The sequence below is a fragment of the Nelumbo lutea genome, chromosome 1 (genome assembly GCF_056320005.1).
Source record: "Nelumbo lutea isolate HS-2025 chromosome 1, American lotus-T2T, whole genome shotgun sequence".
NCBI classification, from domain to species: Eukaryota; Viridiplantae; Streptophyta; class Magnoliopsida; order Proteales; family Nelumbonaceae; genus Nelumbo; species Nelumbo lutea.
The window spans coordinates 196,776,979-196,885,336 of NC_142684.1; the positions used below are offsets into that span (position 1 = coordinate 196,776,979).

General features: G+C 38.2%; 2 protein-coding genes across 2 annotated transcripts; one reads left to right on the forward strand and one right to left on the reverse strand.

The window, feature by feature from the left end:
* The first annotated feature begins 25,913 nt into the window (after positions 1 to 25,913).
* Positions 25,914 to 28,413, forward strand: LOC148880206 (MATE efflux family protein). Its single transcript, XM_088962055.1, has one exon. The coding sequence runs from the start codon at positions 26,492 to 26,494 to the stop codon at positions 28,019 to 28,021; it is 1,530 nt and encodes a 509-aa protein (XP_088818181.1). The 5' UTR covers positions 25,914 to 26,491; the 3' UTR covers positions 28,022 to 28,413.
* Positions 28,414 to 28,793: 380 nt separating this feature from the next.
* LOC148880207 (brefeldin A-inhibited guanine nucleotide-exchange protein 2-like) lies at positions 28,794 to 90,327 on the reverse strand. The gene is made up of 11 exons (XM_088962054.1): positions 88,769 to 90,327; positions 62,575 to 62,892; positions 62,065 to 62,407; positions 61,541 to 61,963; positions 61,168 to 61,457; positions 60,619 to 60,892; positions 43,603 to 44,099; positions 41,183 to 41,504; positions 40,674 to 41,055; positions 39,837 to 40,522; positions 28,794 to 29,687 (listed from the first exon to the last, which is right to left on the reverse strand). Exons 1-11 carry the CDS (start codon positions 89,947 to 89,949, stop codon positions 29,070 to 29,072), a joined length of 5,334 nt encoding a protein of 1,777 aa, XP_088818180.1. The 5' UTR covers positions 89,950 to 90,327; the 3' UTR covers positions 28,794 to 29,069.
* Positions 90,328 to 108,358: the final 18,031 nt, after the last annotated feature.

Consider the following 108,358-nt stretch of genomic DNA (forward strand, 5'->3'; position numbering starts at 1 on the left):
TGGGCCATGGACAAGAGCAGCAGTAGTCAACCATCTATTTGCTTTTTTTTATATACCCCCTATCTCACATACTATCCAGTTGAATGAGGGTTCTTATAGTGTCTACCCATGTGTCTGCAATTTCCCCACCCCTTTTTTTTTCCTTTCTTCATTTTCTACACACTGCAAAAATGCCTTCTTTGTTGGAATTTAGGGTTATCTAATGTGGCTTTGTATGATATGTCACCTAATAAGAAATCCATGTGGTCTCTATTCCTGATAAAAGGAACCATACCCATGTGTTTAATCAACATTAGTTCTTTTGTATAAAACATATGTTGACCATGGAATCATGGATATAGTTTATCAGGGTGCATCCCCCAAAGTATAGTTCAATAGGTTGTCCATATAAAATGTTTCCTACTTGAAATTGGAAGGAATAATAAGAAAAGAATTGGTTATAAGACTTGCATTTGCATTACATAGGATCCGTTTGGTTTATAGTTGAAATTGAAATTGGAATGGTGCATTCCTGATTCAGACAGAAATAGGAATAGGAATTAAAATCAACAAGAATGAGATTTTATTTTCAAGGGAGGGACAGAAAATGGCCATTCTCTCAAATGGTAGAATGCCATTCCAGCAGGAATGGGAATTGGGAATGGGATTTTGATTTCGCCGAACCAAACAGTTAGAATCAGAACAGCCTATTTAAATCCGATTCTGGGCCCCTATGGCCCTGTGAACCCGACGGGCCCATAGTTTCTAATCATGTGATCCAACTTGTTTCTAATTATCTAAAGGGCTAAATGATCAGCTTCACGATTGGTTTCTTCTCTGTTTGAGTCTTGAGGATCTCTTCAGTTTTATATGGTAGAATATGCCAAGCCTCGGGTTAGGGATAATCATGGACCAGGCTGGGCGGGCCTGATTGGTACTATTTCAGTTCAGAACTGCCTTTTAGTCAAAAACTGTTGATTTGATCAGTGAACTACTAACCCAGGTGGCTGTTTATTTATTTTTTGTCAAAACAGACCATCCATTTGATTCAAACAATTAGACCGTTTAACCCAAAAGCCAAACCCCAAAACAGTTCCTTATCCAATTCGATTTAAAAATGGCCCCACCCAGCCCGTATAATTGGTCGAATCAGGCAGGGTCATAAATATCATCCTCAGTCTCTATCAAACAACTAGAAATATGCTTGGGGTGAATATATATACTCTATTGTTGTACAAAAAGGTGACGGCAAAAATACATATGAGGACATTTATATGGCAGTTAATTTTATTTGATTAGTTAAGCTTGAATCGACAATTTGATATAGAAGAGCTCTTCAATTCGATGGACCCATTCAATTGTTGGCCCCAGCAATTCCATATCTGCATGTGCATCACCTGTCTCAACGACTCAACGACTCAACGACTCAAACTGTAGGGGTGCTCACGTTTTGGTGGGTCTATTTTCTAAACTGAATTGATACTATTGGTTTTTTAAATTGGTAATTGAAATTAAATCGAAGCCAATTGGTTAATTAATTGGTCAGTTTAGTTAATCATCATTTCAGTTTGTTGGTTTTTTTGGGTTTTTTTGATATTTATAATATATTGTAAATAAATACATAAATATATAATGAAAATACTAGAAATACATATAAAATATTATATTATAAATAATAAATAATATATTATTTATATATATCAATTGATTTGATTAATGAAATTTTTGGTTCAGTCTTATCAGCTCAGTTTGGTTTTTTGGTTCTTGATGTTTTGATGATTACCCTTACTCAACTGTAGTTCTAAACCAGGTTAGTGGACTCACCAAGCCAAGTCAACCTAATTAACCGGATTGCTTATCATCGGGTATTTAGTACTATCAACTTCTTTGACCTACAACTCTTAGGGTTTGTTTGGTTTACAGTCAGAATCGGAATCTCTTGGAATTAGATTGAAATGGTCTATTTCCTTCACCTATTTGGTCCAGACGGGAAGAATCTCAATTTCACTTAACTAAATAGATGGACCATTCCAATTCCATTTCCAATTCCAGACCCCTATTCCCATAAATCAAACGAATCCTTAGATATTTTGGTAATATAAGAAAAAGGTTAAGTAATACAAAACTGGATTTCCTGCCTACTACTCTCCCATCTTGAATTGCAGTCACACACATCTCCATATTATATTGTGAGATGTGCAGTTACAATATAATGTGGGTAGGGCTCAGCTAGAGAAAGTGAGTAGGAAATCTGGGTTCACACAATACAGGGCGTTTTCCAGCGAATTCTTGAAAATTTTGGACCAAACTTTTGTATCATGTATAATAACTTTATAAAATAGCAAGTTAAGAATTGATTCGTGTATGGCTTTATTTCTCAAAACAAAAGCAAATGCCACATCAGCTAAAGCAATATGGTCTTATCCATTTTCTGCTTCTTCGTAGTAGGATTTTTTTCTCTTTAACCCTAAATTTTGCAACAAGTGGAGGAATGGCTACCTTAAAATTCAATTAATCAACTATAATATGAAGGAAGGAAAAACAGAAGAAAAAAAGCCTGCTTTGCCTCAAGAAGCCTGACAAAGAGCAGATTCCTTTTACCGAAGTTTTTAAAATTGAATCAGACAAGGAACTGTTCTGGGTCTGATTCTTGGGTCAAACAACCTGATTGTCCAATCTGAACAGATGGTCCACTTTGACAAAAATAAATAAAAAAAAAAAGTTAAAAACTGTTGTTCAGGTTGATAATTCGACCGCCCGGATCAATAGTTCATTGACTAAATCAACGGTTTTTGATATAAAAAAAATGGTTTTAGGGTAAAATGAAACTGGTCAGGTGACTGATTCCTGATTTTTTCGATCCAACTGTCTCAGTCCGACCTAGTTTTGAAAACACTGCCTTTTACTCTCAACAGAGGTTAGGGATTGTTGATCAAGAAATGGTGAAGAATTACCAAAAGTCTTAGGCAATACCAATAAAATAAATAAATAAATAAATAAAAAGAAGGTTATCGGTTTATTGTTTAGGGTGGGTATTAATTAACTAAGCACGCAAACCTTTATGGGTTGATTGTTTAGGAGGGTATAGACATAGTGGGGGTAGATATTTTGGATATGGTGAACTCAAGACCACAACTGTCTCGATCACGACTACTGGGATAAAGATGAAAGTAATTATTTAGTGGGAGAATGCTATATATACATAACCTAACCATGAACACAGTTTTATTAGCTAGCAAACGTATTTACGTATGTGCCAGATCTCAAAGTCTCAATCAGTCCATCTCAACCCCTTCTTTTACTTACCAATCACATTTTTTCTAATCCAAAATGAAGTTTAATAAATAGGTTAAGGCTGCATTTGACATTTGAAGGCATTTTAACAGTAAAAAGGAGATAAATGGTTAAAATAAGAAATGCCAAATGCAGCCTAATTGCATGACATAACATCAAAGAATCTGATGAGACCCCATCATTCTCTCAACTTCCCAATCCAATGAGCCTTTACTTTGTGCATTAATTGGTTATATTACAGGAGAGAGAGAGAGAGAGGGGGGGGGGGGGGGGATGGCTCAACTCAAGCAGATAATGGACTTTCTGTCCCAATTGATGGATTGGAACTTTATAAAAATGCATGCATCTCTATAATCTATTGTCTTGTGATGTGATTGTGGATTGAGAAGGAAACCTTTTTCTTTTTCCCTATGTATAATTTCTTTGATAGAATATTGGACCTGGGGTCTTCTTTACAAAACCATTGAATTGAATAATGGGTGTCCTGGTTTTGATAAACTGGGTACACAACCACAATCCAATCTTCAGCTAGCTACAAATAATTTAATAAGGTCTTTTTACTGTGTTTTTTCATGTGGTTTTTCAGTTGTTTACAAATCGGGTAGATTGATTTTTGGTCTATTTCCATTTAGTTTATAGAAAATTTAGTCATCAAAAGGTAGAGCATAAAAACGATACAAAAAACTTATTTTGGGCTGATTTCAAACAGCTCTAAATGAAATTTTTTGCATCTTGCTATTTTATTCTCGCATGGAAAAATGCACGAAAAGATATACATCTACCAAAATAGCTTCTAACTATTCAGATTTTCATACAAAAGCTAGTTCAATGCATCTTTTAACTGTCAGAACTATCAAAAAATCTTCTCAAGAAGACAACAAATTATTTCTTGAACTGCAGACTCACTTGAAGGGACTCATAACTTTGGATGCATCGATCCAAGATATATTGGACCAAGCTGCTGCAGATTGACTGTGTACCTAGTCCGAGCATCCAACTAAATTCTAGCCCTAGCCCTGGTTCACATGCTTTTGAATCTTCTACACTGCTAAAGCTTGATAACTACTAACACCATAGGGTCTCAATTGGGAGGAAGAAAAAAAGAAAGACCAAGAAAAGGTAATAAACAAAATATATTGAGGGTCCAGAAGGATAAAATCTAAATAAATAAATAAATAATGCAAAGGACAAAGCTGGTCAAGCGGCTTGGCTGCAGGTGAGCTTACGTTAAACACATATTTTATAATACGCCTACCTCCCAAAATCAATCTAGAAACCAATGCGTTGAGTATTTCTTTTGACCAAAGTGAGAAAAATCCGTCTGTCTCTTGACCTTAACAAAAGATTAAAAGAAAAAAAACAAAAACAAAAACTAAAAGAAAACTTGTTTAAAACTGTTTTTCATTCACAAATGAAACTTCTGACTTTTTAGACACCCGAATGATGGTTTTTTGCAAAAGATCAAAACGCCACCAATTTATAGAAAAAAAGGATCTAACTTGGCTAAAACAAAGTATATGGAAATGAGTGCATATTAATGTTATTAATTTGACCTTGGCGATGCATTAAATGTATGGTTTTGCTCAACGTTTAGATTCTTTTTTTTTTTTTTACCTACATTGAAAAGTTCAATGACCCTATACATAGAGGGTCTGAAATCCTAAGTGTAGAGCCATTTTTTGGGGAATTTGGATATGTTCCTCGCAAAGCACGCCTCACAATGAATTCGCAGTATGTTTCGGCTGTGCAGGCACGCTCTGTGAAGAGCAAATCAAAACTTTTTTTGGGTGGGGGTTAGGGCCTTAGGTGTGTGGGGAAAGATGTGATTATTAATTTAGGGGCCGTTTGATAACAGCTGAAAAGCCATTATTAAACTGTCCCTTAGCATGTATTACGGGTATCAAATTTAAACCATTACCAATATTGGTCCCAACTAGCTGGATCTTGGGAGGGGTAGTCCTAAAAGGCGAAGTGGGCGATGATTTTACCAAGTTGGCCTCTTTGGACCAGATTTAAAGTTTTAAACTACTTTTCATAAAAGCTGAAGTGGGTGATGAATTGAAACTTCATAATTACTCTGGCTGCAGTGACCTATTCTATTGGACAGTGTTGGGAGCACTTGTTGGTAGCAGATCCCTCCCAGTGGATTGATTGGAATTTTTAACTGTTTTTATGAAAGCAAGATCTGCGTCTCACAGATACATCCACTATTGCATTGAGAACATTTCCTGTGAATAATAACTAATAAATACGGGAGATGTACGTGTGAGGCACCTAGTGTGAAAAGCAGATCCGATCTCATTTTCATGGGGCCACCAACAAAAGAAAGGTCTATGATGATTGATTCATAAATCACCCTGAATCCTCACACGTGGTGGAAGTATCTAAAATAAAGAAAGGTTTTAGATGATATCTCAAGGTCATTAAGCTAAAATAAAGAGAGAAAAAAAAGAAAAACCAAATAATGAGGGAAAGCAAAACACTTTGTTATACATTGAGAAAGACCAAAAGAACTTTCAAATCCATAAAATGAAATAAAAAGAAAGCAATTATCTAGAATTCCCTTTACTTTTCCCCATTTCTCTTTAGCTTATCTCAACTTATCAAATCCTCTAGAGACCTCAAGTTAGACAATTTTTGTACTATGACAATACAAAAAGAGTTAAAAGTTTTTTATATATTATGAGAGAATAGTTGGAAGTAAGGTTCAGAGGGGTCGGTTTAAGGCCCGGCTACCTTTTAAACTATAGTCTGACCTGATACAATCTCTGGAGGGGTGTATCGGGAAGCTATCAGCACAATACTGGCCGATACATATCAATACTTTGAACCTTGATTTGAAGTAGGACTCAAAAGGAGTTAGAGGAGATTTTTGCAAGTGGGGTTAAAGAAGGTTTTTTCTTCAAAATCAAGTAGATTCAGGGTTTTGTCCCGAAATAGGATCCAAGGACAAAATGAAGATTCTAGGCAGGAATTGTGAAGGGTTAGGGTCACCCTTGACAATTCGTACCCTAAAAAGAGACCAAAATGATAGAAAAAGTTCAAATATTTTTTTTATGAAAACAAAAACCTTCTTAATTGCAAAAAAAAATTAAGTATTTTTAAGAGACGGCATTGTTAGGGGTGGACTCTATAAGACTTAGTGGCAGGATAGCTTTGTTCTGGAACCCTGATCTTGAACTGAAAGTTCAAATTTCATTCATGTGCTAATTAGTGGTGAATTGTCTGAAGGGAATTGTATTGCTCCATATATGGTGAAACCTAAAAAAGCTGCTGGACAATGTTTTTTGAAAGATGGAGAAAACTTGGGTAAGTTTATTAAGGTTATGCTTGGTTTGGAGGAAAGGCAGGGAAAGGTAGGGAAATTTGTATAGGTTTCCCTACCTTTCCCTGCTTTTTCCTTCAAACCAAACATAGCCTAAGGAACCATGGCTATGTATTGGATATTTGAACTTATTTTTATTTGTCAAAATCTAAGAACCATGGCTATGTATTGGATATCTGAACTTATTTTTTTTGTCAAAATGAAATGGAGGGTGGTAATAGCCTAACCTATTTGTAGAAGAATAGAAATCTATTAAGCTATACTCATGGGCGTTGGTTCACTTGGTCAAATAAAAGAGCGGGTCATACAATAATAAGATGAAAATTGGATAAAGCCTTGTGTAACAAAGAATGGGCTAATAAGCATGCTCCTATTTTTCCTAATACTATTAGGGAATAAAGATGGAGAAAGAGATCATTTTCTTAATATTATTACTAGTAGGGACTTGTGCGATGCATGAAATTTATTAAATAAAAAAAAACAATAGAAACATGTAAGAGTATACGGTTTTTTTATATAATAATTAATAATAATTAATATTTTATATGTTATATTTAATAATTTTATAATACAAAAATAACAATAATTAATTTTAGACTTGGGTTGTTTAACAAATTTAGGGATGACAATTTTCCCTATTTTCCTAATCCCTCTATGGGGATGGAGGTGGGGAAATTTTCATCCCTGTTGGTGGGGACGGGGAGAGCACTCTCTGCCTTGCGTGGACCTCGATCCATGCCCCATGGGATCCTCGCTAATATATATACGCATACATTTATATTTGTATATATGTACACGTACATTTATATGTTAATATTTTTAAAAATATGGTTGAATATGTTTGAATATTTTCTAATAGGATTGTAAATTTTAATTATTTTATTTTTATTTTTAAATAAAATAAAAAATAAAAACATAATTGTTGACATTATAAAGAATCACGGGGAGTGGGGATCCTCGCGAGGATAGGGATGACTTTGTCCCCGTTAGTGGGGATGAGGATAGGGACGTGGATGGGGATTTTCGTGAGACAGGGATGGAGAGAGACTCCTTGTTCCTGCCCCACCCCGTTGTCATTCCAACCTGATCAAGTCGATTTGGTTAGCCAAACATCCTACAACTAAACTAAACTAACCCATGAACAATAATTTAATTGCCAATAATTATTAAAAATTTATCACAAAAATAAACAATGAATTATATTTAAAAAGCTAAATAACAATAGTTTAAACTACAATAATTATTGAAAAATTTCTATTAAATAACAAAAAAATAGATTTATGCATAATTATTGAAATATATTTATCACAAAAAACAACAAATAATTATTGAAATACAATAAATATTGATTTTAGTATAGATAAATATATAATAAATAAATATTAAGTTTTTAAAATTATTATTAATAAAAAATAATTTTTTTGAAAGTGATTTTCTATAATTATTAATTGGTATAGATGAAATTAGTTATTTACAATATTATTTATTTATTGAAATAATATTATTATTTAAATTTGAAAATATTATTTACTTGTTGAATTTAATAATGCATAAAATTATAGTACTATTAATACATAATTTTGTTATTTTAACTATTTAAAATCTAGTTATGTTAAATATTTCATTATTTAAAATATTTAGTTATTTAAATAAATATTTTAAATCTTAATCTATTTATTATAATTGAAAGTTATTTAGTAACTATTTAAAATACTAGCAAGGACCCATCAATGCATGGGATTTGTTAAACGAAAGCAAAAAAATAATTGAAACACATAAGAGTATACGATTGTCTTATATTTTTAATTTTTTAAATAATTAATAATTATTTATAATTTATATACTACTTTTAATATTTTTTTAAATACAAAAATAATAATTAATTTCAGCTAGGGTGTTCATCAAACTAATGAACTCAATGAGTTTGACCCAAGTTGGTCGGTTTTCCAGTATTTTCGATCGGCTTTGGTTCAACAATTTCCCAACCCGACCAAGTTGGATTATATTCGCTTTAGCCATTTGTAAATTGACCAAAATGGAATGACTCAACCATAGATATATATTAATATTTTATGTTTTTAATACATGAAAGTGGAAAAATTACCAAATTTCTTAGTATAAAATATTTTATATCATATATTTAATTTTTAAACTTATTTTTAATAATGTCACTATTTTTTTAATTTAAATTTAATTTTTTAAGTTTAAATCTTTTGAATCGACTAACCAAACCGAAAATCGACCAAAACCAATACAACCCGAGTTGGCCAGTTTTCACAAATGGTTAGTCGGTTTTGGGTGACCAACTCCCCAACCTAACCGGGTTGATTTGTTTGGACAAAATGCCTACAACCGAACCGAACCAACTTGTGAACATTCATAATTTTAGCTAAATTAATAGTCTAATCTGTAATAAATAACAATAGTTTAATCTGCAATAATTATTAAAAACCTATAGCGGAAAACTCAATTATTGAAGATGTATTGATAATGAAAATACAATAACTACAAAAATACAATAAATACAAAAAAATATATTAAATTAGCCAATAAATAGTGTAGTTTCAAATAATAGTTAATCTCTAATAAACATTAACCAATAAATTATAAAAAATACATAATTACTAAAAATAAATTATAACAAAAATACAATAAATTAAACTCCAAAACTTAAATAATACTTATTTAATCTCCAATAATTATTGACAATTTACTGTTAAATAACAAAACAAAAATAGATATATAAATACTTATTGGAAACATATTTATAAAGAATACAATAAATAATTACTGAAAATACAATGACTATTAATTTTAGTATATATGTCTATATATAATGAATGTAAACTATTGTTGTAAAATTATTACTAATAAATATTATTAATTTGAAAGTTATTTTCTGTAATTATTAATTGATATATGTGAAATTAGTTATTTATAATTTTATTTAGTTATTTAAATAATACTGTTATTTAAAATTTTCAAATATTAATTAGCTATTGAATTTAATAATCCGTAAAATTATAATTAGTACTATTATTACATAATTCATCATTAATTTTGTAAAATAATAAATTATTATTAATATGAATATTATGAAATCTATCATAATTATTTTTCCACTTTTAAGATTTTTTTAAATTTATTACATAATTTTGTTATTTTAACTATTTAAAATTTAGTCATGTTATATTTCGTTATTTAAATATTTAAATAATTCGTAAAATATTTAAAAATTTTCATTATTTGAATTTTATTTATTTTAATGTTATTACATAATATTAAATATTTTTTATATAATTATCTATCTATTTTTAATATTTTGTTATTTAAAATATTTAGTTATTGAAATATTTAAATAATGTTATTTTTTAATGTTAAATTTTTTTTATTTGAATAACATTTAATAGAAATGATCATTTACTAAAATGGTTAGTCTCTCTTTCTTTACGGTTGTTAGAAATGGTTAAGCCTATATTGTTTTTTTCATTGTTTTAATGGGTAACAAGCGGGGACCTATGAGATGCACATAATTTATTAAGCGAAAACTAAATAATAGAAAGAATCATTTACTAAAATACCCCTTATAGTTTCATGGATTAATAAAATCTACCCTATAGTTAAAATTTTACTAAAACACCACTTATAATTTGCAATGGATTTGATCAATCTTCCACTAGATGACAGTGAAAAATTACAATGTTGACCCTAATGTTCATTTAAATAAATTTAATCAAAATAAAATAAAAATAAAAATACCATTTTTACCCTTTTATAAGACACCGATAACCACTCTATTGGCTATATTTGATTAATTTTGCTTTTTGTACAAAAAAAAAGTGTTAAGGGTATTTTTGGAATAAAAATCATGGGCCTAATGACAAAACAAACACTCCTTAATGAAAGGTTGATTAAGTAAATAAATTGTAAAATATATGGGATGTTTTAATAAAATGAAAACTATAAGATGTGTTCTAGTAAATGACCCTAATAGAATCACATAAGAGTATACAATTGTTTTATATTTTCAACTTTTTAAATAATAAATAATTATTCATATTTTATATACTACTTTTAATAATTTTTTTATAATACAAAAATAACAATAATTAATTTCAGTTAGGTTTATTCATCAAATTGATGAAACCGACCAACTTGATCAACTCGACCTTAGTTGGTCGGTTTTCTGGTATTTTAGGTTGGCTTTGGTTAAAAAATTTCCCAATTCAACCAAGTTGGATCAATTTCACTTTGGCCATTTGTAAACCAACCAAATTCGAATGACCTAACCATGGATATTTATTAATATTTTATATTTTAAATTTAGTTTTTAATATGGAAAAGTAAGAAATTCCCATATTTTTTAGTCTAAAATGTTTTATATCATAAATCTAAGTTTTAATAATTGCACTACAATTTTTTAAATTAAATTAAATTTTTAATTTTAAATCTTTTGAACCGATTGACCAAACAAAAAAATGACCAAAACCGATGCAACTTGAGTGGGTCGGTTTTCACAAAAGGTCAATCGGTTTCAACTAATCAATTCCCCAATCTGATCGAGTCAATTTGGTTGGCCAAATAGCCTATGACCGAACCGAACCAACTCATGAACACTCATAATTTCAGCTAAATTAAAAGTATCATCTATGATAAATAACAATATTTTAATGTCCAATAATAATTGAAAATTTATAGCAAAAATACACAATTATTGAAAATATATTGATAATGAAAAAAATACAATAATTACAAAAAATACAATAAGTACAAAAAATATATTAACTTAGTCAATAAATAGTATAATCTCAAATAATAGTTTAGTCTCTAATAAATATTAATCAATAAGGTATAACAAAAATATAATAATACAATAAGTACAATAAATTAAATTTAAAAATTTCACTAATAGTAGTTTAATCTCCAATAATTATTGAAAGTTTTCTATTAAATAACAATACAAAATAAATTTATACATAATCATTAGAAATACATTTATCACAAAAACAATAAATAATTACTGAAATAAAATAAATATTAATTTTAGTATATATAATTATATAATAAATATAGATTAAGAGTTTAAAATTATTTTTAATAAATATTAATTTTTTGAAAGTTATTTTCTTGAATTATTACTTGATATAAGTGAAATTAGTTATTTACAATATTATTTAAAATATTAAATTATTATTAATTTCAATATGTTGTTATAATTATTTTTCTACTTTTCAGAAAATTTTTAAATTTATTACATAATTTATTTATTTTAACTATTTTTAAATCTAGTTATGTTAAATATTTTTTATTTCAAATACCCAGCTTTTTAAATACTTAAATAATATGAAAAATATTTAAATTTAAAATATTAGTTATTTATGGAATTTAATTATCCATAAAATCATAATTTATACTATTATTACATAATTTCATTATTAATTTTGTAATATATTAAATTATTATTAATTTCAATATGATGTTAAAATTATTTTTCTGCTTTAAAGATTTTTTTTTTAATTTATTACATAATTTCGTAATTTTAACTATTTAAAATATAGTTATGATAAATATCTAGTTATTTAAATATTTAAATTATCTATAAAATATTTAAAATTTGATTATTTGAATTTTATTTATTTAAAGCTATTACATATTATTAAATTTTTGATAAATATTTAAATTGATGATCCAGAAAAAGATAATTTAAATTGTTAGTACATAATTTTGTGATATGTTTGGTAAAAATATAAAATTATTTATCATATAATTTCGTTATTTTAACCATTTAAAATATAGTTATGACAAATATTTAGTTATTTAAACATTTAAATAATCTATAAAATATTTAATTGTTATTTTAATTTTATTTATTTAAAGCTATTAAATATTTGAAAAGCATTTAAATTGATAATTCGAAAAAACATAATTTAAATTCTTAGTACATAATTTTGTGATATATTTTATAAAAATATAAATAGGAATTATAGATAATTTAGGAGAGAAACTCTCTACTAAATTAAACATAATTTAGAAGATAAATAGGAATTATAAATAATTCAGGAGAAAGTGGGGAAGGTAGTTTAGGATAAATTTTAGGAGAAGAGATTATTTATTTAGGTTATTTGGAACATGCATCTCATTGTTTGTTTCGAAAATGACATGAAATAAAAAAAAACAAAAAAAATCAGAAAAAGGAGAAATTTTTTTGACCATTTTGTTTTAATATATATATATATATATATATTATGTGGAATTAAAAATAAAAAATAAAAAAAGCAAGAAATTAGGAATGAGGGTTTGGAGCAAGGAGAGGCATGGTGATGTGGACTATTTTGCTAAATATATTATTAATTTATTTAAAATATTAATTTTAATATTTTGTTATTTAAGATATTTAGTTTTTGAAAATTTGAAATATTTAAATAATATTTAATTTTCAATGCTAGATTCTTATTATTTGAATAACATTTAGATTGAATAATCGAGAAAATCATAATTTATATTTTTTGTACATAATTTCATGATGAATTTTGTAAAAATATATAATTATTAATGATATGAATATTATTAAGTCAATTATAATTATTTTTTGTCTTTTAATAAATATTTAAATAATTCTTAAATTTTTTAATTCAAACTTTCTTTAGATAGATGTAGATAAAAAGTTGGGGAGAAGATATATAAGAATTAGAGATAATTTAGGAGAGAAAATCTATACTAAATTAGAGATAACTTAAGAGAAAGTTGAGGATAGTGAGGGAGGTTGTTTATGATAAATTTTCGGATATTAGATTATTTAAGTTATTGGAACGTGAGAGAGAGAGAGGAGAGAGAGAGAGAGAGAGAGAGAGAGAGAGAGAGAGAGAGAGAGAGAGAGAGATTTTAGGAATATTTTTTTGGGGAAAGTAGAGTTTTTATTTGGTAGTTTCAAAAATGACATGGATTAAAAAATTAAAAAAAAATCAAAAAAGGAGAAAATTTATAGACTTCTTTGTTTTAATACTAGAGAATGACCCCTGTGCTAAATACGGGGTAGCTAAATGTGTGTGTGTAATTTAGTTTGAAATTTACTATTTAGTTATCAAAAATTAAATTAAAAAAAAAACTAATATGAGTCTTGCATCTTTGTAGTTGACAATCCATAGTCTATTAATTTATGTTTTTTAATTTGATTTAAGATATTAAAAGAGATCTTATTTGTAAACAATAACACACTTTATTTGATCTTTACTATTTATCTAATAAATCTATTTTGAGTTATTTATTTTTAAAAGTTAAATTAGGTTGCTTCTTAAAAGTTAAATCAAGTTTGTAATTAATAAAGTAATTTCTTTTTGAAAAAAAAAATCATTTAAAAACAAACGTGGGTTTATGGTAATCTTTTAATGGGTCCCATCATTTGTATTTAATAGACTATGGATAAACATGTGTTAAGCTAATAAATAATTGTTTATTGAGAATGTTTAGGAGTGAAACTACCCACTTTGTGAATCCTATTTCTTGAATTAATAGGATGCCATGTGTTCGAATGGTGGTAGTGGGTTGTGGGATTTAGCAACAACTTCTCAAAAAATGCCATGTGTTTAGCTTTTCAGAAAAATAAGGCCACGTGTCTAAATGGTGGGGGGCTGTAGCCTAGTAGTGGGCTGTGGGCTTTAGCAAGAATTTCTTAGAAATTGCCACGTGTCTAGCTTTCCAGAAAATGAGAATGCCACTTGTCTGAATGATGGTAGTGGGTTGTGGGCTTTAACAACAATTTCTCAAAAAATGTCATGTGTCTAGATTTCCAGAAAAATGAGAATGCCACGTCTATGAATGGTGGGGGTTGTAGCCTCAAGACCTTCATATATATATATATATATACTAGCGGGGCCCGTGCGATGCATGGGATGGGGCACTCCTCCCTGTCCCTCGCCCCCATAGTCAAGACACTCTACCCCATCCTTGGTGGTGGGGCGAGTTCGAGACGAGACACCCATTCCCTATCGGGGATGGGGAATCCCTAAATTTTCCCCACCCCGAGGCAATCGCCTAAAGATAATCTAATTTGTGGATTTTTATGAATATGTTTATGGGAATTTGGGTGTATTTAGAAGTAGAATTGTGGGATGTTAGGATTAAAAATCAATATTAAATCTACTAATATTTTACTAATTTACCATTGAGTTTGGGGAATTATCTACCCCGTCCCTGATTTGGAGCAAAACTATTTTCCTCATCCCCACCCTATATCTTCACCATCCCTATTTAAAATTCAAGAAAACTTGCCTCATTCAGTGTGGGGCATGGTGGGGTAGGGTAGGGCCCTAGTTTTATAGGAAAATTGTCATCCCTACAATTAATAATTTTCTATAACTAATTACTAACAGTAAATTAAATAACAATAAATTTCAATATTTTATGATAATTTTCAAAAATTATTGAAATTATTGTTGATTAGCAAAAATGTATAGTAAATTAGTTATTTACAATAACAATAAATTAATTTCAACTAATGTAAATTATTTACCTTTTAGCCTAAATTATTTACTATTAATCAATGTGATGTAATTATAGTAAATTAGTGTAATTATGGTAAATCATTAATTTTAATTAAAAGTAAATCATTTGTTGTTAATTAATGTAAAGCCAAGAGTGGTTGAAGTCAACCAAGTGGTCTAGACCAATATGGATAGATTAAATAGTTTTCCTAAATTATTTCATAATTATTTTTAAAAATAATAATAACAAATTGTTATTTAAATAAATATGAAACAATTTTGAATAGATTAATTTCCTAATTTAATTTTCATAAATTTTTTAATAATTACTTAGTTGAATAATAATATTGGACTATTATTTAAATAGTTTTGGAGAATATTTTTTTCATAAATTAAAATTTTAATTATTATTTTTTAAAAAGTGGATTATTACTTAAAGAGCTTCCCTGAATTATTTGATAATTCTTAACTATAATTATTGATTTTATAGAAATTAGTAATGTACTCCAATTAGTAATATCTTTTATGAATAGATAATTGTTGTAAAAATTTAATAAAAAATTATTAAATTACAATGATTAATGTAAATTACACTAAACATTAAAAGTTCAAATATTTATTAATTAACCAATGGTTAGTTTTCACTAAAGGTTGGTTGGTTTTGAGTGACTGACTCCCTAAACTAACTAGATCAGTTTGGCTAGCCAAACAATCTCCAACCAAATTGAATTGCCTAATGAACACTCATAATTTCAGCTAAATTAATAGTCTAATCTCTAACAAATAACAATAGTTAAATCTCCAATAATTACTGGAAATTTATAGCAAAAGTATACAATTGCTAAAAATATATATTTATAATGAAAATACAATAAATAACTAATAAAAAGCTTAAATACCTCTAAGTTATTTAATCTACTTCCACTAATATTTATTTTTTCATTTATTTATATTTTATATTCTAATTAAAGCTACTACAAAATTTTGTTATTTAATCTTTTTTTTTGTTTTTTAAATAATGTTTAAAATATGATTTAGAATTCATTTTTTATATTAAAAACATTTATAATTTATTTAAAATAGTGTAAAAAACATAAATAATTATTAAAAAATAGTATATGAAACATAAATAATACCCAATTCCACTCCAAATAGGGCAAGTTTTCTCAAATCTTAAATAGGGATGGGGAAAAAACAAGGTTGGGATGGGGATAATATTTTTACTCCAAATCAGGGACAGGGAAGGGATGAGGTTTGCATATAATTCCCCAAACCAAATGGTAAATTAGTAAAATATTAGTCGATTTAATATTAAGTTTTAAAATATCTCTAAGTTTTTCCTCATATTTTTATAATCCTAGGATCTTACAATTCCATTTATAAAATACCCCCAAATTGTCATAATCCAATTAATAAAATACCTCAAATTCCCATAATCGATCCTATTTGTAAAATATACACAAATTAGATTATTTTTAGGTGGGTGCCTCGGGTAGGGAAATTTTGGGGATTCCCCATCCTCGATGGGGAATGGGTGCCTTGCCTCTACCTCGCCCTGCCACCAGGGACAAGGCGGGGATGGGGTAAAGTGTGCTGACTACAGGCCATTTTTTGTTTTTATTGTTATTTTTTTTGCAACTGGTTTAGGAGGGCCGGTTTAGGTCTCCTCTACCCCCTGAACCAGTCAGACCTTCGATACACCCACTGTAGGGGCGTATCGAAGGGGTCCCGGAACGATACATATCGACCGATATGAGCCGATATGTGTCAATACTTTGAACCTTGCTTAGTATTCCTTTAGTCTCTGGTGATTGGCAAGATAAACTAATTTGGACCCTAACTTAGATCCTAGTGCGCCTACCTTCTATGTGTTGGTAAGACCTTTTTCAAGCCTCTAGGCCTGGTGTGTTAAAGATCAATACAATGATAGTTTTTTTATTTTTGGAAGAAGGTAAAATTGGTTTTGAGTCATTGTGAGGGATCACCAAGGATTAGCCGTTGTGACACTTAAACTATTTACCAAAAGAAAGTTAGACCATAACTATCTTTAATGACCAAACTAACCCTGATCCTCTATTAAATAAATAAATAACTTTTTATCCTCCTCAAACACAGAGGTCCAAGCCCATTTGGATGAAGAGATGAGCCCTTGACTTTTAGGTAAAGGGGTAGTATAATAGATTTCATCATCACAAATTATTCATTCATAACAAACTTAAAAGGAGGGTTAGTATAGAAAAGTTACAAAAAACATTTATTTTCAACTGTAAATATGTGACAAAGGGATGGTTTCTATATACACACACATACATACATACATACATACATACATACATACATACATACATACAATATATATATATATATATATATATATATATATATATATATATATATATATGTATATGCATATATTTGCATACATAAACACATTTATATAATACTTTTACATACAAATATAAATTAAGTCAAGTTTGGGTTGGTCAAGTTCTTAACCCTAACAACCTAACCCAATCTAAAGTTAAGTCAGATTCATACTTTTCAATCCAAACTTCTCTATCCAACCCTTCCTTTTTGGGCTGGGCTTGGGCTAACCTAGCCCAAGTTGCATCCCTAATTGTGGTTGTTGATTGATCGCTCAAAATGAGACAAGTGGTAGACCAATCCCAAGTTACCTGTTTAACAGGTTTGACTTTGAAACTCAAACACTCAGTTAAACCTGCCTAACAGGTAACCAAAGAATTTACTACAAAAAATCAGGCTTTTCCTAGTGGACATAGATTACTGGTTGTGAGGTTTTTACCCGATAAGCTTTAGAATTTCTCAGCTCCTTTTAAGTATCTATGGGTTGTGACTGGGCTTTGCACTTATAAAATATTGGGCAGGTCACGAGTCAGACAGGGGTTTGATTGGGCATAGATTGGCCTTCTTCCCTCATTCACAGTCCTACAATTGTGATGGTAATGGTTGTTATCTTCCAGATTACATCTATATCTCTGTCTACTTGAATAGTGTTTTTTTACAGGTTTGCACTAGGATTAGCTGAAAGCTTTAGCTGTTCAGTAGGCTGTAGAATGAATGGTAAGACTCCACATCAGCCTTAAAATATATGAGACCCACAATCATTCAACTTCTTAGTGTGGGTTAGGGGTGTAAATGGATCAAATTCGATTTGGATCAAGCAATATTCGAATTCGAATTTGATTAGAAAATCTGACATCTGAATTTGATTCGATATCCGACTGATATTGAAAATTAATATTCGAATTTGAATCCGATTAAATATTCGAATATTCGATTCGATCCGAATTTGATTAATTAATTATTTTAGATAATTAATAAATATTTTATTGATATAAAGTATATAAATATATAAATTATTTATATAACTCAATTATTATATATAAATTATATAAATTATTTTATATATTATATATAAGAATTAAATAATCGGTCAAATTCAGATATTTATCAAATTGAATCAGGTCATATCCGAATTCGAATCCGATTAACTATTCGATAAGAATAGGATATCCAAATTCGGCCGATTAGATATTTGAATTATCCAAATTTGATTTGATTATGTCAAATATCGAATTCGAGATCGGATTTTTGAATACCATTGATACCCCTAGTGTGGGTCTCATGTATTATATCACTAGTGTGGAGTCTTATCGTTGGTTCTATAGCCAGTTGAACAACCAGAGCATTTTGCTAGTTGTTCAGCAAATCCAAAGTCGGGCTCAATTAATGTCTCATCCTTTTGCTTAAAGTCTTATTGTATAATCTTTAAATTTATTTAACTACAACTCATCTTTCAATCGTTATTTACCCTAACCCCATGTGAGATGGTTAGTTGGAATCCCTCCAAAACACAAGAGATGTGGGATCAAACCGGTGGAACTACGTTAATGCTTTTTGATTTCCGATATGGGTAATCAACCTCATATGCAACCTTTTTTGTTTCCATCCAAGGATTAAAGTATTGGCATCAGGTATCGTATGCGTATACGGATAGCCTTGAAAATGCATACAAATTCCACAAATACATTAATAAAACTAAATGTAAGACCAAAATAGTCAAAAATAGTATATAAATACATATAAAATGTATATTTTAATAGTGTATATAAAAAATATATTACAATTAATATACCATGATTCCTATATATCATATAATTTAATTTATAATGCATCAATCAAGAGTCCAAGACACTAAACACATGTGCATATTATATTTTAATTATTATATCAACTATTTTTTATTTCATTATTTTAATTTTTAAACATTAATAAAAAAATCAACTAAATATTAAATTCTCGAATGCAAATTAAAATGCCAATTAATAATTCACAAAAATATAATATTTAACTTAAAGTATATCAAATTTGCTAAAATTTCTAAGATACATATCGTATACAAATTTATAAATTTTAATTACTAAAATAATTATTTCATTGTTAATATTTTTATTTTATAAATAATTTGAAATAGAAAATAATTTTTTGAAATAAATGTAGATTAGTGGATTTGATAGATTCAGTTTAATATTATATTCTTCAATATTTTGTAAATAATAGTGTTATTTTTTATAAATAATAAATATGTTGTTATTACTTATTAATGTAAATTAAAATATTAATTAATAATTTATAAAAATACATAAAAAATGAAGATGCATATCATGTGCAATTTAAATATTAAAATAATTATTTTATTATTAGTATTTTATTTGTATAATTCTATTGATGTTAAAAATCATCTTTTTATATAAATATGGACTTAATAGATTATTTGTTCTATTAATTTATAAAATACTATTTTTGAATATTATTGTTTGTAATAGTTACAATTGTTAAATATAAGCATGTGTTTTTTGTTAAAATTGTATATCGACACAAAAAAGTAATAAAATTTAATTAATTCTATTTAATATTGCAAGATGAAGCCTGGTTTGGTGGTTTAGAGTGTGGTGAAAGATATTTGCGTTCGAATGGCCTGGGTTTGGCTCATGTTTTTTGATGAAGAATAGGGAGACGTGGCATTTCGTGTGTATTGCCCCATATCGGTGCATATCAATTGATATAATACAATACAGGCCGATACACATTCATACCGGTATAATATGGATGACTTACGAAATGCGTTTCTATTTGTAACATATCCTATACCACTATCAATCGATACTGATACGATACACACCATATCGGGCATATCGTGTCAATATTTAAATCCTTCCTTCCATCCTTTCCCTGTATAATACTAAAAGAAAGAAAATTTCTTTATTTTCCTTCTCATTGTAATCTGAACTTATCCAATACAGGAGAAATAATATTATTCTTTCTTATGATTTGGTGGTTTTATTGCTTTTGTTTTCAAAGAATCTTGTAACCGAAACTGATTATTGAGCAGGGACCCCTGGCTTAGCCACATGTTCAATTACTCTCTCAATCCAACTCAGCTCCATACTCTACCTTGTTGTCTAGTAGTTTTTTTTGGTAGAAGTAGTTGTATTTTAAGCAGAAGCCAATGAATAAGGTCGTATTTAGAATTTTTGGTTTGAAATTTATTCTGCAGAGAGAGAGAGAGAGAGGAGAATACGGTGACGGTTGTGGAATTCCTATAAGAGTTGCCTTGTGGATTCTTCAATCATTCAGACTCCACCAAACTAATCATTCCTCCTCAGCCCCCACCACCCCAACGCCCAACCACACCCACACTAAAATTGTATCCCTTTACATTGCTGCTTTTGGCTTTTGGCTTTTGGCTTTGTAAGGTGGACCCCACCCCACCCCAAATGGACCATTATTCAGCTACTTATATGGATCTCCCTTGAAGCTTCTTTTAGTGGTTTCTTGAAAGCAGCTAAAGCTAAAGCGACTAATCGAAGCTTAATTAAGCCCTGTTAACCAAACTCAACTGAACAAAGCTTTCATGCCATTTTGCTCTATTCAGTGTCCGCGTCTTACTGGGTTGATTCTTACAAATAAAACGTAAAACGCTCTTCTATAGATAGCTTCATCCATAATTTGGGAATACAAATAACCAAATAAATAACCTGTTTGGTTTGTGTGAATAAGGGCTGGAATTTGAATTGCCCATTCGAATTTCAACTATTTGATTGGACTGAATAGGAATTCCATTCTCATTTTTGTTGGAATGGAATTCTCTCATTTGAGGAAATGACCATTTCGGCTTCCCCCATTCCAGCTGATTTCGATAGACTATTCCTATTCCGATTCCAAAGTCTTGCGATTCCGTCATTCGGATTCTGACTATGATCCAAACGTACCTTAAATATTCCATTGCTTTGGGTTGACTCCGTACTAGAGTTTTTTTCCTTGGGTTGGGGGCCCAACTCCTTGGGTTAGGCCTGAGTTGGCCCTACTCAAGACCCAATCCACCGATGTTGCATCTTCAAGACTTCAAGCTACCAATAGGACAAATTATTAAACACTACGCAAAGTTAGATTCTTCCGCTTCTTACCTGCGGCTTTCAAGTAAGAAAAAAAAAAAAAAAAATCTTCAGTGGCCACCTCTCAGCAGTTATGCGTTGTTCTTAGTGCAAATCAGTTCTCTTCTATTGTTGAATTTAATTACATCCTTTTTCTGGATAATTTAAATGATAAAATGGGTAGGAAATTTTTTTCTTTGTTGGATTGTTATTGCTTTTTACTATATTTTGCAATCTGCAATGTGAGGAATGATTTATTAGTAAATAATAGGCAAAAATCTGTTAGTGGATTCTCTCTCATATTTCAGATATTCTTTATTCGTCTGATGCTGAGGTGAGGAATGGTGGGAATCTGATCTCTCTCGGAAGTTTTCCCAGGTAATGATCCTAAAAAAGAATTCGAATAAGATGTTAACAGAAATCTATTTGTTATGGCTACAGGTAGTCCTTTGGGTGCTGTAAATGATTCTTCTGAAGCTGAACTTGGAGTATAATTCTATAGTCTCTATTATATTCTTAAACCAAGAATTAAAGTATTACTATCGAGTATTATATGGACAATTTGGATATGAATATATTTTGAAAACACATAAATATAAATGAAAAATATGAAAACATTTGGATAAGGGAAATACATACAAATTTCATAAATACATTAATAACACTAAATTTAAAGTCAAATTAACCACATATAATGTATAAATATATAGACAATGTATATTTAAATATTATATATGAAGAAATATATTACAATTAATATAGTTGAATGCATATAAATCATACAATTTTATTGATAATGCATCAATTACAGGATCACAGCACATTATATAGATTTTTACAAATTAATACATATACAAAGTCATTATTTTAATATGCTTACCTTTTAAAGTTAACAAAAAAAAAACTCAACTAAATATTAAATTCCTAAATATTTGGTAAATAATACTTATTTTTGTAAAAAAATAAATGTGCTATCAAATACATTAAAATTTCTAAGATACATATCATATGCAAATTCATAATTTTTAATTATTAAAATAATTATTCCATTATTATTATTTTTACTTCTAAAATGTAAAATAGTGGATTTGATATATTTGATTTAATATTGTATTCTCAAATATTTTATAAAAAATATTTTTCTTTTTGTAAATAATACATATGTTTTTAATTAATGTGAGTTAAAATAACAATTAATAATTTATAAAATTTTTAAGATACTTATCATGTATAAATTTATAAATTTTACGTACTGAAATAATTATTCTGTTATTAATATCTTTTGTATAAATTTCTTAAGATTAAATATCATTTTTTATATAAACATGGATTTAATAAATATTTGTTTTATCAATTTTAAAGTACCAATTATGAATATTATTCTTTTTACTTTTTAAATTTTAATAATTTGTGCATTGACATTTAAAGAATGAATGAATGAATGGGTAAGCTTAACATGGAATATACTTAAAAGTTTGGGGCAGAACAGATGTGGCTTATCATCATGGAAATAACCACCAAAGATGCTAACAAGTAAGAAAAAAAAATCTTCAGTATCTAATCGTGATACATGTTCACATTAGTTCCTTTTAACAACCCAAATAAACAATTTAATTAATTTTTAGGTAAAATTTTTCAATTAGTACCTTGTACTTTGGGCCCAATGTCATTTTGGTTTCTGGACTTTAAAATGCGACAATTCTATACCCGAACTTCCAAAATGTGACAATCCAATACTTACTGTTAACTTGTTGTTAACCAGTCATTCAGGAGCATTTGAAAAAGACACAAATGCCCTTTGAGTTTCATCTAAGTTTTTTTATAAATCATCCAAACGTTGACAAAAAATTAACAGTCCCAAATCCTTATTGTCTCTTCTATTCAAGAAAATTAAGGTCATGTCTCAGTGGGCATTTTGATGACCCCAGCTTTCTTGAATAGAAGAGGCAATAAGGATTTGGAACTGTTAATTTTTTTTGTCAATGTTTGGATGGTTTATAAAGAAAATTAGATGAAACTCGAAAAGCGTTTATCTTTTTCAAATGCTACTAAATGGCTGGTTAACAACTAATTAACGGTAGGTACTGGATTGACATGTTTTAAAAGTTTGGATACTAAATTATCGCATTTTAAAATTCAGGAACTAAAATGATACTAGACCCAAAATTCGGGAACTAAGAATTAATATACAATTGCCCATGTTGATTTTCTTTTTTTTTTTTCATTTTTAATGTCGATACTCTTTAGTGGCAGTCCCAATACTTTATATTTGAGACAAGTTGGCGAGTTCCCACTATATAATAAAAGTATTAAATAAGCCCACCATGATAAGTAAGTACTACGGTTCCTGCAGATTCTTGGTTTACCTCTCTCTCTCTCTCTATACAAATTACTAATTAGAGATAGGCAGGGCCACATCACTTATGTTGCATTAAAAAGATGAAAAGAAAGTGGGTATCAAAGTTGCTTCAATATACAAATCATCAGTGATGGTGGAACCAATAAATGTCTTCTTTATAAACATGTATATATCTTCATTTAATTTTTGGTAGGAATCCAATTAGGATATAGTTGGGTCCAGCACATGCATTGTATTAACTACTAAATTACCAAATTGAAAGAAAGTATCTTAATTAGGGGATTTCAATCAAGATAATGTATGCAGATGTAGTAAATAATTGAATATTTTTTCTTTATTATTTCATTATTGTTATCACCCATCAAAACTAAACAATCCTTAATTAGATGTAATGTTTTCAAAATTAGATCGGACCGGATGGTCGGATCGGAAAAACTGGGAATTGGTCATCTAATCGGTTCTGTTTTATCCAAAAGCATTATTTGGCCAAAAACTATTGATTTAGTCAGAAAATCACTGACCCAAAGATGGTTTCATTTTAATTTTTTGTCAGAACAGACCGTCCATTCAAACTATTCGACCCAGGAACCAGACCCAAAACGATTTCCTAACTAGTCCGGTTTTAAAAACCATAATTAGAAGTATCTTCTTGTATATCAGACTTTATAATTAATTGAAGCAAAATTAAGGACATTAATTTACAAAATGCAACATCTTCATCTTATATATAGCCGTTTAAAATCATGAGGATGTTGTGTAATTTCCAGTGTTTCCAACGAGAAATGAATGATTAAAGGCATCTAAATTAAACAAAATGTCTAATTTCTTTAGAGACGTGGTTGATCATGATTCCAAGAAATGGAATTTACATGAGCGGCATTCACACGTGTAGCTCATTGTTCTCCTACTATCCAACGTTTAATAATCATTGATGTGTTATGTGTAGAGCCTTGATCCTAGATATTACTTATTTTATTATACGTTTTATGTTTAAGAAAACACATCCCGCCAAAAACAATCCATATTCTTTTTTTATTTTTAATCTTTTATATATTTTTATTAATAATAATAATGCTTCTAAAAATTTGATGATTTTACTATAATAATAATAATAATAATAATAATAATAATAATAATAATAATAATAATAATAATAATAATAATAATAATAATAATAATAATAATAACAATATTGAGATGTAATAATTCCAAACCTGAAACATTCATTCAAGGATCCAGTTATGATGGTTCCGAGAAATTTTGATGATTTTACTATTAAATAATAGTTTTTAATAAAGTAATAATATTGAAATCTAATGATTTCAAACCTGAAACATTCATTTAATGATTGAATGATGATTCTGAAACATTTTGATGATTTTACTATGTAGAACAATAATTATTTATTACTAAAATAATAATATTAAAATGTATTGATTTCTAACCTGATACATTCATTTAATGATGTTTTTCAAAGAGACAAGAAGGTGTCTTTTGGCAAACTATCTTGGGAGTGAGTAATGACTACTGAGGTTTTGGGGTGTTGTTTTTAAAGAATTAAATTCATTTAATAAGTGACTAGGTCTATTAGGGTTTACAAATACATTTAAAGGATATACACAGCACAGAAAGACCCATAAGCTTTATTAATTTGAAGTGAAAACTTCTTTTAAAATTTATCCATATTTCAAACTGTGTTGTGACTTGTGACCCCAGAGAAGTATAAACGGGTCAACCCAGGATGTTGGCTTATGGGTTAGTGGTTCAATCATCTAAATGGGTTAATTAAGCCAATATATTGTAAATAAAATGAAAATTATATAAGAAGAGGAAAATATACAAAATGCATAAAATATATAAAAAACCGGACATGCTATTAAGACTCCGTTTGGGAAGAATGTAAATATAAATATATTCAGTTCAAATATAAATGCTGTCATTTTCATGAATTGTGTTTACACCGAACGTGCATCTATAATCAATTTGCACTCTTCCAAATGGAGCCTAAAAATAAGTAAACAATTTTGTGGGTCAGCAGTTACACCACTTAATTGAAAAGGAGCCAAGCATTTGACATCATAAATAAAAAAATACAAATTATATATAAAAATAGAAGAAATAAGTGGTTGAAGTTTTTTATCAGGGTATCCATACAGTGGCCTCTAGGAAGTTGGAATATTCCTTGAGCATAGATGTTTGGAGATTGATGAACTGAGATCATATATATCAGAAGATACAGCAGCTACTATATTAAGCCTAATAGCGGTTTAAGTAACTTCGATTGATGAGTGAGTGCGTGTGCGGCCATCCACGATAAGACCATTATTTGTCCACACCCTTTAAAGGGTTAAAGCTCAAGATCCCCCTCGCCTTTGAAAACCATTCTCATCGCGCACTACAACGCCCACCAACTTTTCTCACCTTTATCGAGCTTTACTAAAGTTGTGTCGAGAGCCAAAGGCCCAAAGCCTTCACGAAATCAGTGAACTCCATCATCCATCTTTTGTTTTTTTCTTCAATTTTAAGAAACGTAACCAGCAGATATACTGTGTGTGAAGAACAAAGGTACCACACCAATTGATCATTTTACTCAGTAAACATGTCCACGACTACATCAGCATTGGAAGAGGACCCAAGAGAGAAAATCCCCAGCCAGCTATCTTCAACTCTCACTCAGGATCAGGAATGGCCGACGACGGGCCTCAAACAAGTGGTGCTCTCGGAGCTAAAGATGCAACGGGGAATTGCCATTCCGTTGATGGCCATGAATTTGACGTGGTTTGCGAAGCTCGCCATCACAACTGCATTTCTTGGTCGGCTGGGGCAGCTGCAACTAGCGGGAGGGGTGCTTGGTTTCACCTTCGCCAACGTCACCGGATTTTCGGTCTTAAACGGGCTCTGTGGTGCCATGGAGCCCATCTGTGGACAGGCTTACGGAGCAAAAAACTACAAGCTCCTTCATAAGACGCTCGTCATGGCCACCTTTCTCCTACTACTGACAACTATTCCGGTGGCTCTCTTATGGATCAACGTCGACAAGATTCTCATACGCTTTGGCCAACAGCCGGACATCTCAGTCGTTGCAAAGAATTATCTTATGTATCTTCTCCCCGACTTGGTAGTCAAATCGTTTCTTTGTCCTCTCAAGGCCTATTTGAGCTCTCAAAGCATAACCATTCCAATTATGTTAAGTTCAGCTGTGGCGCTAGCCCTTCACCTGCCCACCAACATATTGCTCTCGAAGGCGAAAGGTCTGGAGGGAGTTTCCATGTCGGTCTGGGTGACCGATCTCATCGTTGTTCTTCTGCTTGCTTTATATGTCCTGGCGATGGAGAGGAGACAAAGTGAAAGGTGGAAAGGAGGGTGGTGGGATCAAGGATATAGTGAGTGGGTGCAGTTATTGAAGCTCTCGGGAACGTGCTGCCTCACGACCTGCCTTGAATGGTGGTGTTACGAGATATTGGTCCTACTGACAGGACGTCTGGCGAATGCCAAAGAGGCAGTAGTGGTGTTAGCGGTGGTGCTGAACTTCGATTATTTGCTCTACTCAGTCATGCTTTCATTAGCTACCAGTGCATCCACACGCGTATCAAATGAGCTTGGTGCAAACCGGTCCAGGCCTGCTTGCCAATCTGCTTATGTATCGTTGGCGGTGAGCGTTATTTGTGGATGCATCGGTGGTTCAGTAATGGTAGCGGCCAGAGGTGGGTGGGGATCACTGTATAGCCATGATGAGGGGGTTGTGCGGGGCGTAAAGAAAATGATGTTGCTGATGGCACTGGTGGAGGTGGTAAATTTCCCGTTGGCTGTGTGTGGAGGAATAGTTCGTGGAACAGCTAGGCCATGGTTGGGGATGTATGCCAACCTCGGTGGCTTCTACTTGCTCACTTTGCCACTGGGTATCGTATTGGCTTTCAAGGTTAGGCTTGCGCTCGGTGGATTGTTGCTGGCCTTCCTGGTAGGGATGGTCTCGTGTTTGATTTTGTTGCTACTGTTTGTTGGGCGGATTGATTGGGTTGAAGAAGCCCAAAAGGCACAACATCTTGCTTGCGGCGCAGATGAGCATGAGCTAGGCGGAGGACACCAAGAACACACCAATTTGGAGACTGTCGATAATATCATGGTGTAAATTTAATAATATATGGCCATTCTCCTGTTCCAACTTCCTACTAGCTTTAGTTTATATCTCGTCCATTGCTCGCGTGTTGAAGGTCACGTCACGAACGTCAACCTGGGTCGGGTCTCGCATTTTCAGTTACTTCTCACTAAGGAATTCATCAACAGGCAGACCGACTGAAACCACGGGCATGTACAAGTGCAAACCATCTCCTACGATTAAGAATGGCCGTAACGTAAGCATAAGCATAAAGGAGGAGGCAAATCCATTGTATTAAATTTTAACAAGAGATTTGTATTTTTTGTTTGGCCATCCAACATTATACACTTTTAAAATTAATACATATGTGTTTGATGTCGTTTATGTTTATTGAATAAACGTTTGTAGTTTATTTTCTGATAAAACCGAGAAATGCAATAATTGCAACTGTTTATGACAACTGGGTGCCACTAGGCACCACTTCAGAGTAACAATGAATAAATGCGTGACCGTTTGTGGAAGCTTCAAAAAATGATTTCTACAAACGGCTGGCATGCATATAAACCAAAGTTCACTTTTTACATTTTCGATATATGTAGAAGAGCAAGAGAGAAAATGCTGAGATGATGCCTATGTGGCACCATCAATAAACGTTTGCCGAAAAAACTAAACGTAAACAATACCAAACATCGCCTAAATTTGTATATTTTGACATGGTGCAATGCAAGTCATAGGTCATAGCTTCCATACTAATCATGGAATTTTATTTATTTTTTGGCTATTTATACGGCCTGATCAACTGCCCTTTAAATGCCGACCTTCTACGTGTAATTTTATTGGCTCGAAAAAAGACTTACAGCATACAACATCATAACACCCTTCTACATCTGTGAATGCCGGATGACTTTGTGCTCTACGCTAGAAGCACTCAGCAACCCAATAACCATGGCTTTACTTGGTCACACACTAACAACCTACACTTGGTCAATAATAAAATGAACAAATAAGATAACGAGAACTACAAAGGATTTGAAATATATATATATATATATCTAAAAGTTTAAAATCGGATATGCCCTACTCAACAAGACCGAAGCAAAATTGGGCCAACTGATGTCCTGAGCATATCACTCAACGCCACTTGAACTTCACTTGATCCATGTTCACAACTTATCAAGCCTGACAGTAAGGGGAAGAAGCAGGCCAAGTTCCTCGTAAATGAAGCATCTCCCAACGCACATATGGCCTGGAGGGCTGCCACAATGAGAGGTGCACGTGCTGCCAACTCTCTCCTTCTTGCAGAACCAAGAGGAATCAACCAGCTGGGCCTTGGCTGGCCATTAATAGATGACTCACACAACTGTCCAGAGCGTGCTGTATTAAGGTAAAACTGCAAGATCTCCTTGCATAGGTTAATAAGATGATTTTCAACTTCAACTTCGTCATAACTGAAGGTTTTGTCAACAATGAGATTTTGTAACAATGTAAGGCAAATCTGGTAGGACTCATTCTCAAGGCGCAATAATGGAGGGTCCTGCATCTGGGTCATGGAACCAAGCTCCTGTAGCTTTGATCTAAGGTCACTGTCACTGTTTATGTTGTGAGCATGGGAGGCTACAATGTGCAATGCTTCAAAAAGCACTAAAATGTTCTTTTCTGAAAGTTGAGCCCTATAGATGCCATAGATCTCCATCACAGCCTACACAAATTTGAGGGAGAGAGCTCAGGTTTACGACAGACTGTTAATCTAACAAATGAAAGCACAAGAAATTGGGAAGCCAATTTGTAGAGAGTAGAGACACTGTTAATCTAACAAAGCTCTTCACAAATTCAATGGTATCTAATATGTACAAACAAAATATTTATTTAACTCCATAAACTCCCCAGTCCCCACCCCGATATAGGTTGCATGACTTCAGTATAACAAACCCAACTAGATACTTATCTTTATAAAGAAAATGTTAATGTAGCAAAAGAGCTTAAAATATTAGATATATGAAAAGATAACTCTAGTGTTTTTCCCTCTCTTTTTGAGCAACGATAACAAAACATAAAGATGCATCATGCATAACACCTCTCTCTCTCATACACATACAGACATAGTCAGATATAAAGTTATTTTAAAACTTAATTTGTTTGTGCTTATCTGTAATTATTTAAATAATATCATATATGCTTTTATTAGGTATATTCATGCTAGTTGCTTTATGCATTTGTGATTTTACATGAGTGGTTAATAATATATAAATAGAAAGAAGACAGAGAATAAAAGAAGACTGGTGATCTTTAAGTTTTTCTCCCGTTCAGTGTTATGCTGGTAAAAGGTTGGCATAGACGAAGGGGTAACAAGATAATCAAGGTTGTACTCTTCCTTTTAAAGACAAAGGCAACAACAAAGGGTGATCACTTCTGCTTTCAGATATCGAAAAAAAAAAAAGTTTTGCGGGGATTGTTTCTAACCCAGCCTGGTCGGCTGGTCCACAATTTAATCAACACATGAATCCCCCATAGGGGTGGTTACTTTTTTGAATAGCACAGCATCACACCAATTGGTATTTACTTGTAACTTTTTTCTTTCAAAGTCGATGGTAGCAGGACTCGAATCCACATTTCACTTGGACAAATCAGCCAGTATACCAACTGAGCTACCCTCGGTTACCGTGTCATTCTTTTAGTGCATATTTGTTGTCTATATTAAGTTATTAACTTGCATGAAATCAAATCAGTATCTTATATTTAGGGTATAGATTTTTTGTGATTGACTAGTCAATTCCTGGGCACCGACCAGAAATACAAACGTTGAGATAGATGAGTGGAAAAACTGGAAAGGACAGGGTCAGAAATGAAGTCCTTGGAAGAAACTTAAAAGTAGCTCCAATAGGCAACTAAATGAGAGAAGGTATACTAAGATATTTGGCCAGTTAGGTCACAACTAACATGCATAGAAGACCATCTACAGCACCTGTAAGAAAGGTCATCTGTTACAAGTTGAAGAGGGTAGAAGAGCTAGGGCAGACTGAAAAGGGCATGGGTTCAAGTAGTAAGAAATGATTTAAGCACTCATAATGTTTTTTTTTTATGAATAAGCACTCATAATGTTATCAATAGATATGGCACTTAACAGAAAGGAACTTGAATGCAAAACAGGAAAAAGGATAAAAGAAGTTCACACTCTGTATCTCCCTTTTCCTCATCCTCTATCTCCATTTTCTTGTTCACCAAAAACTGTACTGTCTTTTCCCAAGAAAGCATAATATCTTGGGATGCAAAGCGGAAAACCTCTCCTTCTCCTATCTGGGGATGCCGCTTGGAGGGAATCTGAGAAATCAAAGTTTTTGGGAACTAATACAGAAAAATGTGAGAAGAAGCTGGCCTCATGGAAAAGGAATTACCTGCCCAAAGGGGGGAGACTCACTCTCATTAGAGCCTCTCTGGCAAACCTACCCACCTACTACCTTTCTATTTTCCGCTTTCCAAACAAAATAGCTATTCAGTTAGAAGAGCTTCAGAGAAATTTTATTTGGGAAGGTGGGGAAAGGGGCTCACACCCTGTGAGGTGGTCTCAGGTCTGCAAACCAAAGGAGGGTGGTAGGTTGGGAGGGCTACTTGAAAGAAAGAAACACAGCTCTTCTCAGTAAATGGTTGTGGTGATTCCCCCTAGAACCAAGTGTGCTATGGACTGCTGTAAAATCACTAGCAAATATGGGAAGCACACCAACGGTTGGGATAGCAAGCTTCACTTGAATCGGGTCAAAGACACCCCACCCTTGGACAGGTATAACCTTGACTTACACTTTTTTAATCTCTTTTGTCAGATAGAAGGTGGGCAAGAGTGACAGAATTAAGTTCTGGACTGATCTATGGTGGGGTAACTCAACCTTGGCCAACTCCTTCCCTCGTCTTTTCAGCCTTACCTCAAACCAAGAAGCTTCCATATCCCAGTTTTGCCCCCTCCCCCCCCTATTTCAATTGGAACCTAACTCTTAGGAGACCACTAAGAGACCTGGAACTTGGTGAAACCACTAACTTCTTGCACACCCTGAGAGAGGTATACCCTGCCCAAAATTCCCCTGACCTTCGTGTGTGGACCCTTCACCCATCTGGTAAGTTTTCAACCAAATCTTACTTCAAAGGCTTTAGTTAGGGAAGAACAACCACTGATCAGTACCCCTACAAGAGAATTTGGTGTGCCCATATCCCTTCCAGGGTCTGGTTTTTTGTGTGGGAGGCCAGCCTAAAGAAAATCAACACTTATGATCTTCAGAAAAAGAACCATGGAAGGTCTTATCTATCCCCTCATGTCTGTTGTTTCTGCCTTAAAGCCGGGGAATCTGCCAACAACATCCTACTTCACTGTGAGGAAACTAGAAAAACTTGGAACTTTTTCCTAACATTGAACACAGTTGGCTTTTCCCAGAACATGTGGTTGAATGCTTAGGACAATGGTCAGGAAGAGGTTTAAGCAAAAGAGGGAAAACTTTATGGCAACTGCACAAAATTCCCCTGACCTTCGTGTGTGGACCCTTCACCCATCTGGTAAGTTTTCAACCAAATCTTACTTCAAAGGCTTTAGTTAGGGAAGAACAACCACTGATCAGTACCCCTACAAGAGAACTTGGTGTGCCCATATCCCTTCCAGGGTCTGGTTTTTTGTGTGGGAGGCCAGCCTAAAGAAAATCAACACTTATGATCTCCTTCAGAAAAAGAACCATGGAAGGTCTTATCTATCCCCTCATGTCTGTTGTTTCTGCCTTAAAGCCGGGGAATCTGCCAACAACATCCTACTTCACTGTGAGGAAACTAGAAAAACTTGGAACTTTTTCCTAACATTGAACACAGTTGGCTTTTCCCAGAACATGTGGTTGAATGCTTAGGACAATGGTCAGGAAGAGGTTTAAGCAAAAGAGGGAAAACTTTATGGCAACTGCACAAAATTCCCCTGACCTTCGTGTGTGGACCCTTCACCCATCTGGTAAGTTTTCAACCAAATCTTACTTCAAAGGCTTTAGTTAGGGAAGAACAACCACTGATCAGTACCCCTACAAGAGAACTTGGTGTGCCCATATCCCTTCCAGGGTCTGGTTTTTTGTGTGGGAGGCCAGCCTAAAGAAAATCAACACTTATGATCTCCTTCAGAAAAAGAACCATGGAAGGTCTTATCTATCCCCTCATGTCTGTTGTTTCTGCCTTAAAGCCGGGGAATCTGCCAACAACATCCTACTTCACTGTGAGGAAACTAGAAAAACTTGGAACTTTTTCCTAACATTGAACACAGTTGGCTTTTCCCAGAACATGTGGTTGAATGCTTAGGACAATGGTCAGGAAGAGGTTTAAGCAAAAGAGGGAAAACTTTATGGCAACTGCACAAAATTCCCCTGACCTTCGTGTGTGGACCCTTCACCCATCTGGTAAGTTTTCAACCAAATCTTACTTCAAAGGCTTTAGTTAGGGAAGAACAACCACTGATCAGTACCCCTACAAGAGAACTTGGTGTGCCCATATCCCTTCCAGGGTCTGGTTTTTTGTGTGGGAGGCCAGCCTAAAGAAAATCAACACTTATGATCTCCTTCAGAAAAAGAACCATGGAAGGTCTTATCTATCCCCTCATGTCTGTTGTTTCTGCCTTAAAGCCGGGGAATCTGCCAACAACATCCTACTTCACTGTGAGGAAACTAGAAAAACTTGGAACTTTTTCCTAACATTGAACACAGTTGGCTTTTCCCAGAACATGTGGTTGAATGCTTAGGACAATGGTCAGGAAGAGGTTTAAGCAAAAGAGGGAAAACTTTATGGCAACTGCACAAAATTCCCCTGACCTTCGTGTGTGGACCCTTCACCCATCTGGTAAGTTTTCAACCAAATCTTACTTCAAAGGCTTTAGTTAGGGAAGAACAACCACTGATCAGTACCCCTACAAGAGAACTTGGTGTGCCCATATCCCTTCCAGGGTCTGGTTTTTTGTGTGGGAGGCCAGCCTAAAGAAAATCAACACTTATGATCTCCTTCAGAAAAAGAACCATGGAAGGTCTTATCTATCCCCTCATGTCTGTTGTTTCTGCCTTAAAGCCGGGGAATCTGCCAACAACATCCTACTTCACTGTGAGGAAACTAGAAAAACTTGGAACTTTTTCCTAACATTGAACACAGTTGGCTTTTCCCAGAACATGTGGTTGAATGCTTAGGACAATGGTCAGGAAGAGGTTTAAGCAAAAGAGGGAAAACTTTATGGCAACTGCACATGCTATATTTTGGAGCATTTGGGAAGAGAGAAATAATCAGGTGTTTACCAACAGAAAAAAAAAACTGTTAAGGAACTTATTTCTCTAATCTGTTACAGATGCTTCCTGTGGACTTCCAGCTCAAATTATTTCAGAGGTCACATTTGTTGACCTCCAAAGAAATGCCGTAATTTTCTTCACTCTAATCACATACACCTAAATACTTCCCACAGTTTCAGATTTGCCGAGGAAGGGGAGACAACTTTGTACTTTGATGGGAGTGCCTTCGGAAACCCAGGTGCAGCGGGTATTGGAGGTGTAATTCGTAGAAGAGATGGTACTACCAGTTGGGTTTTTAGTGGGCCGATTGGGATAGCTTCCTCAACAAAGGCTGAAGTCATGGCAGCACTAACTGGCATCAGGATTGCAAGAGACCTGGGTTTATTAAATCTTACCATTAAAGGAGGTTCAGCCAACACCATTAATTGGCTCACTAATCTTGACAGTGGGCCAATTAATGGTGAGAATTTGTGAGGAAATGAATATATATCATCCTATTACCAGTGACGTAACTGTTATGGAAAAGCAGAGGAATCGAACCTGAATACAAATACAAAACAGTGAGAGCTCAGGTTTTGGGCAGTCCAGAGCTACCTAACATGAAGGATGTATTTTCCTGACTGTAGAGGGCCAAATTATCAGAGTCCACCCAAACATCCGATCAAGCAGCACTGGTTATGTATGGAAATAGTGGACGAGGTCGGAGTACTTATGGAGGAAGACGTGGCAGTGGTGGTTGTGGTCCTTTAGATTTCTCAGGTGGTAGAGGTGATAATGGTATTCAGGGTGGTCGTAGACGAAGCAGAAATGGTAATACTAAGTTTTGTACTCATTGTGGGTTTGGAGGACATACAATTGGTTATTATAGATATCTGTATAGAGTTTAGTTCTACTCATATTGTCATCATAAGGGACATACTGTGGAGTATTGTCGTCTGTTAAAGAAACTGGGAAGTTATGCTAACCAAGTCACCTATCCAGATGATGTATCACAGTGCTACAAACAATCAGCCAAAAGGGAAGACGATGACTATTTCTAAGGTAGAGCATAATCAATTGGTTGCAGCTAGACCTGTTTATGGGCCGAGCTTGGGCTTGGATTTTGCCAAAATTTCAATGGGCCTGGCCCCAAGCCCGAGTCCAACACAGTGTAAAGTTAGGCCCGAAGCCTGGCCCGTGAACATGTCTAGTTGTAGCCTCGTCTTCCTCCACTGCTACTCTTGCTCAGTCGTCAGGTACTGGCTCCACTTTGTCTTCTCTCTACCTCATCATCTCCATGGGTCACTGACTCAAGAGCTACCGATCACATGTCAGGTACTTCATCTATTTTTTCTCAATTAACTCATTTGTCTTTTTCTGTCCAACATATTACTCTTGCTAATGGATATAAATCTCCAATATCTGGCATAGGACATGTGGACCCAACACCCCAACTGTCTTTATCATTTGTTCTTCATGTTCCTCACTTTCCCTTCAACCTTATGTCTGTTAGTAAGCTTACAAAATCACCATATTGTTTTGTTACCTTTTCTCTTTCTTATTGTGTGTTTCAGGACTTCAAGATGAAGAAGCGGATTGGTGGAGTTGAATCTAGTGGTTTAAACTACTTGCAAGGTGACTTAGGATCTACTACCTTACAGTCTTCTTCTGGTGTCTCCTTTTCAATTTCATTGCCAGTTGGGTCATCCTTCATTGCAGACTTTACGTGTATGGTTCCTTCTCTTTGGTCCGACACTAGTTTTGAGTGTGATGCGTAGCTTAGCAAGGGTCATTGGGTTTTTTTCTCCTCAAGCTATGAATCATGTGTTTAAACCTTTTCAATTAATTCATTTAGATGTTTGGGGTCCATGTCCTGTAGTGTCTTATTTGGGGTTCAAGTATTTTGTTAATGACTTTTGTTTCCTTGCCGTGTTATTTTGTTAATGATTTTTCAAGAGTTGCCTGGTTATATTTGTTAAAGGAGAAGTCTGAATTATTTTTTGTATTCAAGTCATAGTTGTCAAGGCGACACCTAGGTGACAAGGCGCCCTTTGAGGCTCGCCTCGCCTAATCGCCAAGCAGTTTTGTACTATGTATTATAAAATACTTTTTTATTCTTTATTTTTTAACATTATAATTATAAAATAGGCACTATTAAACTAAAATATTCATTTTGTGTGTTTATATACTAATTTCTTTTTATTATTTTCTTATTTGTTAGGGTTTAATCAATACAAACATTGCTAAATGCTGTATTGAACCCTCAAAGACTTTAAAACCTGAACCAACAAGTAAGGAAGAACTTAAAATTTTGTCTAATCAACACATTTTCTACTACTACTTTTTCTCTTCTTTTCCTATAACAAAAATAAGGGTTCAACCCTTATATTTTTTTAATGTTTTTTTCCTTCTTTTTCTTCTTCTCATTAATATGTTGATTTTCTATACTTCAACATTAACTCTATACTTTTCTTATGAAAATTATGAATAATATTAAGGAAATACGGTTATGGTACCTAGGGAACTACCCAAGGATCTTCTACATAAAAAAATCCATCGCCTAGGCAACTAGATGACTGGGTGCCCCCCTGTCGCCTAGCCTCACTTGGCACCTTGAAAACTATGATTCAAGACTTTCTTTATGGAAACAAAAAACTAGTTTGGCTCCACTATGTGTTATCCAATCTGGTAATGCTAAAGAATACATGTCTTCACCATTTACTAAATTTTATAATGAGCATGGAATCATACATCAGACATCTTGTATCGATACACCACAGCAAAATGGTGTGGCTGAATGCAAAAACCGCCATCTGCTAGAAGTTACAGGGCCCTCCTTATTCAGATGCATGTGCTAAAAATTTATTGGAGTGGTGTTGTTCTTACTGCCTGCTATCTCATTAAAAGAATGCCTTCACCAATTCTTCAAAATAAGATGCCTCATTCTGTTTTATTTCCTGATGCTCACATGTTTGCTTACCACCTTGTATTTTTGGATGTTTTGGGCAGAAGGGTAGTTTAGCAATTCCATCTTGAATTAAGGACACTCCAATCCACTATTTTTCATAAACAAGGGTATATCTGTAATTCTGTATTTTATTTAAAGATAATATAAAGCTGGGCCGACTACTTAGAGAGGATTAAGACATTCATATCTCTCTCTCTCTCTAATCAGATCGGCAGTTTCTCTCCACTATTTTCCTCTCTTTTCTTTCTCTCCTTTCGATTTCAATCTAGACTGTTCTACGCATCTGTAATATAATATTTTCACACCCTGGATTACTGAAGCTTCGACCATCAAAATTAGCTTAACGATACCTTATGAAGGCAGATTCCAAATCTAAATTCTTTTAGCTATAGTAGAGGAAGAGGAAAATTTTCTTTGTTATTTGTTTATTGGTAACTAGGATTTTATTGGTTAAGAGAAAGAAGGAAGAATGAGGTACATACAAATATGTCAAGCATCCCTCAGCTCAGGTTAGCAACTGTCACCTAATCCCCTTGTTTACATTTTATAGCTCACTCCTAAATAGATCTTTTCTATTTGCCCTTTGTTCAGAGATGGCATCATCCAAACCATTAGCTGATCCATGTACCCAATTGAAATTAATAACCGATTCCCTTTCTTGTCCCCCTCATGACAAAAGGCCAAAATTTTCCAACCTCCCCATGTCAAACATGGTGGTGACATCTCTGAAGATGATATGGATAATGAATATGTAGAAGAATCAGGGGCAGATTCCAAAGAAGAATTAGAGTAGCATAAGGAAGATGATGAGATTTAATTTGATCAAGTTAAGCAGGTAGAGACAGATTTGGTGAAGGTGGTTGATAGAGAAATTCAAATTGGTAAGAAATTGGGTCTGTTCTTCTTGGGTGGTTAAGAGGTCTGCCAAAAAAAAAGTTTTTATGGAGCCAGAAAAGGGGTGGATTTGTTGCAGATGAAACTTTCTAAGATTTTTTCTCTTAAGATCATGGTGTAGTAGGCAATGGGCTGGTTTGGTTTTGAGGTATTAGGCATCTGTGATACAGTTGTATGCATGTTAGGAGAGTGGTTAGTTGTTCGTTGTATGAGTGAAGGGGGGGGGGGGGGGGGATTTGGTTCACTTAAGGTAAGGTAAGACTTATATTAAGATTACAAAACATGTATAACAAGATGATGTACACAGGGACTGATAAAAAAACTGCCCTGGCAGCACTATATCCCCTACCCTGCTTTACAAAAAAATTTTCATATACAATTAGGGAACTAAAACTTGTATTCTTAAAGTGCGAATGGCCCATAATCCGGAAATGCATTTTTCCCAAAGTTTTCTGAAAAAACAGAACTGGAAGAGTTGCTCTTATTTTTGAAGATTCTTGTCTTTCTCTCCTGCCATAAGCACCAAAACACCACTGTTTGGACTAAGTTTCAGATCAGTTTCCTCTTTAAATCAGACCTTTAACCCTCCAACCTTTAATAAACTCCACTACTGATCCTGGACAACAGCTTTGTACCTCAAAAAGTTGGGCTACTCTGGACCATATCTCATAAGAAAAATGAGTGTAAGAACAGGTGGTCCACAGATTCTGAGTAACTTTTGCAGAGAACACAATCTATGAGAGTCCAAAAGAATGCCCTTTCACAAGAGATTATCCCTGGTTAGGATTTTGTTTAAATAAGCAGTCCAGACAAAAAAAAAAAAAAAAAAAAAAGCAATTTTTGAGAGAACATTCTTGCACGGTTGCACCAACTGATGTTGGCAGGAATTAACTGCTCCTCTACTGGTTAAAACATTGTGAAAAGATTTGACTGTGAACTTTCCTGCCTTGTCCCATTGCCAAAATCTATAGTCGGCCCTCCCAATTTCTACTTCTGTGTAATATAGCAAATGCACCATTTCCATCAATGTATCCACCTCCCAATCATTTAAGCTTCTTTTAAAATGAGGAAGCCATACCACATTTCCATCTTGCAGCTGCATACAGTCAGCTACTTTGGATTCCTTGTCCACTGCCAGAGGCCTTTCTCCACACCATACATTCTTCCAAAGCTTCAGTCTCGACCCATCCCCAGTCCTAAACTTCACCCCCTTGCAAAAACACCAACAAGCCTTTTCAATTCCATTCCAGACTGTGCAACCATAGGACTGGCTAGCAGTTCCTCAATCCCATCCAAGATTTCTGTCACCATACTTGGCAAGGATCACTCTCCTCCACAAGCCCCTTTGATTTTCTCCAGAACACCAAAACCATTTTCCTAGAAGGGCAATATTAAAATTCTTTACTCTTCTCACACCTAAACCACCCTGGGTTTTTGGTTTGCAGACTTTGTTCCAGTTAATTAAATGAAACTTCTTCTCTTCTTTCCAACCTCTCCAAAGGAAGCCCCTCACTTTCTATTCTAAGATATTGACCATTCCTATTGATATTGGATGCATTGAGATTTGAGAGCAAGTGCAAAGGAAGGGAGGACAGCATACTTTTCCCCAAAGTAATTTTGCATCCATAGTCCTTCTCACTTGCATACATCTTGTATAATTTAATTGTTAGTATTAGTGTTAGTGATAAAAGGAGGTGAAAAGTAGTGAAAGCAGAAGAAAATGACATACCTGAAGTAACAGAAGTTGAACAGCAGTACGACACTTGGCATCAGAAATTGCAAAATAAATATTACGTGCTCTGAGGTTCCCCAGATCATCATCAAGCTGAACAGACCCAGCAGATTCTCCATTACTTTCTTTAGTTGGAGAATCTTCATGGTTTCTTACCACATCATTTCCATCATTAATATGAGAAAAATCAGGAAGTGTAGCAGTAGCTGCTTCCTTCAATGACAAAACCACTTCAAGCCATTTGTCCTCAGAAAATAGAGAACCGGCACTGCTCATTAACCGAACAAAAGCAGCAACGCCAATTCCAGCCAGGCTTTGGTGGGGGCGCTTGATAAAATTCACCAGCAACATCAGCACTTTTCTTAATAGCGGATTGACGGTATTATAAAATTTTACAAAAAGATCTACAACCAATTCAAGGGCCAGAGTACATGTTTCATAAAGCCATGCATCTTGATCTAGCTCATTTAGATCACTTTCAGGTCCCTGGCCTTGTAAGCTTCCCTCAGATGGATCAATAGCATGACGAACATAATCAAATATAGGGAAAAGGACGGAATCGAAGACGCGTTCCCACAAAGGCAATGAGAAAAGATGGCCATGGTGGCGTAAAGTCTCAAACAAGACTTGCAGGGAAATTTTTCTGATATCAGACCTTGGGTCAAAGCTAAGTTCTGATAACCCTGCACAAAGAGACAAAAAATGTCATACCATTTCTGTGCATTGATTGTTTATATTTCAAAAGAATAGTTCTATAAAATGTGTTTAGCACTGAAGGCTAAAACAAATAGAATATCAATAGTGCGATCTACCAATGTAAAACAATAACTATACCAGCCAACAATGGGAACCAGAAATAGAGATGGTCATCCTTATCGGCAAACTCTGCACTGTCCTGTTTTCCATCTTTGCCCGTTTGAGGTAATGACAGAGTACTCTTTCCAAATGCATCCTTGTCCTTATTCCTTGATGAAAAACCAAGATCACCTTCAGCAAGTTTTGCAGCACAGAACCGAAGGAAACCAATAGCATTGAGACTGATATCTTTGTCGAACTTGCTATTGGTAAATGCAATCAGACAGTTCACACAGTCTGTAAAGGTGGTAGTTTCAGTTTCAGTTATGTAAGGGAAGTAGTCCCGCACAATCTTCTCAATTAACTCAAAGGCCAAAAGTACAATATTCTTGTGGTCATCATAAGCTGCAGTTGTGAAAACCTGAAAATGTGAAATACACACACACACACACACAACAATTAATCCTCGAGTAACATTACTAACAAAATTGACCATACATTTGAATGTACATAAGATCCACATAGGAATATCAAGTAGGAAAGAATACCATGAACATGCATTTCCATCCTGACTTGACATTATTGACACGGGACAAAACCATTTGTGAGACACATCTGATAATCAATTCTCTGATTTCTACAGCACTGCTTTTACGCATGACAACGACAAAAGGCTTCATAAACTCATTCTGGAAATTATAATTAGCCAACTCTTCTCGATCTAAGAATTTCATTGCCAACTGGCGTAAGGAATCCATTGCAAAAATTGCAATAGAGAGATTTTCAGAACAGCCAATGGTCACAAAGAATTCAGAGAGAACATTCCAGATTCTTGACCACACAAGCCTGATACGGTTCATATTGTAGTGCCTGTATGAAAAGATTCGCAAGAAATATTTAATATTCCACAATCATTTGATAGCAGCAACAGAGAAAAAAGTATTAAAAACTGAACTGAAGATGTTTATAAGGAATTATTAAGAATATTTACAGGGGAAAGGCTTTTAGGAATATGGAAGAGAAGGTACTTTTGACCTACTCAATCCTATAGGATCAGGTTACTCAAGTTTGTGCTGAGATAAAGGCTCCACTCCAAGTTCATAGAGTGATGGATTTGTTGGACGAGCACATCAGCAGGTTAAGGATGACTGACAGGCTGCCATTAGTTGATTCATAGATGGTAGTTGGGAGCATGGTCTGCAATTTCACCAAACACATTGAAATTTTCCAATATTTCCCCATTTACTAATGGATGGAATAAAAACATATTTTGAAATTAAAAAAATCCAAATATCACTTTTTTATAATTAAATATCACCTGATATTTCCCCTATAATTAAAAAAAAAATTGATATATTAGAAAACTTTCAATTTGTATGTGCAAATATTCAAAGTTTCAATGGTAGTTTTGCCAAAACCAATTGCAAAAAGACAGTAAAATAGAAAACACCTTAATAGATTAGTAGAGTTTCATTTTTTTTTTGATAGTAGAGTTTCAAATTTTCCTGGCTATTTTCATCTGAGTTGGGTGTTCCTCCTCTCTACTATGGAGTTCTTACAACGTTGGCACATCAAGGACATGCCCCACCCCAGGAAGACCATCTGGTAAATGACCTTGCTGCTGTTTTCTGGTCCTTATGGTCGGAGGGAAACAATAGAATTTCTGAAAACAAAACACTCCCAGATAGATAACGTCACCCACAATGCACATGCAAAAATCATTTCCTGGGCCATTGCTTACAATTTAACAGCTGATTCTGTGAAAAACATCCATAACATATTTCCACATAAAATAAGTTACTTGGATTTATTGATTCCAAACCCTTCAATTAACAATTCTAACTTGTCTTTTCAGAACATAAAGCTCTTAAAAAATTTAGTTACGTAATTTTTGATAAGCATATTTTAGTTATATAATTCATTTAAGAACAACTCTTTGTAATAACCATATAATAATCATAATATTAATTCATAAATTTAGGTAATATTATAGCTGCATAATTCAAGATATGAATGATTTTAAAGAACCTCAATGGAAAGGAATCAAGATATAAGAATTATATTTGGTTTTTAGGAATACTCCCCTTTCATGATATTAAGTCGGATGCACCCTTAGATACAATATAAGATCTTTAATCTTTTATAGTTTCTTGTATGTAGTTGGGTTGTAACTATACATCTTTCAATATTTCTTGAAATTTCATAAATAAATTCCATGTTTTCTCTATTTTTTAATATTTTCGAATTCCCTTAGATTTTCCAGATTACTGAGAAAATTTTGTAAAATTTCCCCATTTGCACCTGAGAAAAATGCCTAACAAAACCAAAATTTTGAACCATGGTGGGGATCCATCCTTTTTCTTTTCCTTTATATTATCTAAGAGATGTAAAAGCTCTAGCTTTGAAGATAAACATCTCATTTAAATTGCTCTCTCCTTGGTGGATAATTTGGCTAGAGATGGGTATACAGGTTCTATTTGGTCTTTTATTTTTCTGAAATTGATTTTTTTTTCTATTGCTAGAAAACAGAGGTAGCCCTCCTCAAAACCCTCCAACCTTGGTTAAGGCAGGATTTGATCCCATGTCTACACTAAAACCAGTGAGAGACTTCACTGACAAGCCAACCGGAACCTCTGTTGGCTCTTGTCCCCATGTATTGAGTAGACTTGATTTACGTACCGCCTATTTTTCTTGGATAAATTAAGTTTTGTTTTTAGGGACCATTGCTTTGTACACCAGTAAAATATTCAGATGACAAGTGTGAGAATCAAGGTTTGAGACTTGGAACAGCTACTTGGTGCCAAAAAATGCCAAAAGTTAGGTCCATATCTAGTCCACCCCTCCCAAGACCCCAGATAGTTGGAACCAACATTGGGTAATGGCCTTTAAATAAGTTTTGTTTTCTTTCCAAAATAGAGACAAGGTATTTCCAAGACAGGTAACAAGATGATATGTAAGTAATTCTTACGCAATCTCAACAATCTTTGTAAGACTGAAAACCCGTGGATCAGATGTAGATCGTAACTCTTCTATAGAAACCTTGCATAGGGCCTTAACGAAATCAACTATTGCTTCACTGTTCAATCTTTGACTTCTTGTGAATATGCGATTCATATCAGAGCTTCCAACTTGTTCCAACATGTTCAAGTTGGACACTAAATTATTCATCTGTTGAGGTGTAACCACCCCAGAAGCATGGCCACCAACACCAGCACTATCATAAGAACCCCTTCGTGCAGCTGCTTGAATACGGCCAAGTCCCTTCTTTTTTAGTACAGGAAGGATGGTTGACTTGGATTGCTTTGATTTTTCTAAATCATTCTGAGATATTGCAAAGAAGGTTGCATCAGGAGGAGCTCCCTCTCCTAAGAGATGCAAATGTTCAAACCGTGAAACGCATGTTAAAATATGCTCCCAAGCTTCTTGTAAATAATTGCCATCTTCATCCGCTATGGTAACTATTGCCTGTGAAAAAAAAATGAATTGCAGCATTGCAAAATGATAAGATGGATATAGGTATATATGAGCAAATGACCATTTGTAAAACAGTCAAGGCATCTTAATACTGTCACTGCATCATATATTCATATTTGGGAAACAGATGAGATTGCCATAAAAAAGTTCCTCATATTCTGGATCATCTGGATTAAGTGTTTTAGTCTTACCATATAGCTAACAATATGTTGCATTAACAGATGAGTATAGTTTTTGTCATTTTATGATTTTATCCATGTTTCCCTTCCATAAGAACAAATCTTTTTTCCTGTTGATCGATAATGAATAGTTGTATTAATTCAGAAAATCAATGCACCCAGAAAGATACAAAGAAACTCTACAAACAGCATGAAGCTGATAAACCAAAAAATTTATGCACTAAAGTCAGATATGCATCAGTACCAGACCCCGGTATTACCCATAAAAAACTGTTTTCCATTCACTCCAGATTTAGCCAAAATATCAGCTATTGAGTTAGCTGATCAAGGAATCTATCTTAATGAGCAGTTCAGATTCGATGCCAAAGGAATGGCTTCTTTGATCATCTGTCAAAACCTCCAAGGACCCTCGTCTTTGATTTTTCATTTATGATTAACCACTTCTCTTTATAATAATATAGGAAGAACAAAACTCTGCCCAACTAGTGTTTTGGTCTTTTGGATTGGCTGTCTTTCTTTGTTTTTCTCCCGCTTGTATGTCCTCTCATGTACACTTTTGGCTCTTCACCATTTTCAAAAATAATATAGGAAGTACATGTATGTCATTTAATCACCTATTACAGTATTTGATGGTGAAGAACCAACCTCTGAACTCCGAAAATTTTGTTTTTCAGATGTTAGTGATCATTTAGTATAAAGTAAAGGAAACTGATCACATCCACTTGAAGGATTTAAGGCAACACCTAAAGAACAAAATTATTCACAAATACAAACATGACCACAATTTTGCAACTAGCACCCAAAATCTCTCTCCAAACCCTAATCTAGCAATTTGTGTGAAATCTGGAAGCACTCAGTCAATAATCAACTTGCCAATATCCACCACTACTCTCTCCATCTTCCAAACCTTGCAACCTATTGTTCCTCTCCTTCCAAATACCCCAACATTACCACAAAAGGGATGCAGCTCCAAACAACTCTGGCTTTCTTACTACCACTAATCTTCAGCCAACAGAAGATTTCTGCTGGACAACTTGGCTGAAAGCACCTTACTTCAAAAAGAGAAAAAAAAAATGTCAAATAAAATCACAAGTTTTGCAAGAGATAAACAGGTAGCAAACTGATCCCTCTTGCTCGAGACACATGTAGCACACACTTGCCAAATTGCAACCAGCCATGCAGAGGCCTCCACCACCCTTGGGGGAACAGAGTTACCCTAAACACCTTTGATAGGAGATGACTCCATCTGATCTCTAATCAAGGCTGCATAAAAAGATTTACCATAAACCTTTGATTCTTGCATTGCTTCCACCACAACTCATCCCTTGAGAAGCTTGAAATCTTCATTTTCTCTTATCTAGTCAGCAACATAATACACTCTTGACTCTTCTACTTCCCAATCCAAAAAAGGCCTCCCAAACTTAGGACACTGAATCAACTGATCCCCCTCATCTCATAGCATTGGTTTATCTGTATATCATGTTCAGTAAGCCCATATAACCTCAGGCAGAGATCAGAAAGCCTCCCAACTTCACACCACTCACCTCCCAAAACCTTATTCTAGCTCCATCCCCTACTACAAAACTTGTTAGGTTTTTGATTCTTGATTAAAAGTCATTATACCTTTCCAGTTTCCAAATACTCACCCCATAAGAAGAAACCTCCTTTGATTCCCATCAAACCTATCAATCCCACATTTACCCACTTTCACTATTCTCTCCACAATGACTCCTCCCTCTAAACTAAACCTCCAAAACCATGTACCTGATAACACTGTTAAAAGTTCTTACCCTCCTAATCCCCAACCTTCCACTGCTCTTCAGTCCACAAACCTTGTCCCATCTAACAAGATGAAATTTTTCATCTTTACTCAAACCTTCCCGTTAAAAGTCTCTTTGAATCTTCTCCACACACACACACACACATATGCATTACATAATATAATTTTTAATTCTACAATATTTTATATATGCAAAAAGATAACATAACATAAAACATGCTTATAATTGTATAAAAAATAATTATAATATAATTTATGTTATAAATTGAAGGGACAAAACTGTAAAATAGACATTTTTCAGAGATTCCAGCATTTAGAATATTAAACAACTTCACATTCAGAACTCAAAGAAAGCAGAGTTGTTTTTGACAGTTGAAGCCTTTAGAGTTGTTTTCAGAACTTTTTTTCCTTTAGATATCAGAATTACAAATTTACCAAACAGCACCTCAAGTCATATTGATGTTACCCATTGAGTACTAGGTTTTTTCCTCTTGATTGATAATGGAAAATTTATTACTAAGGAGAAAAATATAAAGAACTGAAGTTTAAAAAGCAAACCAAAGGCCAAAAAGGACACTAAAGAAGCACCAGTGCAACTATACATGACAAACAAAACAAAACAAAACATTACAAGAGAAAGCCATTATTCCAGTAAAGAGAAACTGAAAGGCAGAATACATCATTTAACACCACTTGCAAGGCTGTTAGCATTTAAATTGGCAAATCTCAGAACCCAATGAAGCAAAGGGTCATACTTGAAAAATCATTGAATACTGTCTCAAGTCTTCATGTCTCCATAGAAAAAACTCCATTCAGTTAAGGATGACCTCAGGATCTCTTGAGTAGTAAGACTCGAATAAAAACAAACAAACAAACAAACTCCAACCAGACAACTTAAGGAAAAGAAAAAGCAACCAAGCAAACAAAGCGACAAACCCTTCTTTTGAACACCTAAGACCAACCCCCAGAAACTTCTCCTAGGAACCAAACACAGTCCTCCCTATCAAAGAATTCTTTCTACCCCCCTTCATCATTCCAAATTTCTCCCTATTCCCCTATTATGGATTTCTTACAAATCTCTCCCTTCTCTTCTCGTACTCCTCAAAAGCTCTTCTAGTGAAAGCCTCTCCTCAGAATAATAGACCCAAAGACTTGCCAAACTCTACCTCCCTATCAGCAATCTTTGTTAAATCCACACTTCCTTGCTTCACCTCCTCCCCTTCTGGCACCAACTCAACATCAACCACCTAGGCTTTCCTCTCCTTTTCCTCTAAACCTCCAGTTTTTTCCGACTCTCCCTGAGAAGAGACACCAAAAGGCTCTTAGTTGAAAATTACACCTACAGTAATTCAGATAATGCAAGAAAAGAAGAAAAGAGAGAAAGAGAAAGAAGAAGAAAGAAGTTTCAGCAATAGGTTGTGGAAGAAGAAAAGAAGGGAAGAGAGAAAAGAAGAATTAGAACCTCTCTCTCTAGCCCCCTTTCATCACTTTTATTAATAATTCTAAGTTTGAGTACAATTACTTGGATGCCCTTAATGGGGCAGCCAGCACTAAAGAAAATAAAAGAAGGCTTATAAGGTCGATAACTAAGAAACACAACTTTTAAATAAATAAAGAACACTAAGGCCTATTCGGCCCATTTTCACTACACTCCCCCTTAAGCTGAGCATGGATATCAATCATGCCCAGCTTGCTTACATAATGTTGAAGCTTTGCCTTTGGAACTCCCTTAGTTAGAAAATCTGCTAGTTGCTCTTCTAATGCAATGAAAGGTAGGCACACCTCTCCTGAAGCCACTCTCTCCCATATAAAGTGTTTGTCTACCTCAATGTGCTTAGTTCTATCATGTTGAACTATGTTGTGAGCAATGTTAATAGCAACTTGGTTATCACAACACAATATCAATGGCTCGTCACATGAAACACCCATCTCATTAAAGTAACCAATGATTATTTTTTGCTTCTCCAAGAAACAATATTTCCAACTACCATAGCACAATATCTTTGTTTTTGTTTTTTTTTTTTTTTTGATAGATAGCTACCATAGCACAATATCCTGATGTGGATCTTCTGTCATCCACATTTCCTGCCCAATCAACATCTATATATACTTCTACCTTCATGTGTCCATGTTTAGCAAATAATATACCCTTATTGAGGGTTCCCTTAAGGTAGAATAATACCCTTTCTGCAGCAGCTATATGTGTGTCTCTGGGAGCATGCATGAACTAGCTGATGTCACTCACAGCATATGAAATGTCTAGACGAGTCATACATAGATAAAGAAGTTTCCCCAATAATCTCCGAAACACTCCCCTACTAGCTAAAAGTTCTCTATCATTAGTTGAGAGTTTATGATTCACATCAATAGGGGTAGAGGCAGGTTTAGCACCAAGTTTTCCAATCTCAGTTAGAAGGTCTAGCACATACTTCCATTGAGAAATAAAGATACCTTCCTTGGAACTAGCAACCTCAATGCCCAAAAAATACCGCAATTCCCCTAAATCTTTAATTTCAAATTCAGAATTGATAAACTTCTTAAGAGTACTAACTTCTTCTGTACCACTACTAGTAACCACAATATCATCTACATAAACTATAAGAAATGTCACCAGAGTGCCTTTTCTCTTTGTTGTCAGAAACCAAGAAGGTTCAGACCTATCTAGTAAGGAGAAATAAACAAAAAACGAAGAAAAAAAAGGAGAGAAGAAAAAAGAGAGAAGAGAAGAGGAAGAGAGAAAAAAAGAGAATGTAAAGGTTCGACACTCTTGGTCTGCCGCCCCAAATGTCATTTAAATTAAGTCTTCAACGTTAAGTGGTACAATGATAGGAACGTCCTTGTCACTAGAAACAACAGAAAAAAACCTAATAGTACTGTAGACAAGAAAGAACATATGAGCAGGTGGTGGGACCACAAGCTGGTCAACCATTTTCTCTACACTCCCCCTCAAATTGGAAAAATATATTGATCATTCCCAGCTTGCTTAAATCTGCCTCAAGTTTGATTTTGTTGACTGCCTTGGTGAAGACATCGGCAAGCTACATATTAGTGGCAACATACGGAAGGCACACTTCTTGAGAGGCAACTTTCTCGGACGAAATGCCTGTCAACTTCAATGTGTTTGGTTCTATCATGCTGTATTGGGTTGTGAGCAATGTTGATGGCCACTTGATTATCACAATACAGCACCAAGGGTCTTTCAAACTCAATTCCCAATTCTGTAAGGAGAGACTTCAGCCATAATATTTCAGCAACACCATTAGTCATAGACCTGTATTCAGCTTCAACACTGGACCGAGCAACAACAATTTGCTTTTTTCTCCTCCATGAAACTAAATTTCCTCCAACAAAGGCACAATACCTAGAAGTAGATCTCCTATCATCAATACAGCCTGCCCAATCTGCATCAATGTGTACTTCAATCTTCATATGGCCACTATTTTTAAAAAGTATACCTCGGCCTGGACACCTCTTCAAGTAGGCTAAAATTCTCTCAACAGCAAGGAGGTGTGAGGTCCTGGAAGAGTGCATGTATTGACTAACAACACTTGCAACATACAAAATGTCGGGGCGAGTTAGACATAGGTAGAGAAGTCTTCCTACAAGCCGTTGATACATACCTTTATCTTCTAGAGGCTCACCATCCTCTACATTAATCTTATGATTTTGCTCAATGGGAGTATCAGCAGGCTTAGCTCCTAATTTTCCTGTTTCTTCCAAGAGATCAAGAACACACTTCCTCTGGGAAACAAAAATGCCATGCTTGGACCTCGCCACTTCTATCCCAAGGAAATACCTCAACTCACCCAGGTCCTTTACTTCAAATTCTTGATTCAACAGCTACTTAAGAGAGTTATCTCATCATTATCACTTTCTATCACCACAATGCCATCCACATACACAGCTAGGAAAGTTAAAGTAGATTCTTTCTTCTTAAAGAATAAAGTGTGGTCAAATTTGGATTGAACATAGCCAAATCTTTCCAAAGCAAGCCTGAATCTATCAAACCATACCCTTGGAGATTGTTTTAGACCATACAAAGCTTTCTTCAACTTGCAAACTTTCTTACCAGTGTCTGCACCATATAAACCAGGAGGTAACTTCATATACACCTCCTCCTGCAAGTCACCATCCATCTAAAACAAAGGCCAAGAGAAGTTAACACCAAGAGACAATAAAACCCTGATGGTATTCATTTTTGCAACTGGTGCGAAGGTCTCCAAGTAATCAATACCATAAGTTTGAGTGTATCCCTTAGCCACCAGTCTAGCTTTATACCTTTCAACTATACCATCAGCATTATACTTCACTGTGAATATCCACCTACACCCAATAGGCTTCTTCTCTCTTGGTTGATCAACCAGTTCCCAAGTATCATTCTTTACAAGGGCATCCATCTCAGCCTTCATTGCTTCCTTCCACTCAGGGACAACAAGGGCTTCTTGAACTGTTCTAGGAATGGGAATGGCAGCAATGGAGACTAAAAATGACTTAAATGATGGTGAAATGTGATCATAAGAAAAGAAATGAGAGATACAATGGGTAGAGGATGAGGTACACTGACGTTTCCCCTTACGTACTGCAATTGAAAGGTCAAGATCATCCAAGCATGGCAAGAAGTGCAGTAGTGGAAGAGGGTATGTCATCAGTAGTAGGGGTGGGTATGCTATCAGTAGTAGGAGGAGGTAAGGAGGAAGCAATACCTGAATCTGGTGCTGCAGAAGAAATAGGAATTGACATGGACTGATCATTACTAGAACCAACTTGTCGCCACCATCTTCTGTGAAACACCCTCAATTCTTTATACTTTTGACAACTCCCTTCAATACACTCCCCTCCGTTTGCAAGAATGGGCAAAGGAACATCTCGAGCAAACACGCCCTGCTCACCACTCTCCCCCTAAGGTGAAACCCTAGGGTAATAAGGGACATCTTCAAAGGTGACATCCATGGATACAAATCTAGTTCTCTAGACAGTATCATAGCAACAAGACCCTTTTAATTTTGTGTGTACCCTAGGAAAATACATTTGGCAGCCTTGGGATCAAATTTTGAACAGGTAGGCCCAAGGATTTGGACAAAACAAGTGCAACCAAAGGTTTTTGGAAGAACAGAAAACTACTCCTTTTCAGGATATAACAAGTTAAAAGGAGCTTTCATGTCCAAGACCCATGAAGGAATCATGTTAATGAGATAAACAACAGTAATAAGAATGGTGTCCCCCTAGAAACGAATAGGAACATTAGTATTCAGCATGATGCTTCTTGCAACTTCAAGGATGTGTCTGTTTTTCCTCTCAGCTACACCATTCTGCTGAGGTGTATGAGGACAAGTTCTCTGATGAATCACTCCATGTTCAAGGAGATAAGAGGATAGGGGTTTTGCAAAATATTCTTTGGCGTTATCAAATCTGAGATCTTTATTTTAACCCCAAAATGAGTCAGGATCATTTGATAAAAAATGCGGGTCAAAGTGGGAACCTCATCTCAAGAGCACATGAGGTAAACCCATGAAAAACGAGAGTGGTCATCAACAAACAATAGAAAGTTTTGTACCCAACCATAGCAGGAATATGAGTTGATCTACAATGCTTTGCCAATTCACAACACTCACACTTCAGACTGGACACTTGGATCGACTCAAACAAATTAGGAAAAGGACTCCTTAAAGACCCAAAAGAGAGATGACCCAATCAATTATGCCAAAGCATAATCTTACTCACAAACTGTGATACAAAAGACTTCCCATCTTCTTTCCTCTTCCCAGGTGGATGTTCAAGCAAGTAGATCCCATTCGTCTCGCAGCCAGTCCCAATCACCTTCTTGGTAGCCAGATCTTGGAAAACACAATAATCGGGGAAAAAGGTTACTAAACATTTCTGGTGTTTGGTGATACTACTGACAAAAAACATATTAGTTCTTAGTTTAGGAACATGCAGAACTGAGGATAAGGAAATAGCATCAAAGACATTGATGTCTCCCTTGCCTGAAATAGGGACAAGAGAGCCATCAGCAATAGACACTTTGTCTCTTCCAAAAGACAAGGAATATGTGTGAAATAATGAAGATAAACTGGTCATATGATCAGATGCACCTGAATCAATAATCCAAAAATTGCTAGTGTTACCTGGGGTAGAGGCATGATAGGCAGAGGCCCTTGTACCTGATTGAGCAAAAGCAGAGGTGGAAGTAAAATGAGACTGTCTAGAGCCACCAACTTCACTCTCTAGCTGAAATAAAGCAGCCTTAACAGCAGCCAATGCATCAAGACAACTAGATCTAGTGTAGGGAGTGGAAGGAGCTCCTGTGGTCACAACTGTAGATGAAGCTCCTGTGGTTATAGCTGCATTAGCATTTCCCTTCTTATTCCTAAGTCTTTTTGGAATTAGCCAAGGATGAAGCTTCCAACAAGTGTCCTTAGTATGTTTTGGCTTCTTACAGTAGTCACAAAACACATCCCCCTTTCCATCCTTCTTTATCTCCCTCTCCTTATCACCTCCAGTCTTTGGTTTTATAGCTGCTAAAGCTGATTCCACAGATGGGATCTGCAACATAACTTTACTTCTACTCTCCTCACTATGTACCAAAGAGTAGGCTTGAGATAAAGAGTCACTCTCTAGTGAGAAGATGGTGTCTTACAATGTCATAGTCAAAGTTCAGCCCAGCCAGGAATTCACACTCTATTTTTCCCAGCCAATTTCCTATATGTAGCAGCATCCTTTTGGCTCTCCCACTCAATAGTCTCGAGGTGATCAATTTCATACCACAATGATTTCAAGGTGGAGAAATATATTGTCGCAGGTTTCTCCCCCTATTTAAGATTATTCACCTTCATTTTCAGTTCATAGGCACTAGCACCATTAAGGGGCTGAGAATAGGTTTCCTTCATATTGTCCCAAATCTCCTTAGCTGTCTTTGCCCAAAGATAGTTTCTACTGATATGGGGCTGCATGGAGTTGCATAACCAAGTCATAATCAAATAGTTTTCTTGAACCCATTTGGCAAGGGAAGAGTCCTCCTGTGCTGGTTTCTTTGTGTCTCCCATCACATACCCCAGTTTTCCCCTCCCTCCAATGGCCATCACAGCTGATTGGGCCCATTCCAAATAGTTTGTTCCATCAAATTTGACTGTAGTAATCTAAAATGAACTGTTATCAGTAGAGTTTACAGCTCCAACAAGTCCATCTCCATTTGTTTTGTTCTCATTTCCAACCATTTCCATGCTGAAGCGGACCAAAAATAATCACTGAAACAGTACAGCACTGTCCAAAACCCTTTTCTAAGCAGAAGTTCCAGGTACTGACCAAACAGTACTCAAAGCAGAGAACAGTACGTACAGGTGCAGAGGCCTTTTTACAAACACAAGGTGGGCAGTAAATGAGACCACACTGTCAAAAAGTAATACAACCCAGAGAACAGTCCATTCAGGTACCCAAGAACAGTCCAGGAGGAACAACAACCAGCAGTACTGATTCCAGAGATATTTCAGCCACTTGACAGTCCAAAAAGTATGAAAACAACCCAGAAATTTCTGGGCTGCAGCAGTCTAAAAGAACAGCCGAATAGCTGTACTATTTTCAAAGAATTTTTGGACAGTTTAACAGTCCAGAAAAATAAAAACAACCCAGAAATTACTGGGCACCACTCTCAATCTCTGATTTAAGCTCTAAATCAGAAACCAACCTGTTTTCTCCAATTCCTCCTGGTCACCGGACAGCTCTCCAAGAGATTTGAATCTTGGGCACCTTCTTCGATCTCCAATGACCTCCAAGAACCAAGCGACGCAAGCTGAAGCTTCCAGCCCTTGAACACTCATGCAGTCGGCTAGTCAACACCTACATAAAAGCCTAAGCCAGGTTTAGGCCTGCTCTGATACCAAGTTGTCTGAAACCAGGAAGGTTCAGACCTGTCTAGTAAGGAGAAATAAGCCAGAAATGAAGAAAAAAAAAGGAGAGAAGAAAAGAGAAGAGGAAGAGAGAAAAGAAGAGAACATGAGGGTTTGGCACTCTTGGTCTGCCGCCCCAAATGTCATTTAAATTAAGTCTTCAACATTAAGTGGTACAATGACAGGAATGCCCCTGTCACTAGAAACAACAGAAAAAATCTAACAGTACTGTAGACAAGAAAGAACATATAAGCAGGTGGTGGGATCACAAGCTGGTCAACCATTTTCTCTATACTACAAAGAGGGTATGATCTGATTGAGTCAGAGTGTAGTCAAACAGAACAAGAGCAGCCCTAAGCCTATCAAACCAAGCACGTGGAGATTGTTTCAGAACATAAACTGATTTTTTCAATCTACACACCCTACCCTGCATTTCCTTGCCATATATACCAAGAGGAAGGGACATATATACCTCTTCAATGAGATCACCATAAGGATAAAAGAACTCTCACCAAAGCCATCTTAGCAATTGGAGAAAAGGTCTTAGTGTAATCTATCCCATATACCTGGGTATATCCCTTAGCAACAAGTCGAGCCTTATACCACTCAATTGACCCATCTGCACGATACTTGATAGTGAAAACCCACTTGCACCCAACAGGTTCCTTCCCAGTTGGCAAGTCAACAATATCACAAGTATTGTTTTTATAAAGGGCTTGTATTTCAGTACTCATAGCATCCCTCCAATCTAGTGTGGCCAAGGCTTCTGAAACAAACTTTGGGATGGATTGAAAGAAAATAGAGGCTAGAAAGGAATAGTAGGATGGGGAAAACAAGTTGTAGGAAAGGTGTAATGAGCTATACATTTCCTCTTACCTTTCCTCAACTTGAGGTGTGGGATCAACCTGTGTTTGCCTTAGCCTTTGTCGCTAGTACCACCTCTAGAGAATAGGATGAATAGAAACAATTGAAGGACTAGCAGGAGGAGGGGGAGGTCAGAAGGAGCAAGAGTCGAAGACCTCAAAGGAGAGGATTCCTCCACATGAATGGGGGTAACTATGGAAGGCTCAACACAAGACTCAACTAGAGTTGACAAAGGAAGGGATGAAGAAAACAACTCGAGAGGTCTCTCCCCCTCAGAAGGATGGCTATAAAAAGGAACTGACTCTACAAAGGTGACATCCATGGTAACAAATCGGGTGCCATTAATGGGATCAAAACAACAATACCCTTTCTGTGTAGAAGCATAACCAAGGAAGATACACTTCTAAGCCTTGGGGTCAAACTTGTGTGTTTTGGAACTGGGAATGTGGACATAACAAGTGCAACCAAAGACCCTCAAAGGAATAGAGAAAATATCAACATCAAGAAAGAGGACTCCAAAAGGAGATTTTAACCCCAAGACTTGAGAAGGCATGTGGTTAATAAGGTAGGTAGTTGTTAAAATTGCATCACCCCAAAACTTCACAGGAACATGGGTAGCAAAAGAAAATGTTCCTTGCAACTTCCACAATGTGTCTCTTTTTCCTCTCCGCTACTCCATTTTGTTGTGGAGTGCGAGCACAAGAACTCTGATGAATAACCCCAAACTTCTCAAGATAGGATGTAAGGTCCTCAAAATATTCTTTAGCATTGTCTGACCAAAATCTTTTGACGCAGGTATTAAACTGAGCGAGTATGTGTTCATGGAACTATTGCACAAGTTTAGGCATTTCAGCCCGAGAATGCATAAGGTAAATTCAAGTATATTGTGAAAAATCATCAATAAACAAGATGAAATATTTATACCCACCCATACATGGTAAATGGTAAGACCACCACACATCAGAGTGAACAATGTTAAACGGAATAGTTGATCTTTTATTACTTGAAGGATAAGTGCTCCTACGATGCTTTGAGAACTCACAAGACTCACAATGAAGACTCGATAGACTAATTCCTTTAAATAAATCTAGAAACAACCGGCTAAATGAAGAGAATGACAAATGAACCAAACGACTATTACATAACATAATACAACTAGTGGACTCTAAAACAAATGTAGTTCTCTTAGGTTATACTTGGCTCTGCTCAGGCATGTCTAACAGATAGATCCCATTCACCTCATGGCCACTCCCAATCACCTTCTAAGATCCCATGTCCTGAAAAACACAATATGAAGGAAAAAAAGTCACATTGCAATTTAGGGATTTAGTCAAATTATTAACTGAAAGAAAATTGGTATTAAGTTTAGGTGCATGAAGAACAGATGATAAGGTCAGGGCATTAGAGGTCTTAATGTCTCCCTTTCCCGTTATAGGGGCTAGAGAGCCATTAGCAAGGGAGATCTTGTCCCGGCCAGAAAGAAGTCGGTAAGAGGTGAATAACTGTGAAACATTGGTCATATGGTCAGAAACACCAGAATCAATTATCCAAGGGGTTTTATGAGTACTTGAGACAGAAGCATGATGTGTAGTGGCACAACTACCTGACTGAGAATATGTAGAGGAAGGAACAATTTCTAAAGGAGTTGTAGCAGTGGACTCCAAGTGACTGGTGATTCGGCCATACTTCTCATATTCAGCCCTGGTGGCTGCAAGTTGTTCTCCTACTGACTTCTCTCCACCCTATCCTTGTTCACCTTGCAAAGAGGTGGTTACATTTGCATTTCCACCTTTTCCAATTTCAACCCTTTTCCACCATTTTCTTTCTTGAATCTGGCAGGAACGAGCTTTAGATGTAGCTTCCAACATGTGTACTTAGTGTGTTAGTATTAACAAATAGCATCTTTCTTCCTAGTGTTAACCTTCAGCTTCATCCCAGCATTAGCATAGTGATAAACCTGCGGCTGAACAGACTAAAATTGTCTTCTACTCTCCTCACTGCTCACCAAAGCATATGCCTAAGACAAAGTCACCTCATCCTTCGCTAAAACATTCTACCTCACAATATCATACTCTGAGTTAAGTCCGATGAGGAACTCAAAGACCTGATTTCTCTCCATCAACCTCCTATATATTTCTTCATCCTTTGTGCAACCCCAAACAACAGTCCCCATCAGATCAATCTCTTGCCAAAGAGATTTCAGCACAGAGAAGTAGATTGCTAAGGGCTTCTCCCCCTATCTAAGATTATTCACATCATGGGAATAGGTCTCTGTGATACTATCTAGCACTTCTTTTGCAGTCTCCATCCATGGGTAATGCTGACTAATGTGTGGTTGCATAGAATTCACTAACCAATCCACTACTGCGTAGTTTTCATCCTCCAATTTCTTCTTGCTCCCGGTAATATAACCCCATTTTCCTCTACTGCAAAAATGTATCTTAATAGATTGAGGCCAAGCTAAATAATTGGTCCCATCTAGCTTCACAGTAGTCACAGCCCCAAAAAGATTCTCTACTGACCCCCCATAAATTTATGGAATATTTGGTCTCTCCTCCAGTTTGCTTCATTGAGTAAACGGATGTAAACGAAAATCAAATTAGGACTTTACTAGGCTAGATTTACTATTCTAAGCAAAGAACCTTTCAACCCCCTAAAATTAGGGTTTCACAAGGTTCTGCAGGATGGGGAAAAAGAGAAAAACTTCAGCTGCCCCTTCCAGAGGTTACAGAATTCAATCCAACCAAAACCACCCCTAACAGAAATCAAAAGGCTTACCTCTGATCCACAAGTGCCTGGTTCAAACTGTCTCTACGACCTATAACAAGGTTTCTCTGATTACCTAGGGTTTTTGGGAAAAATCTCCAAGAACTTGCCCAGGGCTTCAATCAAGGATGAAAAACCTCCACGAAACTATCCAAAAGCCTTTCTAACTGGGCTGCATAAGTAGCTGATTAATCAACCGATTAATTCTCCATACACACTATCTATGGGCAAAGGAAGGAGAAAAAAAGTCAAAAGTGAGAACCCACTCTAATACCAAGTTGAAAATTACACCTACAGTGATTCAGATAATGCAAGAAAAGAAGAAAAGAGATAAAGAGAAAGAAGAAAAAAGAAGTTTCAACAGTAGGTTGTGGAAGAAGAAAAGAAGGGAAGAGAGAAAAGAAGAATTTGAACCTCTCTCTAGCCCCCTTTCATCACTTTTATTAATAATTCTAAGTCTGAGTACAATTACTTGAATGAGGGGCAGCCAGCACTAAAGAAATAATTAAAGAAAATAAAAGAAGGCCCATAAAGCCCATAACTAAGGTCCATAACTAAGAAACATAACTTTTAAATACTACTTAAAAGAAAGGAAGAACACTAAGGCCCATTCGGCCCATTCTCACTACATTCTTCCTCCTGTCAAATCCTGAAATCCATGACAACCCCTGGCAAGATCATGTCTTGGACCTCTGAATTCAACCCCCTTTCTTTTGTACAACATTTTTAATTTATTGGTTGGACCTGCCCCAACAAGATCATCATGGGCTGGCTCTTGGCCATTCTCTTTCCTTCCTCGTACTCGATTTCTTTGTACAAAAATGAGTATGTTTCAAAATTCATCGTTCTTCACTTAGTCCCTATGGGTCATAATTGGGACTTTGGTTTCCGTAGAGGTTTAAGGGGCGATGAACTAATGGCTTGTCTATATCTCCTACAAATTCTTCAAAATGTGTCTAGACCCCGGTAAGCCAATTAAGCATATTTGCCCCCCCCCCCGCCCCACACACACACCCTAAGGGTTTGTTTTCCAGTGCTTCTTTGTTCAAGTCTCTTTGTAACTCTTCAGCTTCTCCTTCATTCACCTTTAAAGAGTTTTGGTGTAGACTCATCCTACCCAAAATAAGAGTTTTCAGTTGGGTAGTAGTTCACAAGAAGATCAATACTTTGGATTTGCTACAGAAGAAAAGACCCAATTCATGGCTCTCTCCTAACTAGTGTGTTTTGTGTAAATCCAATAATGAGAGTTGCTATCACTTATTGATCTCTTGTCCCTTTGTTGCAGCTATTTGAAATTTGTTTTTAACTCTGTTTGGGTGCAGGTGGACTATACCAATAGAGATTAATATGCTATTTGATCCTTCTATGTTTACTTAGCCCAAAAGAGGGGCAGAATAATGTGGAGATGTGTGAGAGCAGCCTTGGTTTGGACTATTTAGGAAGAGAGGAATGCAAGAATTTTCTAAGAGAAGGAAAGAAGCAAGGAAGAGGTCAAAGATTGTGTGATGGTCAGGGTGCTCCATTGGATCAAGACTATGGAGTTGTTTTCTCAGTTCTCCTTTGATGATGTCTAAAGAAATTGAGAATTAGTTGCCAAAAGCTCTTCTAGAAAGGAAAGAGTAGGGGTCAGCATTTAGTTTATTCAGCTAAAAACTGAACCAAAGAGACCAAATATCTAAAAACTGAAATAAAAAAATAAAAACTGAAACCAAAACCAAAATTTTCGGTTCAGTTCAGTTATTTTGGTTAAAACCAAATTTCATTAACATACAAAAAATATTATCATTATAATGTATAATATATATTATAATATATATTACGAAACTGAATTTCATTATAATGTTATATATATTATATTAATATATAAATATATAGTATATATTCGGTAAATTCAGTTTTTTTAGTTAATCAAATTTCTAATTCTGAAAACCGAAACCAAAATTTTCTAATTCACCCCTAGGAAAGAGTAGATGCTCTGTGGCTACCTCCACTTGAAGGATTTGTAAAGTTGAATTTTGATGGGAGCAGTCAAGGTAATTCAAGCCCTACTGGAATAGGAGGGGTCTTGAGAGATAGAAGTAATAGAACCATTTTCTGAACCTATAGGTATGGGCAATCCTCTCAAAGTAGAATTGCTTGCTGTGGTACAAAGTACAAATCTCTAATGAACTGAGTATAGCAAATGTGGTGATTGAAGGGGATTCAAAATTGGTGGTGGGAAGGGTAAAGAAACCAAAATCCATAATATGGTGCTACAGGGGTGAAATGAAAAACGTTAAAATATCTTACCAGGAAATATGAACTTGAGGATACAATGGATGAGGAGATCAGAAAATGTGATGGCCAGTGTATTAGCCAAGCAAGGGGTTAATAGGACTCATTACCTTACGTTTTAATAAATTTTAAGTTTTTTGTCAAAAAAATATGGGTTTTTCTTGAAACCCTCGATTTATGTAACATATCTTCATTCTAGTTCCTCTCCTACAGCCCAAGTCAAGCAAACATAAGTCTATTTATGTAGTATATCTTCATTCTAGTTCCTCTCTATGAAATATCTCTATCAATGTTCTTATTCTTACTCTTTGTATTCTTCAATATTCAGAATCGTTATTTATCGAAAAAAAAATCCTATTCTTAAGTCAATAATTGCTTTAAAGATTTTCTGCCATTTGAATAGTTTGAGGAAACCCTTCCTGATTATCCTCTACCATTATTTCTCAGATTTAAACCCCATTTTTTCACAAATCAAGTCCATTAGGCTCTGCTTGTTATCCAGCCACAGGTCTTAATTCTACAGGAACGCAATCTGATTCCCCATTACACTTGTTTCTATTTCTTCTATCCTTTCAAGGCTTGCCAGTCATCTACCACAAGCTGATGAAACAGTGCAGTGAAAATGCAAACAGAGTCCCTAAGATAGGGAAATCAACAATCCATACACTGGAAACATACCATGTTTGGTTGGTCCCTTTTTTTTATAAGAGGCTTAGTTAGTCCATGTGCTGTCTGACAAATGAATATAAAAACTACAAACTAACCTTGATGGCATCAATGTTTTTCTGCTTGATATCTGCAGCTGAGTGGAGGGAGGTGAACTTTGCTAGTGAAGTAACAAAAGCATCTCTATGAGTCTTCATGGACATTACTGCAGTAACATGGACTGCATGACGCAAACCTTCAAGACATTGTGCTATTACTACTTCATCATCGCTTTGATCAAGAGGAACACTAAAGGCAGCCAACATAGGAGCCCAGCAGACCTCAATCATGAATCTCAGGATTACTACATCTGTTGCCGCATAATAAACTGACCTGTAGATCACAAATGCATATCCGGATAAAGTATACAGTCAAAGAAGTACCATATTTACTTCATAAAATAACTACTAAAATTTGGTGTTACAATAGGCAGAATCAATACTGAGGTCTCTCAAATAATGGATAAAGTTCTCAGAAATGTAGCAAGGTACAGATGAAAATATAGTATCTATGGGTACACCAATACACCATACACATAGAGTGTATGCTGTCAACACCTAATAAAGCAGTGCAAAATATTAGTACTAGAGAAGTCTGGTTAAACTTACTCAGATTTGCGAGCTTTTTCCTTGAATTGCTCTTGCATGTGCCTGATAAGACCATCACTGGTCTCCATTTTTTCTTCTCCTCGCTTACGGATCACAATATCCAAAATACTATCCAGGCCTAAAAGTCTGTTTGGGTTCATAGATCGCTTTTGTTTGGGAGCCAAGTCATCCTCTTTCATTTTAATTTCATTCTTCGAAATCCGTTCAAACAAGGATCTTAAGTACTCTTCAGGTAAATCTTTTCCATCATCTATGCCACGGTTGTTCCTTATAAAATCATCTGCCAACATCTGTATAACCAAACAAAACAACATAATCAAACTTGTGTTAAAAACATAAAATTGCTTCACCTGAAATTTCAAGGACCATTTACCTTGTTTTTAACCATGGGATTATGAGCATCAGTGTTGAGCAATATAACAGAGTAGGCAAGGACATATGCAGTGTCTGCACTCATGAAAGCTTTTGGATTACACTTGCAATAACGCTCAGCAAATTTTTCCATGATACGGTCAATCTTCTGTGCTTCACCTGGCAACCTAAATCCTTGTAGTAAAGCCCTGATTGCCTCATCAAACTCAATCCCTTGAAAGTCAAAGGAATCCACGTATGCATGCATAACTTTTAATGGTAACTCTTCCCTCTCTCCTAGATAATCACCAATCAAGGTCTTATTCAAACCAGATGTGCTTCTAAGAAAAGCTGCAATCTCCTCTGGCGAGTCGCCTACCTTCTTTGCATTTATAAGGAAATCAATGCCTTTCTTGGGCTTCCTATTAAAAAGAGATATACCTTCCTGCCACAAGTTTCATATTAGATTAGATGTGGAATGGGGAAAAGAGAGGAAGAAGTAAAGAAGAAGCAGAAGTGCATGTAAACATAGTAAAAATTATTTACTTGAAGCTCAAGCTTGTATGCCCGGCGCTGCTCTATTGTCAATACATCAGAAACTTCACTGGATGTTTCAGAAGGAGAATCTGATCCTTCAGCAGGATCATCCCCATTCCCATTTGCCACAGGACTTCCTGATTCACTATTGTTCTCAGCTGCATCTAGTTTCTTAGGAGAATGAGGATCTGGAATTTGTAACTGTTTGTTCATCCAATCTCCCATTGACCTCAAAATTGCCACTAGGCACCTCATTGCTTCAAGTTTCATGGTGACATCCTGAGGTGGCTGTAGGGTAGCAACAGCACCAGGTGGAGCACCTTGAGCAGTTTTGAGAAGTCCATTTACCATCCTGTGTGAAACAAACCAAGGGATAAAAAGAGAACAAAAGCAAGCTCAGATCTAAAGTCTTACATGCTCAAAATCTTAAAGAATGAAAGAAAAAAGCTGTCACTGTAAGACCCATGAACAAAACAGAAATACTTAAAGCTGTCAATGCTTGAGTTGAAAAACACATACCTCTCAAATATATTTGATGAATTGACATCACAATCATAATTCATAAAAATATCTACCAAGATCTGGGAATCAACACATAGCTTGTCTAGAAACCGAAGCACTATCATCTTTTGCTGAAAATTAGGCTGAGCAACGTTTTCCAAAACTCTGAGAACAATCATAGGAAAGAATACTCCAATCTCTGCCTTCAATCCAGCTCTAAATCTTGATACCAAACTAATAAAAATGGAGCAAGAAAGCTGAAAAACAATCATAAGGGTTGATGCACTGTTCTTTAACAATGATAGGCATAAGTACTGCTTAATAGCACCTAAAAACCTGTTCCATATCAAGAAACAAATTAGATTGTAGTGAGATCCAATTAACTCATCTAATAAAGATATTAAAACAAATTCTTGAAGTTGATCCCACGTTATGCAAGACAGAAACAGTAAATTAACCATATCAAAGGGTATATTTCCGTGCAGTAAAGGTTATGAAAATAATGACTAATGAAAGGAAAACATGAACTTCATCTAGATAAGCCAATCCCTAGAAAAGCAATCAATTAGCAAATATCAAGCAGAGGTGATGATAAATGGGCAGACCAAATGCTAAAAAAGATTACATGGATTTATAAAAGGGTATTTAAAAGGCAATTCATACTTAGACTAATGCCTGAAAATATAATATTTCACACCTTGAGATGCCTTATGCTCAGAATATGCCTTTAATAAATAAACAGAATTGTCCATTAACTTAGCATTATTAGGCAGTTCACACTGGAGGTTTAATGCAGAACCAAATAACCTTTGGAGGAAGGTAATAGCTGAGAAATTTGAGCTGGACGGTAATGTTTGGGATTGCAGCCCCCTCCTTCAACTTATGGCTGCAGCCTTTGGAAAGGAATTTGTAGAGCTAACACCCAAGTCAGGCATAGTATCAGGTTCAAAATACAAGATGCCAAAAGGATCAGATTTTGGCTGGACCCTTGGACTGGGGAGAGATCCCTTAAATAGTTATTCCCTACCTTGTTCAACCTGGGAGTTGACAAAGAGGTACTGGTATCCGATTCTTATGTTCAGAGGGGAGAAAACATTTGTTGGAACCCATCCTTCAAAAGGGATTGGAACGTTAATGATTGGGAGATTCAACAGATAGGGAATCTCCTAACTATGCTTCAAGATCAGACTCTGAACTTGCAAAGTCAGGATTCAAGTGAAGGGATGAAAGATCCATCATATGGATAGCCGAACCCTGCAAGTAGGTAAGGCGAAATTTCAAAAATTTCTCTCTCTCCCATGTGGGAATCACATTCCCTGTTTTAGAAAATCTGCATTTTCAATGATCAATCTTGAACCTAAACCGAACCAGATCTGAAACCAAAAGGTAGGAGAGGGATATACCTGATACGGAGTAGCAGTAACTCCCAACGAAGGTGTTCACACCCAAGGAAAGCTCCAAAGACTGCTCCCACTGAAGATGACATAGCGTAGGGTGGAGCAGAATCAGCAGGTGGTTCTTCACAAGAACCAAATCCTTCAGCAAGAATTCGATGGAGGGTATGTGAGCACGACTTCAGATCAGTTTTTCCCCAAAAACTGATATCAAGAACCCTTCTTGATCGCTCCTACAGTGGAGAACAAACTAGCAATGGCGGGAGCAGGAGGAGGGCGCAAGAGCAGAAGATGGCGCAGTCTTTTATAGCCTTAAAGAGATCAATTCCTAATCCCATTAAGAGTTTCCTAATTCAAATCCTCATTTAAATCTGGACTCTCTTTAAGAGATAAGGATAAGCCCTTATCTTATCTACAGATTAGATCAGCCCTCCTAATCTTATTAGAAGTTTCCAAATCCAAATCTGTATTTGGATCTGGACTCTCTGAGTGGATAAGGATAATCCCTTATCCTATCTGCTGATCCAAATCCCAGATCCGCCCCTGTTTAATTAATTTAATTAAACCAATTCAAATTGGGCTTTAGGCCCATTAAGTCCATGTGCTCACTGAAGAAAACAGACCTTGAGAGTTCGGCAATGAGGGTGTAGAGAATGAGAGTTTCGAACATTACTCTCTCTAACACCCTAACAGCATTTTATTAAGATAAACTTTGAATAATTACAAGGAGGCCCTTAGTTGGGCAAGAATTTACACAGAACATAACATAGAAAGGATGGGCCCAGAGTAAGGCCCATTACAGACAAGAACATAAACAGTAAGAAACAATAAAAAGAATAAACAGCCTATGGGCCATTCGGCCCATCTTCTCTACACTCCCCCTCAAGCAGAGCATAGATGTCAATCATGCCAAGCTTGCCAGTATCATGCTGAAGTTTTGCCTTGGGAATGCCTTTGGTGATGAAAGGAAAACATACTTCACCCGAAGAAACCCTTTCTCTAATGAAGTGTCGATCAACTTCAATATGCTTAGTTCTATCATGTTGCACTGGGTTGTGAGCAATGTTGATGGCAGCCTGATTATCATAGTACAACATCATTGGCTTGTCATGTTCAACCCCAAGTTCCTCCATCAATGATTTTAGCAATAAAAGTTCAGAGACTCCATGTGCCATGGCCCTGTATTCTGCTTCAGCTGAGGACCGAGCAACAACCAATTGTTTCTTGCTTCTCCAAGAAACAACATTACCAGCCACCAAGCTGCAATACCCAGAAATAGATCTTCCGTCATCAATGTTTCCGGCCCAGTCAGCATCGGTGTATGTGACCATGCTTGGCAAACAGAATTCCCTTTCTTGGGGAGCCCTTCAAATAACACAGGATTCGCTCTGCTGCTGCCATGTGAGTGTCTCGAGGAGTATGCATGAATTGGCTAAGGAAGTATCTCAGTTCAGAGGCAGAGAGTTTATGACTCAGGAAGCCTCTGGAAGATTCCTTTGTCTTCTAACAATGTCCCATCTGAGGCAGAGAGTTTATGACTCATATCAATAGGAGTAGGAACTGGTCTAGCACCCATCTTCCCAGTTTCAGAGAGCAAGTCAAGAATATACTTCCTTTGGGAGATAAGAATCCCATCCTTGGATCGAGCAACTTCTATGCCAAGGAAGTATCTCAGTTCCCCCAAATCTTTAATCTCAAACTTTGTATGGAGGAAAGATTTGAGATCATGAATTCCTGAAACATCATTTCCAGTCACTACAATGTCATCTACATACACAATGAGGTATACTGCCAGAGGTCCACTCCTCTTCACAAAAAGAGTATGATCAGACTGTATCTGCACATAACCAAAGTTAACAAATGTTGTTCTAAATCTCTCAAACCATGCTCTAGGAGATTGTTTTAGTCCATAAAGTGATTTTTCAGTCTGCATACCTTTCCTTGCATATCAGTTCCATACATCCCTGGAGGAAGAGACATATAAACCTCCTCAAGTAATTCACCATTCAGAAATGCATTCTTCACATCCAACTGATAAAGGGGCTAGTCAAAGTGAGCAACTAAAGATAGAAGAACCCTCAGAGATGTCATATTGGCAACAAGTGCAAAGGTCTCCAAATAATCAATCCCATATGTTTGTGTATAGCCTTTTGCAACCAGCCTGGCCTTGTACCTTTCAATGGTGCCATCAGCTTGATATTTGATAGTAAAGACCCACTTGCAACCAACCGGATCCTTCCCTTCAGGCAAATCAACCAATTTCCACGTGTCATTCTTGTGTAGGGCATCAATTTCAGACCTCATAGCATCCCTCCATTCTGGAATATTAAGAGCTTCTGACACAGACTTGTGAATAGGGTTAGAAGCAACAGAAGATAGATAGGCAAAGTATGAAGGATAAAGCAACCTGTAAGAAAGGTGCTTGGAAATGTAGTGAGCAGTGCACTTCCGTTTTCCTTCACTAACAATAATGGGAATATCAAGGTCAGGGAAGGATGACTCCAAGGGTGTTGAAACAGTACCTATTGTCTCATCTGTGACTGGAAGTGTATGAGGCTCGTGTTGTGGGAGAAACAACCTACTCATTTCTAGATCTTTGCCTTTGATACACCTTGGGATTGAGGATAGGACGAGGAGGTAAAGGAGGAAGAACACTAGGATAGGGAGAATGGAACGACTTATCCGCCCTTGATTCATTTGAAGGAGAAGCAGACTTGTCAAAAGATTCAACTGGAGCAGGAAGAGGAAGGGCAAACACTTGTGACAAATCCTCCCCCTGTGGACAATGTCCTTTCCGAGAGGAACCATAAAAGGGAGGAAACTCATTAAAGGTGGCGTCCATTGAGACATACCGAGTGTCAGTCTTTGGATCAAAACAACAGTAACCCTTCTGTGTAGGGGAATAACCAAGGAAGATACACTTGTAGGCTTTTGGTTCAAATTTATACCTTTGGACACTTGGAACATGTACATAACAGGTGCAGCCAAAGACACGAAGAGGAATAGGAAAAAGGTCATTATCTGGATGAAGGAGATGGAAGGGAGACTTAAACCCTAAAACCCTGGATGGCATACGGTTTATAGTGTAGGTAATAGTGAGGACGACATCACCCCAAAACCTTGTAGGAACATGTGAGGCAAATAAGATACTTCTTGCAACTTCAACAATATGCCTATTTTTCCTCAGCAACTCCATTCTATTCTGGGGTCCTAGCACAGAAACTTTGATGAATAACCCCCATGTCAAAGAAATAGCAGGATAGGTTCTTCTCAAAGTATTTTTTTGCATTGTCAGATCTGAAGATTTTAATCCTGGTATCAAATTGGGTCAAAACAAATTCAAGGAATTGTCTTACAAGTCTTGGAACTTCATCACGGGATTTCATCAGGAATATCCAAGTGAACCGAGAAAAGTCATCAATAAACAAGATAAAATATTTGTAGCCACCCATGGAGGGTAAGTGATAAGGCCCCCACACATCAGAATGCACAATATTAAAAGGAAAAGAAGATCTTTTATTACTCAAAGGATAATTGTTTCTACAATGTTTTGATAACTCACAAGACTCACAATGAAGACTGGACAAACTAATTCCCTTAAACAGTTCAGGGAATAGATGACTCAAGGCAAAAAAAGACAAATGACCCAAACGACGATGACACAACATAATCCGACTAATAGACTCTGAAGAAACAGACCCAAGAGCAACATTCCCAGGATGATCAGTGCATTGTCCTGGAGTATCAAGCAGGTATATTCCGTTCAACTCATGGCCACTCCCAATCACCTTCCGAGACTCCAAATCCTGAAAAACACAATAGGAAGGAAAGAAGGTTACACAAAAGTTGAGTGACTTGGTTAGACTACTTACAGACAACAAATTTGTATTTAGTCTAGGTACATGAAGTGCAGAAGGTAAGAACAAGGAATCTGTAGCCTTGATGGTTTCCTTGCCAGAAATAGGGGCAAGTGAACCATCGGCTAAAGTGATTTTATCACGTCCAAAAAGCAAGTCATATGAAACAAACAGGGTAGAGAGGTTAGTCATATGATCAGAAGCACCTGAGTCAATAATCCAAGGGATCTTAAGATTACCTGAAGTGGTTACATGATTGGCAAAGGCCCTTGTACCTGAATGAGCAAACGCAGAAGGAGTTGAATTTCCTGAAGGGTTGGAAGAAGTCACATCCTCTAGATGACTGATCATCTTTCCAAACTTTTCATATTCTGCTTTCATGGCTGCCAACTGTGCACACGCAGACATTTCTTCAGTATAGTACTTATCACTATCTGGCCCAACAGCCACATTTGCACTCCCTGTCCCTTTACTATCATGTTTTTCTGAAACCGAATTGGAACAAGATCAAGATGTAACTTCCAGCACTTATCTTCGGTGTGCTTCGGCTTCTTGCAATACTTACATACCACTTTTTTCTTTCCAGAGCCACTAGAAGTCCCAGTAATCCTTTTGGATTTAATCCCCATATTTGCAAAGTGATCACTAAAACCAACCCCTTGAACCTGGACAGCCCTCCTGCTCTCTTCACTGCTCACCAATGCATAAGCTTGTGACAATGCGACACTCTCCTTGGATAGAATATTTTGCTTTGTGATATCATATTCTGGGTTTAGTCCGGTTAAGAACTCAAACACCCTGTTTCTTTCAACCAGTTTCTTGTAGGTCTCTGCATCATTAATGGTGTCCCAGGTTACAGCTTCTATCAAGTCTATTTCTTGCCACAAAGACTTCAAAGTTGAGAAGTATACAGATAATGGTTTCTCCCCCTGTCTCAGATTCTTCACATCACTTCTCAACTTGTAGGCTCTAGCCACATTTAGTTTTTGGGAATAGGTTTCAGCAACACTATCCCAGATTTCCTTTGCTGAATTCATCCATAGATAGTGTTGGCTGATCTGTGGCTGCATTGAGTTCACAAGCCACCCAATAACAGTGTAGTTCTCTTGAATCCACCTCTCATGAGATGGATCATCTTCTAGAGGAGCCTTCTTGCTCCCGGAGATAAACCCCCACTTTCCTCTACTACATATATAAATCTTTACTAATTGTGACCATGCTAGATAATTAGTTCCATCTAGCTTGACTGTAGTCACAATCAATAAAGAGTTAACAAGAGCTCCCGGAACTTGTCCAAATTCAGCCACATTCTTGTTTTCAATTTCTAATGAGTCCATCCTTTTAACCACTTCAAATAAGATTTCAGCAAACTTCAACCAAAACAACACCGGATGAGGATGAACAAGGGTCGTATTAAACCAGCCTCAAGCAGCAATACACAAAGCGGAGTCACACCTAAGTTGTGAGAGCCCCAAGAACAAAGGCAGCACCTTGTTGCAGCACGAGACACCAACAAACTTGGTTCGACCTTCAAGAATAAATCAGAAAACTACCAAACACTGTGCACCCAGTCCAAGCTCCCTTTCTTAAACAAAAAAAAAAAATTAGTTACTTTCCAAACAGTACCCCACAAGGGAAGAGAACAGTCCCTATTGTCGAAGAGACCATTTTACAAACAAAGAGTGGGCAGTATAGAAGACCACACTGCCAAAGATGAAAACAGCCCCAAAGAACAGTCCGTACAAGGGCCCAAAAACAATCTAAAAAGGGCAATAAACAGCAATACTGATTTCAGAGGTATTTCGACTACTTGACAATCTAGAAAAGAAATGAAAACAACCCAGAAATCTCTGGATTTAACCTGATCAAAGGATAGCTGAATATCTGTACTGTTTCCAAAGGAATTTCGAAGATTAACAGTGTAGAACAAGAAAAAAAATAACCCAGAAGTCTGAGCACAACTTACAATATTTAACCTTCAAATCAGGAACCGAACTGTTTCCCCTTTTTTTTCTCTGATTCTTCCTGGCCACCGAATCACTTCTCCAAGAAATTTGAGTCTTGGGCAACTTCCAATGACCTCCAAGAATCAGGCAACATGAGCTGAATCTTCCAGCCCTAGAATACTGAAGTTCAGGCATGCTCTGATACCATGAAGAAAACAGACCTTGAGGGTTCGGCAATGAGGGTGTAGAGAATGAGAGTTTCGAACATTACTCTCTCTCTCTAACACCCTAACAGCATTTTATTAAGATAAACTTTGAATAATTACAAGGAGGCCCTTAGTTGGGCAAGAATTTACACAAAACATAACATAGAAAGGATGGGCCCAGAGTAAGGCCCATTACAGACAAGAATATAAACAGTAAGAAAGAATAGAAAGAATAAACGGCCTATGGGCCATTCGGCCCATCTTCTCTACACTCACTAACCTTCCAAACTACTGCCTAGTTGGGTTTCCTTGTATGGCGTGGGACCCAAACATTGATCTACACATCAGCCACATGGGTCCAGACCAGCCTCTATTACAAGGCCTGGCCGAATTCACTGTAATGGACAGTGAACCCCTAAGCCCATCACCATGGGCTCCTAATGGGCCCAACACTTACACTAAGTGGTCCCTGGGCCAAGCCACCTTATAAAAACCCAGGGATTGTGGGCAGATGCAAGATTAGCCCATCAAGCATTACCCTCAATGGTCTTACACTTAACCTCTCAGCCCATAATGATCAAACACTGTCCGACAAGAGAGGACATCTCCCTCGGCTGCAAGGAACAGTGTTGCACTCTCTACTCACATGGATCCCGGGAATTAAAACCTTTTGCAAACAATTTGAAACTATAATATATATGTATATATTTGTATATAAATATCTTTTGCAAAAACAAATTTCAACGATTGAAATCAACTGCCGGCAGTTTTGGTTTCCATCGGAGAGAGTGCATCCCCGATCATTACCTTTGTTCGATAAAAGGGCTGATCCTGTCACTATGATCACCCATTCAGATGAATTCTCGGACTGTCCCAACATACCCAGGTTTTGACCCCCTCTATGGATCTCACTGATTGGCATATCAAAGACAGCCTAATCCGACACCTAGTGCAGTATCATAATCGAGTCTAGGGGTCAGGTGTAACATTCCTGTTTTGCCCATCAATCTCCAAGGTCCAGGGCAATACTGGAATTCTGCTCTGGTTCAATGTTTCAAGTAAACCTACACTGCATGTACCTCGGGTCTCACCCTGGCAGCTGAGATAAGCCACCCCAACCAACTTGGCAGCACATTAGTGTCAGCCTTGGCAGGATAAATCTCCCCAGACTTACCCAACGGCTGTGAACATTCTAAACTAACACAAGTCTCATATGTGTCCAGTTTAAGGGTATTACACAGAAACACACCATAATAACATGAATCGAATATGTATTTTATTCATTTACATTAAATGTCATAATGTACATCATTCTGATCGGAGCTAAGGGCATACACTATCTAACATCAAGAGTGTGGAAGTGGGAGAAATTAGGAGTGTTCTCAGTTAAATCCTTCTATAGATTTCTAGTAGAAGGAAATGATGCACATTTTCCTAGCTGGGCCATTTAGGGAACAGTGGCACCCATGAAAGTTAAATTTTTTGCTTGGGTGACAATTTTAGAGAAATGCCTAACAAAAGAGATGTTGTTGTTGAAGAAAGGTTTTCCGTGCAATGACTTAACTGCAGTCTGTGCAGTGGGGAGATGAAATCAGTTAACCATCTGTTTTTACATTGCAAGTTTGTAACAAAGATATGGAACTATTTTGCTTAAAGGTCAGCTGGAATATGCCTGCCTCAGTTAAAGAATGCTTGGAGGCTTAGCACATACCAGGGATGACAAAGAAGGGGAAGTTTGTTTTGGTCCTCTTTATCTCCGGCTATTTTGTGCGCAGTATGGACTGAAAGGAACAGCAGGACTTTTGATCACAAAGCCTCTTCTGAAGCTGAGGTCATTAACAAGGCTATTGAGCTTCTTTGGAGCTGGCTGTCTATACACATAGGATTTAAATAAGATACAACTGATTATAATTTTTTGAAGGTGGCCTTTTTTATGGTCCTTTTGTTTATGTTTTGTACAGCTTCTAATTGTACAAAGGACCGGTTGATTAATACAATTGTACTTTACCTTTTCTCAAAAAAAATACATAAACAATTGTTAATACATACAAACTTTTTTTAGATTGATAATACATACAAACGCATACCTGAATGGTGATGAACTAACACGAAATCCTCAAGGAAAGCAGGGTGTACAGAATGTGGAACATGTTCTCCCGAGGCAGAAGGGAGAGGCTCGACTAGGGGATTTGCAAGGTTTCTGGGTTCAAGACTCAAGAGGACAGAAGCATTTCCCAACTGATCCTTTCTCCCCACCCCATTTCTAAGGGGACTGACGCCTTAATTTTGAGTTATAATCTAAACCTTCCAGATGAGGCTGTAAGAATGTAACAGATACTTTCCAGCACCAGCCCCTCAACCTGCCAAAAAGAGATTGGGAGGGGGCAAGTGTTAGGTGAGAGGGGAGATAACAATGAACAAGTTGAGAGAATTTGGCAGCTTATGTGCAAGTTTTTTGAGGATTTAAAGAAAGGAAAGGTATGCAAATGAAGATGTTGTTTTTGGTCAGAATTAGAGAAAGATAAGATAGATGAAGTAGAAATCATGTGTCTCAAGGGGAGGGAAACCCAATGTTAAAAGTGGTGGGGCAGATTGAGGGAAAGGTCAAAGAAGCAGGAAAAATGAAAGTCTATGTTAGGAAAGATGAGGAAAAAAGGAAATTGAGAAGGAAAAAGATGACAGAATGGAGAAATTAAGATCAGATTTAGTAAGAGAAGGGAACGAAGGGGTCCAAAATAGGTGGACAGAGGTTAATGTGAGATGAACAAAAGTATTATGAAGATCATAAGCTGGAATGTTAGAGGTCTTGTTAGTGCCAGAAAAAGGAGGGTCATAAAGGATTTGTTGGGGAGAGAGAGAGAGAAACTAGATATAGTAATGTTGCAGGTAACTAAGTTAGCAGATTTGGACAGGAGATGGGTCAAAAGTGTAAGGTGTTCCAAGGATATTAATTGGACTGTGGTTCCCTCTCGGGGAGCTTCTGGAAGACTAATTATAATGTGGAGGAATGATGTGGTGGAGTCTCTGAAAGAATTGATGGGTAGATTCTCAATCTCAATGAAGTTCAAAAATGTAGGGGATGGGTCCACTTGGGTGTTGTCAAATGTTTATGTGCCTAATAATTACAGGGATAGAAAAAAGATGTGGAAGGAACTGTTTGATATTAGGGGTTTGTGGGAAGGACCTTGGTGCTCAAGGGGAAACTTTAATGTGGTCAAATTTACCATTGAGACGACGATACCACCCAGCAACTTTTTACCGGTACGAGGAAATTCAATGAACATTTTAGAGGAATTTAACCAGATTTCACTAAAGAAAAAAGGGGTACATGAGAAGATGTACAAACCAGGGGAAGAACCTCAAAAGATTATAGAGGAATCCAAGCAATACAAATGACCCAAAAACACACCACATTTGGCTAAGCCATCTGCTATATGATTTAGTTCCCTAGGAATCCAAGCTAATTTTGCATTTGAACAGTCCAAGGAGTCCCTAGTCTCTGCCAAGTAGTGGCTCAGTCTCCAAGGTCCCCCCCTCCTTGTCCCTTAACCATTTTATAGTATTTGCTGAGTCACCTGCAATGATTAAGCTCTGGATTCCCAAATTTTTTATTATTCTGATTCTTGTGAGAGAAGCCATCACTTCAGCCTTTGTTGAATCAGCCAATCCAATTGGACCACTGAAAATCCAGCATATGTTACCCCTTTCATCCCTTGCTATGCCTCCAATTCCAGCTAAGCCAGGATTACCAAAAGCACTTCCATCGAAGTTTAGGGTCACCACTCCATCATTGATAAAATCTGGTTGCCTCAAGGTTATTTGATGAGGGTGAGGGAAAAACAAAAAGGGGTGAGCATCTCTATTGAGGTCATTGACTGAGAGTCCTTTGAACAGATCTGAATTGACAGTCCAGAGGTTGCAAAGGTAGGTAATGTCTGAAATTAACTCTTCAAGGGGCCTGAACATACTATCAAAGAGGCATTTATTTCCTTCATTCCAAACTCTCCACATTACTGCATGTAGCACAGATTGCCAATAAGCTTTACCCCTGTCACTTAAGCCTATGCCTTACCAGTGATGCAAGAAGTCCAGAATGTGCTCTGATATAACCCAGCTGTATCCTGCCTCTCAAAAAATGAAGCCAAATGTTTTGTGAACTTACAGTGAAGAAGGATGTGATCTGCTGATTCACCTTCACTGAAACATAAAATGCAAATATGAGGAGAGATAGATAGTCTTCCCAAATACTTCTGTAAGAGATCACAGGTATTTAGTCTATGAAGACAGGCTTCCCATACAAAGAAGCAAACTCTTGAAGGGATGTGGCTAAACCAGATCTTTTTGAAAGGGAAGGAGGAATGTTGTTCACCAGCAATCAGAACCTTGAGAATAGACTTAATGTGGGGGAGGGGTTTCCAGATTCAGGTATCAGGGGAGGAGGGGGAGATGTAGGCCTTTTTAAGGATCTGAAGTAAGGCAATTAATTCAGAAATCTCCGGGTCCCTTAGAGGTCTTCTGAGGCGAAGGTTTAGGGTGTTCTCAGCAGTTTGGTCTAGAAGGCAAGAGGAGACGGTGGCTTCTTGATCAAGGGTGAGGTTGAAAAGTCGAGGGAATGAGGCTACAAGGGTAGTTTATCCCCACCAAAGATCTTTCCAGAATTTTATTTTAGATCCATTTCCCACTTTATATCTTATAAAAGGAAAGAAAAAAGTGTGGGTAGAGATTATACCTTTCCAAGAATTTGTTGACTTTATCTTGTTCAAATGGAGATTGCTATCCCACCCATTTGTGTTTGACCCGTATTTGCTCAAAATAACAGTTGCCCAAAGAGCATTGGATTCTTTAGGCAACCTCCAAAGCCATTTCCCAAAGAGAGAGGATTTTTTCTCTTTTAAGTGCCCAATTCTCAAGCCTCCTTCCTCTTTAGGCTTGTAAACTTGTTCCAACTAAGTGGCTTCGTTTCTCCCCACATCCTTCCCAAAGAAAGTTCCTTTGAAGCTTCTTAATCTGATTAATGACTTTGGTCGGGATCTAAAAGACTGAAAGGAAGTAAACTGGCAAATTTGCTAAGGAGGCCTTTAAGGGTAAGCCTTCCCCCTTTTGAAAGATATCACTTCTTCCAAGATGCTAATTTCTTCACATTTCTTCTCCACCATTGGCCCTCAAAAGTTTAAAGATTTTGGATTCCCTCCAAGAGGCATACCTAGATAAGAAATAGGATTCTCCACTTTGCATCCCAACAAGGATTTAAAGCTTTCTAGAAGCTCCTCTTCCGCTGAGTTTAGAGATACTATACTACTTTTGCATAAGTTAACCCTTACACCAATAATGAGCTCAAAGCATTCAATTATCCTTTTTGTGTTTATGATGTTGACTAGAGAGGCATTCAGGAACAAGATTATGTCATCAGCAAACTGTAAATGGGAAATGTGAATCTTGTCCCTTCCCACTTCAAACCCTTTCACCAGATTAAGAAGAATAGCCTTATTAAAAAGATGATTAAATATATCCATCACCAGAGTGAAGAAAAAAGGGGAAAGTGGGCAACCTTCTCTAAGACCCCTGCTAGCCTTGAAGTAGCCCTTCGGTCCACCATTTATCAATATTGAAAACCATGAAGAACCAATACAGCCTTTGATCCACCTGATCCACTTCCTACCAAAGCCTTTCATCTTCAGGCAATCTAAAATACAATCCCAATCCACTTTATCATAAGCCTTTTCCAAATCTAGTTTGACAAGGACCCCTAGATTCCCAAAAGTTTTCCTGTCTTCCACACACTCATTTGCAATTAGAATGCTGTCCACAATTTGTCTCCCTTCTACAAAAGCAAATTGATTTAGGGAAATTAGGTCTTCTAGGACTTCTTTTAGTCTTCTTGCCAAAACCTTAGCCAAAATTTTACAAGTGCTCCCTATCAAACTTATTGGTCTAAAGTCTTTAACTTCCAATACTCTCCCTTTGGGATGAGGCAGAGAAGGTTGAGTTTAGGCCTTTGTTAATGTAGAGAAGATGGGCCGAATGGCCCATAGACTGTCATTTCATGTTATGTTATGTTTCTCTCTGTTGTGGGCCTTATTCTGGGCCCATACTCTGTAATATTCTGTTTTTTGTATTTTCCTGCTCACTCAAGGACCTCTCTGTAATTTGTCAAAGATTAACTTATTAATAAGATGTTTAGAGTGTTAGAGAGGGGTTAATGTTCGAACCTCTTACTCTCTAACACTCATTGCTGCCAGCTCTCTCTTCTCTTCCTCTCTTGTTTGTTCATTTTCTGGTTTGCATCTAATCTCAAACAGTTCCATACATCAAGTGGGCTGTTTTCAACTTGGTATCAGAGCGGGCCATTGCTTGGCGTGTCCCTCATGTGGTTCTAGTTCAGCCAACTACATGAGGAGGTTCTAGGGCTGAAAGTTTACAGTCATCCGCCTGGTTCTTGGAGGTCATTGGAGGGTGCCCAAGTTTCTATACACTTGGAGAAGGGTTCGGTGACCAGGAAGAATCAGAGAGCAAGTTGTTTGACCTGATTTGAAATCAGAGAAAAGGACTTTCGAAGTTATCTCAGAGAACAAGTGTTCGGCCTGGTTTATAGTTCAAACCAGAGACTCTCTTGCTGTAAGTCTTTTCTCAGTCCTTTGCTGAGTTATTTTTTGTTGTTTGGGAGGACTATTAAAGCATTCAAAGCCCACATACATTCGGCCCACTGTTGCTGGACTGTTTTTCTGGGTTGTTTTTGGAAGTGCTATTCGGCTTATTATTGGACTGCCGAGCTGCTGAAACTGATCTAAAACTAAGTGGCACTAGTCTCATCTTCATCCCAGCCTCTTCTTGGACCTATACTGAATACCTTGAAGTGGTTTCTTCTAGTTAACAGTAGGCTGTTAACTACTGCACACTGAGTGTTCGACGAAAGGTCTCTTAAGGACTGTGGCCCTGTTTTCTTCTCTTTGGGACAACGGCTGTTGAGAACCTGAAATACCTTGTGATTGGAGGTTTGTTGGGTGTCCTTTAAAGGGTGAAACAGTAAAGAAAAAAACTACCACCGAACTGGACTGTCACAGTTATCAAGTCTGAACTGATTCTGTGAGCTAGTTGTTGTTGCCTATTCAGCTCAAACTAAACTCATCAAGACCCCAGTACCTTGAGAAACCTATTAAAATCCTAATTGGAGCCTTTACATGATGGATTTCTCAAGCCTTGAAAACAAGAATGCTGCTGAATATAGACAGATTTTGGGAACCCCAACTGATTCTATGCTGACTGTAACTACAGTTAAGCTTGATGGGACCAACTACTTGGCTTGCTCACAATCAGTGAAAATCCACATTTGTAGCAAAGGAAAATGGGGTTTTATTTCTGGGAGCAAGAAAGCTCCTCCAGAGGATGATCCATCTTATGAGAGATGGGTACAAGAAAACTACACAGTGATTGGGTGGCTTGTGAACTCAATGCAGCCACAGATTAGTCAGCATTATTTGTGGATGAACTCGGCTAAAGAAATCTGGGATAGTGTTGCAGAAACTTACTCCCAGAAGTTGAATGTTGCCAGAGCTTACAAACTGAGAAGTGATGTGAAGAATCTAAGACAGGGGGAGAAGTCACTTGCAGCATACTTCTCAGCCCTAAAATCTATATGGCAAGAGATTGATTTGATAGAGGCCGTGACATGGGATACCCCTAAGGATGCTTAAACATATAGGAAATTGGTTGAAAGGAATAGGGTCTTTGAGTTCTTGACAGGGCTGAATTCTGAATATGACATTACAAAGCAAAACATCTTGTCCAAGGAAGATGTTTCATTGTCTCAAGCATATGCTTTGGTCAGCAGTGAAGAAAGCAGGAGGCAAGTGCAGGTTCAAGGGGTCAGTATCAATGATCATTTTGCAAATATGGGAATCAAACCCAAAGGGGTTACAGGAGCCCCCAGTGGTACAGGAAAGAAGGAGGTGGTGTGTGAATATTGCAAGAAGCCGAAACACACTAAGGACAAGTGCTGGAAATTGCATCCCAGTCTTGTCCCTATCCGATTCCAGAAGAAGAATGACAGTAGAAAGACAGGAAGTGCACATACAGCCACAAGTATAGATACAGAGTTTGAGTCTGCAAGTGCACAATTGGAAGCCATGAAAGCTGATTATGAGAAGTTTGGAAGGATGATAAGCCAGCTTGAAGGTGTAACTTCATCATCCAACCCTTCTGGAAGTCCAGCCACCTCTGCATTTGCTCACTCAGGTATAAGGGCTTCTGCTAACCATGCATCTACCTCAGGTAATCCCAAGACCCCTTGGATCATTGACTCAGGTGCTTCTGATCACATGACCAACCTTTCCACTTTGTTTGTGTCATATGATTTACTTCCTGGTCGTGACAAAATCACCTTAGCTGATGGTTCTCTTGCCCCCATTTCTGGCAAGGGAACTGTCAAGCCTACAGGCTCTTTACTTTTATCTTCCACTCTTCATGTACCTAAGTTAAATACCAACTTGTTATCTGTAAGTAGCTTGACCAAGTCATTGAATTGTTGTGTAACCTTTTTCCCTTCTCACTGTGTGTTTCAGGACCTGAAGTCTCGGAAGGTGATTGGGAGTGGCCATGAAGCGAATGGAATATACTTGCTCGACACCCCTAGCCAATGCTTTGATCATCCCAAGAATGCTGCTTTTGGTTCTACTTCTTCAGAGTCAGTCAGTCAAATTATGTTGAGTCATTGTCAGTTGGGTCATTTACCTTTTTCTGCTTTAAGTCATTTGCTTCCCAAACTGTTTAAGGGAGTCAGTGTGTCCAGTCTCAATTGTGAGTCATGTCAGTTGTCAAAGCATTGTAGAAAAAATTACCCTGTGAGCAATAAAAGATCCTCTTTTCTTTTTCATATTGTACACTCTGATGTGTGGGGGCCTTACCACTTATCCTCTATGGGGGGCTACAAATACTTTATCCTGTTCATTGATGACTTTTCTAGATTCACTTGGATATACTTAATGAAATCCCGAGACGAAGTCCCGAGACTTGTGAGGCAATTTCATGAGCTTGTTTTGACTCAATTTGGTATCAGAATTAAGGTTTTCAGATCTGACAATGCAAAAGAGTATTTTGAGAAGAGCTTATCCTTGTATCTCTTTGACATAGGGGTTATTCACCAAAGCTCCTGTGTTAGAACCCCTGAACAAAATGGAGTTGCTGAGAGAAAAAATAGACATATTGTTGAAGTTGCAAGGAGCCTTTTATTTGCCTCACATGTTCCCACAAGATTTTGGGGTGATGCTGTACTTACTGCTACCTATCTCATAAACCGTATGCCATCCAGGGTTTTAGAGTTTAAATCCCCCTTCAGTCTTCTTCATCCAGATAAGGATCTCTTCCCAATTCCTCTTCGTGTGTTTGGTTGTACCTGTTATGTTCACATTCCAAGTGTGCAGAGACACAAGTTTGAACCAAAAGCCCACAAATGCATCTTCCTCGGTTACTCCCCCACACAAAAGGGTAATTGTTGTTTTGATCCAAAGACTGGCACCAGACATGTCTCTATGGACGTTACCTTTGATGAACTTTCTCCTTTTTATGGTTCCTCTCAGGAAGGACATTGTCAACAGGGGGAGAGTCTGTCACAAGTTTTTGCTCTTCCCCTTCCTGTCCCAGTTCAGTCTCTTGACAAATCTGTATCCTCACAAAATGAATCAAAGGAGGATCAGCCACTTCATTCCTCTTGTCCTAGTGCTCCTATTTCTTTACCTCCTCGTCCTACCCATAATCCCAAAGTGTATCAAAGGCAGAGATCCAGGAATGAGCAAGTGGTTTCCCTTACAACAGATGAGGCTCATACCCTCCCAATCACAGATGAGATAACAGGTATTGCTTCAGCTCCCTTGGAATCCCCCTTCCCAGATCTTGATGTCCCCATTGCTGTTAGGAAAGGAAAGCGGAAGTGTACTGCACACTGCATTTCCAAACACCTTTCTTATGACCTACTTTCCCCTTCATATTGTGCCTACCTCTCTTCAGTTGCTTCTAACCCCATTCCTAGGTCTGTATCAGAAGCTCTTGGGATTCCAGAATGGAGAGATGCCATGCAGGCTGAAATGGATGCTCTACATGAAAATGGTACTTGGGAGGTGGTGGATTTGCCTGAAAGGAAGGATCCAGTTGGATGCAAGTGGGTTTTTACCATTAAATACAGGGCAGATGGGACTATTGAGAGGTACAAGGCCAGACTTGTTGCAAAGGGCTACACACAGACATATGGGATTGACTATCTGGAGACTTTTGCCCCTGTTGCTAAGATGACATCTGTGAGGGTTCTTTTATCTCTGGCAGCTCACTTTGATTGGCCTCTCTATCAGTTAGATGTAAAGAATGCATTTCTGAATGGTGACTTACATGAGGAGGTCTACATGTGTCTTCCTCCAGGAATGTATGGGAAAGATATGCAAGGAAAGGTATGTAAACTGAAGAAATCTCTTTATGGCCTCAAACAATCTCCTAGAGCCTGGTTTGAGAGATTTAGAGCTGCACTTGTTAAATTCGGCTATGTTCAGACACAGTCAGATCATACTCTTTTTGTGAAGAAAAGTGGGTCTCTAGCAGTGTATCTCATTGTGTATGTTGATGACATTATAGTGACTAGTGATGATGCCTCTAGCATTCTGGGCCTTAAGTCTTTCCTCCGTACAGAATTTGAGATTAAGGATCTGGGGGAGTTGAGATATTTCCTTGGCATAGAAGTTGCCAGATCCAGGGATGGGATTCTTATTTCCCAGAGGAAATATGTCCTTGATTTGTTGTCTGAAAATGGAAAATTGGGTGCAAGACCAGCTGCAACTCCTATTGATATGAGTCACAAACTTTCAGCTTCGGATGGAACTTTGTTGGAAGACAAAGGGGTCTTTCAGAGACTTCTTGGGAAGCTTTTGTACCTGTGCATGACTAGGCCAGATATCGCGTATGCTGTCAGTTGCATTAGCCAGTTCATGCATGCTCCTAGAGATACCCATATGGCAGCAGCAGAACGGATTTTGTGCTATCTGAAAGGCTCTCCAGGAAAAGGAATTCTATTTGCCAAACATGGTCATCTGAAACTTGAAGCCTATACTGATGCTGATTGGGCTGGAAATATTGATGATAGAAGATCTACTTCAGGGTATTGTAGTCTGGTGGCTGGTAATGTTGTCTCTTGGAGGAGTAAGAAACAAACAGTTGTGGCTCGATCCTCCGCAGAAGCAGAATATAGAGCCATGGCACATGGAGTCTCGGAATTATTGTGGCTAAGGTCCTTAATGGAAGAACTTGGGGTAGATCATGACAAACCCATGATGTTGTACTGTAATAATCAGGCTGCCATCAACATTGCTCACAACCCGGTACAACATGATAGAACCAAACATATTGAGGTTGATAGACACTTTATTCGTGAAAGAGTCTCCTCCGGTGAAGTGTGTCTTCCATTCATTATTTCTGAAGGACAACTGGCAGATTTTCTCACCAAGGGCATTTCCAAGGCAAGGCTTCAACATGACACTGGCAAGCTGGGCATGATTAACATCTATGCTCAGCTTGAGGGGGAGTGTAGAGAAGATGGGCCGAATGGCCCATAGACTGTCATTTCATGTTATGTTATGTTTCTCTCTGTTGTGGGCCTTATTCTGGGCCCATACTCTGTAATATTCTGTTTTTTGTATTTTCCTGCTCACTCAAGGACCTCTCTGTAATTTGTCAAAGATTAACTTATTAATAAGATGTTTAGAGTGTTAGAGAGGGGTTAATGTTCGAACCTCTTACTCTCTAACACTCATTGCTGCCAGCTCTCTCTTCTCTTCCTCTCTTGTTTGTTCATTTTCTGGTTTGCATCTAATCTCAAACAGTTCCATACATCAAGTGGGCTGTTTTCAACTGTTAACAATGGCAGAAGAGTGGAAGTCCCTGAAAAAATCCATCAAATCTGACTTTACTATTTCCCAACACTTCTAGAAGAAAAAAATGGGAAAGTCGTCTGGTCCAAGAGCCCTGTCTCCATCCATACTAAAGATTGCCTCTTTAACTTCTTCCTCTTCAAAGCTTCTTTCCAGCCATACTCTCATGTCAGCTGATAAAGTCATGCCTTCCCATCTGTTTTAGGTAAATCAGCTATTACTTTCCTTGGAGTATAGGGTTTTGAAGTAGGAGAGAAAGGCTTCCTTAATTTCCTTGGGGTTCTCCACTTCCCTTTAGTTCACTTTCAGCTTAGAGATGAAGTTTTTTCCTCGCCTTCCCAAAGCGCAAGTGTGGAAGAATCTGGAGTTGTTGTCTCCTTTCAGCCATCTCACTCTCGATCTCTATCTCCAATAGATTTCTTCTCTTCTGACCGGCTGCTCCCAGACCTTCCTCAAATCAGCTCTTTTTTTTTTTTTTGATAAATTCCGAGTTTCCTCAAATCAGCTCTTTTTTTTTTTTTTGATAAATTCCGAGTTTCCTCAAATCAGCTCTTCAACCTCTGCTTAAGTCATCTAGGGTACCATTTTGTTCTCTACTATCCAACTCTTCTAACTCCATGAGAATTCTTTTCTTCTCTTCTTCAGATGCTTTAAATTCCTCTCTTCCCCAAGCTTTGAGATTTCTCTTTAGGACTTTTAATTTTTGTAACAACCGGAATCCAGCCCAACCCTCTACTTTGCATTCTTCCCACCAAGCAGCAACCTTCTTGTTGTAGTCTTTGTGAGATAACCAGAATTTTTCCAATCTGAATGGGGCCTTTCCTTTGATGCGCCTATCAGTGCTCAGCAAGATAGGTCAGTGATCTGAAGTGCACTGTGGGCGAAATTCTTGGAAAATGTTGGGAAATCTCTCCATCCAGTCCTGAGAGAGCAGAGATCTGTCAAATCTGCAGCTTATGGCATTTTCTTGCATATTTGACCAAGTGAAGAGTCCACTATTGAGGGGGAAATCACACAGATTGTGTCTAGATATGAAGTTAGAAAAATTCCTCGTACTTCTGGTCAGGGCTCTACCATTAAATTGTTCTTGACTAAATCTGGTGATGTTGAAGTCTCCTGCTAAACACCATGGGATATCTTCCTCCTCATAAAGAGAGTCCAGTTCATCCCAAAATCTTTCTCTATCAGATGGAGAGTTAGAGGCTTAGGGCCATAAACTCCAGCTAGAATCCAACTGAAATCATCTTTGATATTAGTGAACAAGGCCAAGATTGAGAATTCTCCTTTATCAGTCTCCAAACCCAATATTTCATCTTCCTTCCAAGCTAGGATGATTCCACATGCGGGCCCCACTGCTGAAACAGCAGTCCATTTTCTTCCCCTTATTCCCCAAATAGCTTTCATAAGTTTTCTGTCAATTATTTCCTTTTTTGATTCCTAAAGTATAACCACATTTGGGTTTTCTCTTTTCAGAGTTTCTTTCACTAGACTTCTTTTAAGCTGACCTTCCAAACCTCTGACATTCCAGCTTAAGACCTTCATTGAGCCACTCTTACAGAAATCCCCTTATTTGTCCTACTTCCATCTGAGGTGTGATCCATTAATCCCCATTGAAGCCTTTTAAATTCTCTTTTGGGGCCCTTTTTTATAGTTTTCTCTTGATGCTTTCCAGGTTTGATCTGTTCTTTCTCAGATGTTCTCAGCTTCTCACCTCCTTCCTCTCTTCTTTCAATTCCCAATGTTCTAGTAATGTTAACATCTCCTGTGTTCACCGCCACCTTCTTACCAATGCTTGATGGAGCAGCTATCTAAAGTGAATCAATCTGCTTTGGGTGTGATGGCAATCCAATTGAACCTGAAAAATGAGATGAAGATGAAAGACGATGAGAGATAGTAGGAAAAAAAGGAGTCTAAAGATAAGGAGAATCAGAAAAAAGAGGAGCGGATGATCTCCCTGAGGACTGCTGAGAATTTTGGCACGAACTAGGATAGGGGGTTGGCAAAATTCTTCCTTGTCTACGAACAAGGGTGTCTGAGTCTGAAGTCAATCCATAGTCTGGATTGATTAGTTGTGTCTGCTCAAGTATCTCCACACTTCCCCAAAAATCTTTCCCTGCAAACAAGTACTTTGCCCTTTCAAAAGCTGTCTCTCGAGGATTTGGTTCTGCTTTTGTTGCATACGAGCAAAGGTCTTCCTCTGTATCATCTTCTTCACTGGCGGATGAAAAAACCAGAGCTCTCTAAGGGAGTTGGAGACCTGAATACATTTCCCTTGTGTCGGCCCGAACTGGGGGTGTTTCAGGAGTGGACTGGCCAGTAAAATTTATCAAAAAAAAAATGGACTAGCCAATATAGGAGGGGGTCTCTAGTGGGATTAAGGAGTTTGGGTCGAGTTCCCTTTGTGGGCCTTGGGCTTCAATAGAGCAACCCAAAATCTCGAACCGGTTGGGTTCTGGTTCAGACTTAGAAAACTGGGTTTTGGAGGTATTTTGAAATTTGAAAGGGGAATCGAGACTATCTATCTTCCTTCCTTCAACATTGAGAGACTGTCTAGTTCCTTCCTTCAACATTTGAAAGAGGGTTCTGGTCTAGTTTCTTTAAAGGGGTATTTTGAAACTTGAAATAGAGCTCCTGCGCTACTGTTTGAAATCCCACTGCCAGCTTTTCTTCAACACTACGCAACCCCCTTGTTCGATCAGATTTCGGAGCTGCTAAGGGAGATTTGCCATGTGGAAATGTGTCGTTAGAGCGAGTCAGCTCAGTGGGAGAAGGAGGTGACCCGTTCGTCTTCTCCACCTCCACTGAGGTAGAACCAAACCTCTCTATCCAAAATGGAAATGTGTCGTTAGAGCGAGTCAGCTCAGTGGGAGAAGGAGGTGACCCGTTCGTCTTCTCCACCTCCACTGAGGTAGAACCAAACCTCTCTATCCAAAATGGGAATTGATCGAGGGATAACTTGGATGCCATGGTTTTTCACCTTGATTCTAGCAAAGCTTTACTTAGAAAGGTTCGAAATTTTGTGATCTATCTCTTCAAGGCCTCCGCAAAGATCTCCGATTAGGGAGAAGGTTTCCTTCGTCCAGAGGTGGACAAGTAAGCCTCATAGCTTTAACCAGCCTTTGAAACTCAACCATTCTGGGACTGGATTTATCTTTAGTAAGTGGGTTAAGGATTCACCATTTGCATAGCAAAGGGAACACACATGTGGGGATAGAAGCATGTCACAAGTGTTCACCTTCCCAAGGAAAACCTCCTAGCACAGTGCTTGAACCTTGAGTGGTATTGACTTATCCCAAATCTCTTTCACTGGGAAATTCTCTCCCACCTCTAATGGTTGTAGTGAATTGAAAAAAGAAGCACAAGTAAAGATACCATTAGGGGAGGTAGACCAAACTTTAATTAGGGGTGAGCATTCGGTTTATTCAGTTAAAAACCAAACCAAATAAATCGAAATATTAAAATGAAAACCGAAACCGATTTTCAATAAAATCGAAATAACCGAACCGAAATTTTCGGTTCAGTTTTCGGTTATTTCGGCTAAAAACCGAATTTAGTTATTAGTATATATAATATTATATATTATAACCTATAATATATATTATTATAATATATTATAAAATTTAATTTCATTATAATAGATTATATATAATATATTAATATATAGATATATAGCATATTATATATATTAAATAGTATATATTGTATATTATATATTATATATTATATAATGAATTTTAGCTAATTCGGTTTTTTCGGTTAACGAATTTTTAAATCTGAAAACCGAAACCGAACATCGAAATTATTAAAAACCAAATTAACCAAACCAATTTCTCAAAAACCGAAAAAACCAAACCTAAATTTTCGGTTTGGTAATTCGGTTTTAATCGAATACTGCTCACCCCTTACTCTAATGCCCTCCACAAACCAAACCAAGAAAGCAGACTTGATTTATCCAATAACTAAAGAAGGGACTCACACTCGAAATCTTCTAAAACCAAAACCTAATTCAACCCAGAAGAGGAAAAGGTGGCAAACCTCAAAAGATAGGTTGACACTTGTTGTTAGACACTAAATAAAGACCTAGGAACAGGGAGTTGAGAGGAGTATCATCTACCCAAAGATCTTCCCAGGAAAAAAAAAACTTGGCCCACAACCCACATCAAAGCTGATAAAGTTAATAAAAGTTCGGTATACCTTTTGAATTGCTTTCCAATGAGAACATGAAGTCGAACCTTTGCATCCCAGCCATTGCTCATCATCCCGTAAATGCTCTTGATGACCTTATGCCATAGCCTATCTCTTTCCAAAGGAAATCTCTATAGCCACTTTCCTAGTAGAGAAGTATTCCTAAGTATCAAGTTTCCTATACCTATCCCTCCCTTCTCTTTTGATCTACTAACTTAGTCCCACTCCACTAGATGATCCCTTTTCTCTTCCTGTAGCTCCCAAAGAAAATCCCTCATGATCTTTTCTAGTTGTCCTGCTATCCTAGATGGCATCCAAAAGGTGGATAGAAAATAAATTGGAAGATTGGATAGGGTTGCTCTAAACAGAGTTATTCGCCCTCCCAATGAGATGCAATTCCTCTTCCAAAGAGCCAATTTTTTAGTATCCTCTCTACCACAGGTTTCCAAAACACCCCTGATCTCGAGTTCCCACCTAGAGGAAGATTTAGATACTCCAAAGGCCACTGTCTAACCTCACACCCTAAATTCCCTACCAAGCTACTCAACCCTTTCCTCCTCCACCTTGATACCCACTAAACAACTCTTTCCCCAATTTACCTTTAAGCTTGAAATAACTTCAAATGAGTTGATAAGCTCTTTCAAATTTCTAAGATTTCCTTGATTGCCTCCCTCACAAAAGAGAATGATATCATCTACTAACTACAAATGTGTAATTGTCACCTCAAATCTTCCTACCAACCACTAAACAAGTTATTTTGATCAGCCCTAATAATCATTTTACTTAACACCTTCACAATTAGGGTAAATAGGAAGGGAGATAAGGGATTTCCTTGTCTCCGACCTCTTTTTGCTGGAAAGAAATCACTAGCCACACCGTTTAGGGGAGAGATAGAGATTATGGATAAATAGTTGTTTGAGCTAAAGGAGCTTCTGTTACAACAAACTAAGTTCACATGGTCCGACTTACAAGCCTCCCCTCTATGCTCTAAGCTGGATAGGTTCTTGTTTAACCTTGAGCGGGAGGAACATTAGGAATGATTGTTGTCTAAAGCTTTGTCAAGAGTAACATCTTAAGTGATCCTACCCCTTTTAGATTTGAAAATATGTGACTTACCCATCTAGAATTGTTTATAGAGTGAGGGATTGGCAGTGGGAAGAGTTAAGAGGTGTTTCTTAGAAAGGAGTGAAGTTTCATAGGAAGCTACAAAGGTTGAAAGGTAATACCAAATTCTTTCATGCAATTGCAAATGGAAGGAGATGAAAGAATTTTGCGACAAAGTTAGAAGTAGATGGAGAAGTGTTTTTAAACCAAGAAGAGATTGTCAAGATATTTTTCCGTGCCAAGTAGGTGATAGACATTTTGTGGATGGCTTTGAATGCCCTACCTTGGATGTTGATACAACTAGATCGTTGAAGAGAGATTTTGAAATGGATGAAATTAGGAGGGTGGTATTTTCAATTGATAGAGGATTAAGGCAGTGTTGCCCATTGGCCCCGCTCTAAACTTAAAGTCTAATTTTGATGAAGAGAAAACTTCACGGTCAAGAAGGGGAAAATTTTGGCTTTATAGTAAATTTGATGGGCTTCAATTTTTTAGATTATTTTAATGCATTTTAATTAATGGAGGAAAAATTAAGCTACAAAAGAAAAGGTACCAACGTGAAAAATACATGGCTTAAGTATGCTTTCTCAAAGATAATAAGAGATAAACTCCAGGATTTGACACTCACGCACAAAATCATCATGATTTTGAAGCTGGAATGAAACTGTTGAACATAGTTAGACTACTATTCTTTTTCAGCTGCTGGTAAATTTTGTCTGGTATCAAATTCAAAACTTTACAATACAGTCAATTTTTTAACCATCTTCTAGAGTGTCATTAGTCAGCCATAGCAACTGATGGCCATTGGAGAGGGCAATTCTCTAAGGGCAGAACTGTTGTCTCTGTTATACAGATTCTGTATTAGGTATTGTTTACTTCCCTGTCATTATTCTGTCCAATGTTCAGGGATAAAGTCACTTTTCATTAATAAAACATTTATGTTGCTTATCAAAAAAAGAAAGATAAAAAAGGCAATCGCAACTGATGCTTATGCCTACTATCATACTTCCCCCAGAGTTAACCATTCTCTCTTTCTTGCTTTCTTTTTTGTTTTTCTTTTTCAGTTTCCACGATCATGGTTTTCATTCTTTTTCTTGGTATATTTCTTTGTTTGCTTCCTGCACGACAGCACTCAATTATCTGGAAGATACAGAGGACCCAAATATATAAATTTACAGGACAACTAATAAAGGAGACACCTGTACATAAACAATGATTATAAATTCAACTGGGTATTGTAAGCTCTTTAGATAACAATGATAATTAGGAGCTGAACATGTGGGTTGGCCTTAGTTTAAGAATATTTCCAATGCATAATTTGTCAATGAAAATTTCTTATTTCTGTGTCAACGAAAGATGAATGTAGGGAATCTATAGAAAGCAAACCAACTCCCCTTTCGCACAGAAAATGGAGATACAAGCTAGAAGTGCAGTAAAACAGACAGAGAATTTTTACTAACATCAAACGGTAAAGAAGGCACCAAAACAAGAATAAAACCATTGTGTAATTTGAAACCAAGAACAGTATCTTTTTGCCTTAAGTATCAATTAGCACAAAATAAAGTTTATACAACTTCCCAAAATGAACTAGTTAAATAAAGATTGAGAGAGAAATACCTTTCACTAGTCCTAAAGATGGCTCCAGCATTCTCCAGCAAAATCTTCAGCAGCTCTAAAGCTACAATTTTTCCGCGCATCAACTGCGGATCATTCAAGGCCTCCTTGGGAGGTGTCTTCATTGAGAGTTTACAAAGTGCCCTAAAAACCAAGAAAGCATCCCGTCGCAGCTTATTACCAATCTGAACCTCCAAGTCATCATCTCTCTCGGTCTCACCATCCACCAATTCCCCCTTTCTCCCTTCCAAAGCAGTCTTATACATACTGATTTCCCAATACTTGGCATCCAACATGTCCTTATCCGTTGAATCCAACAAATCTGTCGGGTTAGTGGTTTCGACGGTCGTAGTCTCAAATGCACCATCATGGGCACCCAGCGATGGTTTCCCTGGGTTGGAAGGATTCAAAACCACATCAATGTCTTGCATGATCTTGGTAATGAACCCCTGGACAAACTGTGTCATGCTTCCATCCGTGTCGGACTTCTCTACAGGCTCCATCAGCTCTGCCACCACAATAGGCTGAACAGGAACAGTGGATGAATCAGCCTCCATTCTCCGAAACACAATGACCAGCATTTGTATCAGAGAAGCCTTGGCAGTTGTCTGATTAACAACATTCTTGCTCCCCAAGTAGATATCATAACAAGTTCTAACGATCTGCAATAAGCAATCCCCGTGGATCCGCAATGAGATCGAAGTAACAGCTGAGAGCAGTGTCTTAAGTACCATCAGTTCAACCGCGTCATCGCCCAAGTCATGACACTTACAGACGGAGTCCATCATCCGAGAGAGAAGTTTGGATTCAAGCCCTCCAGAAGGATCCGCCTCACCACGAATGTAGCCATGGGCGATCAGCTTCTGGATGCAATCAATAGCCGGATCGGCAATCTTAAGAACTCCCGATCCACAAGCAGCGATCAGGGGACTGAGAATTGTTTCGGCCTCGGCGAGAGAGAATTCAAGTGGGCCACCGTCGTGCAACGGACCGGGAACTGAACTGTCCGGTTCAGCATCGTCGGGAGTAGAAGAAAACTTATTGGGAGAAGCTAATTTCTCGATTACAAATTTGCATTCATGAACTAGCTTGGAGTGTTTCCTCCAGGAACAGTTCTTGATGATCTTCTCTAGAGCTGGAGTAATTACCAGACTCAAACGGGAATCGGCTTCCGAAGAAGCCATTCCCGACCTAGACTAGCAGAGTTTCAGATCTGAAGAAGTGGAAACTAGGGCTTTTTCCCTTTTCTATTTGAAGCGAGCAAACTTACATGGTACGTCAACGGCGATAGTTGAATTGAACCAGCAGCAGGGCGATGGCTGCTCTGTTTCTTTCTCCTTGTTCTCTTCTTTCCAATCAGCGGGAGCGATTGGGACCGTGTTGGCAAACTGAAACTCGGTGAAAAGCCAAAGCTAGACTAGGAAAGAAACGGTACAAGTCAGTCAGGTATATTATTTCTCCTCACATTAAATGACTAAAATGCCTCTCCATCTATGGATATTGACATATTGCGTAGGAGTATGGTGTGTGCACTGCAACTCAGGAGTCAGGAGGCATGAATCAAGAACCAAGGTGAGTTTGGGTGCGGATGGTAATATAGTGGGCAATAGTATGGGTATTTTGGACAATTTATCAATAGTAGTAGTAGGTAATATAAAGAGGCCTAGGCGTTGCAGGATGAAATCTGTTGACTGTTTTGGATTGGAGTTGGAGCCTGGAGGTACCGCCCGCCCGCCATGTCACGTGAAGTCTTGCTTCTTCATTCATGGTTGATGGTTCATTGGTTCCCGCTTCCCGGCGGCAATGAGGCTGGACCGCTGGGGTGGTGAGTTCGCGAGTCGACCGTATCAACGGATTCAACTAAGCGGTTGGACCGCCACCGCGATTGAACCATGTAATGGACCCTTATTAATGAGCTTCTTTCTTTCACTGACGTCCCAACTCGCACGGTTTCCAAAGCCCAAAGCCCAAGTTTTATTCATGTCTAAGGCCCGTTAATTGCTTGGTGTTGTGTTGGTATCCAAATCCCCTGCGGAAACTGGGCCAAACGTGATGCCACATCATCCTTGTATATATGGACCACATGTTTACGGAGCCGAAACGGTCTATCTTGATTGGCCCCAATTCATACTAATACCATGGATATAATTGTAGGGGATTCAAAATAAAAAAAAGGACATGAAATAAAAAATTGATTAATAATATATTTATATGTATATTATTATTAAAAGTATTAAGGGGAGTATAGAAATTTGATTTGATTAAAATATCTTAATTTTTTTTAATTTGGCCCTTATCTATTTGTATTTGTAAGGACATAAATGTAACTTAAACAATTTTTTCTCATTCAAATTCCTCTATAAGTATGTACATTTTTTGCACGTGGTAATTTTTTATTATGATGATGATAGTAAATAATATGTTTCTAAATTTTTTTATATTTTTATATTTCTGTTTATAAAATTTATTCTTATTTGCCACACTCGTTTTTGTTTAATATGATAAATATACAATATTAGAAATGCGCCCAAATGTTTTCTACAATCTTTTTGTATTTTTTATACTTTTTGTGTGTTTTCATATTTTTTTTATCTTTATTGTTATTTAACTATGACATCAAGGGTTGACACATTTTGACCCAAAAAGTTGAACTGTTGACTCACCACCAAACATGAAAACACTTTCATTTTTTATTGGTTTTAAATTTGTATTTTATTTCTATCATCAATAAAAAATAATTATTCTTTGTCACATTATTTTTTCTTAATATGGTTAATTAATACATAATTCAATGAAAGAATGGAAATTAATACCTTAAATATAAAACTCAATGTGAATAAATTGAACAAAAAGGGGCCAAATTCAAAAATAAGAGTGTTAGTCAAAAATATGCTTGAATGAATGTTAATGGGAGTTAATACCTTAAATATAAGATTTAATTATAGGGATTTGAATGAGAAGAAAAATTCTTCAAATTACATTTCTGTCCTTACAGTTAGAAAAGAAACAAATTAAAAAATTAAGGTATTTTAGTTACTTTGTTCTCATTTCAGAATACTTTATTTTCTCAATTTTATATAGATTGTAATTAAATTGTGTAGTGACCAAATTCAAAATACTAATAGTTAATTTTCTCTAGTTTATACTTGTAATTAAACTAATGTGGTGAGCTATTAATTTTAACTTTATAACAAGTCTTTGCATTAAAAAAAAAACAAGAAAATTACATTAGAAATTCATATGCATAAGATATTTGTCTTTTGTTTTTTTTTTTTTAATCTAAGGTTAAAATCCAAGGGATTTTTGCCTTTTGTGTTTTTTATCCAATAGTTAAGAGCTAATCCACTTTTTTACCCTAACCCTTTAACCCCTATAAGTATTTCATTCAATGTCACTAGAGAGTGTGGAGTCAATATGAAAAAAATAGCTAAAAATATACAGTTATACTCGACGTTTTTTTCAACTGACCCCACTCACATATATGTAGCTTTGCCCTAACCTATAATGTTATGCATTTTTATACTTTTAGATGGCCCAACCCTTATATGCCACAAGGAAGCTATATGAACAAAATGGTTCTCTTAAAATTATTTTTTTCATATATATGGGTTGACCTGACCCGTATCTCCCATGTTATAGTCACAAAAATAGACTAAAAACTTTTTTCTTTTCAAATGGAACTTGTTGGATATATAGGTTAAACCATCCCGATTGTAGCATTTGAAATAGAAAAAAATGTAGAAAAAGAAAGAAATCTATTTTCACTAGACAGGTCAAATATGGGTGGGGTAAGGGTAGGTTGTGACCCACTAATAGCACTTATAGTGGGTTAGTGGGTCAAAATGAGTGGATTGGTATTTGATGATGTGCGACCCGGCCGGTCTTAGCTATCAACGACCTTGCTTCTGAACTGAATAGCAGGGAACCTGAAATGGAGAAGATGAGGAAGCTCCGGGGGGAACCCGGTGCAATGGCTCCGAAGCTTAAGTTAAAATCCCTCAAAGGCAAGATAAAACCAGATAGCGCAAAGTTTGCATACCTTGTTTGTTGGGGGCAGGGGCTCTTATAATCAATTCGCGCACTCGCTCCGAGGCCCTTGTCAGGTCGGGTATGATTACCCTTGCGTTTGTCAATTCGGCCGTCGTCCTTTCTACTAGGACAGAACCGTCACTGCCTAACTGTCTCTCTAACTGGAGATGGCGGTGTCAGTGGCGGTGGCAGGTGGTCGTTTAGAGTGCGGCCGCCAAGCGTCAGATCCCAAGTCAGTCAGGTGCGGCGCCTCGGGTACGGACTTCCTCAGTGTCAGGCATGGTACGACTTGTTTGGTTTTGGTGCCCAGAAGGTGATGCGGAGTGGTGAGCGAGGCGAAGTCTTGAGTTCGGAGATATCTATAGGGCAGGTAAGTTCGGCGAGGTGTATCCCGAACTGTTACAAGGCAGGCCAGTTCGGCAAGGTGTATCCCGAACTGTTACAAGGCAGGCTAGTTCGGCGAGGTGTATCCCGAACTGTTACAGGGTTGGCCAGTTCGGCGAGGTATATCCCGAACTGAAGGTAGGCCAGTTCGGATTACTTTCTGGTTTGGGGCCAAGGGTGAGTTCGGGCCCCCAGTAGGGAGTTCGGTCCACTGGTGTTTCCCCTTGGTGTTTACGCCTTAGGCTTGCTTTTTTGTCGAGCTGTTGTTTTTGCCATGTGTCGCATAACTGTGAGGTCGGGCCAAATCTTCCTTCATCAATTGCTCCCCACTCCTCACGCCAAGGGTCTTGCCTTGGTGCGGGGAGTTTCGCGAGGTGGTAGGTGGATTTGTCCCGTCCTTCAAATCTTGACTGCGCGAGTTGCTTTTACCAGGGTTCTTCGGTTTTCGAGAAGGCGGGAAACGTGCCTACTACTCATAAATGTTGATGGTTGTGACCACGCATTTTTTAATTTCAAAAATTCGCGCCGCTGGGACGTGACAGCGGGTCATTCAAACTTGAAAAAAGCGTGCCACTGCTGTACGTGCGCTGGCGGCTGTCAGGGAGACGTGCGGCACAGTCAGTTTCAGAAAGACATGTGTCGGTGTGACGTTGGTTTCAAGAAGATGTGCGCTAACATTTCGCTCTTTTCGGAAAGACGTGCACCAATCACGTCTCGATCTCATGGGACGTGCGGTCAATGCAAATGTGGGCCGTCGGATCGTCTTTGATCTGCACGGTCGGTTCTTGGTTACTGTAGCTATAAATAGTGGGGGACCCCAGTCGATTTGTCACTTCTGCGGTTTGCCTACTGAGCTCGCATCCAACTTTTCAGCTCGCGTCTAAGTTTTTTCAGCTCGCATCTAGGCTGGTTACATAGCCTCCAAGGTTTTTTGGCTTGTTCCCGTCTCCGGAGCCTTCAAAACTCTTCCGGTGAGTACCTTCCTGAATCCACCTTTTTTCCTCAATGTCTAGCTTTGATAGCTCAGACGACTCTTCATGTAGGACTGACGTAGGTTCTACAAACCGAGCCGTATCCCCCGACTGTCTCAGTGATCCTGAGGTGGAACTCAAGGACTATGAACCAGTAGGCCGAGCCGCTTCGGGCAGTTTGGCATCTACCTCTCGCCGAGGTCGGATGCTAGACAGGTTTGGTTCCTCGACCATGACGCCTGAGGGTCTTCAAGCTATACTTATGTCTTACAATCTTCTTGGGGGGTATACATATTTTATTCCTTCGGGTAGCTTTCCTTGGCCAACAACAGTACCCCCTTCTCGTCGAAGTCATAAACCACTTCGGTGTCACCATTGGCCAACTTCATCCAAACTCTATTCGGAACCTGGTGGGGACAGTTTCCCTTTTTTGCGAGCAGAATTTCCCTTTAGACTTAGACATATTCTCCTCCATCTTGATGCTCAAGAGACAGGCGGGTTCTCTTCCTGGGGGAAGACGGGCGTATTACCTTTCTCCTCGCCCGGGCTTTAAGCTTCTGCACGATCTTCCTAATAAGGTCCCGGCATGGAAGCGGGACTACTTCGGTGTGCGAAGTGCACAAGGATGGCCCTTTCAGACCGGGTGGGGTGAGGCCACTCCTGATTCAGGTGTTACTCTCGACAAAGAGACGATGAAGGGGGGCAATGGGCACGACAAGGTTTAAAGTGCCATCACTACTTAACGGAGGCCAAACTTATTGTGGTCGGCCTGAGTTCGGGTAGGTTTCTAGTTATGCGGTTTCTTGCTTGCTTTATTCCTTCATTTTTTCTGATGTCGAACTCGTTTCTGCAGGTGTGATGGACGCGGAGAGAACTCGTGGGGGGCGTCTGTTCCAAGGTATGAAGAGGAGGAAGCGGGTCGCCAAGCGAACTCGTACCGAGCTGCCCCCGGAAGAGGAGCCTCAAGTTCCAGACCACACGCTGGAGGATCTGCCCAGGGAGCCCAGGGTGACTCCACCGATGCATGAAGCTATCGGGGTGCCTTACGCTGAGACCACTTATACGGGAGCTCCTGCATACTCAAGTGCTCCTGCTCACTCTGGGTCCGCTCATACGCGAGCTGGGCCCTCGGGTTCGGGAGCTCAAGGGGAGTTCAGGAGCGTGTTGACGCTGAACTACGCTCTTCAGAAGAGTAGGGAGGCTACTTTCCCTGAGGAGATCGCGGCGTGGACTGATCTTCCTTTGAATCAGGTCGCCTGTCGCGCCGTAACACATGCTATGGTGGTAAGTCAGATTCCGTCTGCCTTTTTCATTTTCTGTTGTTTTTGCTGTTATTGCTCACTTGTTTCTTTTGGTAGGTGAATTCTTCAATTCATGCCTTAGCAGCCCAAGTGGAGAGGAGCTCACGACAGGCGCGAGCTGCTGAGGCTGTCGCCCATGCTGCTGAAGAGGCTTTTCATGCTGTAGAGGCGAATACCCGAGCTGCTGAAGCGGCCGCTTATGCTGTCGAAGAGGTTGCTCGCGTCGCAATGGCCAGGCAGGCAAGGTCTCAGCGTGATGCTGAGGCCATGGGGGTAGTTGTCAAGCACATGGCGGACTTGAAGCTGGATTTGCAGCATCAAGTCGAATATCTTCAGGAAGACATCAGGGAGAAAACACAGATTTTTTCCCAAGGCATTGAAGACGCCAAGAAGAAGGCCGTTGAAGACTACATTGCCTCTCCGCGTTTTGACGATCTGATGGTGGATTCTTATAGAAGGGGGGTTCAAACTAAGCAGGTGGATGATCCGGAACACGTACCCCGACCTCGATGTTAGTGCCATATCCACTTCGCGTATAACTCAGGAGATGGCCAATGCTGTCGATGGTGAGCCGGACTCTAAAGGAGAGGCAGGGCCTTCGAGTGTTGTTGAAGTGCCTTCTGATGGCGAAGAAGTAGCTCCGAGCATGTAAAGATATTCTTTTTTTTTTGTAAGTCCCTTCTAATGGCCAATGTACTCCTGTTTCTTGCAACGGAATAGATAATCTTTTTGCCCGTGTTCCTTTCCCCGAATTGATTCTTTGTCGAACTGAATATGCCACTTTCTTGTCCGGGTTATTATACTTCCGCGACCTGTTTTGCCGCGAAGGCTTTTGCAGCGAACTGATTTTTTGCCGGGCTGATAATATGCCCGACTTTTCTTTGTTTGTCTACGCCGAGGTTCCTCTAGGCTCTGCATCGTGGCCTATAGGACCTGATTTCGTCCACTTTTCTTGGCGGTTTATAGGTAGTATCGCCTTAAGTTCACGATGTTCCACGCTCGAGGTACTTATTTTCCTTCCAAGGTTTCGAGTTCGTATGCCCCCCGAGCGTTCTCTTTACTTTATATGGCCCTTCCCAGTTTGGTCCATGTTTACCCACGCCGGGTTCGGGCACCATAATCTTACGAAGGACCAGGTCGCCAACTCGGAAGCTTTGTTGCTTTACTCTGGCATTGTAGTAGTGAGCTACCTGCTGCTGGTATGCCACTGTCCGGATGTGCGCGAGGTCCCTTACCTCGTCCAAAAGGTCAAGGTTGGTACGTAACTCATCTCCGTTTGTCCGATCATCGTATGTTTCTAGTCGCAATGTTGGTACTTCGATTTCCGCTAGGATCACTGCTTCAGTGCCGTAGGTAAGGTTGAAGGGGGTTTCTCCCGTTGCGGTTTTTTCTGTAGTTCAGTGAGCCCACAATACACTTGGTAGCTCTTCAGCCCACAATCCCTTAGCTCGATCCAGACGTGCTTTCAGTCCGCGCAGGATGGCTCTGTTCATTACTTCCGTCTGATCATTTGCCTGCGGGTGCGCGACTGATGTGAAGTTTTGCCGAATCCCCATGTTTTGGCACCACTCTTGGAACTTGATATCCTCGAACTGCTTGCCATTGTCGGAAATTAGTACCCGAGGTAACCCGAAGCGACATACTATGCTCTTCCAAAAGAAGTTTTGTATGTTTCGGGCCGTAACAGTTGCCAGAGGTTCGGCTTCTGTCCACTTCGTAAAGTAATCTACTGCAACAACTAGGAATTTTCTTCCACCTATTGCTGGTGGGAATGGCCCTAGGAGGTCGATGCACCATTGTGCAAAGGGCCACGGGCTGGCGAGGTATTTGAGGTCGGAGGCAGGTTGATGGTGGATATTGGTGTGCTTCTGACACTTGTCGCATTTTCTGACGAGCTCGACAACTTCTGCCTTCATCATTGGCCAGTAGTATCCTTGTCGAAGTGCTTTTTGGGCGAGTGCTCTGCCCCCCAAGTGTCCGCCGCACAAGCCTTCATGAGTGTCGCGGAGTACGAACTCGGCTTCAGCAGGTCGCAGGCAATGCAAGTAGGGGAGCGTGTAGGACCGTCGGTATAACCGTTCATCTATTATGACGTATTTGGCTGCCTGGCGCTGCACCCTCTTGGCTGCATTGCATTCTGTAGGGAGGGTTCCGTCTATCAAGAAGCTCGCAAGTGGGTCGATCCAGCTCGGCTCTGCTTCCAGGACGGGAGCGACCTCCTCTGGCCCCCTGAGAATACTAGGCCGAGGTAAGTCCTCTATGTACACGGTTCTCATGTTGTTGTGACTTGTGCTGGCTAACCGGGACAGAGCGTCAGCCTTAGTGTTCTCTGACATCGGGATTTGCCTGATGAAGTGTGACTGGAAGTTGAGCAGGGCCTCTTTTACTTTCGCCAAATATGCGATCATGGAGAGCTTGTGTGCTTCATACTCGCCCGTAACTTGGTTGACCACGAGCTGGGAATCGTTGCAGATGACCAAGTGCTTTGCCTTTACCTTTCGCGCTAGGTCCAGCCCAGCTATCAGTGCTTCGTACTCTGCCTCGTTGTTGGATGTCGCAAACTCAAAGTGTAGTGCGTATTCTAATTTTGTGCCGCCCGGGCCACATAAGACTATTCCAGCCTCGCTGCCTTGTTGGTTCGAGGAACCATCCACGTGAAGGATCCAGGGCTCCTCATCCCAGTTCGCGTTTCACCTGACCAAGAGAGATGCCACACTGGCTGCTACTTCACGGGGTTTAGACTCTATTGGCTCGGGAGCTCCGGGTTCGCCCGAACTGGGGACCTCGGGCTCGACCTGTGGGGCTTCGTGGCTGAAAGTGCACTCGACGATAAAATCTGCCAAAGCTTGGGCCTTAATAGCAGTTCTTGGCTTGTACTGGAGGTCGTACTCACTGAGTTCGATGGCCCATTTCGTTAGTCGACCGGAAACCTCGGGTTTGAGTAAAACTTGTCTCAGATGTTTGTCAGTCAAGACGATGACGGTGTGAGCCTGGAAGTATGGGCAGAGTTTCCGAGCTGCTGTCACCAGTGCGTATGCTAGCTTTTCTATCTGCGGGTACCTTGTCTCTGCTCCCTGCAAAATTTTACTAACATAATAGATGTGTCGCTGGACCCGGTCTGTTTCTTTTATTAGTACCGAACTGACCACCTCATCGCTTGCCGAGAGGTACAGTTCTAAAACCTCGCCCTCCTCGGGCCAGGCTAAGGTCGGCACACTAGCGAGGTAACCTTTTAGCTCATCAAACGCGAGCTCGCAGTCCTGGGTCCACTCGAACCCTTTGCCTTTGATTGCTTTGAAGAAAGGTAGGCAGCGGTCCATTGATTTGGACATGAAGCGGCTTAGAGCGGCTATGCGGCCGTTTAGCCTCTGAACTTCTTTTACTTTCCGAGGTGGTCTCATATCTAGAATGGCTTTTATCTTGTCCGGGTTGGCCACAATACCGTGCCGATTGACAATGTAGCCTAGGAATTTGCCCGAGGTGACGCCGAAGACACATTTGTTGGGGTTCAACTTCATGCTAAACTAACGCAGGATTTGGAAGACAGAATCTAAGTCTTGTATTAATTCTTGTGAAAACTGTGTCTTGACGACCATGTCGTCTACATAGCACTCTATCTTCGTGCCAATCAGGGGGCGAAACAGCCTATTTACAAGTCTTTGGAATGTCACCCCGGCATTTTTTAATCCGAAGGTCATGACCTTGTAGCAATATAGGCCGAACTCAGTTATGAAGCTGGTTTTTTCCTCATCGAATTGGTCCATCCGGATTTGGTTGCAGCCCGAGTAGGCGTCCAGGAAGCTTAGCAACTCATGTCCCGAGGTCGCGTCCACTAGGCGGTCAATTCTGGGGAGGGGGAAGAAATCTTTCGGGCAAGCTCGGTTCAGGTCGGTGTAGTCGACGCACATGCGCCACTTGTCGTTCGCCTTTTTTACCAGCACCGGGTTGGCCACCCAGCTCGGGTAATGGACTTCCCTTATGAAGTTTGCTGCAAGGAGCTTTTCGACCTCCTCGTCGACCGCCCTCCAACGTTCTGGGGCTAAGTTGCGTTTCTTCTGTCTAACGGGTCTAACTACAGGGTCAGTATTAAGTTTGTGAGTTATCATGCCAGGGCTAATGTCGGGCATGTCAGCCGCGGACCAGGCAAAAATATCTAAATTTTGAAGTAAAAAACTCACCAGTTCGGTTCGTAGGGGTTCCTCGATGGAAGCTCCGATCTGAAGTGTGCGAGCTGGGTCCGTAGCCGAAGTCGGGATTGCAACCGTTTCCTCTGTGGGCGAAGCTCGTTCCTCACCTTGCTCCGCAGGCCGCTCTAGTTCGAGGTCGTCGGCCGTCTTGGTTTTTTCCCTCAGGGCGGCAACATAACACTTGCAAGACTCGAGCTGGTCGCCTCGCGCTACCCCCACACCGAAGTCCGTAGGGAACTTCATGGCCAAATAGTAGGTGGAGACCACCGCCCGTAGGATATGCGTGATCGGCCGCCCTATTATGGCATTGTATGGGGAGGGGGTCGCGACCACCAGGAAATCATGGTTGAGTCTGACCGCACAAGGCCATGTGCCAACTTCCACAGGTATTGTTATTTTTCCGAGGGGCATGACTTCCTCTCCGCTGAAACCCACCAGGGGAGTGTTCGCGGGCTTCAGCTCGCTCCTCTGTAACTGTAGCTGGTCAATGCTGATTTAAAGAGGATGCTCGCTGAGCTGCACGAATCTACGAGTACGCATCTAACCTCGAAGTCGCTGATCCTTAGTTTAATGACAAGCGCGTCATCATGGGGGTAGCGGACCCCTCGCGCGTCATCCTCCGTGAAGAAGATTGGTTCTTCGGTCTTTAGTCTCTTTAGGGGGTTCCGTTCCTCGAGGGCCGCTTCGCGAACTGAAGTCCGGGCCGCTGCCGAGGTGCACCCTGCTACCACCGAACCTCCCACAATTACATGGATGGTTGCCCGAACTGGCCTCTCTTCCGGAGGCTGTCGCTGCAACGGTTCGGTAGGTCTGCTGCTAGACTCGGGGGAATCCTTTTCGTGCTCCCCTTACCGACCTGCCTTATTGTTATTATTGTTGTGCTGTACAAGGTTTCTCAAGTATCCGCGACGGATGAGCCCCTCTATCTCGTCCTGGAGATTATTACACTGCTTGGTACTATGACCATGGTCTCTATGGAAACTACAATACAAATTCTTATTTCTCTCGTTCGGATTTCCCTTTAGGCGAGGTGGCCACTTTACGTATGGGGAATCCTTGATCATCATTAAGATCTCGGTCCGCCTGAACTGCTAGGGGAGCTCGGAACGACTGGTTCGGCTTCGGCTCCCAGGCCGGGTTTTTCCTGTCGACTGGGTTGGAGGGCTCGCCTTCCCTCTTTCTTTTCTCGTTCCCGCCTTCGGTTCGTTGGTTGATTTCTTCCTCTGTCCTCATGAACTTGTCCGCGAGCTTGAGGAATTCGGCCACGGTTGCGGGCTAGTTAGCTACCATGTGCCATTTGAATTCTTTGTGCGTTACCCCTCTTTTGGCCGTCGCGAGCTGCACCGCGGGGTCCAACCGCGGTATCTGCAAGCATGCTTCATTGAATCACTTGATGTAGCCCCAGACGGATTCTCCTTCCCTTTGGACTACTCCGAAGATGCTTTCCTCTGTTCTGGGGCACCGTTTGCTGGTGACAAAGTGTGCGGTGAAGACCTGCACGAACTGGGCCCAACACTTTATCAACCCGGGGGCCAGGTTCCTTTACCAAGTGCGGGCTACCCCCCTGAGGGTGGTGGTGAAGGCCATGCACATGCACGATTCGCTGGCCCTGGCGAGGTGCATTTGGGACTAGAAAGCGTCAACGTGGTCGTTGGGGTCGAAAGACCCATCGTACTTGTCCAGAGGTGGGAGCTTGAAATTTCTGGGTAAGGGGACCGCCAGGAGTTCTGATGCGAGGGGGGAAGGACCCGAGAGAATAGGGGTAGCTCCTACCTCGTTCGAGCTTGTCTCTTCTTTGCCTCTGAGCTCTGACAAAACACGGGTGGCGGTTCGGTGACTTCGTCGGTGCCTTCGTTGTTGAGTGGGCCTTGTACTGGCGCTGCTGGCCTCCGTGTTGCCGAGCTCGATGGGCCCGGAATGCTGGTAGTCTGCCGCCAGGGCGCCGAATCAATTTTCCGTGAGCGGGAACTCAGGCTTGGAGCGCCGAGGTGCCGATCTCGCGGGCGAGGTTCCCGACCCGCCTGCGAGCTGCGAGGCGGGGATGATTTTTTTCTCTCTTCGGCCTGGGGACGAGGCCTGGCTGTTAGGGGGGTTCTGGGGCCGGGAGGGCTTTCCTTGGTGGGGGCGTCCATCCTGCGGGGAGGCCTTGACCGGCCTCGGAGCGGGGTGGCGAGGTGGAAGTAGTGGTTGGTTCAGTGGTAGTTGGGGGAACTGTTGTTGATAGTGATACTGGGAGATGTTGTGCAGCACTTGGTGCTGGTGAAGCTGGTGCTGCTGGAACTGTTGCATTTGGGCTTGCATTGTCCGCATGCACTACATCAGGTCGTCCAACCGGTTTTGGCTGGCTGCCAGGGGGACGGTAGTTGGTTAAGTAAAGGTTGTCTCAATAGGGGGAGGAAAGGGGATGCTTGTGGCAGGAAGGTTTACGGGCACCACTGCTTGTGGTGCATTCAAGCTGGGGATCCCATCCACCGAAAGGGGATGGTGAACTGTCCAACGCACACCACGGGGACTTGAAGTTGTTCCCTGGTGGTGTTTGTCTTCGTGCCATGTCCGACATTGCTGGAGGAGGCCATGAGTCTTGGGTTTTTTGAGGAAAAGGGGTTATGGATGTTTGGAGGGAGGCTTTTTGAAGCGATCCCACAGACGACGCCAATTGATGCTGCGTGATCCGGCCGGTCTTAGCTGTCAACGACCTTGCTTCTGAACTGAATAGCAGGGAACCTGAAACGGAGGAGATGAGGAAGCTCCAGGGGGAACCCGGTGCAACGGCTCCGAAGCTTAAGTTAGAATCCCTCAAAGGCAAGATAAAACCAGATAGCGCAAAGTTTGCATACCTTGTTTGTTGAGGAAAGGGGCTCTTATAATCACTTCGTGCACTCGCTCCGAGGCCCTTGTCAGGTCGGGTATGATTACCCTTGCGTTTGTCAATTCGGTCGTCGTCCTTTCTGCTGGGACAGAACCATCACTGCCTAACCGTCTCTCTAACTGGAGATGGTGGTGTCAGTGGCGGTGGCAGGTGGTCGTTTAGAGTGCGGCTGCCAAGCGTCAGATCCTAAGTCAGTCAGGTGCGGTGCCCTTGGGTACGGACTTCCTCAGTGTCAGGCATGGTATGACTTGTTTGGTTTTGGTGCCCAGAAAGGTGATGCAGAGTGGTGAGCGAGGCGAAGTCTTGAGTTCAGAGGTATCTATAGGGCAGGTCAGTTCGACGAGGTGTATCCCGAACTGTTACAAGGCAGGCCTGTTCGGCGAGGTGTATCCCGAACTGTTACAGGATTGGCCAGTTCGGCGAGGTATATCCCGAACTGAAGGTAGGCCAGTTCGGATTACTTTCTGGTTTTGGGCCAAGGGTGAGTTCGGGCCCCCAGTAGGGAGTTCGGTCCACTGGTGTCTCCCCTTGGTGTTCACGCCTTAGGCTTGCTTTTTTGCCAAGCTATTGTTTTTGCCATGTGTCGCATAACTGTGAGGTCGGGCCAAATCTTCCTTCATCAGTACTCAACCCTCATCCAACCTCACCCTTTTTTGCCAACCCTAAGGTTATGTTTAGTTTGAAGGGAAAGGTAGGGAAAGGATGGGAAAGATAGGGAAACCTTTAAAACATGGATTCGTTTTGGTTACAGGAATAAATTATGATAAGTTAGTGGTCAGTAGTAGTTTATTATTTAGTTATGGGAAATTGTCTAAAACTCACCATGAGTTTTCAACATTTCTCTTAAACTCACCATAACTTTTCAAAATGTCTAAAACTCACCATGTCAATAAGTTTTAATTTTCCAAAACTCACCTTCCGTTAGTGCACCATTAATGCTTCTTAACAGAGGTGTCCATGACAGCATAAATAACAATTTTCATGACCAAATTATCCTTGAATGGTGAGTTGGAGGAAAATGGTCTTTTTCAGTTTTCAATTTTTTTTTCATTTTTAGTGTTTTGTTATAATTTCTAATATTTTTTATAATTTTTGTTTTTTTACATTTTCTATTTTCTACAATCTATAAAATTTCCTATATTTTTGTTCTTTATTTACAATTTATGTGTTATTCTATAATTTTTGGTGTTTTTTCTACATTTTTTTTTTCAATTTCTATAGTTTATAATTTGAAAATAATTTTTTGTTTTATTTGAAATTTCTATAATTTTTCATATTTTTTGTAATTTCTATGTTTTTATGTATTTTATATTTGAAAATATTTTTTGAACTTTATTCTTTTTCATGTCTAAATATTAAAACGGTAATATATTAACACCCGTTAATTTATTTTGTATATATTTTATATTTTTCTTTGAAGATTAAAATGGTAATATATTAACACTCGTAGTCTCTTTAACGTCAAGTTAGTGACACGATAAATTTTAAACATTTTGAAAAGTTGTGGTGAGTTTAAGAGAAATGCTAAAAACTCATGGTGAGTTTTAGACAATTTCCCTTTATTTATTTATTTTGTTTTCACTTGTTGTGAAAGGAATTGATATTTATATTATTAGAGTGTGTAGTAAATCTCTCTCTCTCTCTCTCTTTACTATATTGCAAATGCGTACATGCTTTGCATGTGTTTATTTTAGATGATGATAGTAATGACATGTGTTCAAAGTTTTTTATAATTTTTCTTTTCTATGTGTACAAAAATAATTTTTATTTATCCCATTCATTCTTATTTAATATGATGAATCTGTAATACTAGAGATGTGTGTAGATGTTTAAAACAAATTTTTTGTTTTTGTTTTTGTTTTTTGTTTTTTGTTTTTTGATTTTTTGTTATATGATTATAACATCAAGGGTCGATGCATTTGTCCCAAAAGATGAAATGTGTGCCCATTCCAAACAGGAAAACAATTTCATTTTGGGGTCATTTTTAAATTGTGTATTTAATTTTCATTGTCAATGAAAACAATTATTGTTTATCATATTTATCTTTCTTTGACATAATTAACATAAAACAATAAATACATGACCAAATTTATCTACAATTTTTATAATTTAAAAAATATTGTTTGACTATGACATTATTAAATACCCATTGACTTAGATGGTTGAACTAATTATCCACCACCTAAATGAAAGAACAATTTCATTTTTTGTATGATTTTTAAAAACATGGATTTTATATTGTTGAAAGTATGGATATCGATCTAATTAGTATAATCCTTTTGTGATAAAAAAAGAACATCATCGAAAATGAGAGTTAATACCTTAAATATAAAATTTAACAAAGGAAATTGAATGAAGTGAAAAGTAATAGTTCAAATGACATTTTTTCCTTTGCAATTAAAAGGGACCAAAGTCAAAATAGGGATATTTAAAAAAAAAAAAAGAAGAAAAGTTATACAAACTCATTTATACTTTTAATAGTATTGATATAAAATAAATATAGGACTTAATGAAAGAGAATGGGAATTAATAACTTAAACATAAGACTTAATGAAAGGGAATGGAATAAGATGAAAAGCAGTAGTTCAAATCACATTTTATGTCCTCATAATTAAAGAGAGACCAAATTAAAATATTGGGGCATTTTAATCAAGAACAAAAGTTCACAAACATTTTTTTTGCACCTATCTTATAAGTTATAATGGCCTCGTGAGTTCTTTCTCCAGGTGCTCAATAGCTCAAGGTCTCTTTCTTTTGTTTCAGTAGTTTGGTCTATTGATGGGTTATTTTTCCTTCTTACTTTTCTTTGACTATTCTTGCTAATTGTAACTTAGTGGGCTGTGTTATGAGCATTTATTAATGAATTTTGCCTTCTAAGGCTCGTTCTCACTTTTAATAGTAGTATAGATATAGATAATATTGATGAAGTTTGTCTTCTAAGATTGGTTTAGACTTCTAGAAAATGTCTTTTCAGAAGCCTTTATAGGAAATAGGTTTAATGTTTGGACCACCATATAAAAAATCTAACCCATTTGTTATACAATACATGCATTGTTATCTCTTCGTTTTTTTTCATCTTTTTCATGTGCATGTGTACATCCTATATGCCTTGGCCTCATGGCTCATGTTAAAACAAATTCTAATCCAAAATTTAGTCCTTTAATTTTCTTTTCTCCTCTTGCACATGCAATTTTTTTGGCAATTGGGATATGATGGTGCACGATCTGGTGCTCCCTGTTGGTAGATAGCTTAGATGCCAGACTGAGTAAGTCGCTTGGTCAAGTTGCAAGAAAGTGATTATCAAAGTGTCTATGTTGTTTTACTCGAGGTGGGCACTCCAGTGCTCAAGTAAAAGAAGAGGTTATAGAGAACTAAAAGCAAGAGAGCTTGAGAGCTAGTGAACTATGAAAGTTAATCACTCATACATTTTCTAAAGAAGGGGATGCCTTTATATAGGCAAGCTGTCGTGAGGCTCACGAAGCACATTTGAGATCTCTGGTCCATTTGATTCGGAGGTGGTTTCACAACTGGAGGTGGACTCCGCATAAGCGGGTAGTACTTATCCAATCAGGCTCAAAGTGGGCGGGGTGATAACCGGCTCTTTCGATGTGGCATCGTGATCCCAGGGAAGTCAGAGACGATAGCTTGCTTAAGGAGGAGGTCGTCCAGCATGTCAGGCAGGTCGCCAACTAGATCCCAATTAGGTCAACAAGGTCTCAAGGGAGGTCGCCCCTAATGCTGAGGTCCCTAGCTCGATCGTGATGAGGTCACCTGAGTCTTTGATAAGTCGATGGAGGTAGGTTGCCTCTTCTGCCAGCCTAGTCTTGTTGAGATCTTACACCGTCAAGTCAATGGAGGTAGGTCGCCAACTGAGTCTCCATTAAGCCAGCAAAGGTAGGTCATCAACTGAGTCTTCATCATGTCAGCGGAGGTAGGTTGCCTCTTCTACTGACTTATATCTATCAATATCTTACATTGTCAAGCCAACAGAGGTAGGCTGCCTTTTCTGCTAACCTAGTCCTGTCAAGATCTTACACCGTTAAGTTAGCATGGGTAGGTCACTACCTGTGACTCTGTCAGGTCGAAGTAGGTAGGTCACTAGTTGGGTCTTTGTTAAGTCGGCAGGGGTGTAGGCAGGTTGACCACCACGTCATGCAGGTTGCTACCTGGACCTCAGTTTGGTCTATGAGACCTTAGTAGAAGGTCTCCCTTCATACTGAGGTCTCAAGCTCGGTCCTAAGGTGGTCATCCCGATCTTGACAAGGTGTCTATAGGTCGGGCATGGTGAGGTGGTGACAAAGCACCTTTAGAGTGTGTGAGGCGCATCCGACATGGTTTTGAGTAGGTCTCCATCATTTAGGCTAAGGCAAGTCATCGCCTACATGGTGTCGAGGTGTCATGCGACGATTCTAGGATCGCCACATGGCACGCTGTCACTAGAGGGCCAAATCTGCCCTCATCAATTGCCCCCACTCCAGAGTTGAGGTTAGCTTGGCGAAGGGAGTAGTTCGTTGCACGTCTCTAGCTTGAAGTGACAGTTTAGATGTTTTTTTTTTCTCTTTTTTTTTTTTTGCACCGACCCAATTTGCTCGCTTGATCTAGAAAAGTCTAAGGGCTAAATGCGAAAATAGACAAAACATCACCATCTTGACCATCGGGTGAAGGAGCAAATTCATCAACACAAGGAAAGGTGCAATGGGCACTTCGAGGACATCCATTGAGCTAGGGATGTAGCCATCAAGGAGTTCCACCATTCGCTCGAGTACCTCAAGAGCGGAGTTTGTCGTGCCCATCCTCAATAAGGGCTTCAAACTATGCCATGCTTCAAATGATGCAGAGCCCAAAACTGAAGTGGAGGATAGTGAAGAGGGCAACAAGAATGATGCCAACGAGAGAACTATCAACTGGGATAGGGATGATGTTGCATGTTTGAGTGAGCCGATGTGTGCTTAGCACGGGTTGGTCATCTGTTATCGTCGTGTTTCAAATAGGTCGATTTGAGGGACCCTTAATGCTAAATGTGGTATGACTTTCCATTTGTAGATTTTTCGTTGAAGTGTGTGTATCATGAGTCAGCTCATCCAAATCGCCAAAGCGGGTCTCAATCAAGTCGGCAGAATCACATTGCCTCTTACGTCAACCTACACACACCTCATCACCTCAGCAGGGCTGACCTATGAGGGTGGCTCCATAGTTTGTTGGTCATCAACTCCCACGAGAACCATACAGGGCTAACCTACAGGGGCGGCTCCATAGTCTATTGGCCATCAACACCCATAGGAACCATGGAAGGCTCAACCTAGGGGGCAGCTCCATAGTTTGTTGGCCATCAATTGCCATGGGAACCATGGAGGGCTCACAATCTGTTGGCCGTCAACTCTCGTGGGAGAATGGAGGGATCGATCCATGGGGCAGCATCATAGTTAGGGTTGAGAGATTCTATCTAGGCTGATCATTGTGATTCTGCCCCTGTGGGGGTTCCTTTGATCCAAGTGTTGTTGTTGTTATTTGAGGATTCCAGTACTTGAGGCTCATAGAATGGGTGATAACTTAGCTTTTGTGTAGCGTGTTCCCACAAATGATGCCAATTGATGGTGTGCAATATGGTGCTCCCTGTTGGCGGATAGATCAGACGCAAAATTGAGTAGGTTGCTTGGTCAAGCTACAAGAAAGTGATTATCAAAGTGTTCAAGTTTCTTTACCTAGGGTGGGCACTTTGATTCTTAAGTCAATGAAGAGCTCTGAGAGAGCTAAAAGCGAGAGAACTAGAGAACTAGTGAATTATGAGAGTTAAATCGCACGTACCTTTTTTACTAAGGAAGGGGACACCTTTATATAGACAAGTTGTCATG

Excerpts from the sequence above, each read along its gene's own strand:
- LOC148880206 (XM_088962055.1), top strand. The coding sequence starts at position 26,492 with ATGTCCACGACTACATCAGCATTGGAAGAGGACCCAAGAGAGAAAATC.
- LOC148880207 (XM_088962054.1), bottom strand. The coding sequence starts at position 89,949 with ATGGCTTCTTCGGAAGCCGATTCCCGTTTGAGTCTGGTAATTACTCCA. Across the intron at positions 61,458-61,540 it reads ATCCCATGGTTAAAAACAAG|ATGTTGGCAGATGATTTTAT; the intron begins GTAAATGGTCCT and ends TTGGTTATACAG. Across the intron at positions 60,893-61,167 it reads GAAAAAGCTCGCAAATCTGA|GTCAGTTTATTATGCGGCAA; the intron begins GTAAGTTTAACC and ends TGTGATCTACAG.